This window comes from Elaeis guineensis, chromosome 4 (assembly GCF_000442705.2).
Source record: "Elaeis guineensis isolate ETL-2024a chromosome 4, EG11, whole genome shotgun sequence".
NCBI classification, from domain to species: Eukaryota; Viridiplantae; Streptophyta; class Magnoliopsida; order Arecales; family Arecaceae; genus Elaeis; species Elaeis guineensis.
Genome location: NC_025996.2, coordinates 93,418,542 through 93,562,720, shown reverse-complemented (window position 1 = coordinate 93,562,720; position 144,179 = coordinate 93,418,542).

Below are 144,179 nucleotides of genomic sequence, written 5' to 3'. Positions count from 1 at the left end.
TGTCTTGGTCAAGGTAGATGAGTTTTACTTTCCAGTTGATTTTCTGGTTCTCGATATGGAATTAAGTGGCAACCCCAGACAAATTCCCATTATCTTAGGACGACCCTTCCTAGCTACGGCAAATGCATGCATTAATTGTAGGACAGGAGTCATGGACGTATCGTTTGGAATAAGAAACTAAGACTGAATGTGTTTGGTGCTTCCCAAGGACCATCAATGGATAGTTGCTTCGAAGTAGATACACTAGAAGATATTATAGAAGATGCAACACCCATAATTCTAGCACCAGACCCTTAGATACTTGCTTGGCTCACTTTGGAGTGTGTGACTTTGAGGAATATATGAAAGAAGTTAACATCTTGTTAGATACACCACATGATAAAACCACTCCTCCATGGACAATCAAGTATGAGCCATTGCCCACATTAGCCAGTACACCAATAGTCCCATCTTTAGAATCACCACCTACGTTAGAATTGAAACCTCTTCCTGCTACGCTTAAGTATGTATTTCTAGGACTCAATGACACCCTCCCGGCAATCATTGCATCAGACTTGACCCCTAATCAGGAAGCACAATTGGTTGGTATTCTGAAGGAACACAAAGAGGCTATCGGTTGGTCCATTGCCGATTTAAAAGGAATTGACCCCTCCATTTGCATGCACCATATTCATTTTGAGGAAATGCCAAACCCCATCGAGATATGCAGAGGAGATTGAACCCAAACATGCGTGAAGTAGTAAAAAAAGAGGTGGTAAAGTGGTTAGATGCTGGAATCATCTACCCATATTCGATAGTAAATGGGTCAGTTCCACTCAAGTAGTACCTAAGAAATCTGGTATTACTGTGGTGGAGAACGAAGAAGGTGAACTACTTCCAACTCGCATATCATCTGGATGGTGAGTATGCATAGATTATAGAAAACTGAATGCCGTTACTAGGAAGGATCATTTTCCATTGCCCTTCATCGACCAAATCCTAGAACGGTTAGCAGGACAAAGTTTCTACTTTTTCTTGATGGTTATTCAGGGTACAATCAAGTACCTGTATTTTTGGATGATCAAGAAAAGACTACCTTCACCTGTCCCTATGGCACCTTCGCTTTTCGACGTATGCCATTCGGGCTTTGCAATGCACCCGCTACATTTCAACGGTGCATACTGGCCATTTTTTCGGATATGGTGGACAAATGTCTTGAAGTTTTTATGGATGATTTTTCTGTGTTTGGAACCACCTTTGAGGATTGTCTCCATAATCTTTCCAAAGTTCTTAAACGGTGTATGGAGACAAATCTTGTCCTAAGTTGGGAAAAAACCATTTCATGGTGGGAAAGGAATTGTATTAGGACATATTATTTCTGAAAAAGGGATCGAGGTAGATAAAGCCAAAGTTGAGGTTATTTCAAAAACTACCACCCCCTACTTCGGTCCGACAAATACGATCTTTCTTAGGTCATGCCGGATTTTATAGACGCTTCATCAAAGACTTTAGCAAGATTTCAAGACCCTTGTGCAATCTGTTGGCCAAGGATACACCATTTGTCTTTGATGAAGACTGTTTGAAAGCGTTCAACACATTACGAACAGCCCTAACAACAGCACCCATAATAAAATCCCCTGACGGTCCATTCATTTTGAGATTATGTGTGATGCCTCTGACTTTGCAATAGGTGTCTCTTAGGCCAAAAAATCAATAAGGAGCCACATGTGATCTATTATGCTAGCAAGACTCTTTTCGATGCCCAATTAAACTACACCACAACAGAAAAAGAGCTACTAGCAGTAGTGTTCATCCTTGAAAAATTTGCTCATATCTGTTAGGGTCTAAGGTTCTAGTTTACTCTGATCATGCGGCTCTGAAACATCTCTCTCAAAGAAAGATACTAAACCACGTTTGATCAGATGGATCCTTCTTTTACAAGAATTTGATCTGGAAATCCGAGATAAGAAGGGTTCTGAGAATGTGGTAGCTGATCACATCTCCAGGATCTTAGTTGAACACACGATAGGCATAGATGAGGTCAAAGAAAAAATTTCTGACGAACAACTTTTCGCAATCTCCTCTAGCCATCCTCCATGGTTTGCCCATATTGTCAATTACTTGTCAACATGAAAGTACCTTCTCACTGGACAAAACAAGAAAAGGATCGATTTTTTCGCAAATTAAACATTATTTCTGGGAAGAACCTGAACTATTCAAATACTGTCCTGACCAAGTTATTCGCCGTTGTGTCCCCGAGAGTGAATTCCAAAGCATTCTCACTTTTTGCCATTCTTCGGCATGTGGGGGACATTTTAGTGGAAGAAAAACTACAGCAAAAGTACTGCAGAGTGGGTTTTATTGGCCAACGCTTTTCAAGGATGCACATGAATTTGGCCGAAGTTGTCTGCGATGTCAGCAAACAGAAAATTTATCCAAGAAGGATATGATGCCGCTGACCCCCATTTTAGTAGTAGAAATCTTCGATGTTTGGGGATTGATTTCATGGGACCTTTTCCAGCCTCATTTGGATTTGAATATATTCTGGTGGTAGTTGATTACGTATCAAAATGGGTGGAGGCAGTAGCTACACAGACTAATGATAATAAAATTGTAATTAGTTTTATCCAACGAAACATCATTAGTCGATTTGGCTTCCCAAGGGTGATCATTAGTGATGGGGGGACTCTTTTACGAATAAACATTTTGAAGCACTTATGAAAAAATATAATATTTCACACAAAGTGGCCACACCATATCACCCCCAAACTAATGGTCAGGTAGAGGTGTCAAATAGGGAGATTAAACATATCCTAGAAAAGACGGTTAGGCCCGATAGAAAGGATTGGTCTCTTCGCTTAGACGATGCATTATGGGCTTACCGTACTGCTTTTAAAACACCCATAGGAATGTCTCCCTATCGACTTGTATTCGAAAAAGCTTGTCATTTGCCGGTGGAATTGGAACATCGTGCATTTTGGGCCATACGGCAATTTAACTTTGATATGAAAAATGCAGGTTCCAATAGGAGACTCCAATTAAATAAACTTGAAGAGCTACACAATGAAGCGTATGAGAGTGTCAAAATTTATAAGGCACGAACTAAAGCATACCATGATAAATTTATTACACGAAAAATGTTCGAGCCCAATCAAAAAGTTTGGCTCTTCAATTCTAGATTGCGTCTGTTTCCTGAAAAACTTCGCTCACGTTGGGACGGACCTTTCATTGTAACTCAGGTATTTCCTCATGGAGCTATAGAACTCAAAAATCCTAAACAGGGGAACACTTTTAAAGTGAATGGTCAGCGATTGAAACCTTACATAGATGGAATTAGTGATGGAGAATTAATTGAATCTGTTGATTTAGTGGATCCAAAACTGTCATAATACTCAATTCAGTCTGGCTGAAGACGTAAAACTTAGCACTTGTTGGGAGGCAACCCAACGATTTCATATTTTTTACTTTACCGCAGCTGCAGAATTTAGAACAAGAGCCTATTAATCAATGAAGCTATCTTCAACTTCGAAGCAAAATTATCCCAGGTGCACTCTCTCCTTTTATTTTCTTTGCTTTCCTACTCCATTGAGGACAATGTAGATTAAGTTGGGGGGGAAGGAAATTAATCAAATCCTCGAGTATGGTCAGAAATAAGTAGTTTTGTGTATTCAAATTTTATTTTGATTAAGAGTCAATTAGGCATCCTAATAAATGAATGATTAACGGTCAAGATAATTTTAGAGATACTGAGGAATAAATTATTAAGAAAACCCAATGAATGGTAGGGTTTAAACTAGACCAAATTTTAGGAGTGATTCTACAACCCTCTTCTTACTGATCTCAATAAAGAATCTGCTTCATGAGAAATTGGGTGGAAAGATCGAGGTATGCAAAAAATTCTCCTTAAAAAAAAAAAAAATAAAAAAAAAAAAAAAAAAACAAAAAAATAATATTGGTTTCCTACTGAGTAACCGGGCCCTTTCGCCTAAGTAAGCGTTGTGGTTCGCGTAAAAAGGTAGGCAATGTTATATAAAAAAAATAATAATAATAATAATAAATATATATATTAAGGGGACTAAATTACAAGAAGATAATAAACCTCTTTCCCATTAAGTTAGAGGATTTAAAGAGTAAAGTGGGAGTTGGTGAAAGAAAAGCTCTGAAATTTCTTTAGTTAATACTCAACCACTAATTGGGTCAAATTGATAATCCAATGAAATATCTCTTTAATGGTCTGACCAAGTATCATCTACCTTTTGGATGCCTAACCTAATTTTTGATTCAAGATCGAGTCGGTACACAATGCTGATATATCTATTTTACTCGAGGACGAGCAAAATTCAAGTTGGGGGTGTGATAAACACTTAATTTAAGTCATTTAAAGTAGAAAATTATATTTAATTTATTTTATTTATTAAAATTTGATGTTTCTTTTATGTTTTACAGAAAAGATGATCGTCGATACAAAGAGTCCAATTCATAGATCAAAAAGACTCAAGTTTGAAGAAATTTGGACTTAAAATAAAATTAAAATAAAAGAAGGATGCATATGGTATTATAGAAAATGAAGATACTATGCAAGGAATCCAAAAGGATATAGATGTCATTATGAAGAAACTTTGTTTCTTTTTGGAATATACAAAGAATGTTCACGTGAATTCAAAAAAAATTGATGCTCTGGGCGGCGTGAACACCAGCACGTGAACGCCCGGCGTGGACGCGATGCGGACGCGGGACGGACGCGATGCAGATGTGGACGGACGCAGACGCGGGACAGACACGGATCGCGGCAGCAGCGCAGGACCGGAAGCATGAGGCGTGGACGTGGCGTGGCCTGAGCGGGCACGGGTGCAGCATCGCGCGGGTGTGGGCGCACGGCAGACGGGTTCACAAGGAATTTTTGATGGCGTCAAACAAATATTATTAAAGAAAAAAATTAATATTAGAAATATTTTGAAAGATTTGTATTTTCTTTAGTCCCACATCGAAAATCATGTAAAACTCCTCCCTCCTAACACCTATAAAAAACTTTTGTACTCCCATTGAGAGGGGAGCCCAGAAATTCTTCTAGAGCCTTGCATAGAGGAATAGAAAGGGACTACTTCATGAGCAGCTAGGCTAGCAGTCTCGGAGTGGAGAAGAAATTTTTGTAACGACACAGAGATGGTTTATTGTTCTAAACTTTTCTGTATTTCTTTATATGCAATAAAGATTATGCTTTTTATTTAAATTGTCATGAGTTCTTTATTTGCTCCTTTTATATGCTTTTATTTATGCTTTCTTGTTAGATTAATATTAGGAACAACTGTTACTTTCCGGAGACGCGCCGTGATCTACGGATACGGGGCGTGCCGAGGAAAGAAGAGTTGTTTACCTAGTACTTTTCGAGATACGCACGTGATCTACGGGTACGGAGCGTGTCGAGGAAAGATAGATATTTTTCCTAAGATTAATCACATCATTTAATTAAAAAAAAAGAGATACAACTCTGCTAGTGCAAAGTAATTCAAAACTCCCGAGCTCTTTATTTTCTAATTACCTCAATTTTAAGATAATTTATTTTCTAAATCAAAAACAATATTTTTTTATCTTGCAATCTCAACTTAGCCCAAGATCCCTGAGGATACGATCTCGACTCATCCTACCTACGTAGTGATAGAGTTATTTTTGGTGCTATCAACGACTTCGCATCAACTATAATGATCGAGTAGATCGAGTGCTTGAGCAAACTCAGATTTTTTCTTGCATGAGCTGCCTGGGAAAGATGCAATTCTGAACTCCTGCCCAAGTCCTATCTCTCCTTTAGTCATTATAGAATGAGTAAGTCAGCAGTAAACTAACACAATTTACTGGAGTTACTACAGACCTTTGAGAAAGATTACCAGCTTCATAAGGAGCTGGTGAATGTAGTAGGAGGTCCTCTTCTGGGCGTCATCCCTTTAAGAAAGGAAAGAAGAAGAATAAGAAAAAGGTGCAGCATGTTGGGGCATCTAAGCCAATCAGATCAAGAAGTCCAAGGCTGACCAGAGTCTGGTAGAGTGCTTCTACTATAAGAAGCAGGTCATTCAAAGAGGAATTATCCTCAATACATTGCTTTCCTTGATCCGAACAGACCTAATAAGAGAAAGAAGCAAGTGGTTGCTAGTCAAAGTAATTATATGATAATACCTTATAACTTCTCTATTTGTGATACTATGATCTGGGTATTGGATACTGAAATCCTATTAATATTTATAATTCATTGCAGAGACTTCAGATCAGTAGGAGATTTGAAGACAGTGAGAGATTCCTGAATGTAGAAGATGGAAGCAAGTTTCAGTCCTACTTTTAGGGATTATCAAGCTTGTTTCAATTCTAAAATTATCATTTTGAGTGATTGTCACTATTATCCATCATTCTATTGAACATAATTTTTATAGGCCTTTTGGTCATGAAGGAATATAAATTTTTAATAAAAAATAATTATTGTAATATCATTATGAATGGTGTTATTGTGATATATGGATAAATGTGTAACGATATTTATATTATATTTTATCACAGCCTGTTAGTATAGCATACACATTGAATAAATGCCCCAGATTAGATAATGTCATGGATGCCTACCTTTGGCTTTGTAGGCTAGGTCATATTAACAAGAACTGGATAAACAGGTTGATCCAAGAGAAAATTTTCGAAGTCAATGATTGTAAATCATTGTCGATCTGTGAATCCTATCTTCTTAAAAAGATTACTAAGTCATCTTTTACTAGAAAAGGTGAACGAGCTAATAAAATTCTAAGCCTAGTACATAGTGATGTATGTAGATCGATGAATACTTATATCAGAGATGGGTATTACTACTTCATTATGTTTACTGATGATCTATCAAGGTATGGGTATGTCTATCTTATGAAACATAAGTTTGAATTATTTAAAATATTTCAATAATTTCATAGTGAAGTTGAAAAATAAATTAAAAAAATATTAAAACTCTTTGGTTTGATTGAGGAGGTGAATATCTCACCAATGAGTTCATGACATATTTAGAAAAGAATGTGATTCTCTCAGAATGGACTCCTCTTGGGATACCACAATACAATGGGATGTCAGAAAGGAGGAATCAAACTTGGTTAGATATGATTCGATCCATGATGAATTTTTCAAGTCTGTCGATCTCATTTTGGAGATTTGCCCTTGAGTCTACCTGTTATATACTTAATAAGGTTCCGAGCAAGTTTGTAAATAAAACATCATGTAAGACATGGACAGAGTGTAAGCTAGTACTTTCACATCTTAGGATTTGGGGGTATCTGGCTTATATCAAATATTTAAAAATAGATAAACTCAGACCTAAGTTTGATAAATATTTATTTATTGGATATCCGAAAGAAATTAGAGATTATTTCTTCTACCTTGCTGAAGAACAAAAGATGTTTGTCACTAATGGGACAATCTTTTTGAAAAAAGAGTTTCTTGGAGAAGAAACTAATGCCACTAAAGTTGAGCTTGATGAAGTTTGATAGGTAGAAGAACTGACATGGATAAGTGAACCTACAGAACTGCATTTGATTAGATCAAATTTAAAGCCCAATATAGAGGCACCATTGAGAAGATCCGATAGAGTACCGCATCGCTAGATAGATACTATGATTTCTTGATCCGAATAGTGATCCTATTGAACTTGATGAAAATAATGAGGATCCAATCACCTACATGGATGCCATGCAGAGTTTCGACTCTGATAAGTGGCTTGAAGCCATGAAGTTCAAAATGGAGTCCATGAAGATCAATAATGTATGGACACTCATTGATCCACCTAAAGGGATAAAACCAATAGGGTATAAGTAGATTTTCAAAATGTAAAGGGGCACAGACAGAAAGGTGGAGACCTATAAAGTCTGTTTGATTGTCAAGAGATATCATCAACATTATGGTATTGACTATGATAAGATATTTTCTCCTATAGCAATGCTTATGTCTATTCGGATTATGCTTGCGATAGTGACACACCTTGATTACGAAATCTAATAATGGATGTCAAAATCATTTTCTTAAATGAAGAATTGGAAGAAGAGGTGTATATGATATAACCTGAAGGATTCACATACATAGATGAATCAAAGTTGTGCAAGCTTCAGAGATCCATATATGGATTGAAGCAGACATCTTGAAGTTGGAATATGTATTTTGATAAGATAATCAGAACGTATGATTTTGGTAAGAATGGAGAAGAACCATGTATCTATAAATGGGCTAATAGTTCTGTAGTCATATATTTTGTATTGTATATGGATGATATTCTCTTAATCAGGAATGACATCCCTACATTACAAGCTATAAAAGTTTGGCTATCATCATAGTTCTCCATGAAGAATTTGGAAGAAGCATCCTACATTCTAGGGATGAAGATCTATAGAGATAGATCTAAAAGATTACTTGAGTTGTCCCAATCTACGTATATTGATATCATGCTAAAGTGGTTCAGCATGATGAATTTCAAGTAGGGCTATCTTTCGATAGGCCATCGAATTTCTCTTTCTAAGAAGGATTGTCCGACAACTCCATAAGAGAGAAAAAAATTTCATATGCCTAGGATGTTACCTACTCTTATGAAATTTCTAAGCAGGGCAATCCTTTTTACAACTCCATAAGAGTAGAATTTCATATACCTCGACAGTAGGATCTATTATGTATGTTATGACATGTACGAGATTGGATGTTACCTACTCACTAGGGGTAGTGAGTAGGTATCAGTCTGATCAGAATGAGAGTCATTGGAAGGTTGTAAAAATCATCCTTAAATATTTGAGAAATACTAAGGACCAATATTCATTTATGGAGACTTTGACTTAAAACTTATGGGATATACTGATTTTAATTTTTGATCACATCATGATGATTGTAAAAGTGTGTCAGATTATATCTTTATCCTAAATGGTGGGACGATATGTTGAAAAAGTTTCAAGCAGCACAGCGTAATCGATTCTATTTGTAAGGCAGAGAACATCACGGTATTTGATGCTGTCAAGAAAGCTGTTTGGTTGTAGAAGTTCATCGATGAGCTTGGAGTGGCACTCTCCATTGATGGTCCTTTTGTGCTGTATTATGACAGCATTGGAGCTATAGCTCGAACAAAAGAATCAAAGTCTCACCAAAGAATCAAACACATTATGCATCACTATCATTTTGTTCGAGAGATCATAGATCGAGGTGACGTCGAGCTTTAGAAGTTGATAGAAAGAAAAAATTGATCGACTAATTTACTAAAGCCCTCAGAATCAAGAAGTTTGTTGATCACAAGTGGAAGATTGGTATTAGATACTATTCTAATTGGCTTTAGTCCAGATAGGAGTTGTTGGAAAGTATGTCCTAAAGCCAAGCATCTATCTTTAAATGAATGTGCTCCATGTAAATTGTATATGAATTATTAATTAATAAAAATTATTTGATATTTTCATCAAAAAATTTTGCATCTTTCTTATTGAACTCTTATGTTATGATGAAGTCCTTAGAACTACTTCTAGTTGATAAAAAAAGATTTATCGTATAGTTCTTAAATATGATTCGTGATCAAATGATACATTATTACTAGGACAATAATGTTTATCAAGTATAGATCGTTGTGTGCCATATGAATTGGTTGTTCTCGTAACTAAGAAATGTGAAGACACTAGTATGGGATACAGATGAAATATAGTACATTTGCACTGAACGTGACCAAACTTCAGAGCACTCTACCATCAAGAGTAGCTCACGAAGGATATGGGTATAAGTGTTCCTTTGATCTAAGATCACCACGGTGACTTGCAAACAACTCACTGTACTTTGGTGCCGAACTACCTGAATTTCTAATTCAGTGACGAAAGATTTCTAAGCACAATTAAGTACTTATACAGTCTGTGTATGAGTCAAGATGGGATTGACTATTCCTGATTTTAGAAGATAGTACTACATTATATTTTAATTTAGTAAAACCTTGGTCAGGGTAATCTCTATGAGAAGTCACAAGATTTATAAGGTTAAGACACAAATCGGATGTACTGATTAAGAGTTGATAGTGAAGAAAAGTTGCGGTAATACAGTATATGCAATTAAAAAATTTTATGCAATGAAAATAATAAATTAAATAATTTAATTCTAATTATATGTATAAGATTTAATCTTAGACTATCATATCAAAATTTTTGATATAAAAAATATATACTTTAGATCTAAAAATAAAAATCACATCGATCTAACCTCTATAGAAAAATCCATGCGAAGACTGGCGCAGATCAGGGGCTTGGAGATGCTAGTCTGCGAACAACTTCGACAGCTGACCTCTTCCTTCTTCTACAAGCACCTTAGATACTCCAAAGTGATAGGAGATCTAGAGGAGGAAGAGAGGAGAAGGAGAAGAAGCTTTGAAAATAAAAAATTTATAAGAGAATTGATCATAGGACGTCTAAGAGAGGAATCCCCTTTTATAGATCAGGAATTGGGACTTTCCAAGAAAGGATGCCATAAATCAATGCCAAAACCCCATTTTGGCATCTCTAAAAATTATAAAAAAATTATTAATACATGGAGAAGGAATCAAAAGTCTCACACACTAAAGGATTCCTTAATAAAAATTAAAAAAAAATAATATGACTCCAACAATATACTATATATGAAAAATCTCTTTCCTAATCTGTATCTTATTTCTAATTCAGATCGCATTCAAATTAGGCAAAAGATAATATTATGACTCATCAGCTGTAGCCAACCACCCTTATTGGATTGTCTCTTATGATGCCGAAAATCACAACCCAGATCCAATTAGATGTGGAGAAATTGGCATGGATCCAGATGTGGCACAAAAGATAAGGATAGAGTCCTAGTTCGACTTGGACTCTTCATTTCTAATTCAATTCTAATCCAAATCAAATTTGGATTGAAATCACTGATAGAAATGAACCTAATCTAATTAAAAATCTAAATATCTCATCAAATTTCTAACCCAATTAGAAATTAACCAAGTCCAAACCTTGATCGAATCAGGATCAAATTTTCTTTGTAATCGGGTTTGATCATATCAATTTCAATTTGAGTCGAACTAAATCTAATTCAATTAGACTTGTTCCAAAGCTCTTTACTCAATCAAATTAAGTCAATTAGTAATCTAATTACTAATTAATTCTATATAAATGATAGAATCTCGATCTTAGTAGGACTCTCCCATAGAGTCCTAGTCCAAGTGGGACTCTTCACCAGAGTCACAATCCAATTGGACTCTTCAGCCATCAAATCTGACCAAATCTTCTAATGCGTGTGACCACATAAGTTTGAATCTAAATCGATAGCATAGGAATAACTTTCTATACCAATCGATGTAATCATCTAGTAATGATGACCCGACGATCGGATGGGTCAAAGTATTGCAAAGCAACCTTGTAGAACCTACTAGCGTATAGTTACCGTATAATTCATTCTTTTAATCCAAATGCTCAAGCTGACTTAGGATTTAACTGTCAACCCTAATTAAGTCGATCACATTATATTTCAACCTTTCAAATCCATCTCATGGATTATCTTGATCAAGATTTTGCTAAATTGAAATACACTGATGCATATCTCCTACTAATTCAGAGGGGTCAATTCCATCTTGACTCACACATCGACTTGATAAGTACTTGATGTAGTATACTTCCATCACTAAGTTAGAAACTTAGATAGTCTGGTATTAAAGTATAGTGAGTTGCTTACAAGTCACCATGGTGGTCTCAGATCGGAGGGATACTTATACCCATATCCTTCACAAGCTACTCTTAACTATAGAGTGCTCGACATATGATCACATTCGATGTGAATGTACTTCTACATTCTATCTATATGCCATAACAGTGTCTCCACACTCTTTGGTTAAGAGGACAACCAACTCATATGGCACACAATGACCTACACTTGATATCGCTATCATCCTAGTAATAGCGTATCATTTGGTCGCGAACAATTTTAAGGACTTAACGACAAATCCTCCTTTGTCGATTAATATATATAGTCCTAAGGACTTCATTACAATACAGGAGTTTAAAGATGGTCAATTTATAATGAAAATATCAAATAATTTTTATTAATAAAAATTTATATACAGTTTATAAAATGAGCATAATTATCTAATGACTGACTTTGGGACACATTTCCTAACAACTCTCACTTGGACTAAAGCCAATCGGTACAGTATTGTATATCCATTTTCGATTTATGGTCATCTAACTCCTTAATTCTGAGAGCTTTAGTAAATGGATCGGTCAGGTTCTTCCTTCCATCGATCTTCTAAAGATCAACATCACCTCGATCTACGATCTTTTGGATAAGGTGATAATAGTGCAGAATATGTTTGGTGCACTGATGGGCTCTCGGCTCCTTAGCTTGAGTAATGGCTCCAGTATTGTCATAGTATAATAAGACAGAGCCATCAATGGAGGGTGCCACTTCGAGCTTGCTGATGAACTTTCACAACCATACAGCATCCTTTGCAGCATCGGATGCCGCGATATACTCTGCTTCACAAACAGAGTCTGCCACAGTATTCTACTTAAAATTTTTTCAATAGATTGCTCTACCATTTAGGGTAAAAATATAATCTGACACACTCTTACTATCATCATGATCTGACTGAAAGCTGAAGTCGGTGAACCCCATAAATTTCAAGTCAGTTTCACCATACACAAGCCACTGATCCTTAGTATTTTTTAAATACTTATGAATGATCTTTATGACCTTCCAGTGGTTTTCTCCTGGATCAGACTGGTATCTACTCACTACCTCTAATGAGTATGTCATATCTAGTCTCGTACATGTCATGATATACATAATAGAACCCACTGTCGAAGTATATAGAACTCTACTCATACACACTCTCTCTTGAGGAGTTGTCGGACAATCTCCTTTCGAAAGAAAAATTCTTTGGCCTATCGAAAGATAGTTTTTCTTGAAATTCTCCATGCTGAATTATTTTAGCATAGTATCTATGTACATGGTTTGGGAGAACCCGAGCGGTCTCTTAGATTTATCCCTATAGATCTTCATCCCTAGGATGTAGGCTGCTTCTCTCAGATCCTTCATGGAGAATTATAATGACAGCCATACTTTTATTCCCTATAATATAGAGACATCATTTTTGATTAAGAGAATGTCATCTACATACAACACAAGAAATATAATTATCGAACCATTTGCCTACTTATCTATGTAGGGTTCCTCTCCATTCCGAACGAAGTCATACGTTTCGATCACCTTATCAAAACGTATGTTCCAACTTCAAGATGCTTCTTCAATCCATAAATAGATCTCTAAAGCTTGTACACCTTGGACTCATCTGTGGATATGAACCCTTCAGATTGTATCATATACACCTCTTCATTCAACTCTCCATTTAGGAAAGCTGTCTTTACATCTATTTGCCAAACGTTATAGTCCAGATATGCTGCTATCGCAAGCATGATTTGAATGGATTTGAGCTTTACCATAGGAAAAAATATCTCTCATAGTCAATACTATAATGTTGATGATAACTCTTGGCAACCAAATAGTTTTATAGGTCTCCACCTTTCCGTCTGCACCCCTCTTCCTCTTGAAGGCCCACTTACACCCTATGGGCTTTACCCCTTCAGATGGATCAACTAATGTCCATACATCGTTGATCTTCATGGACTCTATTTCAGATATCATAGCTTCAAGTTATTTATCAAAGTCGGATCTCTATATTGCATCCATATAGATGATCGGATCCTCATCGTTCTCATCGAGTTTGACAGGATCTCCATTCTGGACCAAAAAACCTAAGTATCTGTCTGGCTGATACGGTACTCTATTAGATCGCCTTAAGGATGTTTGTTCATTGGGCTCTAGGTTTGATCTCATCAAATTTGATTCAAATTCAATCATTGATGTCGGTTCTTCTATCTGTCGAACTTCGTCAAGCTCGATTTTAGAGACACTTATTCCTTCATTAAGAAATTTTTTTTTCAAAAAATGTGCCTTATTGCTGACAAATATCTTTTGTTCAGCAGGCAGGTAAAAATAATATCCTCTCATTTTCTTGGGGTATCCTATGAAATTATACTTATCAGACTTAGGACTGAGCTTGTCAGTTTGTAATCATTTAACATAAGCTGGACATCGCCAGATCCTAAAGTAAGAGAGGTTCGGCCTACGTCCTGACCATATCTCATATGGTGTCTTACTAACTGACTTGCTCGAAACATTATTGAGCATAAGACAGGCAATTTCAAGTGCATATCTCTAAAAAAAGATCGACAGAGTTGCAAACCCCATCATGGACCGAACCATGTCCAACAAAGTTCGATTCCTCTTTTCTGAGATGCCATTATACTGTGGTGTCCTTAGAGGGGTCCATTGGGAGAGAATCCTATTTTCTCCTAGATATATTAGAAATTCATTGGAAAGGTATTCACCTCCTCGATCAAATCAAAAAATTTTAATACTTTTTTTAGTTTGTTTATCTACTTCATTACAGAATTGTTTGAACATTTCAATCGATTCGGACTTGTGTTTTATCAAGTAGACGTATCCATACCTAGATAGGTCGTCTATGAATGTGATGAAGTAGCTATATCCTCTTTTGGCACATGTGCTCATGGGTCTACATACATCGGTATGTATCAGACCCAGCACATCACTGACTCATTCACCTTTTCCAGTAAAAGATGACTTGGTCATCTTTCCAAGCAAACAAGACTCACAGGTAGGTAACGATTCATAATCGTGTTTATTAAGAATTCTTTTTTGAGCCAAACTGTTTATCCTATTCTTGTTGATATGACCTAGCCTACAATGCCAAAGGTAGGCATCTGTGACATCATCTATTCTAGGATGTTTATTTGAAATGTATATTACATTAGGCCTAGATACAATATAGATATCATTGTTCAACTATCCACGTAAAATTATAACACCATTCAAAATGATATCACAAAATTTTTTTATTGATATTTTATAATTTGAATTGGCCAAAAGACCTACAAAAATAATATTTAAAAAAAACTAGGATAGTAATGACACTCATTAAGAACAATATACTGAGACTCGAATACAAGCTTGATGATTTCTAAAGCTAGAACTGAAACTGATCTTCCATCTCTAACATTCAAAAATTTCTCACCTTCTCCAAATCTCCTAGTGAACTAAAGACCCAGCAATGAATTGTAAATATGAATAGGGCTTTCAGTATCCAATACCCAGGTCATTGTATCTATAAGAGAGAGTTACAAGGTGTTATCACATAAGTACCTTGTCTAGCAACTGATTGCTTCTTCTTCTTTGGTTTGTTCGGATCAAGAGAAGTGATATACTGAGGATAATTCCTCTTTCAGTGACCCTACTTCTTGCAAAAGAAGCACTCTGTCTGACTTTGATCAGCCTTAAACTTGGGTTTTTGGGACTGACTCCCAGCACCAGGCACTTTCTTATTCTTCTTCTTTTTATCTTTCTTAAAGGGACGATGACTACCCAAAGAAGATCCTCCCACTAGATTCACTATCTCCTTGTGAAGCTGGTATCTTTCTCAAAAATCTATAGCAACCCCAACAGACCGTGGTAGTTGACTATAAGCTTCGTCATTTTGAAATGACTAAAGAATGGTAGGTAGGACTTGGGAAGAGAGTTCAGAATCGCATCTTTCCCAGCTGTTAATGCAAAGGAAAGTTGAGTTTGCTCAATTTTTTAATCTGCTCGATCATGTACAATACATGATCGGTAATAGATGCACCCTCCCTCATCCAGATATTAAAAATGGTGCAACTAGTCTTGTGCCACTTAACATCATCAGGAGTACCAAAGAATCCCTCAACACTTGAAGCATTTCCTCTGACTGAGCTTCTTCAAACTTTCGTCTGAACTCGTCGTTTGTGGAGGTCCGCATGATGCAACGAATCATGGTGTGATCATTGAACCACTTCAAATAAGTATCTCGGACCACTCTTCGAGCATTAGGAGCAAGCTCCTCAGGTGTCAAATTTGTTATCACATAAAGGATCTGCTTGTGCTCCAGGACAATCTTTAATTTTCGATATCAATTATTGAAATTTGATTTGGTAAGCTTCTCATGTCCAACAGTAATTGGAGTAACGAGTTTGAGGCCATATCTGCACACACAAAGAAAGAATAAAGCTTAATTAGTATATGAATTTATTAATCCTAAAGACTTGGACTTTAGTCTAAAGGTCCTCCCACTATTTTATACGAATTGGTAGCCTCTACCTCCAATTCAAGGAATTATCTTAATTTTTTAGCGGGTACTAGAATCCACACAGGCTACATATAGGCCCGAAGATGGCTCAATCAACCCATATGCACCTATAGGTAGGTTCTCAACCAATTATTTCTCCAAACAATTTTTAGTATTTAATTTAGCCCCAGATTTCATTTCAATAGGTGATGGGCCTCTACTGAAAGTTCTGATTAGGTCAAACCATTAACATGAACCTACTCAGTGATTCTACCTAATGAGTGATCAGGTCTGAGGATGGCTCAGTCAACCCAACCATCATCAGATGGTTCATCAGAGTCATCATATAATGAATGATAATTCTATCATTCAGAGAGAACATCAGACGGAAGGCGCCTGTAATGTCAATCTAAAATAATGGATCCATTATCACTCACCTTAATGGGAGGCTATGATCTAGTTATCACCATAACTAGCTCATTTTAAGGACCTAAAAATTTAGAGGATTTAATCGATTTAGAGAAGAGAGAAGAGAAGAAAAGATCAATCAGTAGATCATAATCCTCCCACTGACTTCACCAAGTCATTGAATCAGATTAAGTCATGCTAATTGAACTGGCACCTAGATCAATCACACTGGTCAACCTTAATGGCATGGGCTAACTCAAATCACTTAGCGATCTAATCAAAATTTAGTTCACCAAATTGGCCAGGTAAGTGAGATCGGTGGGAGGTCTGCTAAGCTTGTTTTAGACACTATCGAAATGGTCAGGTAAGCCGCTCCTAATTAAAAATCACTGATCGAAATACCAAACTTACCTTAGACACCAATTGGTTAACTAGTTTCAATTTGACCAACCTAATAATTCGGGTTCAACCACTGAGCTACAATCAAGGTCCATTTGGTCTAATCAAAGACATGGACTTGACCATCTACAACTATTATACTAGAGAAATCTTGATTAATCTAATTCAATATTTGGTTAGACTTAATCAATTTCTTTACATAGTCAATCTAATTCTTTGATTTGAGCTAACCTATGCCCCATGTTTTATGCAATGTCATTAGATCTAAATCATACTTCTAGATCCAATCAGCTTGATACTCAATTCTCAATTAAGTTTGCATCAACATGGTTAAGGTTTTGAAAATAATTTTTCTTGTAAACTTTTTATATCAAGTCATAAAATCTTTTAGATCAAATTTAAATTTTTATGATTTTAGATCAAAATAATTTTGACTCAACTAGATTAGATGTAACTAACTATTTTTACAACTTGCATCACATACCCTAGGGTTTCAAGATCTAGGATTTTGTAAGAAAGTAAATTTTTTCTTTTCACTTTCTTCTTTATGGGACCTCACAGTGACACCCCTACACACTATGAAGAGCACCCATTAAATGAGAGGAGAGGGTCATGAAACCCCACTTGCTTCTATGATCGAACGGCCTGGTGATTACCCAATATGAGTACTTTGCTACTCAGAACATCTAATTTAAATAAATAATAATTGGATCTAAAAATAAACTATTTTAGATCTAATTTAAATCATAAATAATCAGATCTAATAATAAAAATTAAATCTAAAGTCATATTAATTTATATCAAAATAATCTGGCTCTGATACCAATTGAAAAAAATTTGTGGTAGTGCAGTACATGCAATTAAAAATTTTTATGCAATAAAAATAATAGATTAAATAATTTAATCCTAATCATATATATAATATCTAATCTTAGACTATCATATTAAAATTTTTGATATAAAAAATATATACTTTAGATCTGAAAATAAAAATTACATCGATCTCATCGATGCCGAAATTCTGGATCTAACTATTAGATCTACCATAGGAATCAAAATAAGTTAGAGATCGTTATCAAAAAAATTTTGATCTTGATCTCCTCTGATCCAATGATTGGAGAGAGTATTTTTTAGGTCACTCATAGCCACACAAAGTCATCTGGCCTCTAAAAAAAAATCTACACGAAGACTGGCGCAGATCAGGGGCTCGAAGATGCTAATCTACGAATAACTTCAATAGCTGACCTCTTTCTTCTTCTACAAGTACCTTGGACACTCTAAAGTGATAGAAGATCTGGAGGAGGAAGAGAGGAGGAGGAGAAGAGGCTCTAAAAATAAAAAATCTGTAAGAAAATTGATTATAGGAGGTCCAGGAGAGGGGTCCCCTTTAATAGATTAGGAATTGGGACTTTCCAAGAAAGGATGCCATAAATCAATGCCAACACACCCTTTTGGCATCCCCAAAAATTTCAAAAAAATCATTAAGACATGGAGAAAGAATCAAAGTCTCACATGCCAAAGAATTTCTTAAGAAAAATAAGAGAAAAAATGATATGGCTCCAATAATATACCATATACAAAAAATCCCTTTCCTAGTCTGCATCTTATCTCTAATTCGGATCGCATTCGAATTAGGCGAGAGATAATATTATGACTCATCAGCTATAGCCGACCACCCTTATTAGATCCTCTCTCATGATTCTAAAAATCATAATCCAAATCTAATTAGGCGTGGAGAAATTGGCATGGATCCAGATGTGGCACAAAAGATAAGGATAGAGTCATAGTCTGACTTGGACTCTTCATTTCTAATTCAATTCTAATCCAAATCAAATTTGAATTAAAATCACTAATAAAAATAAATTTAATCTAATTAAAAATATAAATATCTCATCAAATTCTAAATCCAATTAAGAATTAATCGAGTCCAAATCCTGATCGAATCAGGATCAAATTTCTCTTATAATCAGGTTTAATCATATCAATCCCAATCTGAGTCGAACTGAATCTAATTCAATTAGACTTATTCCAAAGCTCTTTTTTTAATTAAATTGAGTCAATTAGTAATCTAATTGCTAATTAATTCTTCATAAATGATAGAGTTCTAGTCTCAGTGGGACTCTCCCACAAAGTCTGAGTCCAAGTAGGATTCTTCACCAGAGTCACAATCCAATTGGACTCTTCAGCCATCAGATCTGATCAAATCTTCTAATGCATGTGACCCCATAGGTTCGAACCTAAGTCGGTAGAATAGGAATAACTTTCTATACCAATCGATATAACCATCTAGCAATGATGACCCGACGATCGGATGGGTCAAAGTGTTGCAAAGCAACCTTCTAGAACCTACGGCGTATGGTTACCGTATAATTTATCCCTTTGATCCAAATGCTCAAGGTGACTTAGAATTTAACTGTGAACCCTGATTAAGTCGACTACATTATATTTCAACCTTTCAAATCCATCTCATGGATTACCTTAGCCAAGATTTTGCTAAATTAAAATACACTGATGCATATCTCCTACCAATTCAGAGGGATCAATTCCATCTTGACTCACACACCGACTTGATAAGTACTTGATTGTACCTAGTATCCTTCCGTCACTAAGTTAGAAATTCAGATAGTCTGATACTAAAGTACAGTGAATTACTTACAAGTCACCATGGTAGTCTCAGGTCGGAGGGATACTTATACCCATATCCTTCACAAGCTATTCTTGACAGTAGAGTGCTTGACACATGATCATGGTCGATATGAATGTACTTCTATATTTCATCTGCATGCCATAATAGTATCTGCACACTCTTTGGTTAAAAGGACAATCAACTCATATGGCACACAATGACCTACACTTGATATCGCTATCATCCTAGTAATAGCGTATCATTTGGTCGCGAATAATTTTAAGGACTTAACGACAAATCATCCTTTGTCGATTAATATATATAGTCTTAAGGACTTTATTACAACACAAGAGTTCAAAGATGATCAATTTGTAATAAAAATATCAAATAATTTTTATTAATAAAAATTTATATATAATTTACAAGATGAGCACAATCGTCTAACGATTAGCTTTGGGACATATTTTTCAATAGATAGTTTAACTCTGAAGTTATTTTGAGTATTCAAAATTAAAAGAATGAATTATACGATAACCATATGCCAAAGATTCTTGAATGTTGCTTTGCAACCATTCAGCCTATCTGAAAGTCGGATATCATTGCTTGATAGTCACTTTGATTAGTATAGAAATTTATTCCAATGCTACCAACTTAAGTTCGAACCTATGGGATCACACATAAATTTTTATGCTATTAACTTAGGTTTGAACCTATAGGATCACACACAAAAGAGGTTCCTGTCTGATCAGATGGCTAATCAATAATTGAGAATCATTCAAGGATGTAATCGTCAATATGATTGATGATTAACTTTATATAAATATTATGATAAATTAATTTACTAATAATTAGTAAATTATAGAAGGATTAATTAGTAATTAGATTACTGATTAGCTCAATTTGATTAAGTAATAAGATCTGGATCAAATCTAATTGAATTGAATTCGATTAGGTTTAACCCGATTAGCTTATAAGATGACCTAATCACTACGGGAGATTGATTCCTGATTTGATTAGGACTTGAGCTTGATTAATTTTTGATTAGATTAATATTTAATTGAGTTCATTTAGTGTCTAATTAGATTAGGTTTAATTATCTCATTGGCTCTAACCAAATGAGATTTGGATAGGAACCAAATGAGATCAAACAAGAGTCCAACTTGGTTTGGACTTCTCCCTAGCACCAACCCCATGACCACGTCGAAAAAATTTTCATGCCCTCTCTGATTTTGCATGACAGATTTCCATGCACTAAGCTCCCTTGTTACCCACTCTCATGGATTAGGATGGTTTTTATTTGAATTCAAATCAGGTTTGAATTCAAGTTTGCAACTAGATAGGGATAGGATTGGTTTGATTTTAAATAGGATTTGAATTTGAACTCAACCTAATCCTTATCTAATCCTTTGTCGCCAACCATAAGATGGGCCCTCTTTTGTGTGACAAAATAGAAGGCTTTATCTAGAAAAACATCAGATATTCATCGTGAGGAAGGTGGGAGGGTGTGAGCCTTTTTTGGATGAGGGTCTTTTGGCATGTGCATCCTAGGATTCCGATCTAGGCTTTCGAGAAGAGAGAAAAGTGAGAAGAGAGTGTCTCCTCTTCACCTTGTTCCACCACATCCTCCTCCTAAATATCCATCTTCATCCTTGGAAGAGTTTGAGTGATTCAAAGAAGGAACGTGATTAGCCATCAATAGGGTCTCTGCGTGGGCTAGCACTCTTGGGAGATCGATCAGGTTTAGGGCTTCGTGTGAACGTCCTGTAGAGGCCAGACAACTTATGCAGCTACTATGCGACTGAAAGAACCTCAAATCCATAGTAATTAGTAGTGACGATCGTCGATCCGTACTAAGATATTAGGTTCGAAACTCAATCACAAAGTAGATATGATGTACAGTATTGATATGATCATATAGATTTGATCTATGATTTTTGATTTCAAATTTTATATGCATGTTATGTCATATCATTGATCCTAGCATAGGCTATTTTCGATCAGATCTAATGCATGTATGGTACACTAAATCATTTAATTTAGATTGCTTCCGTTAAAATTTTTAAAATGCATGCATGAAATGCCTACTATTTTCCATCAACATAGAGATCAAATCTCAAAATAAACTAGGCATCGTCATTAATTACAAGATTAAAGATCTAAAAGAGAATCTAAATTTCATACCTTTATGCAGATAAATCTTTATCATGATTTGATGGTCCATAGATGTCTTCGAGGTCTCATTGTAGCTGCACAAATATTCAACCTCTATAAATATCCATCGAGGTTGATTTGATCAGGAGATCTCAATTTCATCAGGATGCTAGCTCTCTTACGAAGATCGCTCTCTGGATTGTCAAATCGATTTAATCTTTTGATTCTCTTTTCAAGAGAATCAAATAAATCTGTAGGAGAATATAGAATTAGATCAAATCTAATTTCTTATTTTACTTTTCTCTTCTCAAGAAAAATTCAAGATCTACTGAAGAAGATAAGAGATCTAATCTCTTTTCTCTTCCATCTTGTCCAGCACTTGGACTAGATCTAGAAAAAAAGAGAAAAACTTTTTGTGTCCATCTCATGGACTACTAAGGAGAGAAAAATCAGATCCAATCTGATTTTATGCATATCCAACTCTCAGACATCTTTTGAGGAGAAGGAGAAGGAGACATGTCCAACTTTTGGACAAGGAGAGAAAGAGCGTGCTACCTTCAAAACAACCAAACATTGGTTATTAGAAAGAAGAGGTAAGAGAATGGGCATCCAACCTTCTCTTCACATTGAAAGAAGCCTCATACCCATCCTTTTCTCACGCCAACCAATCCTTAGGCATCCTCCTTGCTTGTTCTCATCAATAAGAGAGGCACCCCCTCTTATCCCTATTTAAATCCCAAGGTACTTAGGGTTTAGGGATATAATAGAGTTGGTTTTGATTAGGACTCTCCCTTTAGTTGTGCCACCCATTTATCCTCTCCTATACTTTTTTCTCCATGCCATAAGTCCCCACGCCCTCCTTGTTTTAACATGAAAACATTATGGGACATCCCCTTTCATAGGTGGGGCATTGTGGCTTTAGAGGATTTGGATAAGGATCTAATCCTAGTCCAAATCCAAAATTAATTTGAGTCTTTTTAGATTTGAATTTTATCATAAATCAGGTCCAATCCCATTAGACTAATGAAATCCAATCCAAGTTAAATTAAAATCATATCTAATCAAATTAAATCTAATTTAAATTGACTAGGATCCAATCCAAATCAAACATTGCTAAAGATTAAGTCAAACATAATCTAGATAGGTTTGGATCTAGTATTGATTAAATCTAATCCTATTAGATTAATAAAACTTAGTTTGAGTCAAACTCAAACCTAATCAAATCAAATCTAATCTAATTTAATTTGATTAGGATCCATTCCTAATATTTGATCAAATCAAATAATATGCAATAATTACAATTAAGTTCTTCTATAACTTACTAACTTTTAGCAAGTCCCTTATATATCTTTGACATTTAAGTTCAATTATCAATCAAATTAATAATTGAGACCACTTACGATTTGTAATTCAAAATTGTAATTCAACAATTCGATCAGTTAAGACCTCTTTTATGTGTGATCTTATAGGTTCTATTCTATTTGATAGTGAGAAATATTTTGATCTCCATCAAAATATCATTGAAACTCCTTTCAATGAATTGAAATAATTCTAACTTACTAATTAAAAATTATTGACCGTCAAAATAATTCTCATTGATCCCACAATCTATCAATGATGTCTAGCAGTATATAGTGACAATCCAATAGAACAGAAGAATATCTCTAGGTATAGTTACCATGTGATTCAATTCTTATATCATGAGTTTCGATAAAATGGAGGTTATGAAAAACTCATCAAATCTCATCGTCTGTCATATATAAGATTTATTTGACTTGAGTTCATTTGTAAAATCTGATGGCAACTCTTTTTCATCATTCACTCCACCCTAGTCAAGATCTTCAGAACTCAATCTCATAAATTACATAGGACTATTTAACTACTAAGATCGATAGATCCCATCTAGGTGCACATCTTATTCCTATAATGAACCTACTGTGGCTAACATATACCTCAAGGCTCTAGATGGCTAAGAGATCAAATTATGGTGTAATCAAACTACAGCAATCTCATTATGAACAACCAAGACATCATAGGTCTAAGAACTAGTTACACTATTATAGCATCGAGAAAGTCATTGATAAATAGTAGATATCCAAGTGACTTCTCATATTGATCACACTCAGTATCTTTGTTCTCTAACAAATACCTATACTCTCACTCCAGTATCTCCATATTATAGACTCGAGATTTATCTATCCTAAGAGAAGCAATCTGTGCATCAATCTTACTGAAACAATCATCATCCCTATGATGATCCTTCGATTGAAAATAATTTGAGAATTAACTATCAATGACATATGCCTCAAATTCTCAATTCTTGAGAATGTGTCATCGTCTAATTAATTCTTTGAATGATTCATAGAGACATACACTATATGAATAGAATTAACTGTCCTAATTAATTAAGTCAAATATAAAATTTTATCCTAGAAAGAATTAATGTGTCGGCTTGATTGACTTCTATAAAATACATTTAACAATCTCCTACTTGTACTAAAGCCAATCTGCTACAAACTTAAGCTCTGTCTTCTCCAAGATGTACTTTGATCCTGGCTAGCTAAGTTGTTTAGTCAGTGGGCCCATAATGTTTTCATAGGATCTACTTTGATCTTCGAAATCTTATTTCTCAAAATAGTCATGAATCATCACTCTTATGTGCTAAGAAATTTGGTGAGATCTTGGCTCCTTAGCTAGAGCTATGGTGCCATCATTATTGAAGAACAGTGTTATGCCATCTCATGACGTTACATCTAGTTTCATAACAAATCAGAATACTTTCTTAGCTACCTCATAAGCAGCGATATATTCAGCTTCTAAAATTTGTAATAATCAGTTATTAGGAACTGTTTCAGTTTATCGAATTTCATTGTATAAGGAAATATATCCTAATATAGACCCTCTACCATCAATATCATACATAAAATTTGAATTGCGAACCTTTGTATCTGCAATTTTTTTTTCTTTCTAAGATCATGAATATATCCTAAGTGTTTCTCAAATATTTAAAAATATTTTTTATAGCTATCCAATGCTCTCAATCTGAATTCAACTGATATTGCTCGTAATACTCACAGTAAGGTCTATATCGGGTCATGTATATAGTATGGCATACATGAGGCTTCTTTTAGCCAAAACATAAGGGATCTAGCTCATGTGCTATATCTCCTCAAATGTGTTGAAACACATCTTCTTAGAGAGATCAGTCTCATGCCTAAAGGGTAGAAATCCTTATTGAAGTTTTCCATACGAACCCCTTCAACACCTCTTCTATGCACATGTCTTTGTGAAAGGTCTAGCATTCCTTTAGATCTATCTTATAAATCTAGATCTATGTCATAAATCTTTATTGGATGCTTTCCAAGGTCCTTCATGGAGAATTTTCTAGGCAACCAAATTTTAAATCGATGTCAGTATAGGAACAACTTTCTTAATCAGGAGGATGTCATCCATGTACAATACGAGGATCATAATCATACTCCCACTGACCTTTATAAAGACATGTTTCCCTCAAAGAACATTTGATCACATCAAATGATTTGATCACATCAAATTCATATTCTTTATCTCCTTTGAGGAATATTTTCTCTATCTCCTTTTTTAAAATACCTAAGTATCTTTCAGTAGGACAGAAGATTATGAAATGAAGGAGGGACTACATGTACTGACTCAATATGAATAATTTTTATAACTCATTGCTCTTAAGAGACTTTCTCTTGGAGCTCAATTTTCCTCCCATTATTTTTGTCTTGGACAAATTATTTTCTAAGAGCATAGTATGTAGGTCACAATCACATTGTAATCCTCTAAAAAGCAATTAGTACTCTTAAAACTCTTTAGAATACTAAAAAAATGAGACTCATAGACCTAACCTCTAACTTGATCCATATGTCAACATTTGACATGAGCCAAACATCCTAAGCATGCCATATCTCATACGGCATGATAGGAAAGACTTAGAAAGAAATCTTATTCATTAAGTAAAGTTTATTCCTAAAGAAAATAAGGAAAGATCAGTGATACTCATCATGGATTGGACTATATTGATTATAGTCCTATTCCTGCACTCGACACCCCATCAAATTAAGGTACATCAGGAAGAGTCCATTATGAGTGTTGCTCCTAGATTGATTTTGATGATTACAAAGCAGATTGAAGGGATACAAACAATTGAAAAAGTCCTTATGCTCTTCAAGGGCAAAATCGTAATTTCACTAAAATCCTGATTTGATAGTACCATTTGGTAGAACAAATGATTTAAAATCTATTGGTGAAAATTTCATTGTGTTTGGACTAATATTTTTGAAGTTATGAAGGTTTGAAGTGCATGAGTCGACTCATGAGTCAACTCATGGCACTATGAGCTGAATGGCACGAAAAAATTCCCATGGCACGCTGGATTTTTTGGCTTGGCACGACCTGTGAGTCGACTCATGAGTCGACCCACAAGGCATGAGTCGACTCATGAGTCGACCCCTGCTGATTTGAACCGAAAAATTCAGAAATCAGATCTTCTGGTCTGTTGCAACAGAAGTCGACTCATGAGTCGACTCCTGAAGCATGAGTCGACTCATGAGTCGACCCCTGCGACGGGAAATGTCAGCAACGGCTATTTTTTTGCCCGTTTTAATTGCCATTTATGCTTCCTAAAAATCCTCTAACGGCTCTTTATCTGCCTAAATTGTTTTCTCTTGCTTCTAATGCTACAAAATGCTTTAAATGATGAAAGAAATTGCAGATTAAATAGCGGATCAAACGTGAAATCAAATGTAGAGAAGAAAAGAGAGGAAAAAGAGAAGAACAGAAGAGAGGATCCGAAATTTGCAAGAAAAAGCCTGAGATCAAAGAAATATCCATAGAGAAAAAGAGAGAGGATCCACAATATACCAGAGAGATTGTGAAAGAGAAAAGGAAGATCTTTCAAGGAGAGAATTCTTCACGCCTATCGTTTCAACCTAGATCTAGAGATCGTTCAAAGTTTTCAAGAGATCTTCAATCAACAATCAACCTCTTCTCAAGCGTTCAACCGTTCATTCATCTTGAGAAAATCTGAAAAAGGGGTTCTTCATTTGAGTAAAGCTTTTATTGTTATATTTGCTCATTTAAGGAGCTGTTTTTGTATTCATCTGTGCTCTAAATATTCTTACTCTTTGTGAGTTTTTGCTCTTGTTTTTGGAGGATTTCCAAAACAAGGAAAGGTTGATCCGAACCTGAAATCGGAGTGTTGTGGGTTGGCTTGTACCCGGGAAACAAGTGTTCTAGCTTGGGATAGCTAGGGTCGGAGTTTCCGACGTCCTGTATTCTAGCTTGGGATAGCTAGTGTCGGAGTTTCGACGTTTTGTATTCGGGTTGAATACAAAGGATAGTGGATTAAAATTCCCAAGTGGGATCTTGGGGAGTGGACGTAGGTGCAAGGTTAGCACCGAACCACTATAAATCCTTGTGTTTGTGGTGTGCTTTATCGCTTTATCTTATTTATATCCTTGCAATACTGCTTTAGTTAATTAATATTGATTTAAAGCCATTATTTTGTTCTTCATAAGTTATCTGTTGGGCTTAAAATTTTTAGAAACCCAATTCACCCCCCTCTTGGGTTGCATAGCTGGGCAACAAGTGGTATCAGAGCCAGTGCTCTAGCCCTTCTTTGATCTAACAATCAAAGAGCCAAAGATCTATGGCAACCCATGTTGGAACTTCTCTAGCCGAGGGGCAATCAACAAACCGACCTCCACTTTTCAATGGGTTTAATTACACCTATTGGAAAGCTCGGATAAAGATTTTCATACAAGCACTCGACTATGATATGTGGAGTATCATAGTGAATGGTCCTCACACACCCACCAAGATTATAGATGGTGAGGAGTCAACCAAACCCGAGAAAGAATGGGATGAGGTTGACAAGAAATTAGCACAATTAAATGCCAAAGCTATGAATGTTCTTTATTGTGCACTAGATGCTAGTGAATTTAATCGCATTTCTACTTGTGCATCTGCTAAAGAAATATGGAATAGGTTAGAAGTCACCCATGAGGGAACAAATCAAGTAAAAGAGTCTAAAATAAACATGCTTGTACATAAATATGAATTGTTCAAAATAGAGCATGATGAGTCCATAACTGCTATGTTTACTCGTTTTACTGATATAATCAATGGTTTAAAGAGTCTTGGCAAATCTTATACTAACAGTGAACTTGTAAGGAAGATTCTCAGGTCACTGCCAAGAACTTGGGAAGCCAAGGTGACTGCCATCCAAGAAGCAAAGGACTTGAACACTCTACCTCTAGAAGAGCTTCTTGGATCCTTGATGACTCATGAACTTAGCATGATGCAACATCAAGAGGATGAAATCAAAAAGAAAAGAACCATTGCCCTCAAATCCACAACTTCACCTGATTATGAAACAGATGACTCTGAAGATGAAGATCAGGATGAGGAGATGGCTCTCATCACCCGGAAATTCAAGAAGTTTCTAAGAAAAAGGAAACAGGGGATGAGAAAGAAATTTACAAAAGGGGATCAAAGCATAGAAAAGGAGAAAGATCAAACCCCTATATGCTACGAGTGCAAGAAGCCAGGACATTTCAGATCCGAATGTCCTCAATTGAAGAAAGGTCCAAAGAAATTCAAAAAGAAGGCAATGATGGCGACCTGGAGTGCGAGTGATGACTCAAGCTCCGACGAGGAAACCTCAACCGAACAAGCCAATCTGTGCCTGATGGCACATGAAAATGAGGTAACTTCTGAATCCACTAGTGAATTTACTTTTGAAGAATTGCATGAAGCTTTCTATGATTCAATTGATGAATTAAAGAAACTAGGGAAGAAAAACAAAGAGCTGAAATTGGAAAATCAGTCCTTAGTGAAACAAGCTGAAATTCTTTCAATTGAAAAATTCACATTGATTCAAGAAAATCAAAACTTTAAGGATGAAATTAACAAACTGAAATCTATAGTAGATAAGTTCACCTTAAGTTCAAACAAGCTAAATATGATCCTTGATAATCAGAAAGCTATATATGATAAGGCTGGACTTGGTTATAAACCCTGAAGAAACAAAAATTTTTGAAGGATATTTATGCAAATTATTCAAGCAAAAAGCCTACAAATATTACTTGTTTTAAATGTGGAAGAATAGGACATAAATCATACACATGTCTTATTAACAAATATGCAAACACAAAGAAAATATGGGTTCCAAAAGGAACCATTCTGACTAACCTGAAAGGACCCAAGAAAGCTTGGGTACCTAAGACAGAAACTTGATCTGTGCTTGCAGGTGTGTCTAGCATCCCAAGAAGGAAACAGGAAATGGTATCTTGACAGCGGATGCTCGAGACACATGACTGGTGATGAATCACAATTCATCACGCTTGATGCTAAGGATGGAGGGATGGTCACCTTTGGAGATAATGGCAAAGGAAAGATCATCGGGATAGGTAACATTGGTATCACTCCCTCCAAATACATTGAGAATGTTTTACTTGTTAAAGGTTTAAAGCATAACTTACTTAGCATTAGTCAATTCTGTGATAAAGGGTATAAAGTAAGTTTTGAATCATCTGTATGCATTGTGACGAGTCCTATTAACGATGGCATTAAATTTATAGGACATAGGCATGGCAATGTTTATATGGTAGACTTGAATGATTTAACTAAATTAGACATGCAATGCCTAGTTTCCTTAAATGCTAAAATAATGAGACTAGTTGGCTGTGGCATCGTAGACTTGCACATATTAGCATGCATTCTCTTTCAAAATTAATCAAAAAGGATTTAGTTCTCGGTTTGCCAAAATTAAATTTTGAAAAGGATAGAATTTGTGATGCATGCCAATTAGGTAAACAAACTAGAATATCATTTAAATCCAAAAACACTATTTCAACTTCTAGACCTTTAGAGCTCTTACATATGGATTTATTTGGACCAACTAAAACCACTAGTCTAGGAGGAAAACGATATGGATTTGTAATAATTGATGATTACTCTCGTTTTACTTGGGTTTTCTTTTTAGCTCTCAAAAATGAAACTTTTCAAATTTTCACGAAATTTCATCGAAAAGTCACTAATGAAAAAGGGTTTTCAATTCAAATATTAGAAGTGATCATGGAACAGAATTTGAAAATCATGACTTTGAAAATTTTTGTGATGAAAATGGAATTGGCCACAACTTCTCTGCTCCTAGGACACCCCAACAAAATGGGGTAGTTGAAAGGAAAAATAGAACCTTAGAAGAAATGGCCCGTACCATGCTCTGTGAAAGCAACCTTCCAAAATATTTTTGGGCGGAAGCTATTAACACAGCATGTTACATTTTAAATCGTGCTTTAATAAGACAATTTTTAAAGAAAACCCCTATGAACTTTGGAAAGGAAGAAAACCAAATATTGCCTATTTTCATGTTTTTGGTTGCCGATGTTTTGTATTAAATAATGGCAAAGAAAAACTTGGTAAATTTGATGCAAAATCAGATGAAGCAATCCTTCTAGGCTACTCCTCCACTAGTAAAGCATTTAGAGTGTTCAACAAAAGAACCTTAGTAGTTGAGGAGTCCATACATGTTGTCTTTGATGAATCTAACGATCTTCCTTCAAGGAAGAATAAGGGTGTTGATGATGCAGATCCACTAATAGAAGGTATGAAGGAGATCACTCTAAAAGATTCAGCAACTCCAGAAGACAAGGATCAAGAAGATGAACAAAATGAGAAAGGTGAAGAAATTCAAGAACAACCTCAAGGTACAAATGACTTACCCAAGGAATGGAGGTATGTTCACAACCACCCTAAGGAATTAATTATCGGAGATCCTATGCATGGGGTAAAAACACGTTCTTCACTTAGAGATGTACTTAATCATTGTGCTTTTGTATCTCAACTTGAACCTAAAACTTTTGAAGAAGCTGAAAATGATCATAACTGGATTAATGCTATGCAAGAAGAACTCAGTCAATTTGAAAGAAATAATGTTTGGACCTTAGTGAAAAGACCTAAAGATTATTCAATAATTGGCACAAAATGGGTCTTTAGAAACAAATTAGATGAGCATGGAAATGTAATTAGAAATAAAGCAAGACTGGTTGCTAAGGGATATAATCAAGAAGAAGGAATTGATTTTGATGAAACCTTTGCACCTGTTGCTAGATTAGAAGCCATTAGACTTCTACTTGCTTATGCTTGCTTTATGAAATTCAAACTATTTCAAATGGATGTTAAAAGTGCATTTTTAAATGGATATATTTCTGAAGAAGTATATGTAGAACAACCCCCTGGATTTGAAAATCATGCTTTTCCCAATCATGTCTTTAGATTAAATAAAGCTTTATATGGTCTAAAACAAGCACCTAGAGCATGGTATGAAAGGCTAAGCAAATTTCTACTAAATAATGGTTTCTCAAGAGGCAATGTGGATACAACTCTATTTATTAAAAGAAACCAAAATGATATGCTAATTATACAAATTTATGTTGATGACATAATTTTTGGGTCTACTAATGAATCCCTTTGTCAAGACTTTGCTAAGCTTATGCAGGGAGAGTTCGAGATGAGCATGATGGGAGAACTCACCTTCTTCCTCGGACTCCAAATCAAACAATCAAAAGAGGGAATCTCCATCACCCAAAGCAAGTACACCAAGGAACTACTCAAAAGATTTGGAATGGAGAACTGCAAACCAATTGGCACACCAATGAGTCCCTCATGTAAGCTTGACAAGGATGATGAAGGTAAAAGCGTAGACTTAAAATACTATAGAGGTATGATTGGCTCATTATTATATTTAACTGCAAGTAGGCCTGATATCATGTTTAGTGTTTGCTTATGTGCAAGATATCAATCTAATCCTAAGGAATCTCATTTGAATGCTGTTAAAAGAATCCTTAGATACTTAAATGGTACACAAACTATAGGGTTATGGTACTCTAAGGACTCACAAATTAATTTGTTAGGATATTCTGATGCTGATTTTGCTGGATGTAAATTAGATAGAAAAAGCACAAGTGGAACTTGCCAATTTCTTGGAGTTAACCTAATCTCATGGTTTAGCAAGAAACAAAATTCGGTAGCACTGTCTACGGCTGAGGCCGAATACATTGCAGCCGGAAGTTGTTGTGCTCAAATCTTGTGGATTAAGCAACAACTCGAAGATTTTGGAATCAAACTTAATGAAACACCAATAAAATGTGATAATACAAGTGCTATAAATCTATCTAAAAATCCAATACAACACTCAAGATCTAAACATATTGAGATAAGACATCATTTTATAAGAGAACATGTTCAAAACAAAAATATAATTCTTGAATATGTTTGCACTGAAAATCAATTAGCTGATATCTTTACAAAGGCCCTTAGTGAGGAAAGATTCTGTGAAATTAGGAGAAATCTAGGAATTCTAGATCCATTTGTCTGAAATTTCTCAATTTCCAAAGAATAGATGTCAAAATCTCTTAGAGCTCAATTTTCAACATCTATCCTGTTCCAAAAGCTCAGTTTTATCACTCTAAAAACTTATCATTGAGCAAAATTCTTTCTCCCAAAATTTTGAATTTTTCTGGAATTTATTTGCATTTTTCCTGATTTTCTGAACTTCATGAGTCGACCCCCATGAGTCGACTCAATGGCAAACTTGTAAATCCCACCAACTTCCATCGGGTTCATTGTTTTTAAAACGGGAAACCTGTTTATGAGACGACTCATCTTCTCGTCGTCTTCCTTCCGAAAGCCGTCCTCTCCAAACTTCTGTTTTGCTCCAAATTCAAAGATTAATTTCGAGGCAATTCTCCCTCCTTCTCTCCACCAAAAATCGCCTCCTTGAAAAGGATTTTTCTGTGCATTCTCGCAGTGTTTGGCGCGGGTGGAACGTGCCCTAGAACTTCACCGTTATTCAAATCCACTTCTTTTTTCCACCAAAATTCTTCTTTACTCTTTAGTGATCCCTCCTCCACTGAATTCAAGTCTTCTTGTCTGCTACCTTATTGGATATGGCTCCAAAGATGAAACTTCCCCAAAGAAGGAAATCAATCCGAGAGCCTGAGGAAATTGTCCGAAAGAAAAGGCATGCTCAGTCTTCCACTGTTCCCAATCCAGTTTCAGTACCTGCTCAAGGTCCCTCTCAACCCTCCATAAGCCCCAATGTAAATCTTCTTTCTGATAGAAAAGTAGAAACCGGGAAAAATATAGATTTTCGGTTCTTTGAGAAAGAAGGCTTTACTTTTGCTACCAAGATCAAAAATCAAGGATGGGAACTTTATTGCTCTCTTAAGGAAGTCACCTATGTTGATCTAGTCAGAGAGTTCTACCAGAACCTAAATTATGGAAACGGATCTGTGACTTCAACTGTAAAGGGGATTGACATCTGTTTGGATTCTAGGATATTGGGAGAGATACTTCAGTTGCCTAGTGAAGGATACTCATATATGGAACTCCCAATTAAAGAAGAAGGGATCAGAATTATCTTAGGAGAAGATTTTTCAGGAAGTTTAAACAGATTGGAAGCAAAGCTACTGTCCATTGAGATGAGGGTCCTGCATCAGATTGTGACAAAACTATTCTTTCCTAGGAGTGGTAGACATGACTTACTATCTGGCAGAGATGTATGTGTCATGTTTCATATCATCACTCAGACCCCCTTAAACCTCCCTACACTTATGATAGAGGCCATGAGAGAAACTTTGAACAGATCCAAGGCACACTTGCCTTATGGTATGGCCCTTACTAGAGTTTTTAGGAGGTTTGGAGTTAGCTGTGAAGGGGAGACACCTACCAAGCTCTCACATGTGGACACTTTCAACCAACACAGCCTGCATCGAATGGAATTACAAAGACTGTTGGTGGTTGGATCAAGGGCTCTGAAGAAAGAGCTGAGGAGAGAGCTGAGGAAAGAGCTGAAGACAGAACTGAAGGCAGAGTAGAAGAAGAAGGTCCAACTTCTCCTGTACATGATTTCAGGGCAGCTTCACCAGATACCCAGTTCATTCATGATACTGAGGCTGGCCCTTCTGAGTTTACTAGGATGCCCACACCAGTGTATCAGCCAGAGAGCAGAGCACCTCATTCAGAGTTCAGACTGGCTGATGATCAGATCGAGCATATATCTCAGCGTGTGGCTTCTTTGTTGTCTAGCCAGTGGAGTAGTACTTCTTTTGCACCTGGAGCTACTTCTTCTGATCAGACCATTACTCCCCACATCTCCACTATATTTCAGATGATTTCAGATCAGTCCGTCAGGATACAGCAGCTTGAGGATACAGTCTGGAGACTTACTGGCAGAGTTCTTGACTTGCAGGGGCAAGTCCTTGCATTGGCCCATCCCCAGCCACAGGAGTCTACTATTGAGGTCACAGACCTCACTGCAGAGGCTGGCAGGCTCAGAGGAGCACTAGAAGGTGGATATGAGCTACTGAGGAAAGAGATCAGAGGATCGAGTGAGCATGCTACCACCCAGTTCACTGCTCTACTTCAATCTGTTTCCAGAGCACTGAACGTCCTTGATTCTATTAGACTCACCATTTCTGTTCAGTCCCTAGCATCTCAGCGTTCTCAGCCACCCAGTTCATCTCGTTCTCCTACTCGTGGCAGAGGCAGACGGGGTAGAGGACGCACTTCTGATCCATCATCTCCTCACCCTATATCTGATGACTCCGATCCATGATTTGTCTTGATCATTGACTTATCTTGATCTTTACTAGGTTCTAGGAGTTAGTATCTTGTTCTAGGATCTATACCTTGGGGCCATGTATTGACATTTAGCTGGTTGAATTTTATGTATTGAAACAATTATGATATAAATGGAATCATCTTTTACCTATATTTCTACCTCTTTGTAATGATTATATTTTGGTTATATTTCAATCTCCGATACATCTGTTGAAATATTATCTTCTCCTTATTGTTGTTTGCTATTGATAATTGCTATATTGAGGGGGAGCAAACATCTGTGAAAAACTCTAAAGAGGAAGAAATTAAAGAATATTTTCAGAAAAGGAAAAGAAAGAGTTAACTATGTTTGATGATGTCAAAAAGGGGGAGAAATTAAAATTAAACAAAAATTGAAATTAGACAAAAAGCAAAACCCTAAATTATGAGAAAATGGGGGAGAAATTAAATTAAAACAAATATTGAAGAAATTAAACAAATATTGGAGAAATTAGACAAAAACAAGGATTGCAAGATTAAACAAAACTTTGAGAAATTTTGCTATCGAAATTTGGTATCAGATAGAGAAATTTGGTATCAGACAGAACTTTAAATCCATCAAAAGCAAAATCATGAGTATAATGCAAATAAGTATTTTTTTTATATATATGCTCTGATATTCAAACTTGCTTTTGAAATTTTACTCACCTTGAGACATCAATAAGAAATTTGTTTTACTCTGATTCATCCTACAATTTCTTTCATCTTGATCTGATACATGATAACATTTGATCCGATACAGTGTGAAGGTTTCTCTAAAATATTATAACATTTGCTCTAATACTGTATGAAATTTTCTCTGATACATTAAAATTTTCTTGCTCTGATACATTATAAAATCTTTTCTGATATCATTGTAAAAATTATTTTTGCTCTGATACATAGAAAAAGTTATTTATCTTCTCTTGCTCTGAAATATCTTGAACTCAAAATGATCTAATACCCTTTTCAAATCTTTAAGAAAATGGACAAACTATTTTTGCATTTATATTACATGCCAAAAGAATCATACTCTTTTCAAGCATATACACCCATAATGGATTCTTTTGAAATTAATGCATTAACATAAATATTTTTGTTCATATGTTTTGTCATCATCAAAAAGGGGGAGATTGTTGCTCCTAGATTGATTTTGATGATTACAAAGCAGATTGAAGGGATACAAACAATTGAAAAAGTCCTTATGCTCTTCAAGGGCAAAATCGTAATTTTACTAAAATCCTGATTTGATAGTACCATTTGGTAGAACAAATGATTTGAAATCTATTGGTGAAAATTTCATTGTGTTTGGACTAATATTTTTGAAGTTATGAAGGTTTAAAGTGCATGAGTCGACTCATGAGTCAACTCATGGCACTATGAGCTGAATGGCACGAAAAAAATTCCCATGGCACGCTGGATTTTTTGGCTTGGCACGACCTGTGAGTCGACTCATGAGTTGACCCACAAGGCATGAGTCGACTCATGAGTCGACCCCTGCTGATTTGAACCGAAAAATTCAGAAATCAGATCTTCTGGTCTGTTGCAACAGAAGTCGACTCATGAGTCGACTCCTGAAGCATGAGTCGACTCATGAGTCGACCCCTGCGACGGGAAATGTCAGCAACGGCTATTTTTTTTGCCCGTTTTAATTGCCATTTATGCTTCCTAAAAATCCTCTAACGGCTCTTTATCTGCCTAAATTGTTTTCTCTTGCTTCTAATGCTACAAAATGCTTTAAATGATGAAAGAAATTGCAGATTAAATAGCGGATCAAACGTGAAATCAAACGCAGAGAAGAAAAGAGAGGAAAAAGAGAAGAACAGAAGAGAGGATCCGAAATTTGCAAGAAAAAGCCTGAGATCAACGAAATATCCATAGAGAAAAAGAGAGAGGATCCACAATATACCAGAGAGATTGTGAAAGAGAAAAGGAAGATCTTTCAAGGAGAGAATTCTTCACGCCTATCGTTTCAACCTTGATCTAGAGATCGTTCAAAGCTTTCAAGAGATCTTCAATCAACAATCAACCTCTTCTCAAGCGTTCAACCGTTCATTCATCTTGAGAAAATCTGAAAAAGGGGTTCTTCATTTGAGTAAAGCTTTTATTGTTATATTTGCTCATTTAAGGAGCTGTTTTTGTATTCATCTGTGCTCTAAATATTCTTACTCTTTGTAAGTTTTTGCTCTTGTTTTTGGAGGATTTCCAAAACAAGGAAAGGTTGATCCGAACCTGAAATCGGAGTGTTGTGGGTTGGCTTGTACCCGGGAAACAAGTGTTCTAGCTTGGGATAGCTAGGGTCGGAGTTTCCGACGTCCTGTATTCTAGCTTGGGATAGCTAGTGTCGGAGTTTCCGACGTTTTGTATTCGGGTTGAATACAAAGGATAGTGGATTAAAATTCCCAAGTGGGATCTTGGGGAGTGGACGTAGGTGCAAGGTTAGCACCGAACCACTATAAATCCTTGTGTTTGTGGTGTGCTTTATCGCTTTATCATATTTATATCCTTGCAATACTGCTTTAGTTAATTAATATTGATTTAAAGCCATTATTTTGTTCTTCATAAGTTATCTGTTGGGCTTAAAATTTTTAGAAACCCAATTCACCCCCCCTCTTGGGTTGCATAGCTGGGCAACACAACGACTACAAGTCGAAGATGGGTATTAGATACTGCACCGATAGGCTTTAGGCCAAGTGGGAGATTGTTAGGAATAGTGTCCCAAAGCCAATCGTCAGCCTGTTGACGGTTGTGCTCCTTTTTGTATTAGTACATGAATTATAAATAAATAAAAGTTATTTTGGTATTTTTTCATCACAAATGTTTCATCTTCTAATGAACTCCTGTGTTGTAGTGAAGTCCTTAGGACTATTTAGACTCGACAAAGGAGGATTTGTCACTTAGTCCTTAAACATGTTCGCGACCAAATGATACGTTGTTACCAAGGATGACAACATTTATCGAGCATAGGTCGTTGTGTGCCATATGGGTTGGTTGTCCTCATAACCAAAGAGTGTGGAGATACTGGTATGGCATACAGATGAGATGTAATGGTACATCTGCACTGAACGTGACCAACTCCGGAGCTATTTCTGCTGTCAAGATTTGCTCCGATGGGATATGGGTATAAATGTCCCTCCGACCTGAGACCGCCACGGTGACTTGCAAGCAACTCACTGCACTTAGGCACTGGACTACCTGAATTTCTAATTCAGTGACGGAAGGTTGCTGGGTGTAGTCAAGTACTTGACTTGTCGGTGCGTGTGTCAAGATGGGATTGACCACTCCAGTTTAGGAGCTGTGTACATTCATGTTTCAATTTAGCAAAATCTTGGCCAGGGTAGTCCTAGTGAGGAGTCGCAGGACTAATTGAGTTGAGCACAATTCGGATGATATCATCAGGGTTGACAGTTTAACCCTGAGTCGTCCTAAACACAGGGGTCAAAAGGGATGAATTATACGGTAACCATATTCACGTTGGTTCTGAATGTTGCGATTGCGATTATTCGACCTATCCGGTCATCGGGTACCATTGCTAGATGGTCACTTCGATTAGTACAGGAATTGGTTCCTGTGCTACCGGTTTAGGTTCAAACCTGCGGGGTCACACACATTAGAGGATCCTTTCTGATCTGATGGCTGATTATGAGTCTTATCTATCTGAGACTCTATGATTGAGAATTAGGATTTTCTAATCATGAGTTTCACACATTTTGGGTACCGGGGTCAAAATTTTGAATTTCAAATTTTGAATTTGAAATTTGAACTTTTTGATCAGGGTTTCATATTGATGGTCTCTGATGCCTGATTGCCCATCGGATTTGGACTCAATATTTATGAGAGGTTTAATTAGTGATTTAATCACTAATTAACTCAATTTGATTGAGTAATTATTTTTGGATCAAGTCCAAATTGAATTGGATTCAGTTTGGATTGACCCGATTAGGTTAAATGTTGACCTAATCGCTAAGGTGGTTTAGTCCCTGATTTGATCAGGGGTTAGTTTTAGTTAATTCCTAATTTGATTAGGATTTTATTGAGCTTAATTAAGCCTAATTATGTTGGGTTTAATCTGATCTAATTGTGCTTGACCTATTTTAAACTAGGTTGGCTCAATTTGAATCAAACCACCTTATTTTAAATTCTCTGCGACACCCAACTTCCTTGCACCCATTTGAATTCACGAGAAGAAACTTCTCATGAAATTTTTCTCACGCAAAACCCTTCCCCACACCCTCATTTGTGCGCCATATGGATGGATAAAATAATTAGTTAGCCATTCAAATTCAAAGCATGTTTGAATTTGAATGGATAACTTATCACTTGCCCTTTCATCCTTATCCATTTTGTGCGCCACATTACTTACACAAGAAAAGGTTTCTCATGAAACATTTTCCACGCACAAAGAGCCACACCCCTTCTCTTCTCATGCCCAAAAGGATAGGGATAAGTTGGTTTTCGTTTGAATTCAAATTTGATTTGAATTCAAATGTGTAACCTCTTGTCTTTATCCTCTCACGCGGATAAGACACGTTCGACGTTGTTTTAAAAAGAGGAGAAAGGTGGGACATGCGTAGAAATTTTAGGAGAGAAACTTTGAGGCGTGAGGAAGGCTTCTACATAAGGTTAAGGTCCAAAACCTTCCGAGAGAAAAAGAAAGAAAAGAGAGAAAATTGGGCGCAGGGTTTTTGGTGTGTACCCTAGGGTTTCTACCTAGGGTTTGGGAAGTGAGATTGGTGTGCCACGAGTGTCGTGAGTCCACCAAATTTCAGAGAGAGATCCATCAGCCTCTCAAGCAACTGTGTAGATGATCCAGAGCATCCAAGAAGTCGGCACACATCGATCGAAGGAGTTCGATCAACATCTGCCATTAAAAGGGTGAAATCACGAACTAGCATTCGTGAGGAGCTGATCAGACGGGAGCTTCGTGTGGATGATCCACAGAGGCCAGACATTTGTGTGGCTATGACGTGATGATCAGAGCCCCCCGATGGTGATCAGATTACGGTGATCGACTACCCGCAAAAGGTGATGTGTTTTGAACACAGCACTGTAAAATGTTTACTGATTCAAATTTGAATTTCAAATTTAAATGCATGCTGTTGTATCATATTTAGATCCTAGTGTAGGGTTAATTAGTATTAATTAATGAGATTAATTAATAATTCTACTGTAAAATAGTAATTTTGAAAAAGTTTTAAAATTACCATTTTGCCCCTGCACTAAATTTTCGCTCACCAAATGTGTTAACTCATTTCACAAACGGGTCAGTACATTTCATAAACAGCAATTCTATTGCTCATTTCATAACAGAAAATAACTCAAAATTTAAAAATTATTTTCAAAATGTCAAACCCTGACCCATCAGCCCAAGTACTTAATTAAAAGAATTAAGTGTTGTCTAGTAGGTCTAGAATTGTGAATTAAGACCTAAGACAATTGCATAAACTTGTGGGTCAATGGGTTAGATGAATTAGGTCCATAATTGGGTTAGACCTAAGGTTAGTTTAAAATATGGACTAAATGGAGTAATTGGTCAAATCTAATCAAAAGTTGAATTAGATTAGGTCAAGGATACTCTAGACTCAACTTCAATAGTTGTAGTTGAATGGGTCCATGTCTTTAACTAGACCAAGATGGACTTAATTCATGGCTATGCGGTGGAGCCCTATTTACTAAGTTGATCAAAATTAAAACTAATGAACCGGTTGGTGTCTAAGGTAAGTTCGGCGTTTTGACCAGTGGTTCTTAAGCGGGAGCTACTCGCATTGATTCGATCATTGACGAGTTAATGGCAAATCCCCACCACTGATCTCACTTACCTGGCCAATCTGGTAAGTTAGATTTTGATTAGATCACTTGGTGATTAGAGCTCACCCATGTCATTAGGTAAATCAGTGTGACTGATTTAGGTGCTCCTAATGCCAGCTTTAATTAAATCCTTTTTTAATCTGACTTGATGAAGTCAGTGGAAGGATTGAAATTGGCTGGATGATTTCTTCTCTACTATTCTTTAATAAAATCCTCAAAATTATTAGGTCCCTAAAATGATTAAGTTATAATGATAACTAAGTCATAGCCTCCCATTAAGTGAGTGATAATTAGTCCATTAGTTCAATGATCATTGGAGGCCCAAAGGCCTGGTGCTCATTGGCTAATGGAATTATTATTCATAATATGATAATTTGATTGAGTCTTTCTGATGGTGGTTAGGTTGGCCGGCCAAAGTCGGGCCTGATCATTTATTGGTCTGATTCACTAAATTAAGTCATGTTAATGGTTGGACCTAACCAGATCTTTTCAGTGAAGGCCAAAGCCTACTGATTAGGTTCTGGGGCAAAATCAATTACTAGAAGTTGTTTAGAGAAACAACTGGTTAAGAACCTACCCATAGATGCACATGGGTTGACCAACCAAAGTTGGGCTCGTGTGTAGTCTGTGTAGATTCTAGTACCCATTAAGGAATTAAAGTAATTCCTCGAATTGGAGGATGAGGCTACCAGTTCGTAAAAATATTGGGAAAAACTTTAGACTAAAATCCAAGTCTTTAGTATTAATTTATGTACTAATAGAGGTCTTGTTTTCCTTTAAGCAGCTATGGCCACTACCCTGTCGCTCCGGTCATTATTAGATAATGACAAGCTCATGGGACCCAATTTTGATAGCTGGTATCGAAAATTGAAAATCGTCCTTGAGCATGAGCGGATCCTTTATGTAGTAACGGATCCAGCACCTGAGGAGCCAGCTCCGAATGCTAGTAAGGCGATCCGAGATACTTACTTGAAGTGGCTCAATGACCGCATCACCGTTCGATGTATAATGCGGGCAGCAATGAATGACGAGTTCAGCCGAAGGTTTGAGAACGCCCAGCCACAGGAGATGCTTCAAATGTTGAACGACTCCTTTGGCACGCTTGACGACGTTGAAAGGCACAAAACTAGTTGTGCCATTTTCAATGCTCAGATGAGGGATGGGGCCTCAGTCACTGATCATGTACTGTACATGATCGAGATGATTGAGCGCCTAAGCAAATTGGGCTTTCCTCTGCACGAGCAGCTCGGTAAGGATGCGATCCTTAATTTCCTTGCCCAAGTCCTTCCTCCCATTCCTTACTCATTTTCGAATGACAAAGCCTGCAGTAAACTACCACGGATTGTTAGGGTTGCTACAGAACTTTGAGAAGGATCACTAACTCCATAAGGAGTCGGTGAATGTAGTGGGAGGGTCTTCTTCTCGTCGTCAACCCTTTGGGAAGGGGAAGAAGAACAAGAAGAAGAAAAATAAGAAGGTGCAATCTCATGCTGGGACAGTAGCATGGGGTCAGACCAAGAAGCGCAAGCACGACCAGAGCCAGGCAGAGTGCTTCTTTTGCGAGAAGCACGGGCATTGGAAGAGAAACTGTCCTCAATACATTGCCTCCCTGGACCCGAACAGGCCAAAGAAGAAGCAAGGTAATTATATGATAACTCCTTGCAACTTTTCGATTTGTGATACTACTGTCTGGGTATTGGATACCGGAAGCCCTTATCATATTTGTAATTCGATGCAGGGTCTGCAGGTCAGTAGGAGATTTGATGAAGGTGAGAGGTTCCTGAATGTTGGAGATGGAAGCAAAGTTCCAGTTCTAGCTTTAGGAATCATGAGTCTTGTAATCAATTCTCGTAATGTAATTCTGAGTGAATGTCACTATTGTCTAAGTTTTTTATTAAATATTATTTCTGTAGGCCTTTTGGCCATGTACGATTATGATTTTTTAAAAGAAAATATTTGCAATATCATTTTGAATGATGTTACAATATTTGTTGGACAATTAAATAATGGAATTTACTTACTATCACAGCCTATTAATGTGGTTCAAAAATTTGGTAAATGCTCTAGAATAGATAATGTGTCAGAAGTCTACCTTTGGCACTGTAGGCTAGGTCATATCAATAAGAACAGGATAAACAGGTTGGCTCAAGAAGGAATTCTTGAAGTTAGTGATTGTGAATCACTTCCAACCTGTGAGTCCTGTCTTCTTGGAAAGATGACCAAGTCACCTTTTACTGGAAAAGGTGAGCGAGCCAGTGAACTCTTAGGTCTGGTACATTCTGATGTATGTGGACCCATGAGCTCAAGTGCAAGAGGTGGATTTTTCTACTTCATAACCTTCACAGACGACCTATCTAGGTATGGGTATGTCTATTTAATGAAGCATAAGTCGGAATCATTTGAAATGTTCAAACTATTCCGAAATGAGGTAGAAAAATAAACTGGAAAGTGTATTAAAACTCTTCGATCTGATCGAGGAGGTGAATACCTTTTCAATGAGTTTCTGACGTATCTAGGGGAGAATGGGATTCTCTCTCAATGGACTCCTCCTGGAACATCACAGCATAACGGTGTGTCTGAAAGGAGGAATCGGACCCTGTTAGACATGGTTCGATCCATGATGGGGTTTGCTGGTCTGCCGATCTCTCTCTGGGGATATGCGCTCGAATCGGCTTGTTACCTTCTAAATAGAGTTCCGAGTAAGTCTGTAGCCAAAACGCCATATGAGATATGGATAGGACGTAAGCCAGTACTCTCGCACCTTAGGGTTTGGGGGTGTCCGACTTATGTTAAACGTTTAATTACAGACAAGCTTGGACCTAGGTCTGACAAGTGTAATTTTATAGGGTACCCAAAAGAGACCAAAGGGTATTATTTCTACCTTGCTGATGAGCAAAAGGTGTTTGTTAGCCTTAAGGCAATCTTTTTAGAAAAGAAGTTCCTTAGTGAAGGAACTGTTGCCTCTAAAGTCGAACTTGACGAAGTTCGACAGGTGGAAAAACCGACACATATTACTGAACCTGAACCAGATTTGATTAGATCAGATCCGGAGCCCATTGATTATGCACCCTTAAGGCGGTCTAGTAGAGTACCACATCAACCGGACAGATACTATGGTTTCTTGGTCCGGGATGGTGATCCTGTCGAACTTGATGAAAATGATGAGGATCCGATCACCTACATGGATGCAATGCAAAGACCTGACTCTGAGAAATGGCTAGAGGCCATGAAATCCAAAATGGAGTCCATGAAGGTCAACGATGTGTGGACATTGGTTGACCCACCCGAAGGAGTAAAACCCATAGGGTGTAAGTGGGTCTTCAAAAGGAAGAGGGGCGCAGATGGAAAGGTGGAGACCTATAAAGCCCGTTTGGTTGCCAAGGGATATCGTCAACGTTATGGTATAGACTATGACAAGACGTTTTCTCCTGTGGCAATGCTCAAATCCATTCGGATTATGCTTGTGATAGCTGCCCATCTGGACTATGAAATCTGGCAGATGGATGTGAAGACAGCTTTCCTAAACGGAGAGCTGGATGAAGAGGTGTATATGATACAACCTGAAGGGTTCACATCCACAGATGAGTCTAAGGTGTGCAAGCTACAAAGGTCCATTTATGGACTTAAGCAGGCATCTCGGAGTTGGAACATACGTTTTGATAGGACGATCAAAACGTATGGCTTCATTAAGAACGGAGAAGAGCCCTGCATTTATAAGTGGGCTAATGGTCCAGTAGTAGTATTTCTTGTATTGTATGTGGATGATATTCTCTTAATCGGGAATGATGTCCCTGCATTACAGGGAATAAAGATTTGGCTATCGTCACAGTTCTCCATGAAGGATCTGGGAGAAGCTTCCTACATCCTAGGGATGAGGATCTATAGGGATAGATCCAAAAAGTTGCTTGGCTTATCCCAGTCTACGTACATTGATACTATGCTGAAAAGGTTCAGCATGAAAAATTTCAAGAAAGGCTATCTACCGATAGGCCATGGAATTTCTCTCTCGAAGAGGGATTGTCCGACAACACCTCAAGAGAGAGAGAGCATATGGGTAGGATTCCATATGCTTCGGCAGTGGGATCTATCATGTACGCCATGACATGTACACGACTAAATGTGGCATACTCACTAGGGGTAGTTAGTAGATACCAATCTGATCCAGGAGAGAATGACTGGAAGGTTGTTAAAACCATCCTTAAGTATTTAAGAAATACTAAGGACCAGTGGCTTATATATGGTGAATCGGACTTGAGACTTATAGGGTTTACAAACTCTAGTTTCCAGTCTGATCGCGATGATAGCAAGAGTGTGTCAGGATTTATTTTTACCCTTAATGGTGGGGCTGTCTGTTGGAAGAGTTCCAAGCAACACACTGTGGCTGATTCAGTATGCGAGGCGGAGTATATTGCTGCATTAGATGCTGCCAAAGAAGCGGTGTGGCTGAGGAAATTCATCACCGAGCTCGAAGTAGCACCCTCCCTTGTTGGTCCAGTTCTGCTCTACTGCGACAGCTCTGAAGCCATTGCTCAGGCGAAGGAACCAAAGGCACACCAGCGGACGAAGCATATTCTGCGTCGCTACCATCTCATCCGGGAGATCGTGGATCGAGGTGACGTCGACCTTCAGAAGACCGACGGGAAGGAGAACCTGGCCGATCCATTCACTAAAGCCATTCGGTGAAGGAGTTCAACGACTACAAGTCGAAGATGGGTATTAGATACTGCATCGATAGGCTTTAGGCCAAGTGGGAGATTGTTGGGAATAGTGTCCCAAAGCCAATCATCAGCCTGTTGACGGTTGTACTCCTTTTTGTATTAGTACATGAATTATAAATAAATAAAAGTTATTTTGGTATTTTTTCATCACAAATGTTTCATCTTCTAATGAACTCCTGTGTTGTGGTGAAGTCCTTAGGACTATTTAGACTCGACAAAGGAGGATTTGTCGCTTAGTCCTTAAACATGTTCGCGACCAAATGATACGTTGTTACCAAGGATGACAATGTTTATCGAGCATAGGTCGTTGTGTGCCATATGGGTTGGTTGTCCTCATAACCAAAGAGTGTGAAAACACTGGTATGGCATACAGGTGAGATGTAATGGTACATCTGCACTGAACGTGACCAACTTCGGATTTGCTTCGATGGGATATGGGTATAAATGTCCCTCCGACCTGAGACCGCCACGGTGACTTGCAAGCAACTCACTGTACTTAGGCACTGGACTACCTAAATTTCTAATTCAGTGACGGAAGGTTGCTGGGTGTAGTCAAGTACTTGACTTGTCGGTGCGTGTGTCAAGATGGGATTGACCACTTCAGTTTAGGAGCTGTGTACAGTCGTGTTTCAATTTAACAAAACCTTGGCCAGGGTAGTCCTAGTGAGGAGTCACAAGACTAATTGAGTTGAGCACGATTTGGATGATATCATCAGGGTTGACAGTTTAACCCTGAGTCGTCCTAAACACAGGGTTCAAAAGGGATGAATTATACGGTAACCATATTCACGTAGGTTTTGAATGTTGCGATTGCGATTATTCGACCTATCCGATCATCGGGTACCATTGCTAGATGGTCACTTCGATTAGTACAGGAATTGGTTCCTGTGCTACCGGTTTAGGTTCGAACCTGCGGGGTCACACACATTAGAGGTTCCTTTCTGATCTGATGGCTGATTATGAGTGTTATCTATCTGGGACTCTATGATTGAGAATTAGGATTCTCTAATCATAAGTTCCACACATTTTGGGTACTGGGGTCAAAATTTTGAATTTCAAATTTTGAATTTGAAATTTGAACTCGTTGATCAGGGTTTCATATCGATGGTCTCTGATGCCTGATTGCCCATCAGATTTGGACTCAATATTTATGAGAGGTTTAATTAGTGATTTGATTGCTAATTAACTCAATTTGATTGAGTAATTATTTTTGGATCAAGTCCAATTGAATTGGATTCATTTTGGATTGACCCGATTAGGTTAAATGTTGACCTAATCGCTAAGGTGGTTTAGTCCCTGATTTGATCAGGGGTTAGGTTTAGTTAATTTATGATTTGATTAGGATTTTATTGAGTCTAATTAAGCCTAATTATGTTGGGTTTAATCTGGTCTAATTGTGCTTGACCTATTTTAAACTAGGTTGGCTCAATTTGAATCAAACCACCTTGTTTTAAATTCCCTGCGACACCCAACTTCCTTGCACCCATTTGAATTCACGAGAAGAAACTTCTCGTGAAATTTTTCTCATGCAAAACCCTTCCCCACACCCTCATTTGTGCACCATATGGATGGATAAAATAATTAGTTAGCCATTCAAATTCAAAGCATGTTTGAATTTGAATGGATAACTTATCACTTGCCCTTTCATCCTTATCCATTTTGTGCGCCACATTACTTACACGAGAAAAGGTTTCTCATGAAATATTTTTCACGCACAAAGAGCCACGCCCCTTCTCTTCTCACGCCCAAAAGGATAGGGATAAGTTGGTTTTCGTTTGAATTCAAATTTGATTTGAATTCAAATGTGTAACCTCTTGTCTTTATCCTCTCACACGGATAAGACATGTTCGACGTTATTTTAAAAAGAGGAGAAAGGTGGGACGTGCATAAAAATTTTAGGAGAGAATCTTTGGGACGTGAGGAAGGCTTCTGTGCAAGGTGAAGGTCCAAAACCTTCTGAGAGAAAAAGAAAGAAAAGAGAGAAAATTGGGCGCAGGGTTTTTGGTGTGTACCCTAGGATTTCTACCTAGGGTTCGGGAAGTGAGATTGGTGTGCCACGAGTGTCGTGAGTCCACCAAATTTCAGGGAGAGATCCATCAGCCTCTCAAGCAACTGTACAGACGATCCAGAGTATCCGAGAAGTCGGCACACATCGATCGAAGGAGTTCGATCAACATCTACCATCAAAAGGGTGAAATCACGAACTAGCATTCGTGAGGAGCTGATCAGACGGGAGCTTCGTGTGGACGATCCACAGAGGCCAGACATTTGTGTGACTGCGACGTGATGATCAGAGCCCTCCGACGGTGATCAGATTGCGGTGATCGACTACCCACAACAGGTGATGTGTTCTGAACACAGTACTGTAAAACGTTTACTAATTCAAATTTGAATTTCAAATTTAAATGCATGCTGTTGTATTATATTTAGATCCTAGTGTAAGATTAATTAGTATTAATTAATGAGATTAATTAATAATTTTGCTGTAAAATAGTAATTTTGAAAAAGTTTTAAAATTACCATTTTGCCCCTGCACTAAATTTTCGCTTCATAAAGTGACCATATCACGAATATCTATGAGCAAGATTTAGAAACATGACATAGACACATGACAAGAATGATTTACGAAATATGTTTATGAAAGGTTCATGATTTATACATGCATGATTGGTTTATTACTTATTTTATTATATATTTTATGAAATATTTTATTTTATATTATCTGTTATTTTTTAAATATTATATTATCATAAAAAATTTATGCTTGATCCAGTAATGAAGCGCAGGTTCTGCTTACTGGGCTAGTGTAGCTCATATTCTTTTTAATTTTTTTTATATAGAGAAATAAGGTTAGGATCGGTAAAGAAAATTCAAGCTTGGTGATCTACGAAGCAAGCTTGAAAATTTTATAGTGGAAGTTTAATTTATTTTATGATCATAGATTTATTGTTATTATGAATATTGAGACTTGGATTGATATTTGCTTTTGGATTTAGATGATCTGAATCAGTTTTAGTTTAATTAAAAATTTGAATTGAATTTTTTATTTTTTTTATTTATGATATATTTATTATTATAATTAAAAAAATAAATATAATTTTATATTATCGAGAATTGTATCTCTTGATAGCATAGTTATGTTATATTTTAAATTTGAAACATGATATAGAGCGTATTAGAAATACGGATAACTCTATATTAAACTTTGAATACTTTCCCACTTCAACATCCTGAATTGTGTGTGGAGTCAGTAACTTCACACTCTCATTTATTCATAGTATTACTATTAAACTACTGTACTTGAGTTTGTTTTTCCCTAGCTCATTTGCATCTCTCTCTCTCTCTCTCTCTATATATATATATATATATATATAACTATTTAATCTAAAAATAAAATAGATATTTCAAAAAATAAATATTTTTTTTAATCTACAGTATTTCTACCTTTCATGATAAAATAATTTATTTCAAAATTAAATGAGTAGAAAGCAAGTTGGTTATTTTTTTTGGACTTGCTCTACACCCAACGGTAGCCTATTTACTCTTGCTTCAAATCTTGAAATATCCTCTTAGGAGTTCGAAGCAAGAAACAACCTCTAAAATGAAGCAAAGTGCCCACTTTCTAACTTTCTTTTGATGTGCAAGTATTGTCTATATAAAGATCTATGCAGATGTATGTTTAGATCCATATTAATTATTTATTGAAAAGATTTTGAATACTTATATAGGATTATGGAATCTAAGTAATATCTTCCGGCTAGTTCTTTTGAGTGAGATCTTCCGTTGTTACAAATGATATCAGAACGGATCTAACTTATGATTTATATAGACTAGGAGATACTATAGTATGAGTTCATTTGGATTGATCACAAGTTAATTGTAGTGTTTGTGATTAAATCTATGTGAGCATATATTTAGTCCCATATTGATTACTCATCAAAAAAATTTTGGATATTTATGTAGGACTAAAGGAGCTCAAATAATATTTTTGGCTAGTCTTTTTGAATGAAATTGTTGTATTATAATCAAATAATAACTGGCTTGATCTACAAAATTCTTGATGAATAGGAGCCGCACTGGATCAACTAATTTTTAGACCTATGTGGTAAGATTTATTAGTAAGACATTTTGTATAAATCATGCTCGACACGTGCAAACCTTCTGCTTCACCCTGTAGGTTGAATGCACCAAATTGGTTAACAATGCTTAGCATGTACAAGCCCCCAACTTCACCCAAATCCTTTGCTTAATTCATTTACTATTGTTCTCATTTTTCGTATTAAAATACCTGCCTTATGTTTTCATCGAAGATAATTAATTAGAAAATTTTGATTTCTTGGAGCATCACTTCTGATTTTCACCAAATCCAAATTAGTCACTATTTTTGAAAACCTAAACCCAAAATTGACTTGGAATCACATGAGTTGTGAGGGTGGTGGCCATGACGACTGGCCGGTGACGACTAGCAAATATAATAGCTAGTTGAGCGAGTGGTGGCGGTGGCAGCCTCAAAGACAGAGACGGTAGTCATGCACATTTCTAATTTGAAAGTGAAAGATACTTATAATAGCTTCCATTTTTTGAAAATTTTAGAATGTAATTTTTTATAAAAAAATAAAAAAAGAAAACCAAACCTGTCTCCCGTCTTACTTTTCATATTTTGAGAAATAAAAATCAAAAAGAAAAAACCGGCAGCAATGCCGAAAAACCATACCCCAGATCAAAATAAAATATTTCAACTCGCGGAAAAAAAGAAAAAGCATGCAAATTTTGCAATGACCAATGACATGGAGGACTAAGTGCTTGACCAGCCCATAAGTCACGTGTAACTATGCCTACACCGGCCGTATCGGCATTGAAAAATTGACCCTCGTGATTAATGTGAGGCCAAGCTAGACGTTACCTCTTACGACATCAGTAGTTGGATTCCACCAGACTAGCATTTTTTTTTTTTGGTTGCAACTCTATATAGGTTGGCAGTGTTACCGGGAGACCAATGTTAATCACTAGCTGCTTATCCTTGTCCATTCATAATATACACTGAGGTTACTCGGATGAAGAAATATATATATATATATATATATATATATATATATTGAAGAAGAGATCAAAACTGAGAAAGTTGCAAGGGAACTCATTGGCGATGGTGCAAATAGAGAATGTTGACTAAAGGACATGAACTAAAAATAAAAATATAAGCATTGGCTGGAGGAAAAGGCAAACCACGAAAAGGCCGAGAGAGGGTGCTGGAAGGGTGTCCTGGCGACAGAAGAGTTTTCTCTTTTCCTTTATTTTCTTAGTGGTTTAATGTGCAAGTAGATAAGGACGGTAATTTTCGCGCCACAGCTAACCGACCCCGATAATCGAACCGCCGAATTCAAAACACAAAATCCAGCCCTCTACTCCCATTGGTGATCGATAGCATTTTTTTTTTTTTTTTACAATAGAGAGCTACATAGCTGGAAGATAAGACGAAACAAGAAGTTAAAAACCCATGCTGTACGGCCAATGCAGCCCAACCCTTACAGACGCTGTGAGTTCTCTGGACCACTTGACAGGGAATACGAAAATGGACCCTATATATATATATGAGAGTTCTCTGGACCACTTGACAGGGAATACGAAAATGGACCCTGTGTGTGTGTGTGTGTGTATGAGCTCGCACATCCTTTAGATCCCATCGAGAGGCTTTAAAAGTTAGATTAATCAGCCGTGGCAATAAGCATCATGGGACTGACATGGATGTCTTAACTGATCAGTATCTTAATTCAATAGATCGGATTTGAAAAGATCGAAAATCAAGCTGACTATATTTGATCATGTCAATTTTGACATTGCGGAGTTAGAACGGTCATAACTTTATCATCCGATATCAAAATCGCTATTATGACCATATTTCGGAAAACTCTTTTGTGCTCTATAAAGTTGGCCACTTTATCGTCACTCCGAATTTCGAAGCCTAATTCAATTGTTTGAGAGGTCAACGGGAGTCCAAAAGAATCCCAATTGCATTGAGATTTTCAATTCTTATCTTAATTTTTTTCTTAATTAAATTTCTTTTGATATTTAGTTAGGACCTTTACCCTATAAATACGTTCCTTTAGACCATCGTTGTAATCAGTTTTGTTTATTTTCATGATTATTAAATCAAAACTCTAGAGAAGAGAGTTTTTTCTCTCCTTTGCTATTTTTTTATTGAAGAAAATATACAGTAGTGCGATGCATGCAATTTTAAAATTTTTTTATGCAGTAAAAATAAAATAATAAATAATTTAATCCTAATCAAATGTATAAGATCTAATCTTAAACTACCACATCATGATCTATGATAAAAAATATTGGATGCGTAGGGGTTTCATGCATGCATTTTCAAAATTTTACAGTGAAAAATATTAAATTAAACTGTTTAATCTACAAATATATACATAAGATTTGATCTTAAAACTTCTACAAACGGATCTATGACATGAATTTATATGCATAAAAATATGAATTTAAAACAACAAGTATGTGAACAAAAAATCAGCATTTAGTAATAGATCTAATCCACTACTATCAGGATTCCAAACCCAATACTTGAGCATGGATAGTCGAACTCTATGATGAGAACGTAAATCAGGAAGTTCTTTCTGATCGCTCGTAGCTGCACAAACGTCCGGCCTCTATGGATGGTTTACACGAAGTCTTTAGACCGATCAGCCATCTGCAGGAGTGCTAACTTGCACAGTCGGCTTTTGATGGTGGATCTGATTTGATCTCCTTCTTCAATCACCTCGGACCTTTCCGATATCAAAGATGGATTAGAGGAGGATGCTGGATGGTGGAGGAAAGGTAGATAAAGACTCTCTTCTCTTTGACTTTTTCTCATCCAGAAATCCTAGAACAGTTCTAGGTCTCTCACCTTAGAGAAAGATCGATCTTCTTTGTTCATGCCAAAGAAAGTAGAAGCCCACCCAAACCTCATGCCCAAAGAAAGGTATTCAGCCCCTCTTCCCTCAGCAATCTCACGGTGAAAACCTTAGATGTTTTGGCGCACAAAAAAGAAGGCTTTTTATGGTTGTCGCACACATGGGATAAGATAGGATGAGGACTGGAGTTTGTTGCAATTCAAACTATTTTGAATTTCAATTTAATTTCAACTTTTTCTTACTTTTATTTGACTTAAAGAGAAACCTACTAGAGAATTTTGGGCAAGGAAAATATATGGGACCTCCTCCTTTTTGTCGCACAAAACAGGCTCCTTCATAAGGCGCCAGCGAGTGGGATGATAAAGATAGGTTTTTGAGTTTAAATTCAAATTTTTTGAATTCAATTTAAAACAAACCTAATCCACACCAAAGAGGATAACAAAAAGGGGTTTAGCTTTAGATTTTCTCATGCACAAACTAATTTTATGCGATGAGAAAAAGGGTGAGTCTTTCTGGATGGCATAAGGGAGAGAGTCCCATTCATTTGGGACTCTAGGATTTAACTAATTGGATTTCTTTCAAACTCAATCCAATTAGACTCAAATAAAATATGATGAATCTAATCTAATTAGGCTCCAATAACTTCAATTAAATTTGATCAAATCAGTAAATTAATTGAGCCATAGATCCAATCAAATGAAGATTATTTTTTCTTTGCTGATTAGGTCATCTCATAACCTAATCAGACCTGACCTGATTGAATCCAATTCAATCAGACCTGACCTGATTGAAGTCTAGACTTTAATGTTCAATCAAATTAAATTAATTAGTGATCCAATCACTACTTAATATTCTATTAATGATAGAGTTTCAGTCCAGTACAGAGTCTCTGTCCAATGGGACTCTTCATAAGAGTCCCAGTCCAGTGGAACTCTTCAGATTAGCCATCTGATCGGAGAAAAACTTCTAATGTGTGTGACCTCATGGGTTCGATCCTAAGCTGATAGTACAGAAATAAATTTCTGTACCAATCGGAGCAACTATCTAGCAATGGTACCTGACGTCTGGATAGGCCAAATATATACAAAGCAACACTCAAGAATCTACTTGGATATAGTTACCGTATAATTCATCCTTTTGATCCTTGATACTAGGATAACTTAGAGTTTAAACTGTCAACTCTTAATAGTACATTCATTATGTGTCTCAACCTAATAAATCCTATGACTCCTCACAAGGATTGCCTTGGCTAAAGTCTTACTAAATTGAAGCATAAAGCATTTTCTTCAATCCTTTGTAGTGGTCAATTCTATCTTGACTCACGCACCGACTTCACAAGTACGTGACTGTGCCCAAAAATCTTTCGATTCTGAATTAAAAATTTAAATAGTTTGGCACCAAAGCACAGTGAGTTGCTTGCAAGTCACCGTAGTGATCTCAGATCGAAGGGACACTTATACCTACATTCCTTCGGAGTGACTCTTGACAGTAGAGTACTCTAGAGTTGGTCACGTTTAGTGAAATATACTCCTATATTTCATCTGCATGCCATACCAGTATCTCCATGCTCCTTAGTTAAGAGGACAACCAATCTATATGGCATACAATGACCTATACTTGATATGTCTATCATCCTAATAATAGCATATCATTTGGTCATGAACTTATTTAAGTACTAAACGATAAATCCTCATTTATCGATTTAAAATAGTCCTAAGAATTTTCATCATAACACAGAAGTTCGATATAGAAGATGTACAAGCTTATAATAAAAAATTATTAAATAAATATTTTATTAATTAATTTATATACAATTACATCAATTAGCACAACCATCAATAGACTGACGATTGGCTTTGGGACATATTTTCCAACTACTCCCACTTATACTAAAGCCAATCGATACAATATCATATATCCATCTTCTTTTTGTGATCTTCAAACTCCTTTACCATAAGGACTTTAGTGAATGGATCGGCCAGGTTCTTCTTTTCATCGATCTTCAGAAGTCATCTCGATCCATGATCTCTCAGACTTGGTGATAGCGACACAGAATATGCTTCATCCGCTGATATGCCTTCGGTTCCTTTGCCTGAGCTATGGCTCCAATACTATCGCAGTAAAGCAAAACTGGGCCATCAATTGAGGGTGTCACTCCTAGCTCAGTGATGAACTTCCTCAGCCACACAGCTTCTTTTGCAGCATCGGATGTTGCGATATATTCTACCTCGCATACTTAATCGGCTACAGTGTGCTGCTTGAAACTTCTAGCAGATAGCCCCATCATTTAGGATAAAGATGTATCCCAACATGCTTTTGCTGTCGTCATGATCTGATTAAAAACTAGAATCAGTGTATCCCATGAGTTTCAAGTTAGATTCTCCATAAACGAGTCACTGATCCTTAATATTTTTCAAATACCTAAAGATGATTTTTGCACCCTTCCAATGGTTCTTATCCAGATCTGATTGGTATCTACTCACTACTCCCAGTGAGTATGCCACATTCGATCTCATACTTGTCATGGCGTACATTATAGAATCCACTGTCAAGATATATGAAATTCTACTCATACACTCTCTCTCTTGAGGGGTTGTCGGACAATCCTTCTTCGAGAGAGAAATTTCATGGCCTATCGGAAGATAATTTTTCTTGAAATTCTCTATGCTAAACTATTTCAGCATGATATCTATGTACGTTGATTGAGAGAGTCCAAGCAGCCTCTTAGATCTATCCCTATAGATCTTCATCCCTAGGATGTAGGCTACTTCTTCCAAATCCTTCATAAAAAATTATGATGACAGCCACACTTTTATTCCCTATAATGCAGGGACATCATTTCTAATTAAGATAATATCATCTACATACAAAATAAGAAATATAATTACTGAATTATTAGTCCACTTATATATACAGGATTCCTCTCCGTTCTTAATGAAGCTATACGTTCTGATCACCTTATCAAAATATATGTTCCAACTCCGAGATGCTTGCTTCAATTCATAAATGGATCTTTGAAGCTTGCACATCTTGGACTCGTTTGTGGATGTAAACTCTTTAGGTTACATTATATACACCTCTTCGTTCAGCTCTCCATTTAGAAAAGCTGTCTTCACATCCATTTGTCAGATTTCATAGTTCAGGTATGCTGCTATCGCAAGCATGATCTGAATAGACTTGAGCATTACCACAGAAGAGAACGTCTTGTCATACTCAACACCATAATGCTGACGATACCCCTTGGCAATCAGACAGGCTTTATAAGTCTCAACCTTTCCGTCTGCACCCCTTTCCTTTTGAAGATCCACTTACATTCTATAGATTTTATCCCTTCAGGTGGATCAACCAATGTCCACACATTGTTGATCTTAATGGACTCTATTTCGGATTTCATAGCTTCAAGTTATTTTTCAGAGTCAGACCTCTGCATCACATCCATATAGGTGACTGGATTCTTATTGTTCTCATCGAGCTCAATAGGATCCCTGTCTCGGACCAAGAAACCTAGATATCTATCCTACTGATGTGGTACTCTATTGGATCACCTTAAGGATGTTTGTATATTGGGCTCCGGGTTTGATCTTATCAAATTCGGTTTAGATTCAGTCACTGGTGTCAGTTCTTTTATCTGTTGAACTTCGTCAAGCTTGACTTTAGAAGCATTTATTCCTTCACTAAGGAACTCTTTTTTCAAAAAATATGATTTACTGCTAACAAATACTTTTTGTTTAGCAGGAAGGTAAAAGTAATATCCCCTCATTTTCTTAGAGTATCCTATAAAATTATACCTATCGGACCTAGGTCCAAGCTTGTTAGTTTGTGTTGGGTATAAAATACCCCCCGATCGAAGTTTGTAGAAGACCGACCCTTCCAGGGCTTTTCCTGCTTCTGACCTTGTGTGGCATCTTTCTGAACTCCCTCGACCGTTCGAGCTTCTATAATACCATCCAAACTTCTCCGACGATGAGCTTCCTCATCCATCTACCGGACTACTCCAAACGCCCTCCGAACTCCGCTATCAATCGATTTTCCACGATGATCGATTATCCTTCGAATCTCTTCCAAACTTCTTCTGGCCACGGACGACTCTACTTCGAACTTTGTCTGGACTTCGTCAGCATCCGAGCTTCTCTGACAATGAGATTTCTACAGTAACCAGACTCCATCCAAGTTTCTACGGCGGTCGACCACCTTCTAGATTCCATCCGAGCTCCTACGAGAACTGAATTCCAGCCGAACTCCCACTGTGGAGGGATCCCAGACGAATGTCGACAACGGAAGGGCTCCGCCAGTCGGATCTCTACTCCAAACTTCTACTGCAAACGGTCTACTCCAGATCTCTACTATAAGCGAATTCCATCCGAGCCTCTACTGTAAACAAATTTCTTCCGAACTTCTATTACAGGCAGACTTCAGCCGATCTCCTGCAGTGGACGGATCCCAGATGAGCTTCTACGACAGGATAGGATCCACCGGTCAGGTCGCTACTCCGAGCTCCCATGACAATCGATCTTTGACCGAACTTCTATAATAAGCGGTCTCCTTTCAGCCTTCTACAAGAACCAGACTCCGTCCGAACTTTCATAGCGGATGGATATCAGACGAGCTTCTATAATGGATGGGCTCCAGCAGCTGGATTTCTACAACGGCCGATCGCCTCTGGTGTCTGTCGAACCTCCCCAGCCATTAGCCTTCAATGGCATCAATCAGACTTCCACAACACCATCCAGACTCCCACAGGATCCCCAGACTCCTCCGACGGACGAACCTCCCCAATGCCATTCGAAGTCCACCGCCGGCTGACTCTCTACCAGATTCTTCATGAAATTGGACTACTTCGACGGATAATCTTCAGATGAGCTTTCACATCAGGCAAATTCTAGACAGACTTCTCTAGCAATCGGACTCCTACCGGACTTCACCAACAGAAAGTCTCCATTCGAGCTTCTACAGTAGATGACTCCCGCCTGTAGCATCAATGCCCGAGGCCTCCGATAATAGTAGACTCATCAGCAACCTCAAAAACACTCGAGCTTCTCCTAGATTGATGGGATAGAGAGTCGTTTCGCTCCAACAGACATCCCAGTCGAGCTCCAACCGACAGATCTGAACTCTCTAGCAAGTCACGACAATGGCCACTACCCTACTCCACTCTCTGCAATAGATTCTACGTGACTCCACCACTCTCTGGCAAGTCACGACAACGAACACCACTCCACTCTCTGGTAAGTCGCGACAACGGACACCACTCCACTCTCTGTAACAAACTCCATGTGGCCCTGAACGATCCCTGACACCACTACTCTCTGTAACAAACTCCGTACGGCTCTGAACGGCCCACTACCAGGTGGTTACAGACGTCGCTGTCAATCAGTTATGCTCTCCGTCTATAAAAAGGAACCCCCAGATACGTTCTTCTCTAAGCTCTAAACTCTATTTCAAAACTCTACTAAAATTTTTACTTGAGCACTTCATTTCTGTTGAAGCAGAGTACTGACTTGAGCGTCGAAGGATCTTACCAGAGCACCCCCAACTCTGATTTAGACTTTTCTTGCAGGTCCCGACGATGGCCGCGGTCATCTCAACTCCAGCAACTCCGACTTCGGTGGAATTCTGCACCAACAGAATTGGCGCTAGAGGAAGGGGCTGTATCTTTGCAATACCCTTGTTCTTAAAGGAATGCTCAACGGGACTGTCTCCGATCATCTTCTCCGACATCCTCTTCTCCTTCTCCTACTAGATCTCCACCTGATGCCTCCTCGAAAGGCATCCACCAGGCGATCCATGGCCTCCGCAGTTAGACCTCAGACTCCAACCTCGCCTCCAGTTTCTCAGGCTCCTCCTCCTCCTCCGACAATGGTGATCGGCATGGAGCAGTTTGACCTGGTGGTTCAGCAAGTCAGAGGCTTCACCGAAGTAGTGCAGGCCATGCAGTAGCAGCAACAGCCGCAGGCATCAGTGTGGTTGGAAAGAGCATCATCGGAGTTCCAAGATCCAATAGTAGGGCAGGCCACTTGGGCCAGTCATCCTGTCTTCTCCGAAAAGAAGAATCTGAGGGTGGAGAGCCCTCAGTCTGATCATGATTCCACTCCTGGAGGATCCCTACCTCTTCTCTGTCAGAAGATCCTCAAGACTCATAGTCGAGAGGACCTCCTGGATCGAAGGCTCCAAGAGATGAACCAATGGATCGAAGAGCTCCACCACGCTCCCCCTGCTTATGGTGAGGATATCTGTACTGACCCTCCTTTCTCTCAAATGATTATGCAGGAACCGATCCCACCAAACTTCAAGCTCCCCCAATTCGAAAGCTACGACGGGACCTCGGATTCGGTTGACCACCTGGAGGCCTTTCGGACAATGATGCTGCTCCATGACACGCCAGACGCCATCCTATGTCGAGCTTGTTGGGAAATGTGTCTCAAAAAGCCAATCGTCAAGCTGTTGACGGTTGAGCAACCAAGTATTGTAATTGATTTGTTAATAAATAAAATATATTTGGCATCTTCATCATAAGCTTTCATCTTCTAATGAACTCCATTGTTATGATGAAGTCCTTAGGACTATTTAGGTTCGATAAAGAGAGGATTTATCGATTAGTCCTTAAAATTGTTCACGACCAAATGATAGGCTATTAATAAGGATGACAGCTTCTATCGAGCATAGGTCGCTGTAGGCCATATGGGTTGGTTGTCCTCTTAACCAAAGAGTGTGGAGACACTAGTATGGCATACAGGTGAGATGTAAGGGTACATCATCATTGAACGTGACCAACTCCAGAGTATTCTACTGTCGAGAATATCTCTGATGGGATATAGGTATAAGTGTCCCTTAGACCTGAGATCGCCTCAGTGACTTGCAAGCAACTCACTGTGCTTTGGTACTGGACTAACTGAATTTCTAATTCAGGAACGGAAGGCTTCTGGGCACAGTCAAGTACTTGCGAAGTCAGAGTGTGATCGAGATGGGATTGACCACTCCAAGAGTTGGAGAAGAATGAGTCGCTGTATTTCAATTTAGCAAAACCTTGGCCAGGGTAATCCATCAGATGGATTTGATATTTTGAAATATAAGGTGGACAACCTGATCAGAGTTGACAGTTAAACTCTGGGGTGTCCTATGATCATTTTGGTCAAGGAGATGAATTATATGAAAACTATATCCGCATGGGTTCTAAGGATGTTGTTCTACACATTCGACCTATCCGGTCGTCGGGTACCATTGCTAGATGGTCACTTCGATTGGTATAGAAATTTATTTCTATGCTACCTGCTTAGGTTCGGACCTATGAGGTCACACACATTAGAGTTCATGATCCGATCAGATGGTTGATCAACGATTAAGAATCATTCTAGGGTTAAATGATCAATACGATTGACATTTAACCCAGTGCAAGTGTTGCAGGAGGATCGATTAGCAATTCGATTGCTAATTGACTTAATTTGATTAAGCCAATGGGATGAGATTAAGTCTAATTAAATATGATTTAATTAGATTTATTTTGTGTTTGATTGGATCAAGTCCAATTGGTTTATTGGATAAGCCAAGTGCAAGGAAAAACTAGTCCTAGTTCAACTAGGACTTGGGTCAATCTAATTTCTAATTTGATTAGAAAATTAAATCAGATTTAAATCTAATTTAATCTGATTAAATTAAGTTCTTAATTGGGTTAAGACCTATTTTAATTGGGTTGATCTAATTTTGATTTGATTTGATTTGGGAAACCAAATTAAAACAAGTCATAAGACAGAATCCTAGTAAGACTAGGATTCCACCTTGCGCCACATAATCCTTCTCCACGCCCTCTCTCTTATTCAACGCCAATCTCCACTTATTTTGTGCGACAAAAGCTCTATCCCAGATTTCTCCCACGTTCACAAAAGGTTTCCTCTCTTTTTTCTTACATGGAAGGTGGTTTGGATCAAATCTAAAAGGAATAAGTTTGGATTTCGAATTCTATGAGATAGAGTTTTAGAAATCCAAAACTCTTTCAATTTTGCACCGAATTTATCCAATTTTTTTTGGAATTTTTGTGGCTTTTAGGGTATATATTGTGCACCCTTTTCTGGTAATCCATGCACGAAAATATGAAGGAGGTGCTCAAGAGTTGGGCGTCCCTTAACTTGCCATGTTTGGATAAGCCTTGACTAGGTGTTTGACCTAGACAAGGACTCTACCATATCTCTCTGTATAAGATGAGTTTCTTCATGAAATTTTATAAGAAATTAGAGATTTGAGAGACCTTTGTCTTCCAAAAATCATAAAGAAATACCTTTGGGTCATGGAGATATAAAAGACGCAAGTTGGGTGTCTAGAGAGAAAAACGTGAAGAAGAAGAGGGTCTTCTTCTTGGATTTTTGTTTTCACATCTTTCCTCCCTCCATCTTGAGTTTTCTGAGAGTGTCTCAGATCTGAAACTCCTCCTTCTACTTTTCATCTTTGGAAGAGTCCAAATCAAGAAGAAGGAGGCACCTGATCAACCATCAAAGAAGGATCAGCGCAGTACTAGCATACTGTGCTGATTTCCTGAAGCAGGACTTCTGATCGAGATTCGTGAGCTCGTGTGGATGACTCCTAGAGGCCAGACATGTGTGCGGCTTGCAACATCATCCTCAAGCCCAGATCAGCAAGGTTAGAATGTCTAACTTGCAAGGTAATAGATCTGATCTATTGTTTAATACATACATTAGATGTAGTATAGAAACATGTTGATATGATCAACATGTAGTTCATGCTATATTTATATATTTTAATTTTTGATTTAATACCATGTAATAATCATGTAATAGGATCTTAGATCTAGGGATTTTTGATCTTAGAAAATAAATTTTGATTTATTTTAGTCTTCCGCTGTATGATCTTGAAAAAGTTTTAAGATCTAACCCTCTTTTTCAAGATCTAACCCTGAAACCCTAGATCTGGTCCCTTCAATTGGTATCAGAGCCTAGGTTCTTTATTACATGATTATTTATACATGTTTAGATTATTTTTAGATTAGATCTTATTTATAATCTGATTATTAAATCTGAAATTAAAATTTTAGATCAATCACAAACTGCAAGGTTGTCCTGCTGTAAGGTTTACCCCTTACAGTGCAAAGGTTGTCCTAGTTTGTGTAGATCTATCTTTAATCATAAATTTATTAGATATGATCTAGATTAAATTTATGATTTATTAGATTTAAAAGGTGTTTAAATCTGAAATAAAATCTCTTTGTTAATAATTTTTGTGCAAAGAAATTGTTTAAAGTTGAAATTATTTCAATTACATGAACCTGTTTAGATTAGATCTAAAGTAGTTTCATGTTTATTTCACTTGCATCTTGATTATGAATCAAACATGCAATATGGTTGGTGGAATCATATTGTAAAATTATTTTACAAATATAAAAATTATTTTTTTGAAAAGCCGAACCCAACCCTCAGCCCAAAACTTAATTAAGAATTAAGAAGTTGTTTGATTAGGTTCTAGGATTGTGAATTGAAGAACCTAAGACACAAATCATAACACATTGGGTTAATGGGTTAGTGGGAATTAGGTCCATTAATTGGGTTAGACCTATGGTTAGATTAAAGATGGACTTAATTAGAGAATTGACTAAATCTAATCAATTGTTGTCTTAGATTAGGTCAAGGATTCTCTAGATCAATTACAATAGTTGTAGTTGGTCAAGTCCATGTCTTTAACGAGAACCAAATGGACTTGATTCTTGGCTAAGCGGTCTAGCACGAACTGTTAGGTTGATCTAATCAAAACTAATTAAACCAGTTGGTGTCTAAGGTAAACCAGACCGGTGGTTTTTAATTGGGAGCCCGCTTACCTGGCCATTTCTGATGGTGTCTAAGGCAAGCTTTGGCAGACCCTCCCACTGATCGAACTTACCTGGCCTCTTGGTGAAATTATGTTTTGATCGGATCACTTGACTATTCGAGCTGACCCATGTCAGCTAGGTAAATCAGTGTGACTGATTTAGGTGCTCCTAGACCAGCCCTGGTCTCCCTTAAGCTGACTTGGTGAAGCCAGTGGGAGGATCATGATAAGCTGGTTCATCTGACTTCATCCTCTAAATTTTTTAAATCCTCTAAAATTATTAGGTCCTTAAAATGACAAAGTTATGAAGATAACTGAGTCATAGCCTCCCATTAAGGTGTTTGATAATGAGTCCATTAACTCAATAATCATTGCAGACCCAAAGGCCTGGTGCTTGTTGACTAATGGAATTATCACTCATCATATGATGACTTGGAAGTGTCTCTCTAATGGTGGTTAGGTGAGCCAACCAAAGTTGGGCTTAATCATTCGTTGGTTAGATACACCAAGTATGATCATGTTAATGGTTGGACCTAACCGGATCCTTACAGTGGAGGCCAAAGCCTACTGATTAGGTTTCTGGGGCAAAATTAAAATTACTAGAAATTATTTAGAGAAACAATTGGTTATGAACCTACCCTTAGATGTACATGGGTTGACCAACCAAAGTTGGGCTTGTGTGCAGTCTAAGTGGATTCTAGTACCCGCTAAGAAATTAGGGTAATTCCTCGAGTTGGAGGTAGAGGCTACCAATTCGAATAAAATAGTGGGAGAAACCTTTTGATTAAAGTCTAAATCTTTAGGTTTAATGAATCAATTACTAATTAGGTTATGGTTCTCCTTTGTGCAAATATGACCACTTTCCTATCGCTCCGATCATTATTGGACAATGATAAGTTGGTGGGACCCAACTTCAGTAGCTGGTACCGAAAGTTGAAGATAGTCCTGGAGCATGAACGGATCCTATATATGATAATAGATCCTGCACCTGAGGAGCCAGCTGTCAATGCACGTGGAACAATCAGAGATACTTACCAGAAGTGGCTCAGTGATCGGATCACGGTGCGCTGTATCATGCTGGCTATCATGAGCGATGAGTTCAGTCGCAGATTTGAGATGGTTTAGCCAAAGGACAAGCTTCAAGTGTTGGAGGATGCCTTTGGCACACCCGATGACGTGGAGAGGCACAAGACTAGTTGTGCCATCTTCAACGCCAAAATGCGGGATGGTGCCTCTGTCACTGATCATGTATTGTACATGATCGAGCTGATGGAATGATTGAGCAAGCTCGACTTTTTCTTGCATGAGCAGCTTGGGAAAGATGTAATACTGAACTCGCTGCCCAAGTCTTATCTCCCATTCCTCACTCATTATAGAATGACAAAGCCTGAAGAGAACTACCACGGGTTACTGGGGTTGCTTCAGAACTTTGAGAAGGATCACCAACTTCACAAGGAGTCAGTGAATTTAGTGGGAGGTTCGTCTTCTGGTTCTCGACCTTTTGAGAAAGGGAAGAAGAACAAGAAGAAGAAAGTAAAGAAGGTGCAAGTTCAGGCTAGGACATCAGTGCAGAGCCAAACCAAAAAGGTCAAGCCTGATAAGAGTCTATTCTACTGGCAAGCACCCTAGATTAGATAGTGTGTCAGATATCTACTTATGGCACTGTAGGCTAGGTCATATAAACAAGAACAGAATAAACAGGTTGACTTAAGAGGAAATCCTCGAAGTTAGTGATTGTGAATCACTTCCAACCTGTGAGTCCTGTCTTCTTGGTAAAATGACCAAGTCACCTTTTACTGGAAAAGGTGAGAGAGCTACTGAGCTCTTGAGCCTAGTACATACTGATGTATGTGGGCCCATGAGCACTAGTGCTAAAGGTGGATATTTCTACTTCATAACTTTCATGGATGACCTATCCCGATATGGATATGTCTATCTGATGAAACATAAGTCGGATTCATTTGAAATGTTCAAACGATTCTGAAGTGAAGTAGAAAAATAAACTGGGAAGAGTATTAAAACTCTTCGATCTGATCGAGGAGGAGAATACCTTTCTAGTGAGTTTCTCACATATCTAGGAGAGAATGAGATTCTCTCCAATGGACTCCTCCAGGAACACCACAGCATAATGGTGTTTTGAAAGGAGGAATCGGACTTTGTTAGACATGGTCCAATCCATGATGGGTTTTTGCTAGCTTGCTGATATCCTTCTGGGGATATGCACTCGAATCGGCCTGTTATCTGTTAAATAAGATTCCAAGTAAGTCTGTAATTAAGACTCCATATGAGATATGGACAGGACGTAAGCCAGTACTTTCACACCTTAGGGTCTGGGGGTGCCCGCCTATGTCAAACGATTAGTCACAGACAAACTTGGACCTAGGTCTGACAAATGCTCATTCATAGGGTACCCCAAAGAGACAAAAGGATATTTTTTCTATCATGCTGATGAACAAAAGGTGTTCGTCAGCCTTAAGGCAATCTTTTTAGAAAAGGAGTTCCTTGGTGAAGGAACCGTTGCCTCTAAGGTTGAACTTGATGAAGTTCAACAGGTAGAAGGACCGACACCAATAGCTGAACCTGAGTCGGATATGATTAGATCAGATCCGGAGCCCAATATACCTGTACCATTAAGGCGATCCGGTAGAGTACCACGTCAGCCGGACAGATACTACGGTTTCTTGGTCCAGGACGATGATCCCATCGAACTTGATGAGAATAATGAGGATCCGATCACCTATATGGATGCTATGCAGAGACCTGATTCTGAGAAATGGCTTGAAGCCATGAAATCCGAAATGGAGTCCATGAAGGTCAACGATGTATGGACATTGGTTGACCCACCTGAAGGGGTTAAACCCATTGGGTGTAAATGGGTCTTCAAAAGGAAGAGGGGCGCAGACGGAAAGGTGGAGACCTATAAAGCCCGTCTGGTTGTCAAGGGGTATCATCAACGTTATGGTATTGACTATGACGAGACGTTTTCTCCTGTGGCAATGCTCAAATCTATTCGGATAATGCTTGCAATAGCTGCCCATCAGGATTATGAGATCTGGCAGATGGATGTAAAGACAGCTTTCCTGAATGGAGAGCTGACTGAAGAGGTGTATATGATACAACCTGAAGGGTTTACATCCACAGATGAGTCCAAGGTGTGCAAGCTTCAGAGATCTATTTATGGACTGAAGCAAGCTTCTCGGAGTTGGAACATGCGTTTTGATAAGGTGATCAAAACGTATGGCTTCATTAAGAATGGAGAAGAGCCCTGCATCTATAAATGGGCAAATGGTCCAGTTGTGGTATTCCTTATCTTGTACGTGGATGACATTCTCTTAATCGGGAATGACATCCCCGCACTACAGGGAATAAAAGTTTGGTTGTCATCATAGTTCTCCATGAAAGACTTGGGTGAAGCATCCTACATCCTAGGGATGAAGATCTATAGGGATAGATCTAAAAGGATGCTTGGGTTATCCCAGTCCATGTACATAGATACTGTGCTGAAGAGGTTCAGCATGGAGAATTCCAAGAAGGGCTATCTACCGATAGGCCATGAAATTTCTCTCTCTAAGAAGGATTGTCCGACAACTCCTGAAGAGAGAGAGCGTATGAGTAGAGTCCCATATGCTTCAGTCGTGGGATCTATCATGTACGCCATGACATGTACAAGATCAGATGTGGCATACTCACTAGGAGTAGTGAGTAGATACCAATCTGATCCTGGAGAAAATCACTGGAAAGTGGTTAAAGCCATCCTTAAGTATTTGAGAAATACTAAGGACCAATGGTTGGTTTATGACGAGTCAGATCTGAAACTTGTGGGGTTCACAGACTCCAGCTTCCAATCTGACCATGATGACAGCAGGAGCGTGTCGGGTTATATCTTTACTCTGAATGGTGGAGCCATCTGCTGGAAGAGTTCCAAGCAGCATACTGTGGCAGACTCTGTTTGTGAAGCAGAGTATATCGCAGCATCAGATGCCGTGAAGGAAGCTGTGTGGCTGAGAAAATTCATCAACGAGCTCAGAGTAGCACCCTCCCTCGATGGTCCAGTCCTGCTCTACTGCGACAGCACTGGTGCCATAGCTCAGGTGAAGGAACCGAAAGCACATTAGCGGACGAAGCACATCTTGCGCCGCTTCCACCTGATCCGAGAGATCATGGATCGAGGTGATGTCGACCTTCAGAAGATCGACGGAAAGGAGAACCTAGCCGACCCCTTCACTAAAGCCCTGGCAATAAAGGAGTTCGACAACCACAAGTCGAAGATGGGTATTAGATACTGTGCCGAGTGGCTTTAAGACAAGTGGGAGTTGTTGGAAAATGTGTCCCAAAAAGTCAATCGTCAAGCTGTTGACGGTTGAGCAACCAAGTATTGTAATTGATTTGTTAATAAATAAAATATATTTGGCATCTTCATCATAAGCTTTCATCTTCTAATAAACTCCATTGTTATGATGAAATTCTTAGGACTATTTAGGTTCGATAAAGAGATGATTTATCGATTAGTCCTTAAAACTGTTCACGACCAAATGATAGGCTGTTAATAAGGACGACAGCTTCTATCGAGCATAGGTCGCTGTAGCCCATATGGGTTGGTTGTCCTCTTAACCAAAGAGTGTGGAGACACTGTATGGCATACAGGTGAGATGTAAGAGTACATCATCATTGAACGTGACCAACTCCAGAGTATTCTACTGTCGAGAATATCTCTGATGGGATATAGGTATAAGTGTCCCTTAGACTTGAGATCGCCTCAGTGACTTGCAAGCAACTCACTGTGCTTTGGTACTGGACTAACTAAATTTCTAATTCAGAGACGGAAGGCTTCTGGGCACAGTCAAGTACTTGCGAAGTCAGAGTGTGATCGAGATGGATTGACCACTCCAAGAGTTGGAGAAGAATGAGTCGCTGTATTTCAATTTAGCAAAACCTTGGCCAGGGTAATCTATCAGATGGATTTGATATTTTGAAATACAATGTGGACAACCTGATCAGAGTTGACAGTTAAACTCTGGGGTGTCCTATGATCATTTTGGTCAAGGAGATGAATTATATGAAAACTATATCCGCATGGGTTCTAAGGATGTTGTTCTACACATTCGACCTATCCGATCGTCGGGTACCATTGCTAGATGGTCACTTCGATTGGTATAGAAATTTATTTCTATGCTACCGACTTAGGTTCGGACCTATGAGGTCACACACATTAGAGTTCATGATCCGATCAGATGGTTGATCAACGATTAAGAATCTTCTAGGGTTAAATGATCAATACGATTGACATTTAACCCAGTGCAAGTGTTGCAGGAGGATCGATTAGCAATTCGATTGCTAATTGGCTTAATTTGATTAAGCCAATGGGCTGAGATTAAGTCTAATTAAATATATTTAATTAGATTTATTTTGGGCTTGATTGGATCAAGTCCAATTGGTTTATTGGATAAGCCAAGTGCAAGAAAAAACTAGTCCTAGTTCAACTAGGACTTGGGTCAATCTAATTTCTAATTTGATTAGAAAATTAAATTAGATTTAAATTTAATTTAATCTGATTAAATTAGATTCTTAATTGGGTTAAGACCTATTTTAATTGAGTTGATCTAATTTTGATTTGATTTGGTTTGGGAAACCAAATTAAAACAAGTCATAAGACAGAATCCTAGTAAGACTAGGATTCCACCTTGCGCCACATAATCCTTCTCCACGCCCTCTCTCTTATTCAACGCTAATCTCCACTTATTTTGTGTGACAAAAGCCCTCTCCCAGATTTCTCCCACGTTCACAAAAGGTCTCCTCTCTTCTTTCTTACATGGAAGGTGGTTTGGATCAAATCTAAAAAGAATAAGTTTGGATTTCGAATTCTATGAGATAGAGTTTTAGAAATCCAAAACTCTTTCAATTTTGCACCGAATTTATCCAATTTTTTTTGGAATTTTTGTGGCTTTTAGGGTATACATTGTGCACCCTTTTCTGGTAATCCATGCATGAAAATATGAAGGAGGTGCTCAAGAGTTGGGCGTCCCTTAACTTGCCATGTTTGGATAAGCCTTGACTAGGTGTTTGACCTAGATAAGGACTCTATCATATCTCTCTGTATAAGATGAGTTTCTTCATGAAATTTTAGAAAAATTAGAGATTTGAGAGACCTTTGTGCCGTCCAAAAATCAGAGAGAAATACCTTTGGGTCATGGAGATATAAAAGATGTAAGTTTGGGTGTCTAGAGAGAAAAACGTGAAGAAGAAGAGGGTCTTCTTCTTGGGTTTTTGTTTTCACATCTTTCCTCCCTCCATCTTGAGTTTCCTAAGAGTGTCTCAGATCTGAAACTCCTCCTTCTACTTTTCATCTTTGGAAGAGTCCAAATCAAGAAGAAGGAGGCACCTGATCAACCATCAAAGAAAGATCAGCGCAGTACTAGCATACTATGCTGATTTCCTGAAGCAGGACTTCTGATCGAGATTCGTGGGCTCGTGTGGACGACTCCTAGAGGTCGGACATGTGTGCGGCTTGCAACATCATCCTCAAGCCCAGATCAGCAAGGTTAGAACGTCTAACTTGCAAGGTAATAGATCTGATCTATTGTTTAATACATACATTAGATGTAGTATAGAAACATGTTGATATGATCAACATGTAGTTCATGCTATATTTATATATTTTAATTTTTGATTTAATGCCATGTAATAATCATGTAATAGGATCTTAGATCTAGAGATTTTCTGATCTTAAAAAATAAATTTTGATTTATTTTAGTCTTCCGCTGTATGATCTTGAAAAAGTTTCAAGATCTAACCCTCTTTTTCAAGATCTAACCCTGAAACCCTAGATCTGATCCCTTCAGAGCTTTCCCATCTACCTTGAAGGGAGCAGCAAGGAACTAGTACTCGATGCTGAAGTTGGGTACTATCTTCTCCTTTGATCAGATGAGCCACCAGTTTGCGGCTCATTTTGTTAGCAGCCGGCATCCCCGGAGAGGTTTGGAGTCCCTTATCAACATCAAGCAGAAGGAAGGAGAATCCATTCGAGCTTACATCAACCATTTTAACATCACCGCATTGGAGGTCCGAAACTTGGACCAATCAGTCACGATGACCGCCCTGAAGGGCGGTCTTCAAAAGAACGATCTTTTGTTTTCGCTGAAAAAAAAATATCCCAGGGACTTTGTTGATTTGCTGGCTCGGGCCGAAGGATATGCCCAAGCAGAAGAAGCCTTCAAGATGAAGGACGAGGAGGCCACGAAAGAGCGACCGACGGGGGACTCCAGCAAGCCCGCAGTTGAAAAAGGGCCGAATGAAGCTCGGCCATGTTCTCAAACTCCCCTCGGGCTCGTAGGCAGAGGAGCCCAGACCACAGAGTTCAGCGGGGCTCTCCCCCGGAAAGATTCCACAGCTACGCCCCTCTCAACACATCGAAAACTCAAGTGCTGATGGAGGTCAGGGAGCAGCTGCCAAGGCCGAAAAAGATGCGCACACACCCCAGGAAGTGCAATCCTAACAAGTTCTGCCTCTATCATCATGACCACGGTCACGACATGGAGGAGTATATCCAGCTCCGAGATGAGATCGAGGAGCTCATCAGACGAGGTCGGCTCGACAGATTCATTCGATGCCGACCTGAAGGTAGAGAAGACCGGCCTAGGGCCCTACCGCAGTCGGAGCCGTCAAGGAGGGAGGAGCAGCCTGAAGATCGGCCTCTGATTGGGATTATCAACTCCATCTCAAGAAGACCCCGACGGGGAGCAGACCTTCCACGGCTATAGGAATTGAAAAATCTGCGAATCTATTGCCAGTAGCTTTGCCTTAAATAAAAATTTTATATTTGCATATTTATCCTTTTAGCATGAGCTTATAACGACAGAAAGTACCTTCCTCATTTAGTCGAAATTAAGCATGTTAGGAATAGGAGGAGAACCTCGTCCTAATGTGAACAAAGTCGAAGGCCTGATTACTTAAAGATCGGATGGGGGCAAAGGCCCTCACAATGGCCCTTATGTGCCCCCATAGTCCTGTTAGGAACAGGAGGAGAACCTCATCCTAACATGAGCAAAGTCAAAAGCTCGGTTACTTAAAGATCGGATGGGGAGAGAGGCCCTCGCAACAGCCCTTATGTGTCCCCACAGCTTGTTAGGAACAGGAGGAGAACCTCGTCCTAACATGAGCAAAGTCGAAGGCCCAGTTACTTAAAGATCGGATGGGGGGAGAGATCCTCGCAACAGCCCTTATGTGCCCCCACAGCCTTGTTAGGAACAGGAGGAGAACCTCATCCTAACATGAGCAAAGTCGAAGGTCCGATTACTTAAAGATTGGATGGGGGGAGAGGCCCTCGCAACGGCCCTTATGTGCCCCCACAGTCTTGTTAGGAATAGGAGGAGAACCTCGTCTTAACACGAGAAAGTTGAAGGCCCGGTTACTTAAAGATCGAATGGGGGGAGAGGCCCTTGCAACGGCCCTTACATGCCCCCACAATCCTGTTAGGAATAGAAGGAGAACCTCATCCTAACACAAGCTGAAATTGGCTATCAAAAAAAGAGGAGAACCTTGTCCTGACACAAACAAAGACCTAGTCGATCAAGATCGGACGAGGAGGAAAGCCTCCTCAATGGCTCCTCTATGCTTTCACGACCTCATTAAGAGCAGAGAAAAAACCCTCACTCGAACACAAAAAAAAAGGGAGAGATGAAAAGAGAAAACGACAAGCTGCACCAGCGATAAGCGAAAAATAAACTACATCAAAGATCCAAGGGACCTCATCTCAACAAGTAAGGATACTCCTATCAAAAAATTCTCAGTCACTAAGAGGAAACTCAACATAGGCCGAGGAGAAATCGACTTCCTCAAAGTAACGAGAAGTTTGGGTCCCCAAGCTCGAGCACCAGAAGGAAGCGTCAAACTCAAATGGCCTCGAAAAGACCTACAGTCATGAACAAAAAAGGCAAATCAATACGGCGGCGATCGGAAACATTCAAACAACGATGGCGTCGGACAAGACAAAAGATAAAAGAAGTTTGATAAATGATAACTCAAAACCAGACTAGACAAGGTAATGAAAAATTTCTTTTTCATTTCATTAGTGAAGTATATATTACAAAGCCTTGAAGGCCGAAAAGAGAAATGACAAGAAAAGAAAAAGAATACATGGAAGGGTGAAAGATAAAAAAAAAAAAGAAAAGGGGGAGCTCTAAGGAAGCCCAGCTTCTTCCGACTTCGAGCTCTTGGTTTCGGTCCTTATTAGGGATTGCTTTAAGTTTTTGACTTCTTTCTCTAGTTCCATCTTTCTCAGCAGCATATCCCGGTACATCTGGTGGAACCACCGGCTCTCACCCTCCGCCTCTCGAAGCTTCTTTCTCAGGACCTCGGACTCCGTCTCGACATCTTTGACCGCCTGCTGCTTGTGGACCAGCTGAATCTTCAGCCGCTGCAGTTCGGCCTCCCCCCACCCAAGGGCCACAGACAGCTCTGCCATGGTCCCCCTCAAGGAGCGGAGCTCGTTGGAGCCTTGTGCAGAGGCAAGCTGGACTCTCTCAGACAACTGCCTCCAAAGGTGGGCAACTTCGTCGGTCGCCGTCTGGAGCTTCCTTCGGTAGTCCTCTACTTGCCCGCTCCAGCCAACTCGATAGGCATTGTAGTTCGCCTTAGCATCCTGCAGCTACTTTTGAAGGTCAGAGAACTTTTTCGACCAGTCTCGATCATGGTCGGCTTGGATTGTGAGCCAGGACGAGCTCCCTTCCAACTGGCCGATCTTCTCCCGTGCAGCCACCAGCTCGACTTCAAGGGAGCTAATCTTGAAAGCCTGAGTCCAAGATCGGTCGCTGGCTAGCCAATTGGCATTAGGTTAAGTGAGAGTTTGTTAGATGTGTGCCCTAGATGCCAGATCGGCTGACACATTTCTGTACAGATCTAAGGGCAAATTTATAATTTTGACTATAAATGAATAAAAGGGTTATTCTTCTATCACATTGTGTACATTGTGTCTATGATACATCCTTTGAGTTAATGGGAATGTAAATTTATATTTTTAAGAGTTGCAAATTTAAGGCATGAATTTACGTAACTAACTCATAAACTGCTCCTGACCATAGGATCATCACGAGGATGGTGATCGATCCGGAAGGTTGGTGTACGATCACTTCCTTAGAGTAGATGAGTCTTAAGTCTACGGTGTGGAGACACCGAAGTGAGAGTACAGGTATTCATTGAGAATGAGAGTACTGAGCGTGACCACCTCGAGCAGTCATAAGGAAGTCTACCTTCTCGTCAATGACTAGCTCGATGCTGCAGTTGTGTGTCTAGTTCTTTGACCTGAGGTGCATCGATGGTTCACCTTGAGTGTGTTATAGTTTGACTATACATAACTCGATCTCCTAGCCATTCAGAACCCTGAGGTGTATGTTGGCTGTAGCATATCCATTGTAGGAACCAAATCGCACCAAGATGGGATCTATCAACCTCGGTAGATGAGAGGAGTAGTCCTATGATGATCGAAAGATCGAGTCTTTAAGCCCATGGCCATGGCAAAGTGAAATAATGAAAAAAAGTTTTCCATTGGGGTTTCACATCGGACTCGAATCGATCGATTGATTCATATGTCTGATGTTGGGTTTAACGAGTTCATCTTAGCCCTAATTCAGTCGAGACTCATGATAGAGAAACTCAATCACACAGGTAGCTACACCAAGAGGTTCATTTTCAGTTCTGATGGGTTACCACCATATACTGCTAGGTGTCACTGGTGGATTTTGGGAGCAATTAGAATGATTTTGATGATCGATCATTCTAATTGTCTGAATCAGAAGAGTTCTGGTCCATCGAAAGGAGTTTCGATGATGTCGATGATGAGATCACGACATGTCTCATTACCATACAGAATTGAACCTAACTGGGTCACATAAACAAGGGTTAGGATCTGGATGTCATCAATTGGGCTACCCCAATTGATTTGGATAAGATCCAATTAGGTTCAAGGAAATCGTGCTAGCACTCGATTGAGCCTAACTTTCTCCTCGTGTAATCTTTTCTATCTCTATTGAGCCAAATGTGATCTGGCTCATCCTGAGAACCTTGAAAAGATTTTTCTCAGTCTAATTGAAGCTTGTCTAGCTCAGAAAAGGCTTGTCTTAATTCATGAGATGAATTTAAGACAACACCTGCTAATTTCTAGCACCTGTCAATTTCATTTTAGGATATCTGTCAAAAGTTGACATATGGGTTTTAAACTGAAGAGGATTCATTGGAGAATTTTTGTGGAGTGTCTACATGTCCAAACCACTTCAAATTAGATGCCATAATCAGATTATGGTGTGAGCTCAATTGGATTTAAGTGGTGCCCCAAATGGATAAAAACCAAAGAGTCCTGATAAACTTGGACTCTTTGGCGCCACCTTATTTGTGCTTATCCAATGTTGGCACCAACATAGGAGAGAGCATGGGGATTCTTATCTGATGTGATCAGATGATATCACTCCACCAATTATAATTTTTTCAAAATTTATTGGAATTTTTTGATTGGTCGAATGATGTGGCACTGCGCAGCATACAGGATCTATATAAACCCTGCTGCACCTAGGGTATCGAGATAGAACTTATTTTATGCAAAAAACCCATTAGCTGCCACCCCATTCCCTCTTCTCCACATCCTCCCTGCTCTCCTTTCTCCCCTCTTCACGTCCAAGAAGTTGGACATTCATCTGGCAAAGGTACAAGGCATGGTGATGCCTGAAACAGAAGGCTGTAGGACATCTTTGACAGGCTGTTGCTCCAACTTCAGAAGGAGTTCTGAAGTACTTTCAAATCAGATATTGATCTAATTTTTGGAGCATAGAATCATGAGGAGAAGACGTTCCAAATCCTACCTAAGTGGATACTGATAGAGGCTAGGTGCTTGCGTGGCTACATCAGAACCTCAGGCAGTGCTGCGATCATCTACAGGATAATTAGATTACCCTTGAGGTATGTCTATATTTCTCATACTTTTAGATTTAATTTTAAATTTTAAATATCAGATAATAAAATTAAATCTAATAGATATTAGATCTAAAATAGCATAGGATAAAAAATTTTTAATTTATTCTACTCCAGATTTGATAAAATCTGAAAGATCCTACATAGGAAAAAGATAGTTTTTCCTTCATAAACTAGGGATTAGGTGCCATATAACCAGGTTCCCATGTGTCAAAAATTTTTCTTACGCATTGAATTGTTTTTGTGCGCAAAATATGAGTTGGCATCCCATGAGATGGGATGCCCCTTCCTTGATCTTATCTTTTAGTTCCATGCTAAAATAATTCACAGAGAATCATGATTTAATTCTAGATGCAAAGGTGTCCTTCTGTGGCTAAATCACTTCATAGTTTATTTATGAAAATTTGATAATATTTGGAAACCTAGCCAAATCTATCATGGTGCCACCTAGAGTCCAATATGTTAAGGACTCTTAAAATTGATTCACGCCTCCTCTTATATCTGAATTTTCTCCACGCCATCATGGGATTAGTGCCTCAATTTTGATCCCTTGGATGGTCAAAAATTCTAATGAGTGGTGGAGAAAAATTGCACCCAGTGAAGCCTCACGATGCATCAAAGAAACATCGAGAAAATTATTCCGAAGAGTCTTTCTGTGCGAAGCATCTCTTGGATTCCTTTTTCAATGTTTGCGATGTGTCAAATGCTTCTAGATGGGCATAAAAATTTGACTTGTGGTGTGAGATAATCTGGATGGGTGCAAGATGTCACATGGAGAGGGTGCAAGTCAATTCTGAATGCATCCCGTCGCTAACTATTTAAAGGGGGCTACGTCAGGGGTTTTATTCATTCAAATTTCTAATTTCATCTCTTCTTTCTTACACTCTCTCCCTATTATCCAATTAATCTCTTTCTTCTCTTGTTAGGATAAGTCCAAAAATAGTAAGGACAAGTCTGACTTTAGGATAAGGGCCTAGGAAGAGATTTAAGGAAGACAAGGAAACAAGAAAGGTAGAGACAAGAAGGCTAGGAGAAGAGAAAGAAGGTCTTGAGATTTTGTTGCCCAAAAAAATTCTCAGAGTAAAAATTTTGAAGGAGAAATCATCCTAAAGAGTTGGTGTTCTGATCATAACCCCATGTGGATCACCGTTGGAGGGCGAATGCTTGGGCGCCTGATGGAGGTTCTGTCGGAGTTTTGGAATAAGCATTGCAGATATTCTTCTATAGCTTAAATTTTGTTATGAATATATTATATATGATTGTTAATCATCAAGAAAGTGCTGGTTTATGAGTTTAATATTTAAGATTTTTTAGTTTAAATTTTTGAAATCTATTATACTTCTTTGTGCATGTTCTCCCTAAAATCCTATAGTAGTATCAGAGCCGATCTTATTTGGTTCAATCATATATACACAATCTTTATGTGATGTATATTATGATTCATGCTATAAAATTAATTATGCTATGAATTATATTTTCATATGATGATATGAATTGATGCATATTTGATCCATCACTTCATCATTCTGAAATAAAGTTGTCCTAGCATAACGGGGTTTTGCTGCAAGGTTATCCTAAGATGATAAAAGTCTATATATTACACTGGCACATACAAAATGCTTAATGCTGATATATATTAGTATAAATTAGCATTATATATTTAGAATGTGCATGAGACCAAAGAAGCCCTCATAAAAATTATATTAAGTGGTAGTGATAAGCAACAATGGGTTAACCAATTTTTGATCATTTTCAATTGGTGTCTAGAAAAGTGCTACAGGTGGTTCTTTAATTAGTTCTGTTGACTAATTTGATCAATTTATTGGCATCTAAGAAAAGCAACAGGAGGATCTCCACCTACTTACCTAGCCAATTTGATTAAATGATCTTGATATTGAAAAACTCTAATGTTGAAAACACCATTAGGGGCCTTCCTTCATGCTAGGTTAAGGTTACATCATGAACTATGGCAAGCTTGTTGTGTTACCACAAGGTTTGTCATAAGGATTGATATAATATAATCCTGATGCATAAAAGATGCTTACGGTAAATTTGGATATACTGCTTTGTTGTATTACCACAAGGATAGTAATATTTAAATTTGACTGTATTGAAATGAAGGATCTTACTTAACTAAAATATTATAGCTTATTGTGTTACCACAAGGCTAATAATATTTTAGAAGTCAAGATATAATATTAAAAATTACATGAGATGTAATTGAAAAGAATTTTCTTTCTATGAACTCATAAGGATTTGTTGTGTTAACACAAGATCATTATGATGAATAAAGGTCTCAATCCCACTAAGATAAATGTATATCTCATTCAATATATTAGAGGATTATAATGTTCAATAAAATAGTAGTAGGCATAATTAAATCTAAAGACCTTATTTAATTATGTAAGTCATCATGAGTTATTTGCTTATGTTATGTTCTTTATTCACTGTAGATTAAATTCTACAAATGACATCTTCATTATCATTACGAGAAATCTTAAATTCCAATAAGTTGATCAGTCTCAATTATATGGACTGATTGAGGAATTTAAAGATTGTACTCACTCAAGAGAAGCTTTCTTATATATTTGATATCCCTAAACCACAAGAGGTTGGGGATGATGCCATTGAGGAGGAGATATCTACATACAGGATATGGAAGAATGACAGTTTAACTATCAAGTACATTATATTGGCCTCTATGAGCAATGAATTATAGAGGAAGCATAAGAGCATGGATACTCAATCCATACTCCTTAATCTTAAAGAGTTGTATGGAGAACAGAGTAGGACTGCTAGGTATAAGATATCTAAGTAGTTATTCCATGCTAGAATAACTGAAGGGTCATCTATATAAGACCATATCCTGAAGGTCATTGACCTGATCACCAGATTAGGTCAATTGGGTTTTGTGATGGATGGAGAATTAAGTCAGAATTTGAACCTACAATCTCTCCCGAATTATTCACTCAGTTTGTCATAAATTATCACATGAACAAACTGAATACCTCCTTGCCTGAGCTGTTAAACATGCTTAAAATAACTGAGAGCCACAATAAAAAGGAAAAGGCTCTACTTCTTCTTGTGGATAAAATCTTTAAGAAGAAATCAGACTTTAAAGGTTCAAAGAAAGCATTGAACCCTAAGGGTGGCAAGATGAAGAAGAAGGAGAAGAAAGTCTCCGGACAAAGTACCTGCTTTCATTGTAGCAAGATAGGATATTGGAAAAGGAATTGCAAGTCACATCTTGCAACTGTAAAGGCTGGTGCAAGCGATGCACCAAAAGGTATGTATGAGATACATACAATCTTATCATTAAGTTCTTCCAATTCAAACTCTTGGATATTAGATACTGCCTGCAGTTCTCATATATACAAGTCATTACAGGGACTACAGAACATTAGCGTTTGAGGAAGGATGACTTCGAGCTCTACAGCACTAGAGGAGAGTCCATCCAGGCAGAAGCTATGGGGACATATATGTTGAAATTACCTTCTGAGAAGATCTTAAAGCTAAAAAACTGTTATTATATGCCTAAAATTATTAGAAATATTATTTCTGTACCGTTGCTATTGCAACAAGATTTTAAAATAAATAGAAAGAGTAATAGTTGCTCAATTTTTTTTTCTAATAAAATTCTCTGTTATGACATTGTTAATAATAGTTTTTTGATTCTATCTAATAATAATATTTTTTATATTGATAAAAATAAAAAGTGAAAAAGAGAAGAAATAAATAATACTTTACTTTGGTATTATCGTCTTGTCATATAAGTGAAACAAGAATTAACAAGTTATACAAAGAAGAGTTCTTTAATCCTTATGATTATGAATCAATAGGAACTTGTAAATATTGTCTTATAGATAAAATGACCAAGACTCTATTTGGTGGATATGAAGAAAGGACAAGTGAGTTATTAAGACTTGTACATACTGATGTATGTGGTCCTATGACAACAGAAGTCAGAGGAGGATACTCCTATTTTATTACATTCACTGATGATTTATCTAGGTTTGGATATGTATATCTTATGAAACATAAATCTGAAGCCTTTGATAAATTTAAAGAGTATCAAAGTATGATCGAGAAATAAACTGAAAAAAATATTAAAATTCTTTGATCCGATCGAGGAGGAGAATACTTATCCAATAAATTTCTAGATCATTTTAAAGAAAATAAAATTTGTTCAGAGTGGATCCCTCCCTATCTTCACAGCTAAATGGTGTAGCAGAAAGGAGGAATCACACTTTATTAGATATGGTGCGGTCCATGATGTGTCTTACAGACTTATCTATTTTTTTCTGAAGATATGTCCTAGAAACTACTGTTTATATCCTGAACAGAGTACCTTCAAAATCTATGCATATGGAGAGGAAAGAAGCCTAATCTTAAGTATCTTAAGATATAGGGCTGTCCAGCTTATGTTAAAAGAAATTTTGGACATAAGCTGAGTGCTAGGGCAAATAAATATTTATTTATAGGTTATCTTAAAAAAGTATAGGATATCTCTTTTACCATCCTACTGAACAAATGGTGTTTGTCAATAAACATACTACTTTTATAGAAAATGAGTTTATCCTAGAAAGAGGCAGTGAGAAGAAAATTAAACTTGGAGAAGTTCAAGACCTACAAATAAAAGTACAAGATACTCCTCAAATAGAAGTACCCATTGATGAGGTACAACTACAAAATACACCTCTTCTTCAAAGGTTGGATAGAGTGCGAAATGCCCCTTTAAGGTATGGATTCATTGTTGAAAATAATGAAGTCCACATCATTAAGAATGATGAACCTTTGACCTATATGAAAACTGTCATGAGTAGAAACTCAAACAAATGGCTAGAGGCTATGAAATTGGAAATGGACTCTATGTACTCCAACCAAGTATGAACTTTGGTTGATGCACCAGAGGGTGTGACCCCTATTGGATGCAAATGGGACTATAAGAAAAAGATTGGAGCAGATGACCAAATTGAAATCTATAAAACCAAATTGGTGGCTAAAGATTTCAGATAAAAATAGGGTATTGATTGTGATGAAATATTTTCATCTATTGCCATGCTCAAATCTATATAGATTATACTTGCAATAATAGCATGCCATGATTATGAGATTTGGCAAATGGATGTGAAGACCGCCTTCCTTAATGGTTATCTTAAGAAAGAGATTTATATGTCTCAGTTAGAAAGATTTGTCTCAAAAAGGAGAGCAAATAAGGTATACAAGCTTAAGAAATCTATTTATGGATAAAAGCAAGCCTCGAGGAGTTGGAACATCCACTTTGATATTATAGTCAAAGAGTCTGGCTTTATCAAAAATATGGATGAACTGTATGTATACAAGAAGACTAGTGGGAGTGCCATTGTCTTCTTAGTTTCATATATGGATGACATACTTCTCATTGGAAATGATATCCCAATATTACAATCGATCAAGACATAGCTATCAAATAAGTTTTTCATGAAGAATTTGGGTGAAGCATCCTATATACTAGGTATAAAAATCTACAGAGATAGATCTAAGAGGATGTTAGGCTTATACCAATCTAGGTGCATAGATTTAGTGCTAAAAAGTTTAGCATGGATGGGAGTAAAAGAGGTTACTTATCCATGAGTCAAGGCATACATCTCTCTAAAAGGATGTCTTCTAAAATACTAGAAGAGAGAAATAGAATGAGTTCTATTCCCTACGCTTCGGCAGTAGGGTCGATCATGTATGCTATATTATATACCAGGTCTGATGTAGCCTATGCCTTATGCATAGTTAGTAGATTTCAGGCTGATCCAGGAGAGGATCATCGAAAAGCAGTGAAAAATATTCTTAAGTACTTGAGAAGAACTAAAGATATTTTTCTGATATATAGAGAATCTGATCTAAAACTAGAAGGCTATTCTGACTCTAGTTTTCAATCAGACCCTAATAATAGCAAGTCCACTTCAGGATATGTCTTTACTCTAAATGGTGGAGTAGTAAGTTGAAAAAGTTCTAAGCAGCAGACTGTAGCTGACTCAACCACTGAGATAGAGTACATAGCTGCAAGTGAAGCCATCAAGGAAGTTGTCTGGATGAAGAAGTTCATCACTTAGTTAGGTGTCGTTCCTGAGATTGAAAATTTAGTACCACTTTACTGTGATAATACTAGTAGTTGCTCAAGCAAAAGAACTAAGGTCTCATCATAGATCCAAGCACATTCTAAGGTGCTTCCATCTCGTTCGTGAAATAGTTGAAAGACAAAATGTAGTCATTGAACGAGTAGATATAAAGAGCAACATAGCAAATCCGTTCACTAAGGCTCTACCATAGCAGGAGTTCGATCACCACCTCGATTGTATGGAGATAAAATATAAGGATAATTGGTTTTATTGTAAGTGAGAGATTGAAAGGAATATGCCCTACAAGCTAATCAAAATTTATATTTTGATAGATTTTTCTTGTAATCTTCCAAACTCATATAATCGATATTTTATAAATATAAGATATTTATTTTTCATCATATGCTGCATCTTACTTTTGTAATGATTATGATGAACTTCATAAATCAGGACAATGGCTTTAGGGTTATGATGAGATCATACCTATAAGATCTAAAATCTTAAAAATTCTGATTTAGAATATTTTTAGTCATAGAAACATTGAGTAAGAGATCAATGATCCGGATAGACTAGCACTTCCTATGTATGCTTGATGGAGAGGATGGCTGATCTCATAAGCTACTTATATGAGATACTAATATAAGGATGTGGGTACTCATTAGAGAACGAGTTCACTAAATTGATTCGACTTAAGAAATATCTTATAAAATCTACTTATCCAGATATTTTCTTATAGTGGGAGTTATGCATGTAATCTTTTGACCTGAGACTACTATAGAACCTTGTATACATGAATTAATATTTTGGTTCATACTCATTTATGACTTATTCATGTACGGGATGATCTGGGTATGGTGGAATGTATATGGAGGTTGTGAGTAGGTCAACATAGAATCGATCAATCTTAGTAAGAGGAGATCGCATCCTACTTGCTCTGATTGATTGATGATTCATGAAGCCTTTGATCAAAGCAGGATAAAAATTAAAAATAGTTTCTAATATTTTATTAATTGAATCATCATTAAAGATTAAAAGAAATATGAATATGATATTGGATTTGACATCATTCCATATCCAGAGTCATATTCGGGATGTAGGGTGATCGCAGGATCGAATTACATGATAATTTTCTACTGAAGGATATTTTTGGTTTCCATCAAAAATTCATATCTTTCAGGTAGACATGATACATTGCTAGACATCAATCTTGTCTTGAGGATTTGATCGAATTAAAGAGTTTAATTTGATCGTCAATTAGAAAAGATTCTAATTGTTGAAATCGAGTTAGATTGATTGGATCTAGATCGATTAGATTAAATTCTAATCAAATCAGATTGACTTACACTCAGACCTACTGCTGACTAAATGTAAAACCCAATGGATCACATACAAAAAAAATTGATTAGAAATCTAATTGGATTAAATCATATTTGTAAAATAGACATGCTAGCACATATTTTAAATTCTAGCTCCTTGTTTCGAATTGGGTTTGAAATTGATTCTAGATTGGGCTAATTAAATCCAAATTAAATCCAATTTTGTGTTTGTGTTGGGTCAACCCATGGCTAGATGAACCAGGGATTAGATGCCATATAACTAGGTTCCCATGCCCTAAAAATTTTTTCTTGCATGTGGGATTGTTTTTGTGTGCAAAACATGAGTTGGCATCCCATGAGATGGGACACCCCTTCCTTGATCTTATCTTTTAGTTCCATGCTGAAATAATTCATGGAGAATTGTGATTTAATTCTAGGCACAAAGGAGTCCTTGTGTGGCTAAATCTCATGGTTTATTTATGAAAATTTGATAATGTTTGAAAACCTAGCCAAATCTATCCAGGTGCCACCTAGAGTCCAATCTGTTAAGGACTCTTAAAATTGATTCACGCTTTCTCTCATATCTGAATTTTCTCCATGCCATCATGGAATTAGTGCCTCAATTTTGATCCCTTGGATGATCAAAAATCGCTGATGAGTGGAGGAGAAAAATTATGCCCACTAAAGCCTTGCGATTCATCGGAGAAACATCGAAAAAATTATTTCGAAGAGTCTTTCTGCACGAAGCATTTCTCGGATTCCTTTCCCGATGTTTGCTATGTGTCAAATGCTTTCAGATGGGCGTTGGAATTTGACTTGGGGCATGAGATAATCTGGATGGGTGCGAGATGTTGCATGGAGAGGGTGCGAGCCAATTCTAAATGCATCCCATGCTAACTATTTAAAAGGGGCTGCGCTAGGGGTTTTATTCATTCAGATTTCTAATTCCATCTCTTCTTTCTTACACTCTCTCCCGATTGTCCAATTAGTCTCTTTCTTTCCTTGTTAAGATAAGTCCAAAAATAGTAAGGACAAGTCTAATTTTTGGACAAGGGCCTAGGAAGAAATTTAAGGAAGACAAGGACACAAGAAAGGTAGAGATAGGAAGGCTAGGAGAAGAGGAAGAAGGTCTTGAGGTTCTGTTATCCAAAAAAAAATTTAGAGTGAGAATTTTGAAAAAAAAATCATCCTAAGGAGTTGGTGTTCTGATCATAGTCCTGTGTGGATCACCGTTGGAGGGCGAATGCTTGGGTGCCTTGTTGAGGTTCTGTCGGAGTTTTAGAATAAGTATTGCAAGTATTCTTCTATAGCTTGAATTTTGTTATGAATATATTATATATGATTGTTAATCATCAAGGAAGTACTGGTTTATAGATTTAATATTTAAAATTTTTTAGTTTAAATTTTTAAAATCCATTATACTTTCGCTGTGCATGTTCTCCCTGAATCCTATAGCCAGACATCTCCAAATCCTAAGGTGAGAGAGTACTGGCTTACATCCTGTCTATATCTCATATGGTGTTTTACTTATGGACTTACTTAAAATTTTATTTAAAATATAATAAGCCGACTGGAGTGCATATCTTCAAAAAGAGATTTACAGACTTGCAAAGCCCATCATAGACCAAACCATGTCTAACACGATTCGATTCCTCCTTTTCGATACACCATTATGCTGTGGTGTTCCAGGAGAGATCCATTATGAGAGAATTTCATTCTCTTCTAAGTATGTCAAAAACTCACTGGAGAGGTATTCTCCTCCTCGATCGGATCAAAGAGTTTTAATACTCTTTTCAGTTTATTTTTCTACTTCATTATGGAATCATTTGAATATTTCAAATGACTCTAATTTATGTGTCATTAAGTAGACATGCCCATACCTTGATAGATCATCTGTAAATATAATAAAATAATAATATCCACCTCTAACACTGGTATTCATTGGTCCACATACATCAGTATGAATCAGACCTAGAACTTCTCTGGCTCGCTTATCTTTTTCAGTAAAAGGTGACTTGATCATTTTTTCAAGAAGACAAGACTCACAGGTTGAAAGTGATTCACAATCACTGACTTCGAGGATTTTTTCTTATGTCAACCTGTTTATTCTGTTCTTGTTAACATGACCTAATCTATAGTGCCAAAAGTAGATATCAGAGACATTGCTAACTTTAGGGTATTTGCTGAATGAGTACATTACGCTAACAGATTGTGACAATATGTAAATATCATTATTCAGCTGTCTATTAATCACATTAACACCATTCATAATGATATTAAAATTACTTCTTTTTATTAAAATTTCATAACCGTACATGGCCAAGAGGCCTACAAAAATAATGTTCAATAAAAAAGAAGGACAAAAGTGACATTCATTGAAAATAATTATATTCGTCTTGAATACAAGCTTAATAATCTCTAATGCTAGAACTGGAACTAATCTTCCATCTCCAATATTGAGGAATCTTCGCCTCCTTCAAATCTCCTACTGACCTATAGACCCTGCAACGAATTACAAATATTAAAAGAGCTTCTGGTATCTAATACTCAGATAGTAGAATCACAAATTGAGAAATTATAAGGTGTTATTATATAATTACCTTGTCCTGTAACAATTTACTTCTTTCTCAACCTACTCGGATCCAGGGAGGCAATGTACTGAGGACAATTCCTCTTTCAGTGCCCCTGCTTCTTGTAGTAGAAGTATTCTGCCTGACTCTGGTCGGACTTGGATTTCTTGGTCTAACTTGGCTTGGGTGCTCTAGTACTTTGCACCATTTTCTTGTTCTTCTTCTCTTTCTTAAAAAGTCGACATCTAGAAGAAGACCCTCTCACAACATTCACCGACTTTTTATGGAGCTGGTGATCCTTCTCAAAGTTCTGCAGCAATCTCAACAAATCATAGTAGTTGACTGCAGGCTTTATCATTCGAAAATGAGTAAAAAAAGGGAGGTAAGACTTAGGCAGAGAATTTAAAATGGCATCTTTCTTCAGCTACTCATGCAGAAAAAAGTCGAGCTTGCTTAAGCACTCAATCATCTCGATCATGTACAATACATGATCGATGACTGATGCTCCTTCCCTTATTCGAGCATTGAAGATAGCACAACTAGTTTTGTGCCTCTCAACGTCATCGGGTGTGCCAAAGAATTCATTCAATATTTACAATATGTCCTGTGGCCGAGCATTCTCGAAACAACAATTAAACTCATCATTCATTACCACCAGCATAATACAATGAACCACTATTCAATCGTTAAGCCACTTCTGATAAGTGTCTCTGATCGTGCTTCACATATTCGGAGCTGACTCCTTGGGTGTCGGATCTGTCAATACATACATGTCCATTCATGCTCCAAAACTATTTTAAGCTTTCAATACCAGTTATCGAAATTTGATCTCATCAATTTATCACTATCTAATAGTGATTGGAGCGACAAGGTGGTGGCCATAACTATAAAAAGAAAATCAAAACCTAATTAGTATATGAATTGATTAAACCTAAAGATATGAATTTTAGTCTAAAGATTCTCTCACTATTTTATTCAAGTTTGTAGCGTCTACCTCCAATTCGAGAAATTACACTATTTTTTTAGTGGATACTAGAATCCACATGGGTTGCACACGGGTCTGAGTGTAGCTTGGCTAACCCCTACGTACCTATGAGTAGGTTCTTAACCAATTATTTTATCAAACAATTTCAAACATTCAATTTTACCCCAGACGCCTCTTCAGTAGGCATGTGGTGCCTCCACTGAAAGTTCTGATTAGGTCCAACTATTAACATGTCAGAATTTAGTGCATCTAACAAATGGGTGATTAGGCTCGAGTGTGGCTCGGCCAACTGACCATCATCAGAAAGATACAACTAAATCAACATATTATAGATGATAATTTCGATAGCTATATGAGCACCAGACGTGTGGCACCTCCAATGATCATCTAAACTATTAGACTCATTATCATCCAACTTAATGGGAGGTTGTGATCTAGTTATCACCATAACTATTTTATTTTAGAAACCTAACAATTTAAGAAGATTTAATTAGTTGAATTGAGAGATGAGAAAAGACTTAATCAGTTAATCTTAATCCTCCCACTGACTTCACCAAGTCAGATTAAAGAAGATTAGGCATAAGCTGATCCAGCCAACCAGTCATAAACCCTCTCACTAACTTCATCAAGTCATAAAGAGGACTTAAAACAAGTTGAACTAGGGGCACCTAAATCAGTCATACTGATTTTTTAGTTAGCATGGGTCCACCCCAATCATTAAGTGATCTAATTAAAATATGATTCACCATGTTGGCCAGGTAAGTGAGATCGGTGGGAGAAATATATCATTAACTCGACATAGATTCAATCTATGCAAGTAACTCCCAATTCATGAGCACCGATCAAAGTTGCCACACTTATCTTGGACACCAACTGGTTAGTCATTTTCAATTTGATCAACTTATAGACTTGGGTTCGATCATGGAGCTATGATCAAAGTCCATATTGGTGTAATCAAAGATATGAACTTGACCAACTACTCCTATTGAAATTGATCAAGAGAAAAAATTGACCCAATCAGAATTAACTTTTAATTAAATTTGATCAATTACTAACATGATCCATTATCAATGATTTCTATCCCTAGGTCTAACCCAGTAAAATGGACTTGACTCAAGCTAACTCATTAACCCATGAATTATGAAATTAATATCTTAGATCTTTGATCCTCAAATCTAGATCACTTAATTCTCAATTAAGTTTTGGACTGACATGGATTTGGGTTCGGTGTTTGAAAATAATTTTCAATTTTATAAAATACTTTTATAATCAATCATCTAATGATCAAAATTCTAATTTCAAATCTAATATATATTATTTTAGATCTAAAATAAAATTTTAATTTTTTTTTATTATTCATCATCATGAAAAAGACCGTGCAGTACCCCTACATGCCATAGGAGATCCCATCGAATAAATAAATAGAATTGTGAAATCCTGATTTTTCCTATGATCAGATGGCTATGAGAATTTATTCAATTAGATTACTATACTACTCAAATTCTAAATTAATTATTTAGATCTAATCTAAATAATTAAAATCAAATTTTATAAAGATCAGTACAAACTAGGACAACCTTTGCAATGTAAGGAGTAAACCTTACAGCAGGACAACCTTATATCAGTTTGTGCGATCAAATCTGTTGGGTATAAAATACCCCCAGCTGAAGTTTATAAAAGGTTGACCCTTCCAGGGCTTTTTCGGCTTCCGACCTTGTGTGGCATCTTTCTGAACTTCCTCGACCGTCTGAGCTTCCATAATACCATCCGGACTTCTCCGATAGTGAGCTCCTCCATTCATATACCGGGCTGCTCCAAACGATTTCCGAGCTTCACTATCAGCTGACTTTCTACAGTGATTGGCTACCCTCTGAATCTCTTCCAGACTTCCTCCTGCCACGAGCAACTTTACTCCGAACATCTTTCAGACTCCATCAATGTTCGAGCTTCTCCAGCAGTGGGACTTCTACAATAAGAAATCTCCATCCGAGCTTCCACGATAACTGGTCTTCGTTCGAGCTTCTACAATAAGCAGACTCCTTTCAGACTCCTACAAGAGCCGGACTCCATCCGAACTTCTACAGCAGAATTGAATTCCAGACTCCTCCAACGTTCAACCTTCCACATGTCCTCGAGACTCCTCCAGCGGACAAATCTCCACAACGCCATCCGAACTCCACTGTTGGACGACCCCCAGTTAGATTTCACATGAAACTGGACCTCTCCGATGGACAATCTTCAGACGAGCTTCCACATCAGGCAAATCCCAGACGGACTTCTCTGGCAATGGAACTCCTACCAAACTTCACCAACAGAAAGTTCTCGTTCGAACTTCTACAGCAGATGACTCCCGCCTGCAGCATCAGCACCCAAGGCCTCCGACAATAGTAGACTCATCGACAACCTCAAAAATATCTGAGCTTCTCCTAGATTGCTGAGACAGAGAGCCATTCCGCTCCATCAGACATCCCAGCTGAGCTTCAACCGTCAGGCCCGAACTCTCTAGCAAGTCACGACAATAGCCACTACCCTACTCCACTCTCTATAATGGATTCCACGTGGCTCCATCACTCTCTGACAAGTTGTGACAACGGACACCACTCCACTCTCTATGACAAACTCCATGTGGCCCTGAACGGCCCCCTGACACCACTACTCTCTGTAACAAACTCCGCGTGTTCCCGAACGGCCCACTACCAGGCAGTTACAGATGTCGCTGTCAATCAGTTATGCTCTCCGTCTATAAAAAGGGACCTCTAGATACGTTCTTCTCTAAGCTCTAAACTCTATCTCAAAACTCTGCTAAAATTCCATTCGAGTGCTCCATTTCTGTTGAGGTAGAGTACTGACTTGAGCATCGAAGGGTCTTGCCGGAGCACCCCCAGTTCGGTTTAGACTTCCTTTGTAGGTCCCGACGGCGGACGCGATCCCCTCAACTCCAGCTTCTCTGACATCGATAAAATTTTGCACCAACAGAATTGGCGCTAGAGGAAGGGCCTGTGTCTTCGCAGTACCCTTGTTCTTAAAGGAGTGCTCAACGGGACTATCTCCGATCATCTTCTCCGACATCTTCTTCTCCTTCTCCTGCCAGATCTCTACCTGATGCCTCCCCGAAAGGCATCCACCAGGCGATCCACGACCTCCGTGGTCAGATCTCAGCGAGCCCCACAAGCTCCAGCCTCGTCTCCAGTTTCCCAGCCTCCTCCTCCTTTGGCAACGGCAGTTGGCATGGAGCAGTTTGACTTGCTGGTTCAGCAGGTCAAGGGCCTCACCGAAGCAGTGCAGGCTATGCACCAGCAGTTGCAGGCATCAGTGCGGCTAGAAAGAGTATCGTCGAAGTTTCAGAATCCGACGACCGGATGGGCCACTTGGGCTAGTCGCCCTGTCTTCACCAGAAAGGGGAAGCAGAAGGCGAAGAGCCCTTCGTCCGATCATGATTCCACCCCTAGAGAGTCCTTACCTCCATTCCACCAGAAGACCCTCGAGACTCACAGTCGAGAGGACCTCCTGGATCAAAGATTCCAAGAGATGAACCGACGAATCGAAGAGCTCCACCGTGCTCCCACTGCTTACGATGAGGACATCTGCACTGACCCTCCTTTTCCTCAGATGATTATGCAGGAACCAATCCCACCGAACTTCAAGCTCCCCCAATTCGAGAGCTATGACGGGACCTCGATCCGGTCGACCACCTGGAGGCCTTCCGGACAATGATGCTGCTCCATGACACGCCAGACGCCATCCTGTACCGAGCTTTTCCGTCTACCTTGAAGGGAGCAGCAAGAAATTGATACTCGACACTGAAGTTGGGTACTATCTTCTCCTTTGACCAGATGCGCCATCAGTTCATTGCTCATTTTGTCAGCAGCCGACGTCCCCAGAGAGGTTCGAAGTCCCTCATCAACATCAAGTAAAAGGAGGGAGAATCCATCCGAACTTACGTCAACCATTTTAACGCCGCCGCATTGGAGGTCTGACACTTGGACCAATCGGTTGCAATGACCGCTCTGAAGAGCGGTCTTCAAAAGAACGATCTTCTATTCTCCCTGGAAAAGAAGTATCCCAGGGACTTCGCTAATCTGCTGGCTCGGGCCGAAGGATATGCCCAGGCAGAGGAAGCCTTCAAGCTGAAGGACGAGGAGGCCGTGAAGGAGTGGCAGACGGGCGACTCCAGCAAGCTCGCAATTGAAAAAGGGTCGGGTGAAGCTCGGCCATGTTTTCGAACTTCCCCTAGATACAAGCATGTCCGCACTCCTCCCCGAGCTTGTAGGTAGAGGAGCCCGGATCGCAGGGTTCGACAGAGCTCTCTCCCAGGAAGATTCCACAGCTATGCCCCCCTCAATGCTCCAAAAGCTCAAGTGCTGATGGAGGTCAGGGAATAGCTACCAAGGCCGGAAAGGATGCGCACACACCTCGGGAAGCGCAACCCTAACAAGTTTTGCCTCTATCATCGTGACCACGATCACGACACAGAGGAGTGCATTCAACTTCGAGACGAGATCGAGGAGCTCATCAGATGAGGTTGGCTCGACAGATTCATTCGACACTGGCCTGAAGGTAGGGAAGATCGATCGAGGACCCTGCCATAACCGGAGCTGCCAAGGAGGGAGGAGCAGCCTGAAGATCGGCCTCCAATCGAGATCATCAACTCCATCTCTGGAGGACCACGACGGGGAGCAGGCCTTCCGCGACTATGAAATTCGAAAAATCTATGAATGTATTATCAATAACCTTGCCTTAAATAAAAATTTCTTTCATATTTGCATATCTTTTCTTTTGGCATGAGCTTGTAACGATAGGGAGTAGCTCCTTCAGACAATCGAACCACAGTCATATTAGGAACAGGAGGAGAACCTCGTCCTAACATGAGCAAAGTCGAAGGTCCAATTATTTAGAGATCAGATGGGGGGAGAGGCCCTTGCAACGGCCTTATGTGCTCCCACAGCCATGTTAGGAACAGGAGGAGAACCTCATCCTAACATGAGCAAAGTCGAAGGCCCGATTATTTAGAGATCGAATGGGGGGAGAGGCCCTTGCAACGGCTCTTATGTGCCCCCACAGCCATGTTAGGAACAGGAGGAGAACCTCGTCCTAACATGAGTAAAGTCGAAGGTCCGGTTATTTAGAGACCGGATGGGGAGAGAGGCCCTTGCAACGGTCCTTATGTGCCCCCACAGCCATGTTAGAAACAGGAGTAGAATCTCATCCTAACATGAGCAAAATCGAAGACCCGGTTATTTAAAGACCGGACGGGGGGAGAGGCCCTTGCAACGGCCCTTATGTGCCCCCACAGCCATATTAGGAACAGGAGGAGAACCTCATCCTAACATGAGCAAGGTTGAAGGCCCGATTATTTAGAGACCGGATGGGGGGAGAGGCCCTTGTAACAGCCCTTACGTGCCCCCATAGCCTTGTTAGGAACAGGAGGAGAACCTCATCCTAACATGAGCTGAAATTGACTGTGTCGAGAACAGGAAGAGAACCTCGATCTGACACAAATGAAGACCCGATCGTTCAAGATCGAAAGAGTAGGAAAGCCTCCTCAATGGCTCCTCTATACCCCTACGACCCCGTTAAGAGCAGAGAAAAAATTCTCACTCAAACACAAAAAAAAAAGGAAGAGAAAAAGAGAAAGCGACGAGCCACGCCAGTGATAAGGGAAAAATAAACTACATCAAAGACACAAGGAACCTCATCTCAACGAGGAAGGAGACTCTTGTCAGAAACCCTCAGTCTCCAAGAGGAAACCCAACACTGGCAGGAGAAAATCGACTTCCTCAAGGCAACGAGAAGTTCAGACCCCCAAGCTCGAGCATCGGGAGGAAGCATCAAACTCGAGTGGCCTCGAAAAAACCTTCGGTCATGAACAAAAGGGGCAAATCAACACGATGATGACTAGGAACCTTCAAACGACGTCGACATTAAATAAGACAAAAGATAAAAGAAGTTCGGTAAACGATAACTTAATGCAAGAATGGACAAGGTAACAGAAATTTTTTTTTCATTTCATTAGTGAAGTGTACATTACGAAGCCTTTGAAGGCCAAAAAAGAAAAATGACAAGAAAAGAAAAGAATACATAGAATAAGAGGTAAAAAAGCTCTAAGGAAGCTCGGCTTCTTCAGACTTCGAACTCTCGGTTCCAGCCATCATCAAGGATTGCTTTAAGTTTTCAACTTCTTCTTTCAGTTCTTTCTTTCTTAACAGCATCTCCCGATACATTTGATGGAACCACCGACTCTCGCCCTCTGACTCCCAAAGCCTCTTCCTCAGAACTTCGGACTCCGCCTCGGTATCCTTGACCACCTGCTGCTCGTAGGCCAACTGAATCTTCTACCGCTGCAGTTCAGCCTTCTCCTGCCCAAGGGCCACGGACAGTTCTTCCATGGTCCCCCTCAAGGAGCAGACCTCGTCAGAGCCTTGTGCAGAGATGGCCTAGACTCTCTCAGACAACTGCCTCTGAAGGCGGACGATCTCGTTGGTCGCCGTCTTGAGCTTCCTTCGGTAGTCATCTACTTGCTCGCACCAGCCGACTCGGTAGGCGTTGTAGCTCGCCTCGGCATCCTGCAGCTACTTCTGAAGGTCCTAGTCTCGATCGCGGTCGGCCTGAGTTGTGAGCCAGGATGAGCTCCCTTCCAACTGATCGATCTTCTCCCGTGCAGCCGTCAGCTCAACCTCAAGGGAGCTGATCTTGGAAGCTTGAGTCCAAGATCGATCGCTGGAACATTTTCGAAGTTCTTCAAGCTCCTTCACGAAGTTAGCCTTCCTCTGGGTGTAGTCCATGAAGCCCTTTTTATGGAGGTCCCAAAAGTGAGCAGCCTCCGCAGTGACTTCCGAATGGCTCTTCCTCAGTCGGTGAAGTTCGTCATCCAGCTTCTTGGATTCCTTCGTCAGGCGACGAACTTTCCTTCTGAGGTCCCGGACCATCGACTTCAGAGAAATCCCTCATGGTAAGGAAGAGCTTCGGTGGGGCACTATCGTTGGAAGATAAGAGCGCCACAACACAAATCAGTGCCAGAAAATAAAAGAGAAGAAAAAGAATGTAGAGTAAAAAAGAGGAGCCCTCTATAAAGAAGAATCTGATTTCATTAATTAAATAGTTCTTAAGTACAAAAGAATGAGGAAAAATTATAAAGAAAAAAGAAGAGAATACAAATTTAGAGGTTTCGGACCTCTGGGACAGAAGTGGAGGAGCTCGGCACCTCCAGAAGATCGACCGCGACAGCCGCGGTAGTCGAGGAAGTCTCAGCTAGAGGAAGACCATCAGCAGTCTCAGAAGGCCCGACTTCATCATCGGATGCCTCATCCAGGAAGTCGAGGTCCAGCTCGAGAAACTTTCCAACCACCTTCTCTTGACAGAGCTTAAAGCCCTTGATGAAGGCGGCCTGGCCGAACTCAACCTTCAGATCCCTCATCTCGGAGGAGGTTTTGAACTCCTCCACTGCCCAGATCATTGCCTTCGAGACCAAGGTCGGGATCTGCACCTTCAACTCGGAGACCTCGGCCTCTGCTTTCTTTCTTTTCTCCTCCCAGATGGCCCTCAAGTCTGCCGAGGTCTGCTCCTCCTTCTGCAGTGCCTCTTGGAGACTTGTGACTTCAGCGATCTTCTTCTTGAGGCGGACGGCCTCGGCCAGACGACCTTCCTCCACCTGGGTGGCCTCCTTCCTAGCATTGTTCATCGCCTCGATGTTGGCGATGAGCTGGTGTCCAATCTACAAGAGCGGCCAGGGAGTCAATATAAAAATTGAAGAATAAGCTAAGCAAAGAGGCGAGAAGAAGAAAGGAGTAAATTGACCTATCTTGAGAAAGGACCCCAAAGAGTCCCAGACCTGCTGCTCAGGATCGGCGTGAACGGTCCCATGGACGATCTCGGGCAGGATGCACCCGTCGACCAATCTCTTTATTATATCCCTATTGTTGAAGGGATTTTCCTCTGGATCTCCTTCGGAGCCATCGACCTCCTCGATGACAGCCCTGCTGCTGTGGCTCTTATGGGCCAATGTCTTCTTTCTCTTTCTCCGTTCGGCCCCCGATGCCTCCTCGGACTAGACCTCTGGAGCAGGAACCTCGATCGGGGGGCTCCTTAAAGAGGCCCGGGGGACTACGAGCTCGACATCAGAGGGAGAGTCGACGGCAATGGCCGCTTGGGCAGGCACGGTTGAGATGGTCTCTTCTGCCCTTGCCCTCTTCGTCGCCTCCGAGGATGCTGTGCCTTTCCTTTTGTGGGTCTTGAGACCCTGGGCTAGCATTCGAGCTGCGTCAGCATCCATATCTGCAGTGAATGAGGATCGACACAACTTAGCAAAGGAACAAGAAGAAAGGGGAAGCAAAAATAAAATAAAATAAAATAAATATATACCGATAGGGTTGAGAGGGCTTAGGCCGATGTTAAACAAGAGTTGTTGCTTCAGGAGGTTGGAGAGAAGAGGGGCTGGATAAGCCTCGAGTCTATTGGAGGCCTCAAGGTCATCCTATCCCAGGCTAGAAGCCCGGTGGACAGAATCCCTCAGGGAGCCCCAGGGGGGCAACCTCAGCTCCAAGGATGGACATCGGACATAAAAGAACCTCTCCTTCCAGTTGTGAATAGAAGAGGGGGCACCCTTCAGCAACCCTTTTCTACCAAACTAAGGGAAGAAGTACCACCAGTCCTTTGCCGAGGGATGATGCTTGAAGGTATAAAAATTTTTAAACAAAGAAAGAGTCGGCCGAACTTCAACTAAACTACAGAGGAAAAGATATCCTATCAGAAATCTAAAGGAGTTCGACGCTACAGAAACTAAAGAAATGTTTAAGAAGCAGAAGAAAGCAATAACAAAAGGTGGAAGCGAAAGTCGAAGCCCGACACGGAAAGCTTCTTGGTATAAACAGAAGCAGTCGGGGGGAGGAGCGCTAGCCCGGCCAGTCGGCCCGGGAAGCTCCAGCTCATACTCCGGAGGAACTCCGTACTGAATCCTAATCAGTGAGAGTTCCTTCAGAGTCAGAGAGCTGGGGATAGTGTCTGGTACAAAGATCGAATGAGGTTCATCTACAGAATTAAGATTTTGGGGGGCTGGAACGGACGAACTCCTAGAACTGCTAGAGGAGGAAGTGCTGGAAGACATTTCGAATCGAGTGAAAATCCTAAAAATCTCAAAAAAATTAAGAAAAATAAAAAATGGGATGTTCGTGGAAAACCAAATAGGTGGAATATAAAGGAAGAAAAATGGAAGAAGAACAGCAAGAGAAAAAAAAAATAAAAAGAGAAGTTCTAGAACTAACCTAGGCTGGTCCGAAGGATGCAGTGATGCAGAGATGGGAACGACTCGAAGAATGCCTAAGGCCGAAAAGGATGCTAGGGAAGAACGAAACTCCCAGAAAGAAGGAGGGATCGAAGAAATTTTTAGGCAAAGTGAAATCCCTGAAGGAGGGAGGTGGGTTTAAATAGGTGACGAGGTCCGGCGGAATGATGATCGCGGATCTCCTCTGGCCGAGCTACAACCGTCATGTGTCCCACTCATCATGGCAGGCAGCTGAAAGTGGCCGACAACTGATAGAACCATTACTGCACCATACCTAGAGCAACGCTCCGACAGAAATCTCAAAAAAATCTTTTCGGATCACCTCGATTTGAAAAGGCTCCAGCACCAGCGCGCCAAACACCAAAATATCTGAAAATAATCAAGTACAAAAATCGAGGGAGGCAACTTCGACTGTGAAAATTTCTCTGTACTTTCTTCATTCGAAACCCGAACTCGAAAGTAGGGAGACTGGTGTTGGGTATAAAATACCCCCAGCCAAAGTTTATAAAAGGCCGACCCTTCCAGGGCTTTTTTGGCTTCCGACCTTGTGTGGCATCTTTCTGAACTCCCTCGACCGTCCGAGCTTCCATAATACCATCCGGACTTCTCCGATAGTGAGCTCCTCCATTCATATACTGGGCTACTCCAAACGATTTTCGAGCTTCACTATCAGTCAACTTTCTACAGTGATTGGCTACCCTCTGAATCTCTTCCAGACTTCCTCCTGCCATAAGTAACTTTACTCCGAACATCTTTCGGACTCCATCAATGTCCGAGCTTCTCCAGCAGTGGGACTTCTACAATAAGAAGTCTCCATCCGAGCTTCCACGATAACTGATCTTCATCCGAGCTTCTACAATAAGCCGATTCCTTTCAGACTCCTACAAGAGTTAGACTCCATCCGAATTTCTACAGCAGAATTGAATCTCGGACTCCTCCAATGTTCGACCTTCCACAGTGTCCTTAAGACTCCTCCAACGGACAAACCTCCACAACGCCATCCAAACTCCACTGTCAGACAACCCCCAGCCGGATTCTGCATGAAACTGGACCTCTCCGATGGACAATCTTCAGACGAGCTTCCACGTCAGGCAAATTCCAGATGGACTTCTCTGGCAATCGAACTCCTACCGAACTTCACCAACAGAAAGTTTCTGTCCGAGCTTCTACAGCAGATGACTCCCACTTGTAGCATCAACGCCCAAGGCCTCCGACAACAGTAGACTCATCAGCAACCTCGAAAATATCCGAGCTTCTCCTGGATTGCTGAGACAGAGAGCAATTCCGCTCCATCAGACATCCCAACCGAGCTTCAACCATCAGGTCTGAACTCTCTGGCAAGTCACGATAATGGCCACTACCCTACTCCACTCTCTATAATGGATTCCACGTGGCTCCATCACTCTCTGGCAAGTCGCGACAACGGACACCACTCTACTCTCCATGACAAACTCCACGTGGCCCTGAACGGCCCCCTGACGCCACTACTCTTCATAACAAACTCCGCATGGCCCCGAACGGCCCACTACCAGGTAGTTACAGATGTCGCTGTCAATCAGTTACACTCTCTGTCTATAAAAAGGGACCCCCAGATATGTTCTTCTCTAAACTCTAAATTCTATCTTGAAACTCTGCTAAAATCTCATTCGAGTGCTCTATTTCTATTGAGGCAGAGTACTGACTTGAGCGTCGGAGGATCTTGTCAGAGCACCCCCAGCTTCAGTTTAGACTTTCTTTGTAGGTCCCGACGGTGGACGCGATCCCCTCAACTCCAGCTTCTCCGGTATCGAAGGAATTCTGCACCAACAAGATCTATAATTAATTTTAGATCTAAACATCATATATCAAATCTAATTTAAATTAAATATAGATCTAAATATATATAATATCAGGTTATATGCAAAAAAGTAATATCATAAGAAATCGGGCTCTAATACCATTGGAAGAAAAAATGGGTAGTTCAAAGTATGTATTTTAAAATTTTATAGTAAAAAATTAAAAGATTAAATACTTTAAACTCTTAAACATACCTTGAATTAGATCTAAACTATCATTAGAAATCTATGGCATAAAAAATTTACATATAAAATCTGATATAAAATAGAAAACTACATCGATCACATTGATATCCTGAATCTGATCTAACCTTTAGATCACATCGATTGAGTTCAAAACTCATCATCTTTTCATAGATTGATGATCTTCATTACTAATAGGTATGGTACAAAGCTCTAACTAATGTCGAGCAGTCGCACAGTGTTATGATCCAGGTGGTGTGCCCAGGACCCAGGGGACCAAGGCTAAGGCCAAGGTCCATCATTCATGAGGGCTTCATGGAGGCTTTAGGGCTAGTTGGGCCCTAGGTTGAAAGGCTGTGGGCCTTTCGGGTTCTTGAGGTCTAGGTTATGTGGGCCTCAAGGGATCAACTCTTTATGGACCAGGTCTGGGTCCAGGATAGGTGAGATTAGGTTGAGTCATGGGTGTACATGGGCTTGGGTTAACCTAATCTCCCATAGAGTTGGTCAAGGGAGTTTGGGTTTGGGTCACTTGACCCGGTGTTTATATATACATGTACTTGTATAGATTTGATTAAGCCAAGTAATAGACAACTCTTTCTCCCAAGTCTCTCTCTCTCTTCTCCCTCTCTCTCCAGCCATCCTCCATGCCCCAGGAGCAAGAAACCCTAGGGTTTCTTGCCGCCAGTCCATAAAAGGAAAGAAAGGAAGGGAGGCGCTAGCCCCTTCCCCCTTGCAGTCACCAGCCATTTTCTTCTCTCCCCCTCTTGCAGGCACCCAAACACTAGGTCCAGGACTTAAAATCTCTTAAGAAGAGGTTGGTACAAGTCTCTCTCAGATCTGGAGTTGATCTGAGGTCGTTTGAGGCACGGGTGAGATCTCCATCAACAGATCTACAAGAAAGGCTGCAGCAGGACAGATCTACGAGGTCTGTCTCCATCTATCTTCTTCTCCATCTAGAATACCCTGGTTTGAGATCTACAAATTGAAGGACCTCGGTCCAGGTCTGATGTGGTTGGGTACCAGATCTTGGATTTTTTAGAGGTAGTTTCAGAGGCATTCTTCATCTGGAACGAAAGGCTGATGAAGAAAATAGCAACCAGGCTGATTTCGTCAAGGGCCTTGGATCGTGTCCAGAAGTCTTCAGATCTGTTTGTTGCTGGTTCTGCTGCACCCAAGGTCCATGGGAGAAGCCAGGATCATGCTCCAATAGTTGGTATCAGAGCCACGATGGTGAGGAAGCAGTTTCAAGCATGAGAATTTGAAGATCCCAAGTACTGAAAATTTTTAGCAAGGTACTATCAAGGTATATTCTACACTTCTTGATTTTATATTGCTTGTTTGGCTTGGATCCAGTCATGGGCAGTAATATGAAGGTTGAGTTTGAGAAGTTTGATGGAAAGGGGAATTTTTTCATGTGGAAAATCTGGGTGGAGGATCTTCTGGTGCAAGCAGATCTGGATCAAGCTTTGGATGAGAAGCCTGAGGAAATGACAGATAGACAATGGGCATCGTTGGAGAAGAAAGCATGCTCGGTGATCAGAGGATATTTGGCAGATGCGGCATTGTATTCGGTGCTGGAAGAAAAGACCCCGAAGGGCCTTTGGTCAAAGTTGCACACCATGTATATGGGGAAGAATATGTGCAACAAGCTGATGCTGAAGAAGAGGTTGTATAGTCTTCGGATGCAGGAGGGATCTGATGTGATTGGCCACATTCAGAGGTTCAACCAGTTGTGCACGGAGTTGATGAATATCGGGGTGAAGCTGGATGAGGAGGACAAGTCCCTGTTGCTTCTATGTTCACTGCCTGGATCATATAATTCTTTGGTGACTACACTGCTCTACGGCAAGGAGACTCTGGAGTATGAGGACATGATCTCGGTGCTGAGGTCTAATGAGCAGAGGAAAAAGTTGACCAGAGATCGAGCTCCCCAGGAGGGTTTGGCAGTAGGGGAGAGGACAGGTAGAGGCAGAGGCAGAAGCAAGTCCAGGGGGCAGTCTAAGTCTAGGAAGGGAAAGAAAGAGGTGAAATGCTTCAAGTGCAACGAGTTCGGGCACTTCAAGTGAGAATGTCCACTATGGAAGAGCAAGAAGGGAGAAAGAAGTGGCTCAGAATTAGTGAGTGCAGTTGCTGGACAGCAGGTGGAGGATGATCTACTTGTGGTATTAGATGGTCACAGGTATTACACAGAGGAGTGGATACTAGACTCTGCATGCTCACATCACTACACACCACACAGGTCTTGGTTTGCGACATACACCAAGACAGATGAGGGATTAGTGACTCTAGGCGACAATCATCCTTGCAAGGTGGCTGGGATAGGGACAGTCAGGGTGAGGATGTTTGATGGGATTGTGAGGACATTGACAAATGTAAAGCACATCCTGGATCTTGAAAAGAATCTGGTGTCACTAGGCTACTTGGAGCGCAATGGATACAGCTTCAGCAGTAGGGCTAGAAATGGAGTATTGAACATCTCCAATGGAGCTATGGTGGTGATGAGAGGCAGAAGGTTGGATAATAACCTCTATCGCATGGAGGGATCTGTGGTGACCAGAGAGTCTGATGCAGCAGCTGCAGCACAGGACCAGGAGGGAGCTTATAGGATGTGGCACTACCGCCTAGGCCACATGGGTGACAAGGGGCTGAGGGAGTTGAGCAGGAGAGGAATCATCTCTGATCTGGAGGATGGTGCTACAGGAGAGATCTATGAGCCTTGCCAGATGGGAAAGCAGAGGAGAGTTCAGTTCAACATCAGTACAGCCCGCAGTGCAGTCCCTCTGGAGTTAGTACACACGGATGTGTGGGGACCAGCCCCAGTTTTAGCTAGGAATGGGGTCAGATACTTCATAACCCTGATTGATGATTTCTCAAGGAAACTCTGGATTTACTTCATGAGAGAGAAGTCAGAGGTCTTCACCAAGTTCAAGATCTGGAGAGCAGAGGTGGAGAAGGAGCAGGGGCGGAGCGTGAAGTGTCTGAGGTCAGACAATGGCGGGGAGTACACCAGCAGAGAGTTCCAGGACTACTGTGAGGAGTGTGGGATCAGGAGACACTTCTCAGTTAGAGAAACTCCACAGCAGAATGGGGTGGCCGAGAGGATGAACAGAACACTTCTGGAAAAGGCACAATGCATGAGGCTGCAGGCAGGGCTTCCAAAGGAGTTCTGGATTGACACAGTAGATGCAGCGGGTTACTTGGTCAATCAGTCACCTCACACCAGGTTGGATGGCAGGCTTCCAGAGGAGGTGTGGTCTTGGAGGATAGTTGGACTGGGCCATCTACGAGTATTTAGGTGCATGGCCTATGTGCACATGGGAGCTGGTGTGCGGAGCAAGCTAGATGCCAGATCACGCAAGGCGGTGTTTCTAGGCTATCCGCGAGGAGTCAAGGGATACAGGCTATGGGATCCCTTGGAGAAGAAGGTCATCATTAGTCAGGATGTAACTTTTGATGAGGAGTCAGTCCTATGGAGGCGAGCAGGCATGGAGGAGCAGCAAGAGCAGGAGGAGGTCCAGCAGGGCGCTGCTGGACAGCTTACCTCTTTGATTTTGCCTCTTGCAGGTACTACAAGAGGACATGACATTCAGGTGGAGAACCTACCTAAGGTGTCTCCACAGGTGGAGAGGACTCAGACGGATGATCGAGGTGGAGAGGTCCAGCAGGAGCGAGCTGGACCGAGGACTGATATCGATGTTGCCCTACACAAGCCCAAGAGGACCATCAGGCAACCGGACCGATATGGCTTCGAGGAGATGCTATCATATGCCCTGGTGATAGTGAATGGAGACCCATATACATATCAGGAGGCTATTGAGAGCCAGGATAGAGAATGGTGGGTCCAGGCGATGTCCGAGGAGATGCAGTCTCTCCATAAGAACCAGACATGGCGATTGGTGCAGTTGCCACAGGGGAAGAGGCCCATTGGCTGCAAATGGGTCTACAGTCGCAAGGAAGGGTCTTCAGAGCAGGGAGGTATCAGATTCAAGGTGAGGTTAGTGGCCAAGGGATACTCCCAGAAGGAAGGCATCGACTTCAGTGAGGTCTTCTCTCCCATCGTCAGACATACTTCCATCAGAGTATTGCTGAGCATTGTAGCAGCTCAGGATTTAGAGCTGGAGCAGATGGATGTCAAGATGGCGTTCCTCCATGGGTATTTGGAAGAGAGGATTTACATGGAGCAACCACCCGATTTCAGGGATCCAGGATCAGAGGGAAAGGTTTGTCTGTTGCAGAAGTCGCTGTACGGGCTGAAGCAGTCGCCGAGGCAATGGTACAAGCGGTTTGACTCCTATGTGCGCAGCATTGGACTTTCCAGGTGTGAGTTTGATCCCTGTGTTTATGTTCAGTCTCTTGAGGATGGTTCTAGGTTGTTCCTACTCTTGTATGTGGATGACATGCTTATAGCATGCAAAAGTAGGAAGGTTGTGCAGGATCTGAAGGCATCCTTATCTCAGGAGTTTGAGATGAAGGATTTGGGCCCTGCAAGGAAGATCCTAGGCATGGAGATTTTTAGAGACCGAGCCCAGAGGGTGCTGCATCTATCTCAGGAGGGCTACATACAGAAGGTCTTAGAGAGGTTCGAGATGAAGGGAGCAAAGCCGACGGAGCTGCCACTTGCCGGTCACTTCAGACTCTCGAAGACCATGGCGCCACAGATTGAGGTGGAGGCTCAGGAGATAGAGAAGGTTTCTTATGCTTCAGGAGTTGGGAGCTTGATGTATGCGATGGTCTGTTGTAGGCCAGACATCGCTCATGCAGTGAGTCAGGTTAGCAGGTTCATGGCGCAGCCTGGCAGGGAGCACTGGAGAGCTTTGAAGTAGATATTCAGATACCTGACGGGTTCAGTTGGAGTTGGCATCTGCTACAGACAGCGAGGAGGTGCAGTGGGATACTCTGACATGTCCAGGGAGGCTCAGGGGCTGATTGGCGGTTATGTAGATGCAGACTTCGGTGGAGATGTGGATACCCGGAGGTCTACGACAGGCTTCATCTTTAGCCTGTATGGAGGTCCTATTTCTTGGAGATCGAGTCTGCAGCCTATCACGGCCCTATCCACTACAGAGGTGGAGTACATCAGACTGACAGAAGTAGCTAAGGAGGCAATTTGGCTGAAGAATTTGTTGACGGAGATGGGCCTTACTCAGGAGGCCATTAGAGTGCACTGTGACAACCAGAGTGCACTTCTATTAGCACAGAACTCAGTCTATCATGCAAGGACAAAGCACATCGACATTCGGTATCATCAGATCAGGGAGCTTGTGGAGGATGGCGAGGTGGAGCTGGTAAAGGTACACACCAAGGAGAATCCAGCTGATGCACTTACGAAGATACTTCCACGGGATAGCTTTCAGAGATGTGTTGAGCTGATTCGGTTGATGGACAGAGTGGAGCTAGTTGAGGCCTTGGGACACCAAGGTGGAGATTGTTATGATTCAGGTGGTGTGCCCAAGGCCCAGGGGACCAAGGCTAAGGCCAAGGTCCATCATTCATGAGGGCTTCATGGAGGCTCTAGGGCTAGTTGGGCCCTAGGTTGAAAGGCTGTGGGCCTTTCGGGTTCTTGAGGTCTAAGTTATGTGGACCTCAAGGGACCAACTCCTTATGGGCCAGGTCTGGGCTCAGGATAGGTGAGATTAGGTCGAGTCATGGGTGTACATGGGCTTGGGTTAACCTAATCTTCCATAGAGTTGGTCAAGGGAGTTTTGGGTTTGGGTCAATTGACCCGGTGTTTATATATACATGTACTTGTATAGATTTGATTAAGCTAAGTAATAGACAACTCCTTCTCCCAAGTCTCTCTCTCTCTCTTCTCCCTCTCTCTCTAGCCATCCTCCATGCCCCAGGAGCAAGAAACCCTAGGGTTTCTTGCCTCCAGTCCATAAAAGGAAAGAAAGGAAGGGAGGCGCTAGCCCCTTCCCCCTTGCAGCCGCCAGCCATTTTCTTCTCTCCCCCTCTTGCAGGTGCCCAAACACTTGGTCCAAGACCTGAAATCTCTTGAGAAGAGGTTGGTACAAGTTTCTCTCAGATCTGGAGTTAATCTGAGGTCGTTTGAGGTGCGGGTGAGATCTCCATCAACAGATCTACAAGAAAGGCTGCAGCAGGACAGATCTGCGAGGTCTGTCTCCATCTATCTTCTTCTCCATCTAGAATACCCCGATTTGAGATCTATGAATTGAAAAATCTCGTTCAGGTCTGATCTAGTTGGGTACCAGATCTTGGATTTTTTAGAGGTAGTTTCAGAGGCATTCTTCATCTGAAACGAAAGGCTGACAAAGAAGACAGCAACCAGGCTGATTTCGTCAAGGGCCTTGGATCGTGTCCAGAAGTCTCCAGATCTGTTCGTTGCTGGTTCTACTGCACCCAAGATCTGTGGGAGGAGCCAGGATCATACTTAATACACAGATCATCTGACCTCTACAGATCGTTTACTTGAAGCTCTGATTGGATCTTCCTTGATGGGAGTGCTAGCTCACGTCGAAGGCTCTAGATGGTTGATCCAAGCTCTTTTCTTTCGATCTTTCGAACTCCTTCACATTAAAAGATGAAGCTTTACAAGGAGATGATAGTGTGAAAGATTGAACAAGACTCACTCTTATATTTTTCTTCTCACAAAATCTAGAGTTGAAACCCTAGAACCCACCCTACACCTCACGCCTGAGAGGAAGATCACTTCCTCTGTTTCTCACGCACAGAAGCCCAACCCACTCTCAACTTTTTATACCCCAACTCTGAGGTTTCTCACACCAAAAATTATTTTTTTTTCACACAAAATTGATCCCTTCTTAAGGATGATGTTCCATAGAAGATAAGGATAAGAAAGAAGTAGTTTCAGTTCAATTTCAAATATTGGTTGATCCTTATCACCAATTCAAATCAAGTTTGAATTAAATTTTAAATTAAACTTTATCTTCATTTTATAAACTTAGAGAGAGGCTAACCAACATCAGAATGGTATAAAAAATCTTATGCAAAAATACTTTATGCACGGAGAAAGGTGGTAGCATGAAGAGAAGAGTCCAACTCAATTTGGACTCTAGGTTTTCATTCAAATTCAAATCCATTTGAACTCAAATTTAAATCAACCAATTTTTAATTCAAAAAAAAAATAGATATAGATATGGAACAGCTTTTGGGTATGAAAAAAATTTATATAAATTTTTTTTTGTGTGAAAAATAAGAGGGCGCAGAGAAAGGAGGTGCAAGGAATTTGAATTCGAATTAATTTCTCATCCAATTAGGTTCTTAACCCAACCGAATTAGGTTAGATCCAATTGGATCACTAAATCTAATCTAATTAGATAGCATATAGCTTTGATTAAATTTTAATCAAATTAAAAATTAATCAAGCTCAAGTCCTGATCAAATCAGGAATCGAACATCCTTAGCGATTAAGTCATCTCATAACCTAATCGAATCAAACCAAATTGAATCCAATTCAATTAGATTTGATCCAAACATCAATGCTCAATCAAATTGAGCTAATTAGAATCTAATTACTATTCAATCTTCTTACAATTTATCAATAATTAGTAAATTAATTTATTATAACTTTTGCACAGGGTTAATCATCAATCGAATTGACTGTTTTATCCTAGAATGATTCTTAATCGTTGATCAGCCATATGATCAGTCAAAATTTTTTTTGAGTGTGATCCCATAGGTTTGAATCTAAATCAATAATATAAAAATAATCTTCCTATATCAATCAAAGTGACCATCTAGCAATGATACCTGACGTCCGAATAGGTCGAAGATTGCAAAGCATCATTCAAGAACCTATTGGCATATGGTTACCATATAATTCATCTTTTTGATCCAAATACTGAAAATGACCTAGGATTTAACTGTCAACCCTGATATGGTCATCCACAATGTATTTTAATTTTTAAAATCTATCATATGGATTACCCCAATCGAGGTTTTACTAAATTGAAACACACTGATATATTAATTCTTACTTATTCAGAGGGGTCAATTCTATCTTGACTCACACACCGACTTCACAAGTACTTGACTATGCCCAGAAAATTTTTATCACTGAATTAGAAATTTAGATAGTCCGGTACCAAAGCATAATGAGTTGCTTGTAAGTCATCGTGGTGATCTCAGATCGGAGGGACACTTATATCCATATCCTTCACAAGCTACTCTTAACAGCAGAGTGCTCAGTAGTTGGTCATATTTAGTGAGATATACTCCTACGTCTCACTTGCATGCCATGTCAGTGTCTCCACACTCTTTGGTTAAGAGGACAACCAATATATATGGCACACAATGACCTATACTTGATATAGCTATTGTTCTAATAATAGTATATCATTTGATCATAAACTTAAGGTTTAAGGACTAAACAATATATCCTTCTATATCGAATCAAATAGTCCTAAGAAATTCATCATATGATAGGAGTTCAAAATAAGATATACACAGTGATAAAAAAATTAAATAATATTTATTAATTCAATAATTTATATACAATTACAATAATAAGCTCAACCGTCAACAGACTGATGATTGACTTTAGGACACAATTCCCAACACACATTGTATTTCAACCTTTCAAATCTATCACATGAATTATTCTGACTAAGATTTTACTAAATTGAAATATACTGATGCATTAACTCCTACTTATTCAAAGAGATCAATCACATCTTGACTCACACACTGACATGATAAGTACTTGACTGCATCTAGAAACCTTCCGTCACTGAATTAGAAATTTAGATAGTTTGGCACTAAAGTACAATGAGCTACTTACAAGTCACTATGGTGATCTCAGATTAGAAAGACACTTATATCCACACTCTTCATGAGCTACTCTTAATAGTAGAGTACTCGACAAATAGTCACATTCGGTGTAAATGTACTCATACATTCTACCTGCATGCCATACCAGTGTCTCCACACTCTTTGATTAAGAGGACAACCAACCTATATGGCACACAACGATCTATACTCGATATCGCTATCATCCTATTAATAAATATTATTTGGTTGTAAACATATTTTAAGGACTAAATGACAAATCCTCCTCTATTGATTAAACATAGTCCTAAAGACTTCATCACAACACATAAGTTCAAATAAGATGGATAAAATGTGATAAAAAAATCAAATAATTTTTATTAATAAAAATTTATATAAATTTATAAATATGAGCACAATTATCAATAGACTGACGATTGACTTTGGGATACAATCCCAACAACTCTCACTTGGACCAAAGCCAATCGGTATTATCGTATATCCATCTTCGACTTGTGATTATCGAACTCTTTGATTTCGAGAGCTTTAGTAAATAGATCAGTTAGGTTCTTCTTTCCGTCGATCTTCTAAAGGTCAACATCACCTCAATCCATGATCTCCTAGATAAAGTGGTAGCGGTATAGAATATGCTTGGTGCGCTGATGGGACTTCGACTCCTTGGCTTGAGTAATGGCTCCAGTGCTGTCGCAGTATAACAGGACTGGGCCATCGACGAAGGGTGCCACTCTGAGCTTGTCGATGACTTTCATAGCCACATAGTTTCCTTCGCAGCATCAGATGCCGCAATATACTCTACCTCACAAATAGAGTCAACCATGGTTTACTGCTTGAAACTTTTCTAACAGATTGCCCCACCGTTCATGATAAAAGTATATCCTGATACACTCTTGCTATCATCATAGTTTGATTGAAAGCTGAAGTCGGTGAACCCCACTAGTTTCAAGTCAGTTTCACCATAAACAAGTCACTGGTCCTTAGTATTTCTCAATTACTTAAAGATGATCTTTACGACCTTCCAGTAGTTCTCTCTTAGATCAGACTGGTATCTACTCACTATCCTGAGTATGCTACATCTGATCTTGTACATGTCATGGCGTACATTATAGAATTCACTGTCGAAGCATATAGAATTCTACTCATACGTTCTCTCTATTGAGGAGTTGTCAGATAATCTCTCTTCGAGAGAAAAATTTCATGACCTATTAGGAGATAGTTTTTCTTGAAATTCTCCATGCTGAATTGTTTCAGCATGGTATCTATGTACATAAAATACAACGATCCAAGCAACCTTTTCGATCTACCTCTATAGATCTTTATCTTAAGGATGTAGGATGCTTCTTCCAAGTCTTCATAGACAACTGAGATGATAATAGACTTTTATTCTTTGTAATATAGAGATGTCATTTTTGATTAAAAGAATGTCATATACATACTAAATAAGAAAAACAACCACAGAGTCATTTATCCATTTGTAAATGTAGGGTTCTTCTTCATTCCTAATGAAGCCATACATTCTGATTATCTTATCAAAATGCATGTTCCAACTCTTAGATGCCTGCTTCAATCTATAGATGGGTCTCTAAAGCTTGCACACTTTGGACCATCTATGGATGTGAAACCCTCAAGCTGTATCATATACACCTTTTCTTCCAACTCTCCATTTAGAAAAGGTGGTTTTTACATCTATTTATCAAATTTCATAATCCATGTGTGTCGCTATCGTAAGCATAATCCAAATGGATTTGAGCATTGTCACAGGAGAAAATATCTCATCATAGTCAATACCATAACACTGACGATAACTCTTGACAACTAAACGGGCTTTATAGGTCTCTATCTTTTCGTCTGCGCCCCTCTTTCTTTTGAAGACCCACTTGCACCCTATGAGTTTAACCCCTTCAGGTAGGTCAACTAATGTTCATGCATCATTGATCTTCATGGACTTCATTTCAGATTTCATGACTTCAAGCCATTTATCAGAGTTGAATCTCTGCATTGCATCCATATAGGTGATCAGATCCTCATTGTTCTCATCGAATTCAACAAGATCCCTATTCCGGATCAAAAAACCATAGTATCTATTCGGTTGATGTAATATGCTATCAAATTTTTTTAACGGTGCCTCTATAATAGGTTTCAAGTTTGACATCATTAAATTCAGTTCTGTGGGTTCACTAGATTGTGTCGGTCCTACCTGTTGAACTTTCTTAAGTTCAACCTTAGAGGAATTAATTCCTATCTCAAGGAACTCTTTTTTCGAAAAGACTATCCTAAGGCTGACAAACACTTTTTGTTCATTAGCAAGATAGAAATAATATCCCTCAATTTCTTTAGTATACCTTATAAAAATATATTTATCAAACCTAGGCTCGAGTTTGTCTGTTTTCAAATGTTTGACATAAATCAAACACCCTCAAACCCTAAGACAAGAGAGCATTGGCTTACATCCCATCCACATCTCATATGATGTTTTACTTACAGATTTATTAGGAACTTTATTAAGCATATAATAAGCCGACTTGAGTACATATCCCTAAAAGGATATCGACTGACTAGAAAAGTCCATCATGGATCGAACCATGTCCAATAGGGTTTAATTTTTTCTTTTCGATACACCATTGTATTGTGGTGTTTCAGAAGGTATCTATTGAGAAAGAATCTCATTCTCCTCAAGATATGTCAAAAATTCATCATAAAGATATTCACCTCCTCAATCTAATCAAAGAATTTTCATATTCTTTTCAGTTATTTCTCTATCACATTACGGAGTTGTTTGAACATTTCAAATGATTCAGACTTGTGTTTTATCAAATAGATATAACCATATTTGGATAGGTCATCTGTGAACGTAATAGTGGTACCCTCCTCTAGCACTAGTACTCATGGAAGAGTCTGAGATGATTGGAGAAGAAGATCCAATCAGATCAGCCATCGAAAGCGATTTTCACGAGCTAGCACTCCCGAAGATAGCAGCTCGAAACTAGAGCTTCGTGTGGATATTTTGTAGAGGTCGGATATGCTGTGCGGCTGCGAGCAATCAGTGGGTACCTCTAGATCCACATTCACAATCGTGGCATTCAACTATCTGCACTCAAGTATTGAGTTCGGATCCCTGGTTATTGTAGATTAGATCAACTACTCTACTTGTTTTCATGCATATCATGCAAACTTTATTGTTCAAGTTTTTACATGCATATATATATGTCATAGATCTTTATGTAGGGTGTTTTATAATCAAATCATATACTTGCATTGTAGATTAAAAAGTTTAATCTAAAGTTATTCCATTATAAATTTAAAAAATGCATGCATGAAATCTCTATGATTTTTCTTCAGATCCGATCACCTATATGGATGCAATGCAAAGGTCCAACTCTGATAAATGGCTTGAAGCTATGAACTCCGAAATGGAGTCCATAAAGGTCAATGATGTGTGGACATTAGTTGACCCACCTAAAGGGGTTAAATCCATAGGGTATAAGTGGATCTTCAAAAGAAAGAAGGGCGCAAACGGAATGGTGGAGACCTATAAAATGTAGGAACAGATCTAGGGTTTCAGGGTTAGATCTTGAAACTTTTTCAAGATCATACAGCGGAAGACTAAAATAAATCAAAATTTATTTTCTAAAACTAGAGAATCCCTAGATCTAAGATCTATTACATGATTATTACATAGCATTAAATCAAAATTAAAATATATAAATATAGCATGAACTACATGTTGATCATATCAACATGTTTCTATACTACATCTAATGTATGTATTAAATAATAGATCAGATCTATTACCTTGCAAGTTAGATATTCTAACCTCACTGATCTGGGTTTGAGGATGATGTTGCAAGCCGCACATACGTCCGGCCTCTAGGAGTCGTCCACACGAGCCCACGAATCTCGATCAGAAGTCCTGCTTCAGGAAATCAGCACAGTATGCTAGTACTGCGTTGATCCTTCTTTGATGGTTGATCAGGTGCCTCCTTCTTCTTGATTTAGACTCTTCTAAAGATGGAAAGTAGAAGAGGAGTTTTAAATCTGAGACTCTCTCAGGAACCTCAAGATGGAGGGAGGAAAGATATGAAAACAAACAACCCTAGAAGAAGACCCCCTTCTTCTTCTCATTTCTCTCTCTAGACACCCTAACTTGTGTCTATTATATCTCCATGAAAAAAAGGTATTTCTCTCTAATTTTTGGATGACCTAAAATCATCTAAATATCTATCTTCTCCAAAAATTTCATAAAAAAACTCATTTTATATAGAGAGATATGATAGAGTCCTTGTCTAGGTCAAATACCTAGTCAAGGATTATCCAAACATGGCAAGTTAAGGGGCGCCCAACTCTTGAGCACCTCCTCCTTATTTTCATACATGAATCACTAGAAAAGGGTGTATAATATGTACCCTAAAATCCAAAAAAATTCCAAAAAAAAATTGGATAGATTCGGTGCAAAATTGAAAGAGTTTTGGATTTCTAAAACTCTATCTCATAGAATTCGAAATCCAAACTTATTCCTTTTTTATTTGATCCAAACCACCTTCCATGTAAGAAAGAAGAGAGGAAACCTTTTGTGAACGTGGGAGAGACCTGGGAGAGGGCTTTTGTCACACAAAATAAGAGGAGATTGGCGTTGAATGAGAGAGAGGGCATGGGGAAGGCTTATGTGGTGCAAGGTGGAATCCTAGTCTTACTAGGATTCTATCTTATGACTTAATTTAATTTGGTTTCTCAAACCAAATCAAATCAAAATTAGATCAATCCAATTAAAATATATCTTAACCCAATTAAGAATCTAATTTAATCAGATTAAATTAGATTTAAATCTGATTTAATTTTAATCAAATTAGAAATTAGATTGACCAAGTCCTAGTTGAACTAGGACTAGTTTTTCTTGCACTTGGCTTATCCAATAAACCAATTGGACTTGATCCAATCAAGCTCAAACTAAATCTAATTAAATTATATTTAATTATACTTAATTTCAGCCTATTGGCTTAATCAAATTAAGCCAATTAGCAATCGAATTGCTAATCGATCCTCCTGCAACACTTGCACTGGGTTAAATATCAATCGTATTGATCATTTAACCCTAGAATGATTCTTAATCGTTGATCAACCATCCGATTGGGTCATGAACTCTAATGTGTGTGACCTCATAGGTCCGAACCTAAGCCGATAGCATAGAAATAAATTTTTGTACCAATCGAAGTGACCATCTAGCAATGGTACCCGACGATCGGATAGGTCGAATGTGTAGAACAACATCCTTAGAACCCATGCAGATATAGTTTTCATATAATTCATCTCCTTGACCAAAATGATCATAAGACACCCCAGAGTTCAACTGTCAACTCTGATCAGGTTGTCCATATTGTATTTCAAAATATCAAATCCATCTGATGGATTACCCTGGCCAAGGTTTTGCTAAATTGAAATATAGCGACTCATTCTTCTCCAACTCTTGGAGTGGTCAATCCCATCTCGATCACACTCTGACTTCGCAAGTACTTGACTGTGCCCAAAAATCTTCCATCTCTGAATTAGAAATTCAGTTAGTCCAGTACCAAAGCACAGTGAGTTGCTTGCAAGTCACTGAGGCGATCTCAAGTCTAAGGGACACTTATACCTATATCCCATCAGAGACATTCTCGACAGCAGAATACTCTGGAGTTGGTCACGTTCAATGATGATGTACCAATACATCTCACCTGTATGCCATACCAGTATCTCCATACTCTTTGGTTAAGAGGACAACCAACCCATATGGCCTACAGCGACCTATGCTCGATAGAAGCTGTCGTCCTTATTAACAGCCTATCATTTGATCGTGAACTGTTTTAAGGACTAATCGATAAATCCTCTCTTTATCGAATCTAAATAATCCTAAGGACTTCATCATAACAACGGAGTTCATTAGAAGATGAAGGCTTATGATGAAAATACCAAATATATTTTATTTATTAATAAATCAATTATAATACTTGGTTGCTCAACCATCAACAGCTTGATGATTGGCTTTTTGGGACACATTTTCCAACAACTCCCACTTGTCCTAAAGTCACTCGGCACAGTATCTAATACCCATCTTCGACTTGTGGTTGTCGAACTCCTTTATCGTCAGGGCTTTAGCGAAGGGGTCGGCCAGGTTCTCCTTTCCGTCGATCTTCTGAAGGTCAACGTCATCTCGATCCACGATCTCTTAGACCAGGTGGAAGTGGCGTAAGATATGCTTCGTCCGTTGGTGTGCTTTGGGTTCCTTCATCTGAGCTATGGCACCAGTGCTGTCACAGTAGAGCAGGACCGAACCATCGAGGGAGGGTGCTACTCCTAGTTCAGTGATGGATTTCCTCAGCCACACAGCTTCCTTCGCGGCATCTGATGCTGCGATGTACTCTGCTTCACAAACAGAGTCTGTCACAATATGCTGCTTGGAACTCTTCCAGTAGATAGCTCCACCATTCAGAGTAAAGATATAATCCGACATGCTTCTGTTGTCATCATGGTCAGATTGAAAGCTAGAGTCTGTCAACCCCACAAGTTTCAGATCTGACTCGCCATAAATCAACCATTGGTCCTTAGTATTTCTCAAATACTTAAGGATGGCTTTAACCACTTTCCAGTGATTTTCTCCAGGATCAGATTGGTATCTACTCACTACTCCTAGTGAGTATGCCACATCTGGTCTTGTACATGTCATGGCGTACATGATAGATCCCACGGCTGAAGCATATGGGACTCTACTCATATGCTCTCTCTCTTCAGGAGTTGTCGGACAATCCTTCTTAGAGAGAGAAATTCCTTGGCCTATCGGTAGATAGCCCTTCTTGGAATTCTCCATGCTGAACCTCTTCAGCATAGTGTCTATGTAATGGACTGGGATAACCCAAGCATCCTTTTAGATCTATCCCTATAGATCTTCATCCCTAGGATGTAGGATGCTTCACCCAAGTCCTTCATGGAGAACTGTGATGACAACCAAATTTTTATTCTCTGTAGTGCAGGGATGTCATTTTCAATTAAGAGAATATCATCCACGTACAAGACAAGGAATACCACAACTGGACCATTTGCCCATTTATAGATACAGGGCTCTTCTCCATTCTTAATGAAGCCATACGTTTTGATCACCTTATCAAAATGCATATTCCAACTCCAAAAGCTTGCTTCAATCCATAAATGGATCTCTAAAGCTTGCACACCTTGGACTCATCTGTGGATGTAAACCCCTTAGGTTGTATCATATACATCTCTTCGGTCAGCTCTCCATTCAAGAAAGCTGTCTTTACATCCATCTGCCAGATCTTATAATCCAGATGGACAGCTATTGCAAGCATTATCTGAATGGATTTGAGCATTGCCACAGAGAAAAATATCTCATCATAGTCAATACCATAATGTTGACGATACCCCTTGGTGACCAGATGGACTTTATAGGTCTCCACCTTTCTGTCTGTGCCCCTCTTCCTTTTGAAGACCCATTTACACCCAATGGGTTTAACCCCTTCAGGTGGGTCAACCAATGTCCATACATCGTTGACCTTCATGAACTCCATTTCGGATTTCATGACTTCAAGCCATTTCTTGAAATCAGGTCTCTGCATTGCATCTATATAGGTGATCGGATCCTCATTATTCTCATCAAGTTCGATGGGATCACCGTCCCGGACCAAGAAACCGTAGTATCTGTCTGACTGACGTGGTACTCTACCAGATCGCCTTAATGGTGCAGGTACATTGGGCTCCGAATCTGATCTAATCATATCCGACTCAGGTTCAGCTATTGGTGTCGGTCCTTCTACCTGTTGAACTTCATCAAGTTCAACCTTAGAGGCAACGGTTCCTTCACCAAGGAACTCCTTTTTTAAAAAGATTGCCTTAAGGCTGACGAACACCTTTTGTTCATCAGCATGGTAGAAAAATATCCTTTTATCTCTTTGGGGTACCCTATGAATGAGCATTTGTCAGACCTAGGTCCAAGTTTGTCTGTGACTAATCGTTTGACATAGGCCGGGCACCCCCAGACCCTAAGGTGTGAAAGTGTTGGCTTACGTCTCGTCCATATCTCATATGGAGTCTTAATTACAGACTTACTTGGAACCCTATTTAACAGATAACAGGCCGATTCGAGTGCATATCCCCAGAAGGATATCGACAAGCTAGCAAAATCCATCATGGATCGAACCATGTCTAACCGAATCTGATTCCTCCTTTCAAACACACCATTATGCTGTGGTGTTCCTGGAGGAGTCCATTGGGAGAGAATCTCATTCTCTCCTAGATATGTGAGAAACTCACTAGAAAGGTATTCTCCTCCTCGATCAGATCGAAGAGTTTTAATACTCTTCCTAGTTTGTTTTTCTACTTCACTTTGGAATCGTTTGAACATTTCAAATGAATCCGACTTATGTTTCATCAGATAGACATATCCATATCAGGATAGGTCATCCGTGAAAGTTGTGAAGTAGAAATATCCACCTCTAGACTGGTGCTCATGGGCCCGCATACATCAGTATGTACTAGGCCCAAGAGCTCAGTAGCTCTCTCACCTTTTTCAGTAAAAGGTGACTTGGTCATTTTATCAAGAAGACAGGACTCACAGGTTGGAAGTGATTCACAATCACTGACTTCGAGAATTTCTCTTGAGTCAACCTATTTATTCTGTTCTTGTTTATATGACCTAGCCTCCAATGCCATAAGTAGATATCTGACACACTATCTAATCTAGGGTGCTTGCCAGTAGAATAGACTCTTATCAAGCTTGATCTTTTTGGTCTGGCTCTGCACTAATGTCCCAGCCTGAACTTGCACCTTCTTCACTTTCTTCTTCTTGTTCTTCTTCCCTTTCTTAAAGGGTCGAGAACCAGAAGACGATCCTCCCACTAAGTTCACCGACTCCTTATGGAGTTGGTGATCTTTCTCAAAGTTCTGAAGCAACCCCAGTAATCTGTGGTAGTTTACTTCAGGCTTTGTCATTCTATAATGAGTGAAGAATGGGAGATAAGACTTGGGCAGCGAGTTCAATATTGCATCTTTCCCAAGCTGCTCATGCAAGGGAAAGCCAAGCTTGCTCAATTGTTCCATCAGCTCGATCATGTACAATACATGATCAGTGACAGAGGCACCATCCCGCATTTTGGTGTTGAAGATGGCACAACTAGTCTTGTGCCTCTCCACGTCATTAAGTGTGCCAAAGGCATCCTCCAACACTTGAAGCATGTCCTTTGGCTGAGCCATCTCGAATCTGCGACTGAACTCGTCGCTCATGGCAGCCAGCATGATACAGCGCACCGTGGTCCAATCACTGAGCCACTTTTGGTAAGTGTCTCTGACTGTTCCACGTGCATTGGCAGCTGGCTCCTCAGGTGCAGGATCCATTATCACATATAGGATCCGTTCATGCTCCAGGACTATCTTCAACTTTCGATACCAGCTACCGAAGTTGGGTCCCCCAACTTATCATTGTCCAACAATGATCGGAGCGATAGGGAAGTAGCCATATTTGCACAAAGGAGAACCATAACCTAATTAGTAATTGATTCATTAAACCTAAAGATTTAAACTTTAATCAAAAGATTTCTCCCACTATTTTATTCGAATTGGTAGCCTCTACCTCCAATTCGAGGAATTACCCTAATTCCTTAGTGGATACTAGAATCCACTTAGACTGCACACAAGCCCAACTTTGGTTGGCCAACCCATGTACATCTAAGGGTAGGTTCATAACCAATTGTTTCTCTAAATAATTTTTAGTAATTTTAATTTTGCCCCAGAAACCTAATTAGTAGGCTTTGGCCTCCACTGTAAGGATCCGGTTAGGTCCAACCATTAACATGATCATACTTGGTGTATCTAACCAACGAATGATTAAGCCCAACTTTGGTTAGCTCACCTAACCACCATTAGAGAGACACTTTCAAGTCATCATATGATGAGTGATAATTCCATTAGTCAACAAGCACCAGGCCTTTGGGTCTGCAATGATTATTGAGTTAATGGACTCATTATCAAACACCTTAATAGGAGGCTATGACTCAGTTATCTCCATAACTTTATCATTTTAAGGACCTAATAATTTTAGAAGATTTAAATAATATAGAGGATGAGGTCAGATGAACCAGCTTATCATGATCCTCCCACTGGCTTCACCAAGTCAGCTTAAGGGAGACCATTAAAAGGGCTGGTCTAGGAGCACCTAAATCAGTCATACTGATTTACCTAGCTGACATGGATTAGCTCAAATAGTCAAGTGATCCGATCAAAACATAATTTTACCAAGAGGCCAGGTAAGTTCGATCAGTGGGAGGGTCTGCCAAAGCTTGCCTTAGACACCATCAGAAATGGCCAGGTAAGCGAGCTCTTAATTAAAAACCACCGGTCTGGTTTACCTTAGACACCAACTGGTTTAATTAGTTTCAATTAGATCAACCTAATAGTTCGTGCTAGACCGCTTAGCCAAGAATCAAGTCCATTTGGTTCTCGTTAAAGACATGGACTTGACCAACTACAACTATTGTAATTGATCTAGAGAATCCTTGACCTAATCTAAGACAACAATTGATTAGATTTAGTCAATTCTCTAATTAAGTCCATCTTCAATCTAACCATAGGTCTAACTCAATTAATGGACCTAATTTCTACTAACCCATTAATCCAATGTGTTATGGTTTGTGTCTTAGGTTCTTCAATTCACAATCCTAGAACCTAATCAAACAACTTCTTAATTCTTAATTAAGTTTTGGGCTGAGGGTTGGGTTCGACTTTTTAAAAAATAATTTTTATATTTATAAAATAATTTTATAATATAATTCTACCAACCATATTGCATGTTTGATTCATAATCAAGATACAAGTGAAATAAACATGAAACTACTTTAGATCTAATCTAAACAGGTTCATGTAATTGAAACAGTTTCAACTTTAAACAATTTCTTTGCACAAAAATTATTAACAAAGAGATTTTATTTCAGATTTAAATATCTTTTAAATTTAATAAATTATAAATTTAATCTAGATCATATCTAACAAATTTATAATTAAAGATAGATCTACACAAACTAGGACAACCTTTGCATTGTAAGGGGTAAACCTTACAGCAGGACAACCTTGCAATTCGTGATTGATCTAAAATTTTAATTTTAGATTTAATAATTAGATTATAAATTAGATCTAATATAAGAAATAATCTAAGCATGTATAAATAATCATGTAATAAAGAACTTAGGCTCTGATACCAATTGTAGGAACCAGATCTAGGGTTTCAGGGTTAGATCTTGAAACTTTTTCAAGATCATACAGCGGAAGACTAAAATAAATCAAAATTTATTTTTTAAAATTAGAGAATTTTTAGATCTAAGATCCTATTATATGATTATTATATAACATTAAATCAAAAATTAAAATATATAAATATAGCATGAACTACATGTTGATCATATCAACATGTTTCTATACTACATCTAATGTATGTATTAAACAATAGATCAGATCTATTACCTTGCAAGTTAGACGTTCTAACCTCGCTGATCTGTGCTTGAGGATGATGTTGCAAGCCACACATGCATCCGGCCTCTAGGAGTCATCCACACGAGCCCACGAATCTCGATCAGAAGTCCTGCTTCAGGAAATCAGCACAGTATGCTAGTACTGCGCTGATCCTTCTTTGATGGTTGATCAAGTGCCTCCTTCTTCTTGATTTGGACTCTTCTAAAGATGAGAAGTAGAAGGAAGAGTTTCAAATCTGAGACGCTCTCAGGAAACTCAAGATGGAGGGAGGAAAGATATGAAAACAAACAACACTAGAAGAAGACCCTCTTCTTCTTCTCGTTTCTCTCTCTAGACACCCTAACTTGTGTCTATTATATCTCCAAGACCCAAAGGTCTTTCTCTCTAATTTTTGGATGGCCTAAAAGTCTCTCAAATCTCTATCTTCTTCAAAAATTTTATAAAAGAACACATTTTATATAGAGAGATATGATAGAGTCCTTGTCTAGGTCAAATACCTAGTCAAGGCTTATCCAAATATGGTAAGTTAAGGGGCGCCCAACTCTTGAGCACCTCCTCCTTATTTTTATGAATGAATTACTAGAAAGGGTGCATAATGTGTACCCTAAAATCCAAAAAAATTCCAAAAAAAATTTGGATAGATTCGGTGCAAAATTGAAAGAATTTTGGATTTCTAAAACTCTATCTCATAGAATTCGAAATCCAAACTTATTCCTTTTTGATTTGATCCAAACCACCTTCCATATAAGAAAGAAGAGAGGAGGCCTTTTGTGAATGTGGGAGAGACCTGGGAGAGGACTTTTCTCACACAAAATAAGAGGAGATTGGCGTTGAATGAAAGAGAGGGTGTGGGGAAGGCTTATGTGGTGCAAGGTGGAATCCTAGTCTTACTAGGATTCTATCTTATGACTTATTTTAATTTAGTTTCTCAAACCAAATCAAACTAAAATTAGATCAACTCAATTAAAATATATCTTAATCTAATTAAAAACCTAATTTAATTAGATTAAATTAGATTTAAATCTGATTTAATTTTTTAATCAAATTAGAAATTAAATTGACCCAAGTCCTAGTTAAACTAGGACTAGTTTTTTCTTGCACTTGGCTTATCCAATAAACCAATTGGACTTGATCCAATCAAGCCCAAACCAAATCTAATTAAATTATATTTAATTAGACTTAATCTCAGCCCATTGGCTTAATCAAATTAAGCTAATTAGCAATCAAATTGCTAATCGATCCTCCTGCAACACTTGCACTGGGTTAAATGTCAATCGTATTGATCATTTAACCCTAGAATGATTCTTAATCGTTGATCAACCATTCGATCGGGTCATGAACTCTAATGTGTGTGACCTCATAGGTCCAAACCTAAGCTGGTAGTACAAGAATAAATTTTTATACCAATCGAAGTGATCATCTAGCAATGGTACTCGACGACCGGATAGGTCGAATGTGTAGAACAACATCCTTAGAACCCATGCGGATATAGTTTTCATATAATTCATCTCCTTGACCAAAATGATCATAGGACACCCCAGAGTTTAACTGTCAACTCTGATCATGTTGTCCATATTGTATTTCAAAATATCAAATCCATCTGATGGATTATCCTGGCCAAAGTTTTGCTAAATTGAAATACAGCAACTCATTCTTCTCCAACTCTTAGAGTGGTCAATCCCATCTCGATCACACTCTGACTTCACAAGTACTTGACTGTGCCCAGAAGCCTTCCATCTCTGAATTAGAAATTCAGTTAGTCCAGTACCAAAGCACAGTGAGTTGCTTGCAAGTCACTGAGGTGATCTCAAGTCTAAGGGACACTTATACCTATATCCCATCAGAGACATTCTCGACAGTAGAATACTCTGGAGTTGGTCATGTTCAATGATGATGTACCAGTACATCTCATCTGTATGCCATACCAGTGTCTCCACACTCTTTGGTTAAAAAAACAACCAACCCATATGGCCTACAGCGACCTATGCTTGATAGAAGCTGTCATCCTTATTAACAGCCTATCATTTGGTCGTGAACTATTTTAAGGACTAATCGATAAATCCTCTCTTTATCGAATCTAAAAGTCCTAAGGACTTCATCATAACAATAGAGTTCATTAGAAGATGAAAGCTTATGATGAAAATGCCAAATATATTTTATTTATTAACAAATCAATTACAATACTTGGTTGCTCAACCGTCAACAGCTTGACGATTGGCTTTTTGAGACACATTTTCCAACATAAAATCCATCTGATTGTCAAGATTATCATTAGCATTATGGTATTGACAATGATGAGATATTTTCTCCTGTAGCAATGCTCAAATTCATTCAGATTATGCTTGTGATAGCAACACATATGGCTCTGAAATCTGACAAATAGATATGAAAACAGTTTTTCTAAATGGAGAGTTGGAAGAAGAGGTGTATATGATATTGCCTGAAGGTTTCACATCCATAGATGAGTCTAAGGTGTACAAACTTCAGAGATCCATCTATAGATTGAAGCAGATATCTCGAAGTTGGAACATGCATTTTGATAAGATGATCAGAATGTATGGCTTTGTTAGAAACGGAGAAGAACCCTGCATTTACAAATGGGTTAACAACTCTGTGGTTGTATTTTTTGTTCTGTATGTGGATGATATTTTTTTAATCGAGAATAACGTCCCTACATTACAAAGAATAAAGGTTTGATTATCATCTTAGCTCTCCATGAAAGATCTAAGAGAAGCATCCTACATTCTTGAGATGAAGATCTATAAAGATAGATAAAAAGGTTGCTTCGATTATCCCAGTCCATATACAAAGTTACCGTGTTGAAGCGGTTCAGCATGAAAAATTTTAAAAAAGGCTATCTCCTAATAGGCCATAAAATTTTTCTCTCGAAGAGGAACTGTCTGACAACTCCTCAAGAGAGAGCATATGAATAGAATTCTATATGCTTCAGCGGTGGGTTCCATAATGTACGTCATGACATATATAAGACTATACGTAGTATACTCACTAGGGGTAGTGAGCAGATACTAGTCTGATCCAGAAGAAAATCACTGGAAGATCGTGAAGACCATCCTTAAGTATTTGAGAAATATTAAAGACTAGTGGCTTATTTATAGAGAATCTGACTTAAAACTAGTAGGGTTCACCGACTCCAGCTTTCAGTCAGACCATGATGATATCAAGAGCGTATTGGGATATATTTTTATCCTGAATGATGGAGCAATCTGCTAAAAAATTTTAAATAGCATTCCATGGCTGACTCTGTCTGGGAGGCAGAGTATATCGTAGCATCTAATACTGCAAAGAAAGATATGTAGTTACAGAAGTTCATCGATGAGCTCGGAGTGGCTCCCTCCATTGATGGCCCTATCCTGTTGTATTGCGACAGCACTGGAGCCATTGCTCAAGCCAAAGAGTAGAAGTCCCATCAGCACACTAAGCATATTCTGCACTGCTACCATCTTATCCGAAAGATCGTGGTTTAAGGTGACGTCAACCTTCAGAAGATCGATAGAAAGAAGAATCTGGCTAACCCATTTACTAAAACTCTTGAAGTCAAGGAGTTTGATGATCATAAGTTGAAGATGGGTATACGATATTATACCGATTGACTTTACTCTAAATGAGAGTTATTAGAAATTATATCCCAAAGTCAATCATCAGCCTGTTGATGGTTGTGCTCATATGTGTACATTATATATAAATTATTAATAAATATTATTTGATCTTTTTTCATCATATTTTGTCCATCTTCTTAGAACTCTTGTATTGTGATAAAATTCTTAGGACTAAATTTTATCAATAAAGGAGGATTTATCATTTAGTCCTTAAACATGTTTGCAACCAAATGATATGCTATTAATAGGATGATAGCGATATCAAGTGTAGATTGTTGTGTGCCATATGTGTTAGTTATTGTCACACCCCTGATCTGAGATTGTGAGCCAAAGGTCATGACAATCGTCGCATACTCATAAAAAACTCTCCCCACAAGCATGGAAGGCATCTTATCAGACTATCAGAATACAACAGTGAAATAATTAGTCAATAATTTAAATAAAAAAATATAATAATTCAAATTTTAACTTTAATATCTTAATAAATTCAACAATGTTCAATAGGTCTTACATCAAATTCAATAAGACTTTCAATCTAAAATAAAAGTATGGAGGTTCTACCTCTAATCACTCTTTCATTCATATCTTGTATCATCTTAATTTTTCAATATCTGTAAACATAATAAAATAAGAGATAATGATCTAGACAATTTAGTAAGCAATAATCACTTTAAATAGATTTCATCAAATATTAAAGTAAATAATTATTTATAAAAAATAAACATACAGAGTTTATCAATTCGAAATCAATTTCAATCTTGCAATATAATTCATGCTAAATTCATTTTTTTTTCAAAAATTTGAGTTTTTTTTGAGATTTTAATTTCTTTCATTCTTAAGTTCTTTTCATCAACCATGAGCTATGACCATATTTTCCTATGGCAGGGTCATAACACCATATATCATCTTGCAGTGAGCTACAAATCATCTGACAGTAAAGTCTTTTGAAGCTGCTGATCTCGCTGGCAGTTTGTCGCTGGTCTCACTAGTGACATTTCACTGGTTTCGCTGGTGACATAAATTCTCAAGATAAATCAATTACCAACGTATATGCTCCCATTGGCAGAGTCTTTTACATAGTCAGGTTGTTAGTTCATATCATTCTTATATCAAAATTCTTCATAAATCATATCTTTTATTCTAGTTCGATAAGAAAGCACATAATAATGTGGTATCAAAATCAATCAATATAATACATAACAAAATCAATATGTTCAATCATACTTCACATAATATTTCAAAATAAGATATTTTTTATAATAAAATATCATTCATCCAGTTCATGTATCATTTCATAAATCATATCAAAAAAATATATTATAATTTATCGATAAATCTAGAAAAAGTAAAGCATTACTTACCTCAAATGCATTCCAATAAATTTACATAATTCTATAAATATCTTTTCAAAATCTTCAGTTCATAGTTCATATCGCAGTATCCCATGATCTGATATCCATAACCCTATACAGGATTAAGTTCAATAATTAGAAAGGGTACGAGTAATTAAGAAAGATAAAATTTATGGATACCTGCATCCTATAATCCAGATTGTTTTGATCATCTAATTTCATCTGATCAAAATTCAATTAGGATATAGATGGTCTAAAGTTTAGCTATCAGATCAAATTAGATTTTCAAAGTGATAGGATTGAGATTCTTTCATTGAATTCATCAATCAAGTAGAGAGAGAAAATCAAAGGAGAAAGAATTCATAAGGTACAATCCAAATTGATCAAGTGACATAGTCCAACATCACGATTGGTCGAATCAAAATGATCTAATCAAGTCATGATTAAATCAGTATATAGATAATTCAAAATAAAATCATGGATGATCGAATCTAATGGTTCATGGTCGGATCAAAATGCTGGTATACTGCTCGACGACCACAGATCAGGATACTTCCACTAAAATCATTCAAACTCATCATCAATCTTCTTAAAATTTTAAAAAAATTTAGGAGAGAGAAATAATCTAGAGAGAGAAATTTTTAGAGAGAGAAAGTGGAGAGAGAAATTAGAGAGAGAAAGAAAAAAAGAGAGAATAGAGGAGAGAGAGTCTTTTTCTTTTTTTTTTCTTTTTTTTTCTTTCTTTCTCTCTTTTTTTTCTTTTATTTTCTTCTTTTTTTTTTTCTTTTTTTCTTTCTTTCTTCTTCTTCTTTCGTTTAAATAAAACAGGGGACCATGGTCCCCCCTTCTTCTTCATCTTGATCTCATGGAGGTCTCATCCAGAATGATGAGTGGGGGTTCAACCCAGGGCAATGCAGCTGCGGCTCCATGTTTGGATGCTCACCGATGACGAACGACACAGGACGGTGTCGGAAAACCCAAGAACAAGGACAGTCGAAATAGGGGCTTCAGGATCTGATTCTTTTCTCCAAAATCAGTAGATAAAATTCAAAAATCTTGACTAAATTCTAAGAAGAAATCAAAGAAAGAGTTTTTGTTGCCCAGATATGGAGTCCAAGAGAGGTGAATTGGATCTTTTAAAAATTTATGTGATTAATGAACTCAAGTAATGTGCTATACTTGTTGAGTAGAGTGAATAGATTAGCTAAGAGAATAAAATCAACCACAAATAATGAGTAAGCAAGTATAAAGCACAAAAAATAAATGAAAAGATGCAAGCACAACAAACATAAGAGATTTATAGTGGTTCGATGCCAATCTTGCACCAACATCCACTCTCCAAATCTCTACTTGAGAATTCAATCCACTAAAATGATTACAAAATACAACTCATCGGATAATACTGATCCTTGCTATCTAAGTAAAAATACTTATTTTTTGAGTACAAACCAACCCACAACACTCCGATTTCAGGTTCGGATCAAACTATCTGAGTTTTGGAACCCTCCAAAACTCAAAATCCAAAATACAATAGCAAGAACACTGTGTATAGGAATTTCAGTACAACAGTCCCTTAAATGAGCATAATAAATGTAATAAAAATATAATACTTAAAGAGAAGAAGTTTTTGCTAAACACTCTCAAATGATTGGCACACTTAAATGCAGCTGGAGAGTGGTTGGTGAGCTGATTGATTGCTTCTTTCCTCTCTTTTTAAGGATTTCTATCACTTTCACGAATGTGAGCTTGAATGCATAAATCATGTTTGATTTTTCATCTTTAAAGAATATTTATAGTCTACATTTGGACTTGAGAGTGTCTTAGTATTGGTTAAGAGCCATTAGAGAGTGTTTAATGAGTATTAAATGCACTAAAAACGGACTGAAAACTAGCCATTACGAGGTTCGTCCAGAATAGGACATCCCATGGGTCATCCCACTGCGATTGGGAAGTCCTATGGGTCGCATCATTTGGCCAGTCTGAAAAGCAGACTTTCTATTTTGATCTCAAGGTCTCAGGGGTCATCCCATGGGTCATCCCACTGCGTGCCACAAGCCAAAAATAGAGCAGTCGGCTACCCAATGGAAGGGGTGGACCTAATTGGGTCATCCCATTTTGTTTTAACCTAATTTTTCATATATTTAAAGTTTGAAACTTACCAGAACACTATCAAATACTCTTAAATGAATTTAAATCAATTTGACACTTCCAAAAGACTTCAACTTGTAGAAACATCAACTTTGACACACTTGATGGAGCTTTTCAAATTCAATATTTTAGACTACCTGAAATATCACTAAAATATTCTTCAAAGATAAGAAACTCATTAGTAGTCTCCTCAAATAGTTTGTGATCATCAAAATCAATTCTTGGAGCAACAATCTTTCTCTTTTTGATGATGACAAAATATTTGAGTGTTCATAAAAAAGATCCATAAAGCTCAAGAGATTGAGTTTGTGAAGCACTTGTAGGAATATGTCAAAGATTGAGCATAGAATATCATGAGACACATATTTTTAGCAAGTTGTAATATTTTAAATTATTTTATTAAAAATTATTTGTGAAGAAATTAGAATTTTTCATAAATTATTTCTAATCAGCAAAATTCATTGCATTCTTATATGAAAAAGGTGAAAGTAATCATTTTGACCATTTTGAAAAAAAAAATTCTCCCCCTTTCTTATATAAAAAGTGATCAAATTATAAAATTTTTCTTGCATTTATTATCAGAGCAAAAATGGTTCATAAAAAAATTCTTTTTCTCTTCCTTGTTTTAGTATCAGAGCAATATGTGCATAAAAAGAATCTTTCATTCTCTTTTTCTTATTTTGGTATCAAGGCAAGGATGAAAATATCATAGCAAGGATCAAAAGAGAATGCATTAGAGCATTTTGTAAAATTAAAAATAAATGTATCAGAGCATTTTGGTATCAAGATAAAGATGAAAGTATCAAAGCAAGAATCAAAAATAGATGTATCAGAGCATTTTGCAAAAATATCAAAATGAAAGTAAAGATAGATGTATCAGAGCAAAAAATGGACATATCAAAGTAAAATTCAAGAAAATTTGCAAAAATTTAAGATGGACTACCTTCTCCCCCTTTTTTACATCATCAAAAATAGACTAGAGAGAGTAAGATTTTTAATGAGCTATGATGGTACATCAGGTATCAGAGTAATTTTAAATGTAATAGACATTCATTCATTCACATATAAACAGAAGTTGGTCATACAAAGTGATGATAATGGATAACCTCATACATTAATTACAACAAAATAAGAGGTTACAAGAGTCAAGTACATTCATTCATAATACATATCTATGAACATAGGGTTCTCATACATTCAACTACTAAAACAAAATACAACAACTAAGTAGTATGTAACCTAAAACTACTAATACAAAATGATCAGATCAGGAAGCATGGGCATCGAGCTCAAGATCAAAATAACTGAAACATAATCAGTCTCGACCTCAACTGAAAGGTCTGGTCCAAGTGGAAGATGTCAGAGGATGGAATGCAATAGGCTGGACAAAAGCAAGCTCATTGGACGCGAAGGGCCTGGACTGGAGCTGAGTCCTAATGGCATCTAGCTGGGATAAGACCCTCCTCACTGAAACTCGAAGCCCATCAAGATCAGAAGAGATGAAGTCCCTCGAGTCTATGATATCTACTCGGATCAGCTCAAGTGTAGAACGAAGCAGGCTGTGAAGTCTCTCTATCTCTTAAGCCAAAACAGTCAACTGAGGTGAAGCGGTGCTCGAAGTGTTCGCTCCTGCTGATAGTGAATCTAGTATCAGTCTGATCTCCCTCTCAATGTCAAAGATCCCACCACTGAATCTGAGTAGGAAACTCTCTACACTCTCCAGTCTAGCGCTCAGGTCAGACAAAAGCTATACCAATGAAGAAATGTGGGCACGACTAAAAAATCTAAAGAAGAGGCAGAAAAAGAACTCGACTGAGGTGGGTGATACTGCTGCTGCTGCTGCACCTGCTGAAAGATCTGCTGCTGATACTGCTGAAACTGATGGAGCTGCTGAAGAACCTACTCCTGGAACTGTTACTGCTGAACAGATAGAATGTCTGCAACTCTCTCAACCAACAGTCCCATCTCATCCTCCCCCAAATTAAAAGATGGTATGGTACAGCTCGAAGATGGGGGTACACTAACTGAGGGTCCTACCTCAGGCTCCGATACTAAGTGATCATCAGGGCTCTGCCTGGGCACAAGTGGTAAGGAGGGACCCTCCCCCTCAGCACACTCCTCCTCCTCGACTGTAGCTCCTCAGCTTTTGGTCCAACGACCATCCACTTTGATAAAACCCATACGTCGAAGGGAGTGGTCGTTGTAGGTGTCTGTGTTCGATAATCTGCAGACATCCTCTCCATCAAAGCTCAGTCCAAACTTTCTAAATATCACTGTAAGAGCCATACCATAGGGCAAGGGAGCCTTGGATCTGTTCAAGGCCTCCCTCATGGCATCGATCATCAAAAATGGTAGATTTAGAGGAGATTCAGAGACTACATGGTGTATCAAGCAGATATCTCAATTAGTCATCAAATCATATTTTTCTCCTCTGGGAAAGAAAATCCTTGACACCATGTGGTGGAGCAATCTCATCTCCACGCTCAAATCCTTAGCCTCAATTTTTATAAACCCCTCCACATCCTCTATTCCTAAGATGGTCCTAAGCCCGATTTCTTTTCTTGGAAGCTCATCTAGGCAGCTACCTTCACAGGACATCTGAAGAAGTCTACCTAGCCCAAGAGCATTAAGAATAATTTGGACACTCTTAACTATTGATCTTAGAATCCCATCAATGAAAACTAGATTAGAATAAAACTCCTTGACCAGATAAATGTATATAGGCTCAGACAGACTGTAGAAGAATCTCCACCCTTATTTGATTAATTTTTCACCAATAGTAAATCCATCACTTCTTAAGAACCAAAAATCAATATTTCTTTCCAAGGCAACCTTTCTTGCAGATAAAGGGATCTTACTTGGGGTTACGGGAGGAGAGGCTAGAACTGAAACTTAAGCAGTCTTCTTCTTTCTTTCTTCAGCCTCCAAAGATCTCACTGACTTCCTTCTCTGTAGCAACCGCATCTTGGGGGCCATTTTCCGAATGAGAGCAAGAGAACCAGTCAAGAGAATAGAGGAGGGTGAAGGATGGATGGAAATGAAGAGAAGTAAGGGATTTTGAGGTGATTGTCTCAGATTTTGGGGATTAGGGCTTAAGGTTTTGATGGAGAGCAAGAAGGAGAGGGTTTTGATCAAAGATATGCTGAGAGGATGTGTTTACCCTAGATTTTGAGGTAGAAATCAAAGATTTTTGGGTGGATAAGGGGATGAATTTAGGAGATTGTGGCCGGTGGAGAGTTTGGAGAAGGGTTTTGGTTTGGGATGAGAAGAGAAGGAAGAAGCATAGCAAATGAGTCACCCCATTTGGGTTTTAAGAGAGGAATTTAAACAGGTCAGCTCACACAAAATCTATTTGCCCGAACAATTGGGATGCCCCATGGGTCGTCCCATCCAGAAAAAAAATCAGGCGATAAAAGAATAATTCAAAAATTAGAAAAAAATCAAAAGAAAAAAATTTGAAAATACTTGTATCGACTTGAGATGATCATGTAGAGTTTAGGTAAATTTTGGTATGATTTTTGATAAAGAATTTCCATGAAAAAAAATTCAAGATCATATCTGAATAACACTGATGATTTTTTAATTGACTTGAAATAATCTCAAAAAAAAGATAGATGCCTCTCAAAATTAAGATGATGAAGTCAAGAGATTTTGGATAGATTTTGAGAGTAAAATTATGATTAGAGATTAAGCAGAAGGATCTAAGATGTCAAATTCTCTTCTAATTTCATAAAATTTATTTTCATTTAGTGCTTTGATAAAAATATTAGCTAATTACTTTTCAGTATTTATGTATTCAAGAGCTACATCATTATTTTGAACATGTTCTCTTATAAAATGATGTCTAATTTTAATATATTTTGACCTAGAGTGTTGAATTGAATTTTTGATCAAATTAATGGCACTAGTGTTATCACATCTTCTGAAAATATTTTTTAGTTCAACTCCAAAATCTATGAGCTGTTGCTTAATCCACAAATTTGAGCATAGCAACTTTCGGTTGTAATGTACTTGACCTCAGCCGTGGACAATGCTACAGAATTTTGCTTCTTGCTAAATCAAGAGAATAAGTTCACTCCTAGAAATTGACAAGTTCCACTAGTACTCTTTCATTTAATCTACATCCAACAAAGTCTGCATCTAAGTAACCTATTAATTCTAGAGAAGATTGCTTTGAAAACCAATGTCCTAGGTTTTGTATTTCTTTTAAGTATTTAAAAAAAATTTTAACAGTATTTAAGTGAGATTCCTTAAGATTTGACTGATATCTAACACACATACATTTACTGAACATTATATCAGGTCTACTAGCAGTAAGATATAACAAAGAGCCTATCATACCTCTATAAATCTTTGAATCAACATTCTTGCCGTGTTCATCTTTATCTAATTTATAAAAAAAGTTCATAGGTGTACTTACATTTTTGGAGCTCTCCATTTTAAATTTCTTTAATAGTTCTCTTGTATACTTACTTTAAATGAATATCCTTTCTTTCATTTGCTTGATCTAGAGTCTAAGAAAGAAAGTGAGTTCTCCTATCATGCTCATCTCGAACTTCTCCTGCATGAGCTTGGCAAATTCTTGGTATAAAGCTTCATTAGTAAATCTAAATATAATATCATTAACATATATTTGTATAACTAGAATTTTTTTATCTTTTCTTTTTATAAAAAGAGTTGTATCTACTTTTTTCTTTAAAAAATTATTTTCTAGTAAGAACTTACTTAATCTTTTATACCAAGCCCTAGGGGCTTATTTTAAATCATACAATGCTTTGTTTAACTTAAATACATGATTTGGATATTCATGATTTTCAAAGCCCGAGGGTTGCTTTACATATACTTCTTCAATAATATAACCATTTTAAAAATTACTTTTAACATCCATTTGAAATAATTTAAAGTTTATGAAACATACAAAAGCAAGCAGCATTCTTATGGCTTCTAGTCTAGCAACAGGTGCAAATATTTCATCAAAATTAATTCTTTCTTATTGATTATATCCTTTATCAACTAATCTTACTTTATTTCTGATTACATTACCATCTTCATCTAATTTATTCCTATATACCCATTTTGTTTCGATTATTGGATGATTTTTTGGTCTAGCAACAAGAGTCCATACATTATTTCTTTCAAATTGATTTAGCTCTTCTTGCATGATAATTATCTAGTTATGATCTTTTAGCTTCATCCATTGTTTTAGGTTCTACGTGTAAAATAAAAGCTACATAATTATATATATCTCTAAGAGAGGATCTAGTTCTTACCCATTGTGCCAGATCACCAATGATTAATTCTTTGAGATGATTGTGAACATACCTCCATTTCCTTGGAAGATTACTTATATCTTGAGATTATTCTTGAATGTTTAGATCATTGATGCTTTCATCCTCATATTTTACTTTCAATTGTTCCTTGTTTTGCTCATTTGAGTCACTGATGGTGATCTCTTTCATTCCATCTTCTATGATACCTGCATCATCAGCACCCTCTCTTTTTTTTGCTGGAAGATCATTAGCTTTATCAAAAACTATATGAATTAACTCTTCTACTACTATTATTCTTTTATTAAATATTCTAAAAGCTTTGCTAGAAGTGGAATAGTCAAAAAAGATAGCTTCATCAGATTTAGCATCAAATTTATCTAAGCTATCTTTGTCATTATTTAAAATAAAACAGCGGCAACCAAAAATATAAAAATATCCTATGTTAGGTTTTCTATCTTTCCATAATTCATAAGGTATTTTCTTTAGAATTGATCTTATTAAAGCATGGTTTAAGATATAATATGCTATATTGATTGCTTCTATCCAAAAGTACTTGGGGAGCTTGCTCTCACATAGCATGGTACGGGTCATTTCTTCAAGAGTCTTATTTTTCTTCTCTATTACTCTATTTTGTTGTGGTATTTTAGATGCTGAAAAATTATGATTTATGCCTTTTTCATCACAAAATTTTTCAAAATTTTAATTTTCAAATTCAGTGCCATGGTCACTACGAATTGAAATAATTGGTAAACTTTTTTCATTTGAAACCTTTCAATAAAACTTAGAAAATATTAAAATACTTCATCTTTAGATGCTAAAAAAAAATCCAAGTGAAATATAAAAAATCATCAATAATTATAAAGTCATATCTTCTACGTCTTAGACTAGTTATCCTTGTAGGACCAAACAAATCCATATGTAAAAATTTTGAAGGTTTAGAAGCTGAAACAATGTTCTTAGATTTAAAAGAAATTCTTGTTTATTTATCTAATTGATATGCATCACAAATTTTATCTTTGTCAAAATTTATTTTTGACAAACCAAAAATCAAATTCTTTTTAATGATTTTAGAAAGTATGTGCATACTAATATGTGTAAGTCTACAATGCTAAAGCCAATTAGTCTCATTGATTTTAGCATTCAAGGCCACAAGATATTGCATGTTTTACATGAAAAGATTATCCAAATCAATCATGTAAACATTGCCATGCCTATGTTCAATGAATCTAGTGCTATCATCAAAAAGACTAGTTACAATGCACTTAGATGATTCAAAAATTACTTTATAATCTTTATCACATAATTGACTAATACTTTAAAGATTATGCTTGAGACCATCTACAAGTAACACATTTGTAATATAAGTGGAGAGAGTGATACCAATGTTACCAATGCCAATAATCTTTTCTTTGCCATTATCTCCAAAGGTGACCATCCCTTCATTTTTAGCTTCCAATGTGATGAATTGAGATTCATCACCGGTCATATGTCTTGAGCATCCACTATCAAGATACCACTTCCATTTTGTTGCTTGGAATGCAAGACACATCTGCACACATAAAATCTTATTTTAACTTTAGGTATCCAAGCTAACTTGGGTCCTTTGGGGTTAGTCACAATAGTTTCTTTTAGAACCCATATTTTTTTAATATTTGTATCAATAAATTTATTTGATAAGCATGTATAAGCTTTATATCTTACTTTACCATATTTAAAATAAATAATATTTGATAATTTGCTCATGAATGCATTAACAAAAATATTTTTTAAAAATTTTTATTTTCTAAGAGTGTTATAGCCAAGTCTGACTTTATCATACACAACTTTTTGACTATCAATAATTATTTGAAGTTTATTTAAACTTAGAGTTAATCTATCAACTATTGATTTCAATTTGGTTACCTCTTCCTTTATATCCTGATTTTCTTTTGCAAGAGTTTTGTTTAAGTCTGAAATTTTATCTTTTTCTTTTAATAGAGTTTGATTCTTTATTTCTAATTCTTTATTTTTGCTGTCCACTTCTTTTTCTTGAGCTAATGCTTGGTTTCTTAATTTTAGATTTTTATTTTTCAATCTTAATTTTCTTTGATCATTCAAAGTTCATGAAAAGCTTCTTGCATTTCATCATAAAAAAATTTATTTTGAGTTTTAGAGGTTATCTCATTTTCAGGGGCCATAAGGCACATGTTGGCTTCTTCATGGGATTTTTCATCTAAGGTGGAGTCATCATTGTCGATCCATGTGACCATCATTGACTTTTTCTTTTTGAACTTCTTCTAACTTTTCTTGAGCTGGGGATAGTCTGATCTGAAGTAGCCCAGCTTCTTGCACTCATAACAGATGACGGGCTGCTCTTTTTTCTTTTCTTTACTTGGCTCTCCCTTAGCTGGTGGTCTTTTCTTGATCTCTTGTCTTCTTTTCCTCATAAAATATCTAAATTTTCTGATAATTAAGGCTAAGCCCTCATCTTCTTCACTATTCTCTAATTTTTCTGAATCTTCTTCTTCTTGAGCTGTTGATTTGAGAGCTATTATCTTCTTTCTTCTGGTCTTTTCTTCAGAATGTTACTTTATGGTTAGCTCGAGGGTCATGAGGGATCCAAGTAGCTCCTTCAAAAGTAGAGTGTTTAAGTCTTTAGTTTCTTGAATCGTAGTAACCTTTGCCTCCCATGATCTTGATAGAGACCTAAGCACTTTTTCTCATAAGATCACTGTTAGAATAACACTTACCAAGATTTTTTAGACCATTTATGATGTCAGTGAAATGAGTAAATATTTGAGTTATTGACTCTTCAGGTTCTATTTTAAATAATTCATAATTATGCACAAGCATATTAATTTTAGACTATTTTACTTGGTTTGTGCCTTCATGTGTGACTTCTAATCTATCCCAAATTTTTTTAGCTGAATTACAAATAGAAATACGATTAAATTCATTTGCATCTAAGGCATAATATAAGACATTCATGGCTTTAGCATTAAACTGAACCATTTTCTTATCAAATTCATCCCATTCACTTCCGACTTAATGAGAGATACACCATCAATCAATTTAGTGGGTGTGTGGGGTCCATTTACTATGATACTTCACATATCATAGTCAAGTGCTTGAATGAAAATTCTCATCTGAGCTTTTCAATAGGTGTAATTTGACCTATTGAAAAGTGAAGGTCGGTTTGTGGCTTGCCCCTCGGCTAGAGATGTGCCAAATTGGACTGTCATAGATCTTTGGCTCTTGATGGTTAAATCAAGTAAGGGCTAGAGCACCGGACTCTGATACCACTTGTTGTCCAGATATGGAGCCCAAGAGGAGGGGATGAATTGGATCTTTTTAAAATTTATGTGATTGGTGAACTCAGGTAATATGCTATACTTGTTGAGTGGAGTGAATAGATTAGCTAAGAGAATGAAATTAACCTCAAATAATAAATAAGTAAGTATAAAGTATAAAGAATAAATGAAGAGATACAAGCACAATAAATACAAGAGATTTATAGTAGTTTGGTGTCAATCTTGTACCTATATTCACTCTCCAAGTCCCTACTTGAGAATTCAATCCACTAAAAAGATTACTAGATATAACTCGTCGGATAACACCGACCTTTACTATCCAAGCAAGAATACTTATTTTTTAGGTACAAGCCAACCCACAACACTCTGATTTCAGATTTGGATCAACCTATCTGAGTTTTGAAACCCTCCAAAATTCAAAACCCAAAATACAATAGCAAGAACATAGTGTATAGAAATTTCAGCACAACAGTCCCTTAAATGAGCACAATAAATGTAATAAAAATATAATACTTAAGGAGAAGAAGCTTTTGCTGAACACTCTCAAATGATTGGCATACTTGAATGCAACTGGAGAGTGGTTGGCGAGCTGATTGATTACTTCTTTTTTCTCTTTTTAGAGATTTCTATCACTTTCATGAATGTGAGCTTGAATGCATAAATCATGTTTGATTTTCTACCTTTAGATAGTATTTATAGTCTTCATTTGGATTTGAGAGTATCTTAGTATCGGTTAAGAGCTATTAGAGAGTGTTTAATGAGCATTAAATGCATCAAAAATAGACTGAAAACTAGCCATTACGAGGTTCGCCCAGAATGAGACGTCCCATGGGTCATCCCACTGTTATTGGGAAGTCCCATGGGTCACCTCATTTGGTCAGTCTAAAAAACAGACTCTCTGTTTTGATCTCAAGATCTCAGGGATTGTCCTATGGGTCATCCCACTGCGTGCCACAAGCCAAAAATAGAGCATGCCGGCTATCCAATGAAAGGGGATGACCCAGTTGGGTCGTCCTATTTTATTCCAATCTAATTTTTTATATATTTAAAATTTAAAATTTATCAAAATACTATCAAATATTTTTAAATAAATTTAAATCAATTTGACACTTCCAAAAGGCTTCAACTTGCAGAAACATCAACTTTAGCACACTTGATAGAGCTTTTCAAACTCAATATTTTGGACTATCTGAAATATTACTAAAATATTCTCCAAAGATAAAAAACTCATTAGTAATCTCCTCAAATGATTTATGATCATCAAAATTAATTCTTGGACCAGTAGTTTTCCAGAAGGATTACCTAGCTCTTGGTGGTATTTTGGACCACAATCTGCCGGCGCATCGAGAATAAAGGCAGAGGAAAGTGGAAGAAATAGGCAGAGCAAGAGGGATTTTCCAGTGATTGGTGGATGAGGAAGGGAGGAGCTTCCATTTTATAGAGGAGGGTTTAGGATTTCGCTCGGATTCAGTCGCCTTATTAAGGTAGGAAGAAGACTCTCAATGGGAGTCTTCTTCCTTCCGTTAATTCCTCTATTTTTTTTTCTTTTTTTTTGGTTGGGCTTGGGCTTTAGGCTTGGGTCATAACATTCTTCTCCCTTAAAATAAAATTTTATCCCAAAATTTTCTATCAAAGATTTTCAAACTTTAAAGTTTCATAATCATGATCTTAATTTCTATAAGAATAAGGTTCAATATCTCATGACTTGGTTCTTCTTATAGATCATCAAAATCAAATCCATCTCTTGTAAATAGAAGAAAATCAAATCTTAATTCTTGAATAAGAATTTTAATTTTTTTTCATCTAAATATCAATCATTCTTAATTAATCAACCCATCATAAGATAGGATAACATGCTTATGTGAATCATATGGTGACATCCTAATCAGTTGAAATTCAAAAATATTTTCTCTCAATCATTCTTTTCAAGGTTGGAGATTCACTATTTTAATCTCATCCTCAAACTTTTGATATTTTAATTTTTGATGCAACTTCATCATTAAATCATTTCATAGGAAAAAGACCAATATTGATTAGAATCAAAATCACTATTTTTGGTCATCAAAATTAGTCTCTCAATTCTAGATAAGGATATCAAATTTCTCACCAAAAATTCTTAACTACTTATGATTTGATCAATTTATCACAAGATCATAAATAAATCTTACTATACTCTCCGTAGATAAATATTTGAGTATAAAAATCTAAGATCCAAATGAAAGATCGATAAATAATTTCAAAATATTTTTTTTTCTAATAGATAGAAAAGTATAAACTTCAAATATTTCAAGTCTAAGATCAAGAATCAATGATCCACTCATCCAAGATTCAAGATGCTAAAAATTTCTTTAGCATAGTAAAGAAGAGACCGACTTGTGAAAATCACATGGTGACACTAGATTATCCAGAATCAAAATATCGTCCTTCCATTAGCGACAAATTTTCTCTATAAGGGATATCAAATCATATCTTCTATTATAAATTTTTAACTTAAAAGATCAATATTGTTGACTAGCTCAAATAATCCAGGTCATCATGCTTCCGCTACGCACTCTGATTTAAACTATCAAAAGTTCATAGGATATAATAATTTTCAACAAAATATTACTTCGTATTAAGAAGATTCAAAATTTAACTTCCAAGTAGGTTAAAAAAAACTTTCAAGTCTCATCCCTAATACGCATCGAGCACATTTATCTAAATCAATCTTTAAGTCAATTGACATCCCAAAACCATCATATAAGTTTACTATAATTCAATATGAATCAAATCTTAATTCTCTTGTCAATTCAATGAGACAATTCTAAATAAAAATCTTATAAATAAGATCAATATGAAAAATCTTCTGATGCTACACCAAGTTAGGACTTAAATCGAAACATATAAATAGGACTGACTCAACCATCTCTTCTAAAATTTTCTCTATCGAGATCTTTAACATCTATCAAAATCTTTCCATAACAATCATGCAAGTCTCTTAAAATCAAATCTCCAAGCAATACTAGATTTTATTAAGAACCTCAATAACAAAGACAAATAAACTCTAGGTCAATTCAAAATCCCAAAAATTTTTAAATTATAGTTTCACATGTCTCATGATCATCTAAAAATAATAATCAAGAATTTCGTTAGCAATCTCAACAATAATGGTCGAAGATCCCTCGATCATCTTATAAACCCAAATTTTGAATTGAAGTTTCATGCACGTTATATAGTCTTCAATAGACCTAAATAAGATATACCATTTGGATCTAAAAATAACAACTAAAATTATTAATGATTCCATCAAGATGAAATACTCCATGATCTCATGATCAATTTCTTCAATAAGAAATAAATCTCTTCACAATGTCTCTAACTATATTTTTATTTCTATATGCAAGTTTCATATATAATCCTCATTCTAGTATAAATTTCAAAGAATATTGCCATCACGTATCATGAAAGGTCTTCTTAGTCTAATTTGAAGTAATACTTTTATAAATAAATCTTTACCTTATCACTAAATAATTAATTTCAAAACTAAGAGCAATATCACAGTATTCTCTCATGTCAAGTTTGAGCTTACAATTCACTTGAACAACTAATGTTCAAATTAATAATTATAATACAATAAAATTTCATGATTAATCCTCATGCAATTACTTTAGATCAAATCCAATAAATCATAATATGATCCATAGATTATCCATCATATTTCAAACTCTATGTGTCATGATCTCTTGTGACCCCTTTCATACATAATCATAATATTTAAAATTCATAAAGATACCTTACACTACAATCATCAAAGATCTATACCATAATGTCTCTAGTGTCTATCCACATACACTCAACTTATATTTGATTCTACATCTTAATTCATCCACTAATGCTTTGATACCACTTTAATTATCACGCTCTCGATCTGAGATTGTGAGCCGAAGATCATGGCAACTGCCATATACTCATAGAAAACTCTCTCCATGAGCATGCAAGGCATCTTATCAGACTATCAGAATATAACAGTAGAATAATTAGTCAATAATTTATATAAAAAAATATAATAATTCAAATTTTAACTTTTATATCTCAATAAATTCAACAATATTCAATAGGTCTTACATCAAATTCAATAAGATTTTTAATTCAAAATAAAAGTATGGAGGTTCTGCCTCTAATCACTCTTCCATTCATATCTTATATCATCTTAATTTTTTAATATTTATAAAAATAATAAAATAAGAGATAATGATCTAGATAGCCTAGTAAGTAATGATCATTTTAAATAGATTTTATCAGATATTAAAGTAAATAATTATTTATATTAAATAAGCATATAGAGTTCATCAATTCGAAATCAATTTCAATTATGCAATATAATTCATGTTAAATTTATTTTTTTTAAAAAAATTGAATTTCTTTCGAGATTTCAATTTCTTTCATTCTTAAATTCTTTTCATCAACTATGAGCTATGACCATATTTTTCTTGTGACAAGGTCATAACACCGCGTATCATTTTGTGGTGAGCTACAAATCATCTGGCAGTAAAGTCCTTCGGAGCCGCTGGTCTCGCTGGCAACATGTCGCTGGTCTCGATGGTGACATAAACTCTTAGGATAAATCAATTACCAACGTATATGCCTCCATTTGCAGGATCATTTACATAGTCAGGTTGTCAGTTCATATTATTCTTATATCAAAATTTTTCATAAATCATATCTTTTATTCTAGTTCGATAAGAAAGCACATAATAATGTGGTATTGAAATCAATCAATATAATGCATAACGAAATCAATATGTTCAATCATGCTTCATCATAATATCTCAAAATAAGATATTTTTTATAACAAAATATCATTCATCCAATTCATGCATCATTTCATAAATCATATCAAAAAAATATATCATAATTTATCAATAAATCTAGAAAAAGTAAAGCATTACTTATCTCGAACGTATTTCAATAAATCTACATAATTCTATAAATATCTTTCCAAAATCTTTGGTTCATAGTTCATATCGCGGTATCCCATGATCAAATATCCACAATCCTATACAGAATTAAGTTCAATAATTAAAAAAGGTATGAGTAATTAAAAAAAATAAAATTTATGGATACCGCATCCTATAATCCAGATTGATCCGATCATCTAATTTCATCTGATCAAAATTCAATTAGGACATAGATGGTCCAAAATTTGGCTACCGGATCAAATCAAATTTTCAAAGTGATAAGATCAAGATTTCTTCATTAAGTTCATCAATCAAGTAGAGAGAGAAAATCAGAGGAGAGAGAATTCATGAGGTACAATCTAAATTGATCAGATGACACAGTCCAACATCACAATTGATCGAATCAAAATGATCTAATCAAGTTATGGTTAAACCAGTATACAGATAATTCAAAATAAAATTATGGATGATCAAATCTAGTAGTTCATGGTCGGATCAAGATGCTGGTATACTGCCCGACGATCACGGATCAGGATGCTTTCACTAAAATTATTCAAACTCATCATCAATCTTCTCAAAATTCTAAAAAATCCTAAGAGAGAGAAATAATCTAAAGAGAAAAATTTTTAGAGAGAGAAAGTGGAGAGAGAAATTAGAGAGAGAAAGAGAGGAAAGAGAGAGAATAGAGGAGAGAGAGTCTTTTCTTTTTTTCTTTTCTTTTCTTTCTTTCTCTCTTTTTTTTTCTTTTCTTTTTTTTCTTTCTTTTCTTTTTTTTTCTCTTTCTTCCTCCTTCTTTCGTTTAAATAGAACAGGGGACCATGGTCCCCCCTTCTTCTTCATCCCAATCTCATGGAGGTCTCGTTCGGAACGATAAGTGGGGGTTCAACCCAGAGCGGTGCAACTGCGGCTCCATGTTTGGATGCTCGCCAACGACGAACGGCACCGAAAAATCCAAGAACAAAGATAGCTGAAACAGGAGCTTCAGGATCTGATTCTTTTCTCCAAAATCAACAGATAAAATCCAAAAATCTTAGCTAAATTCTATGAAGAAATCAAAGAAAGAATTTTTTAGAAGGATTACCTAGCTCTTGGTGGTGTTTTGGACCATAATCTCACCAATGCATCGAGAATAAAGGCAGAGGAAAGCGGAAGAAATAGGGAGAGCAAGAGGGCTTTTCCAATGATTGACGGACGAGGAATGGAGCTTCCATTTTATAGAGGAAGGTTTAAGGTTTCGCTCGGATTCAGTCGCCTTATTATGATAGAAAGAAGACTCACACTACAAGAAAAGAGAGTTTTTACGATGAATTTTTGTATGACAGAAAAAATTTTCATCAAAAATAATACTATTTACGATGTTTCAAAATTTTCATATCTAATAAAAAATATTTATGATGATATTATATTTTTATCATAAATAAATAATATTAATGATGAAAAAAAATTTATCATAAATATAATTTATTTGTGATGATTATTTTCATCATAAATAATAAAATATTATTTTAATTTTAAATTTTTAAATATTACCAACAAAAATCTTTTCATCATAAATAATAGAAGTGTTTGTGATGAAAGTGATTTTCCATCATAAATATTTATTATTTATGACTAAAAATTTTTATCACTAATATTTTAAAAAAAATAAAAAAATTTAAAATTTTGAATATTAAAGATTATTTTTGACATAATTTTTCATCACAAATAATTATCTTATTTGCAATGAAAATGATATTTATGTCATAAATAAAAATTATTAATGATAAAAATTTTGTCGATAATATTTAAAAGAAATAAAAATTTAAAAATTAAAGATTATTTATGATGTAAAAATTACATCATATATAATAAAATATTTATGATAAAAAATATATTTTTTATCATAAAATACTCATCATTTACGATGAATATTTTTCATCACTAATATGTGAAAGAATAAAAAAAAATTAAAAATTCAAAAACTTCACTATTAGCGATGAAATAATTTTTATCATAAATAATTAACATATTTATGATGAATAAAGTTATTACGTCTCTAATACCAAAATTTTTACAATAAAAATATTTTATCACTAATAATTAAAAAAAATTAAAAAAAATAAAAATTTAAAAAATATAGATTATTTGTGATAAAAATATTACATCATAAATAATCCCATATTTATGATGGAATTTTTATTTTCTGTCACAAAATCTTTGATTATTTATGATGAATATTTTTTATTGCTAATATGTAAAAAAATAAAAAAATTTAATCTTTAAAAACTAGATTATTAGTAATAAAAATAATTTTGTCATAAATAAGTAGCTTATTTATGATGGAACGAAGATTTTTCGTCACTAATGAATCTATTTTTATGATGAAACTTTTGCATCGCTAATATTTAAAAAATTTTAAAAATTTAAAAATAAAAGATTAGTTGTGACAAAAGGTTACATCATAAATAATTCCATATTTATGATGGAATTTCAATTATCCATCCTAAAATCTTTGATGATTTATGATGAATATTTTTCATCACTAATATGTGAAAAATAAAAAATTTTAAAATTTTAAAAACTCAACTATTAGTGATGGAAAAATATATTTTCATTGCTAATATCTTTTTTGTGATGAAAATATTTCATCATTAATATTTTAAAAATTTTAAAAATTTAAAAATAATAGATTAGTTGCGACAAAAATATTACGTTATAAATAATATGTGTTTACGATGAAAATAACAGATTAGATAAGCAAATTAAAATAAAGTCACCTGATATGCATCCTAGATAATGTGATCCAGTTTAAATAATTTTTCATTCAAAGACTTGGATCCCAATTCTAAACCCATTCTCATATAAATATCAAATAGTATTGTTCATTCAATTCTAAACAAAACCAAACTTATATCTCTAAACTCTTTTTGTACATTTATGTTGGTTGCCCATCTTATATTATAACTTCACAATCATGGTCTAAAATATAAGTGGATTCTGACATGATAAAATGACGTATGAATCGTTGAGGTACCTATGGTGGAATTTTTAGAGGTAAGGACCACTCATGAATACTTGAGATACCTATCGTGAAACCTTTAAGGCCAGTAAGGATTACAAAGTGTTTATCCTTTCAAAGCAATATATACATATTTAGATCTGATTAAATAAAAATTAGACAACGAAAATTCTATATCAATGATCCAAATCATTGGATGTAATCTACTATTTCAAAACTGCTTATATACAAAAATATTATATGATTTGAAGATCCCTAACCTATGCATCAAATGATCAAAAAAATATATCTAATTTAATTTTATTTGGACTATTTAATTTTTGACTCGTAGATACATAAGTTAAAGATTAGAAATCATATGATTTTTTGTGTGCAAGCAGCTTTGAGATATTAGATCACATTTAATAGCTTGAATCATTAATTTAAAACTTCTATTACAGAATTTTGATATGATCATATCTGAGTCCAAATACTGTCGATCTGATCCTAACTCGACTATATATATATATATAAACTTTCTATGGAAGACCCACCAACCAAGGAGTTAAGTTGCATCACATGGCTCATGTTTATTTTCTAATTCTAATTTGGCTATATATATATATATATAAACTTTTTATGGAAGACCCACCAAGGAGTTAAATTGCATCACATGGCTCATGTTTATTTTCGTCATAATTTTTTTGAAAAAATGAAAAAATTTTTCTTCAGTAATTATTAGCAACAAAAATATTTTTTCATCACTAATAACATAATTAACGACGCAAAGCTTTTCATCGCAAATAATTTTTTTTTAGCGAGAAAATTTTTTTAGCGAGAAATTTTTTTTTTGACGGAAACTATTAGCGACAAAAATTTTTTTTATCGTTAATAATATTATTAGCCCCTCTCTACTCTCCCCCCCTCCCCGTGGTGTCCACCATCCGTCATCGTCGTCCCCATCCGCCACTGTCGTCATCTACCATCATCGTTGTCGTCTGTCGTCGCCATCGTTGTCCATCGCCGTCCGTTGGTAAGGTAAGGTTTTTTTTTCGATGTTTTCTCGAGCCACCGGTGGGCCGTCAGGGATGGGGGAGACACCGGTGGGGATGGGGCCGGGCTAGGCCAGCGGGGATGTGGCCGACACCATCCGTCATCGTCGTCCCCATCCGCCACCGTCGTCATCTACCATCATCGTTGTCGTCTGTCGTCGCCATCGCTGTCCATCGCCGTCCGTTGGTAAGGTAAGGTTTTTTTTTCGATGTTTTCTCGAGCCACCGGTGGGCCGTCAGGGATGGGGGAGACACCGGTGGGGATGGGGCCGGGCTAGGCCAGCGGGGATGTGGCCGAGGCCGGTGGGGATGGGGTCGGGTCGGGCCGAGCCGACAGCGCCTGCGTCCACCATCGGTATTTTTTTTTTTTGGTATTTTTTTGGGCCACTGAGGGGCCGATGGGGATGGGGTCGGGTCGGGCCGAGCCGACAGCGCCTGCGTCCACCATCGGTATTTTTTTTTTTTGGTATTTTTTTGGGCCACTGAGGGGCCGGTGGGGAGGGGCCGGGCCGACAGGGACGGGGCTAGGGCTGATGGGGATGGGGCCGGGCCAGGATAGGCCAGCGTCACCTGCATCTGCCATCGGTAATTTTTTTTTTTTTTGGTGTTTTGTCCGGCCATCGGGGGGCCGACGAGGATGGGGCCGGGCCGGGCCGGTGGGGATGGGGCCGAGCCAGCGGCGCTTTCGTCCGCCACTGTTAAGTTTTTTTTTTCTTTTTTTTTTGATGTTTTCTCATGCCATCGGGGGGCCGACGGGGATGGGGCCGGGCCTGCGGGGATGAGGCCAGGGCCTGTAGGGATGGGGTCAGTCCAGGCCGACGGTGCGAGTCGGGGTCGGTAGGGATGGGGCCAGGCTGGGCTAGGCTAGCGGGGATGGGGTCGGGTCAGGCCAAGCCAGCAGCGCCTTCTTCCACCACCGTTAAGTTTTTTTTTCTTTTTTTTTGGTGTTTTCTCGAGCCACCGGGGGGCCGGTAAGGAAGGGGCCGGGCCCATGGGGATGAGGCCAGGGCCTACGAGGATGAGGTTAGGCCAGGCCGACGGTGCGGGTCGGGGCCGATGGGGATGGGGCCAAGCTGGGTCGGTGGGGATGGGGTCGGGTCAGGCCGGGCCGGCGGTGCCTGCGTCTGTCACCAGTAAGTTTTTTTTTTGGTGTTTTCTTAGGCCATCGAGGGGCCGACGGGATAGGGTCGGGCCAGGCCAATGAGGATGGGGCCGAGCCGACGGGGATGGGGATGGGCTAGTAGAGATGAGGCCGGGGCCGACGGAGATGGGTCGAGCCTGGCCGACGAGGATGAGGCCGGGGTCGGCAGGGATGGGGTCGGGAAGGGGGTGATCGGGGGAGATTGGGTTAGGAAAATTATTTGATTAATTATACTTATTATATATATTTTTTAGTATTACTATTAAAATTATTTAATTATTTGATTAATTATTTTTTTCACTAACATAATACATATTGCTGTTACTTATTATAATTTAATTATTTTATGTGCTTTTTGTATGCTGTTGAAATTATAATTGAAGTTGGGGGCGAAGTCTGGCTCCAGTAGGAGTCCGGACGAAGTCTTCCTACAGCCGGAGTCGGGGATGAGGTCCGGCTTCCGTAGGAGTCCGGGCGAAGTCTTCCTGCAATTGAAGTTGGGGGCGAAGTCCGGCTCTCGTGGGAGTCCGGAGAAGTCTTCCTGCAGTCGAAGTCGGGGATGAAGTCCAGCTCCCGTAGGAGTCCGGATGAAGTCTTCCTGAGCCGGAGTCGGAGACGAGGTCCGGCTCCCGTAGGAGTCCGGGCGAAGTCTACCTGCAATTGAAGCTGGGGGCGAAGTCTGGCTCTTGTAGGAGTCCGGACGAAGTCTTTCTGCAGCCAGAGTCGAGGACGAAGTTTGGCTCCCGTAGGAGTCCGGGCGAAGTCTTCCTGCAATTGAAGTTGGGGGCGAAGTCTGGCTCCCGTAGGAGTCTGGGCGAAGTCCTCCTGCAATTGAAGTCGGGGGCGAGGTCCAGCTCCCATAGGAGTCCGGGCGAAGTCTTCCTGCAATTGAAGTCGGGGGCGAGGTCCGGCTCCCGTAGGAGTCCGGGCGAAGTCTTCCTGCAGCCGGAGTTGGGGACGAAGTCTGGCTCCCATAGGAGTCCGGGCGAAGTCTTCTTGCAATTGAAGTTGGGGGCAAAGTCTGGCTCCCGTAGGAGTCCGGACGAAGTCTTCCTGCAGCCAGAGTCAGGGACGAGGTCCGACTCCCGTAGGAGTCTGGGTGAAGTCTTCCTGCAATTGAAGTTGGGGGCAAAGTCCGGCTCCCGTGGGAGTCCGGACGAAGTCTTCCTGCAGTCGAAGTCGGGGACGAAGTCTGGCTACCGTAGGAGTCCGAACGAAGTCTTCCTGCAGCCGGAGTCGAGGATGAGGTCCGGCTCCCGTAGGAGTCCGGGCGAAGTCTACCTGCAATTAAAGCTGGGGGCGAAGTCCGGCTCTCGTAGGAGTCCGGACGAAGTCTTCCTGCAGTCGGAGTCGGGGACGAAGTCTGGCTCCCATAGCAGTCGGGTGAAGTCTTCCTGCAATTGAAGTTGGGGGCGAAGTCTGGCTCCCGTAGGAGTCCGAGCGAAGTCCTCCTACAATTGAAGTCGGGGGCGAGGTCTGGCTCCCGTAGGAGTCCGGACGAAGTCTACCTATAATTGAAGCTGGGGGCGAAGTCCGGCTCTCGTAGGAGTCCGGACGAAATCTTCCTGCAGTCGGAGTCAGGGATGAAGTCTGGCTCCCGTAGGAGTCCGGACGAAGTCTTCCTGCAATTGAAGTTGAGGGCGAAGTCCAGCTCTCGTAGGAGTCCGGGCGAAGTCTTCCTACAATTGAAGTCGGGGGCGAGGTTCGGCTCCCGTAGGAGTCCGAGCGAAGTCTTCCTGCAGCCGAAGTTGGGGGCGAGGTCCGGCTCCCATAGGAGTCCGGGCAAGTCTTCCTGCAGCCGGAGTTGGGGGCGAGGTCCGGCTCCGTAGGAGTCCAGGCGAAGTCTTCCTGCAGCCGGAGTCGGGGATGAAGTCTGGCTCCCATAGGAGTCCGGGCGAAGTCTTCCTGCAATTGAAGTTGGGGGCGAAGTCTGGCTCCCGTAGGAGTCCGGACGAAGTCTACCTGTAATTGAAGTCGGGGGCGAAGTCTGGCTCCCGTAGGAGTCCGGGCGAAGTCTTCCTGCAGCCAGAGTTGGGGGCGAGGTTCGACTCCCATAGGAGTCCGGGCGAAGTCTTCCTGCAGCCGGAGTTGGGGATGAAGTCCGGCTCCCGTAGGACTCCGGGCGAAGTCTTCCTGCAGCCGGAGTTGGGGACGAAGTCCGGCTCCCATAGGAGTCCAGGCAAAGTCTTCCTGCAGTCGGAGTTGGGGACGAAGTCCAGCTCCCGTAGGAGTCCGTCCGTCATGAA